This window comes from Solanum stenotomum, chromosome 1 (genome assembly GCF_019186545.1).
Source record: "Solanum stenotomum isolate F172 chromosome 1, ASM1918654v1, whole genome shotgun sequence".
NCBI classification, from domain to species: domain Eukaryota; kingdom Viridiplantae; phylum Streptophyta; class Magnoliopsida; order Solanales; family Solanaceae; genus Solanum; species Solanum stenotomum.
The window spans coordinates 10,647,926-10,789,679 of record NC_064282.1 but is presented as its reverse complement, the minus strand read 5'-3'; the positions used below and the strand labels follow the sequence as shown (position 1 = coordinate 10,789,679).

The 141,754-nt window shown below is 33.1% G+C and overlaps 14 protein-coding genes, 2 non-coding genes and 1 pseudogene across 26 annotated transcripts; 14 read left to right on the top strand and 3 right to left on the bottom strand.

Moving 5' to 3' along the window:
- Positions 1–875, bottom strand: part of LOC125847999 (uncharacterized) — a 5,022-nt pseudogene extending 4,147 nt beyond the window's left edge.
- Positions 876–2,559: 1,684 nt separating this feature from the next.
- LOC125848296 (stress-related protein) lies at positions 2,560–4,557 on the top strand. The gene is made up of 3 exons (XM_049528150.1): positions 2,560–2,716; positions 2,847–3,071; positions 4,034–4,557. Exons 1-3 carry the CDS (start codon positions 2,678–2,680, stop codon positions 4,448–4,450), a joined length of 681 nt encoding a protein of 226 aa, XP_049384107.1. The 5' UTR covers positions 2,560–2,677; the 3' UTR covers positions 4,451–4,557.
- A 1,935-nt stretch (positions 4,558–6,492) lies between these two features.
- Positions 6,493–16,252, top strand: LOC125848130 (ATP-dependent Clp protease proteolytic subunit-related protein 3, chloroplastic). Its single transcript, XM_049527943.1, has 10 exons — positions 6,493–6,855; positions 7,561–7,662; positions 9,844–9,966; positions 10,785–10,844; positions 11,265–11,361; positions 11,471–11,544; positions 13,851–13,904; positions 13,988–14,071; positions 14,191–14,316; positions 15,962–16,252. Exons 1-9 carry the CDS (start codon positions 6,571–6,573, stop codon positions 14,290–14,292), a joined length of 981 nt encoding a protein of 326 aa, XP_049383900.1. The 5' UTR covers positions 6,493–6,570; the 3' UTR covers positions 14,293–14,316; positions 15,962–16,252.
- Positions 16,253–20,321: 4,069 nt separating this feature from the next.
- On the top strand, positions 20,322–27,559 carry LOC125848111 (uncharacterized). Of its 3 annotated transcripts, none has more exons than XM_049527919.1 (8): positions 20,322–20,842; positions 21,996–22,073; positions 22,160–22,302; positions 24,577–24,647; positions 24,810–24,905; positions 26,802–26,894; positions 26,993–27,117; positions 27,226–27,559. In XM_049527919.1, the coding sequence occupies exons 1-7, from the start codon at positions 20,393–20,395 to the stop codon at positions 27,073–27,075; spliced, it is 1,014 nt and encodes a 337-aa protein (XP_049383876.1). In that variant the 5' UTR covers positions 20,322–20,392; the 3' UTR covers positions 27,076–27,117; positions 27,226–27,559. The 3 variants fall into 3 exon arrangements, with proteins under 3 accessions (XP_049383876.1, XP_049383882.1, XP_049383890.1); XM_049527925.1 differs by having other exon boundaries at positions 27,211–27,559; XM_049527933.1 differs by lacking the exons at positions 26,802–26,894; positions 26,993–27,117; positions 27,226–27,559 and adding an exon at positions 25,156–25,941.
- Positions 27,560–28,436: 877 nt separating this feature from the next.
- Positions 28,437–31,927, top strand: LOC125848072 (uncharacterized). The gene is made up of 7 exons (XM_049527873.1): positions 28,437–28,795; positions 29,683–29,801; positions 29,875–29,940; positions 30,112–30,309; positions 30,493–30,611; positions 30,955–31,060; positions 31,254–31,927. The coding sequence occupies exons 1-7, from the start codon at positions 28,567–28,569 to the stop codon at positions 31,833–31,835; spliced, it is 1,419 nt and encodes a 472-aa protein (XP_049383830.1). The 5' UTR covers positions 28,437–28,566; the 3' UTR covers positions 31,836–31,927.
- A 1,028-nt stretch (positions 31,928–32,955) lies between these two features.
- Positions 32,956–39,632, top strand: LOC125848207 (F-actin-capping protein subunit alpha). Of its 2 annotated transcripts, none has more exons than XM_049528038.1 (10): positions 32,956–33,217; positions 33,374–33,489; positions 34,237–34,326; positions 35,517–35,581; positions 36,481–36,642; positions 36,936–37,014; positions 37,258–37,335; positions 38,649–38,723; positions 38,868–38,903; positions 39,084–39,632. In XM_049528038.1, the coding sequence occupies exons 1-10, from the start codon at positions 33,094–33,096 to the stop codon at positions 39,189–39,191; spliced, it is 933 nt and encodes a 310-aa protein (XP_049383995.1). In that variant the 5' UTR covers positions 32,956–33,093; the 3' UTR covers positions 39,192–39,632. The 2 variants fall into 2 exon arrangements, with proteins under 2 accessions (XP_049383995.1, XP_049384002.1); XM_049528045.1 differs by having other exon boundaries at positions 32,958–33,203.
- A 436-nt stretch (positions 39,633–40,068) lies between these two features.
- On the bottom strand, positions 40,069–40,140 carry TRNAE-UUC (transfer RNA glutamic acid (anticodon UUC)). Its single transcript has one exon. It is a non-coding gene; the product is annotated as a tRNA-Glu (tRNA).
- Positions 40,141–41,708: 1,568 nt separating this feature from the next.
- On the top strand, positions 41,709–46,060 carry LOC125848380 (probable U6 snRNA-associated Sm-like protein LSm4). The gene is made up of 8 exons (XM_049528239.1): positions 41,709–41,832; positions 42,016–42,052; positions 42,142–42,183; positions 42,682–42,780; positions 42,866–42,943; positions 45,198–45,237; positions 45,401–45,559; positions 45,782–46,060. Exons 2-8 carry the CDS (start codon positions 42,050–42,052, stop codon positions 45,802–45,804), a joined length of 444 nt encoding a protein of 147 aa, XP_049384196.1. The 5' UTR covers positions 41,709–41,832; positions 42,016–42,049; the 3' UTR covers positions 45,805–46,060.
- On the top strand, positions 44,217–44,342 carry LOC125854059 (small nucleolar RNA snoR127). The gene has a single exon (XR_007445352.1). It is a non-coding gene; the product is annotated as a small nucleolar RNA snoR127 (small nucleolar RNA).
- Positions 46,061–46,615: 555 nt separating the features above from the next.
- On the top strand, positions 46,616–51,894 carry LOC125848082 (uncharacterized). Its single transcript, XM_049527884.1, has 13 exons — positions 46,616–46,811; positions 47,973–48,110; positions 48,206–48,287; positions 49,228–49,304; positions 49,398–49,513; positions 49,597–49,718; positions 49,800–49,912; positions 50,032–50,123; positions 50,310–50,376; positions 50,459–50,540; positions 50,630–50,721; positions 51,098–51,241; positions 51,631–51,894. Exons 1-13 carry the CDS (start codon positions 46,674–46,676, stop codon positions 51,775–51,777), a joined length of 1,410 nt encoding a protein of 469 aa, XP_049383841.1. The 5' UTR covers positions 46,616–46,673; the 3' UTR covers positions 51,778–51,894.
- A 1,194-nt stretch (positions 51,895–53,088) lies between these two features.
- On the top strand, positions 53,089–57,998 carry LOC125848100 (26S proteasome regulatory subunit 6A homolog). Its single transcript, XM_049527908.1, has 9 exons — positions 53,089–53,313; positions 53,455–53,571; positions 55,030–55,137; positions 55,341–55,724; positions 56,323–56,441; positions 56,607–56,694; positions 56,896–57,015; positions 57,138–57,278; positions 57,623–57,998. Exons 1-9 carry the CDS (start codon positions 53,197–53,199, stop codon positions 57,698–57,700), a joined length of 1,272 nt encoding a protein of 423 aa, XP_049383865.1. The 5' UTR covers positions 53,089–53,196; the 3' UTR covers positions 57,701–57,998.
- A 13,469-nt stretch (positions 57,999–71,467) lies between these two features.
- On the top strand, positions 71,468–73,762 carry LOC125848359 (translationally-controlled tumor protein homolog). The gene is made up of 5 exons (XM_049528215.1): positions 71,468–71,669; positions 72,709–72,782; positions 72,898–73,026; positions 73,113–73,270; positions 73,403–73,762. The coding sequence occupies exons 1-5, from the start codon at positions 71,642–71,644 to the stop codon at positions 73,518–73,520; spliced, it is 507 nt and encodes a 168-aa protein (XP_049384172.1). The 5' UTR covers positions 71,468–71,641; the 3' UTR covers positions 73,521–73,762.
- A 3,340-nt stretch (positions 73,763–77,102) lies between these two features.
- On the top strand, positions 77,103–79,500 carry LOC125848370 (translationally-controlled tumor protein homolog). The gene is made up of 5 exons (XM_049528226.1): positions 77,103–77,357; positions 78,436–78,509; positions 78,624–78,752; positions 78,865–79,022; positions 79,159–79,500. Exons 1-5 carry the CDS (start codon positions 77,330–77,332, stop codon positions 79,274–79,276), a joined length of 507 nt encoding a protein of 168 aa, XP_049384183.1. The 5' UTR covers positions 77,103–77,329; the 3' UTR covers positions 79,277–79,500.
- A 16,720-nt stretch (positions 79,501–96,220) lies between these two features.
- Positions 96,221–103,482, top strand: LOC125848091 (E3 ubiquitin-protein ligase RFI2). Its single transcript, XM_049527896.1, has 6 exons — positions 96,221–96,736; positions 97,911–98,080; positions 99,464–99,522; positions 101,820–101,845; positions 101,935–102,316; positions 102,752–103,482. Exons 1-6 carry the CDS (start codon positions 96,556–96,558, stop codon positions 103,221–103,223), a joined length of 1,290 nt encoding a protein of 429 aa, XP_049383853.1. The 5' UTR covers positions 96,221–96,555; the 3' UTR covers positions 103,224–103,482.
- A 3,407-nt stretch (positions 103,483–106,889) lies between these two features.
- On the bottom strand, positions 106,890–114,978 carry LOC125848141 (serine/arginine-rich splicing factor SR30). Of its 8 annotated transcripts, none has more exons than XM_049527961.1 (15): positions 114,866–114,936; positions 113,910–113,957; positions 113,640–113,728; positions 112,763–112,918; positions 112,097–112,171; positions 111,902–112,004; positions 111,755–111,801; positions 111,599–111,656; positions 110,830–110,879; positions 110,632–110,688; positions 110,432–110,550; positions 110,275–110,358; positions 107,495–107,528; positions 107,308–107,385; positions 106,890–107,218 (listed from the first exon to the last, which is right to left on the bottom strand). In XM_049527961.1, exons 3-15 carry the CDS (start codon positions 113,721–113,723, stop codon positions 107,204–107,206), a joined length of 960 nt encoding a protein of 319 aa, XP_049383918.1. In that variant the 5' UTR covers positions 113,724–113,728; positions 113,910–113,957; positions 114,866–114,936; the 3' UTR covers positions 106,890–107,203. The 8 variants fall into 8 exon arrangements, 7 of the variants coding, with proteins under 7 accessions (XP_049383918.1, XP_049383942.1, XP_049383910.1 ...); XM_049527985.1 differs by having other exon boundaries at positions 112,763–112,828; positions 114,866–114,907; XM_049527953.1 differs by lacking the exon at positions 113,910–113,957 and having other exon boundaries at positions 114,866–114,978.
- A 6,142-nt stretch (positions 114,979–121,120) lies between these two features.
- Positions 121,121–121,863, top strand: LOC125848422 (uncharacterized). The gene is made up of 3 exons (XM_049528281.1): positions 121,121–121,244; positions 121,347–121,437; positions 121,586–121,863. Exons 1-3 carry the CDS (start codon positions 121,169–121,171, stop codon positions 121,719–121,721), a joined length of 303 nt encoding a protein of 100 aa, XP_049384238.1. The 5' UTR covers positions 121,121–121,168; the 3' UTR covers positions 121,722–121,863.
- A 1,669-nt stretch (positions 121,864–123,532) lies between these two features.
- LOC125848412 (60S ribosomal protein L22-3-like) lies at positions 123,533–125,511 on the top strand. Its single transcript, XM_049528269.1, has 3 exons — positions 123,533–123,664; positions 123,753–124,016; positions 125,164–125,511. The coding sequence occupies exons 2-3, from the start codon at positions 123,784–123,786 to the stop codon at positions 125,306–125,308; spliced, it is 378 nt and encodes a 125-aa protein (XP_049384226.1). The 5' UTR covers positions 123,533–123,664; positions 123,753–123,783; the 3' UTR covers positions 125,309–125,511.
- Positions 125,512–141,754: the final 16,243 nt, after the last annotated feature.

Below are 141,754 nucleotides of genomic sequence, written 5' to 3'. Positions count from 1 at the left end.
ATTCCCTTTGGCATGACGAATGTGAATTTCATTAGCTAGATTGCCCTGCTCAATCTCTAACAGATATAAACACTTGGTAATCTGACCTTGATAGTTGCATTTAGGGATATTAAGGTATGGGGCAAATATGGTATCCTTGAATAACTCAATACCCTGGTCCTTTATTGACAGTACTAAATCTTCAATAAAATTGGAGTTGTAGGTAGGACCAAACTTTAAGCAGTTCATTGGAATATGTTTAATTACATAACTGACATTCTGCAATTACATAAATGATTTTTATCAATCATAAAAAAGTATATGATACTAAAAAACAAGAAGACATAATATGTACACAAAATCAATCATATTGTATACTTCAATGGAGACTTATCATTAACTATGATTCACAGTACAAAAATCAAACTACATGCAAAATTGTTGAATTAAGCAATTTTCTTATATACAATAATATTCATTTCATTTGATACTAAATAAAAACTACTTCATAAAAAAACATAAATGTACACAAATTGAATTGTTCCTTATATACAGTGACCAAAATCTGACCTACAAAAAAAATGTGATTTAAGTACTTAACTTAAATACAGTTCTCTTACTTTTTATACATTCAGCAATTACCAAATAAAATCACGATTCACAGATGATACTTAATAAAAAAATAAAAAAATTATTTATCATCAGATTTTTAGGAAAAACAGGGGTAAGATATATGATAAAAATTAGGAAAAATGTATGCTTACATTTGGTAATGTTGGTCGAACAATGGGTGGGGCAACCTTTCTACCCCTTTTTTGGAGGGTTTTCGGATCTTTTGAAGTAGTTGCATGTACTTTCTTCTTCGATTTTTTCTTGATAGAACTTGAACTTGTCATGGTTATCGGAATAGCCAACCTTTTAGAACTGAAATCGTTATTGTTCGGATCTTCTGAAGAAAACATTAGAGATTATTTAGATGTTAGATGCATAATGGAAGATAAAACGATTGATACAAAATAAAAGAAAAAAAATGGCGGAAATTACAATGAAGAAGATGAAAAACCCTAGTTAGAACTCCGAATCCGGTTTAACAGTGATAGGATTCTTTTCAAATTCAATTTTTTTTGAAATTGATAACTGAAATTGTAATGGAAGAGATTGGGGGCGAAATTTAGGGAATGGGAAAGATTTGATTTTGCTTCAAACAAATAAAGTATCCGTTTAGTTGAATTGGGGGGAAATAAGGGATTTTTGTATTTTATTAAAATAGTAGGAAAATATTGATAATAGGTAAAGAAGTGTTGTGTATTTAAGTAATTTGTCCATAATTTAAATATACTTTTTATAGTGTTTTGATGAATGAAGATAAACATGCAATAATTCCACAAAAAGTTGCTATAATAAGGAATGATAAAAAAAGACGGCTAATTGGTGACTTCATATATGTAATTTAAGTGGGAGACACAATTTATTTTGCATTTTTCTTTGTGAAAATTGAGATTGAACATAGGACTACAAACTTTCTGCATGGGGCTTTCCTATTAATTATTTAAGCAGATTACTAAATGTGTTTTTTTTTTTTAAATTTATTTTCATCTTGTATTCAATACTCATATTGAAGTTTAACTAAAATCAAATTTCTAAAAAAATTTAATATTTAAAATAAAACGCTCTCTATTAAAAAAAAGAAAAGGTTACATCTCTAGTTTAATAATTATTTTAAACTTTCTTTTCGTTGGTGGTCAAAGTTGATGATGTTAATGTTTTGCACCCTCAAACAATATTGTTATTACTATTGATCCTCTTCAATGAATTAGGATCACATGAATAACATTTCTACTAATGGAAAGGGTGAAATCGAAATGCAAATCAAACTGCACAAAATAAACGCTAAGCTAAAATCATTAGTTTTCTTATTCATTAGCAATTTAGTACGAATTTAATTACAAACAATATAATAACATATTAGGTGTAATTTTATTAGTGTATTTTGCAGAAACTAGTATACATACAATCTAATTTTTATTTTATGAAAGATAAAAAGTTTGCTTCCAATATATTTTGGATTCAAGTAAAAAACTATACTCAATTAATATGGATAATTTTTTACACCGTGATAAATTATTCTAAAAAATTTAAAATGATGAGTTTTTTTTTATAAAATATAAATTAACAAGTGAAATTTACATTTTAAAAATATTAAAATCATGATTTAAAATTTTAATTATTTTTTTAAAAAAATTTTAAATTTCAAATCCTAATCCCAAATCACATGTTCAAACAATTTAAAATCATAACTTCATATTTCTTCCCCCATTTTATCATCATGATCTCATATAAATGGACCAATGATATTAAATTTAGCTCGACTTCTACAAGATGGTGAAAAGGGCAAATAATAAATTAAAATAAATACTTCACAAATGACTTAGCCAACAAGTAGTCAGCAAAGTCCACCACCTTCACACAATAGAGCTAAAATAGCACAAAATTACGGAATAAAGAAAGTCGGTTTCTCATTGGCCACGCGGTTAAGTTTCCTTGCCCGTCCACTCTCCTTGACATGCGTGCCCCCCGTACTATATAAGCCCCTACGCTGAACGCTAACCAAACACAAAACCCCAATCGACGTTTTCTTCATAACTTTTATTCAATTTGCGATTCTTCGTTCATATCGAAATCTCTGTGATCTTTTATCATGGCCGAAACAAACCATATGCCTCAACAACCCGAGATGGTAACTTGAATTTCAAATTAAATCTTCATTTTCGATTGGTTTCTTGTTTGTATCGATTTTTGATTTGATGAAATTTTTGCCTTTTTTTTTTGTCTGATTTGTGTTTTTTTAATTTGATTCTGTGATGAAGGCTCAGATTGAGGAAGAAAAATTGAAGTATTTGGAATTCTTACAAGTGGCGATGATTCATGCGGCGCTCTGTGTGGTGAAGGTGTATGGTTACGCTAAAGAGAATTCTGGTCCCTTGAAGCCTGGTGTTCAGACTGTTGAAGGCACCGTCAAGACCGTTGTTGGCCCTGTTTATGATAAATTTCATGATGTTCCCGTCGAAGTACTCAAATTTGTCGACCGCAAGGTATAATTCCTTATATGATTGCAATGGAATTTTATTTCTTAAAATGTATTTGAATTGCATTATTGTTCACTTTTTGAGATGAAAATTCTACATTTTTTGTTATTATTATATTTTATTTCACAATTGGAACATACATTTTCTGGATTGATTAGTTTCATGGTGTTGTTATCGAAGTCCTGATGTTTGTTGATGTTCTTGGGTCATGACAATAATACTGAATCCGCATTTTTGAAATAGAAACTTGAAATTTGCTAGTTTTGTACTAGTCAAATCTATTCTATGAATTTCATGGATTGCAGCAAAAATTACTTGGGGTGTATTTTGGATAGGTTAGACGTTATGGACTTAATTTATTCATTTTCTGGCATGTGCACTTGGAAGAGATTGAATTAGCGTATATGATTAGGATTGGATGTTAAAGGGTGATGACGTATTGGTTGTTGGTGGTGAACTTCTGTTGTTAGACACTGCCTTAGTTAAAAAACATTCACATCTTGTTAATCCGTCGCATACAATTCCCCATCAAAGGATCTCATTATGGGAATGCTTTTCAGATTTCGCCAAATGTTGTAAAATCTAGGGCTGTTGTGGTGCAGATTGCCTTTGTTTTGGGGGCATTCAGGTGTCTAATGTATGTACATAATGGTGGTCAGTGGATCTGATAATAATCTTAGACTGATGTATAAAGTATATCACAGCTTTTCCTTGTGTGAAAATAGGGGCAGGGTGTGATTGAAACATAGAGCTAATGGCACTGCATATCTTGTAGTTAAATATCATATTAGTCTATGTCTATCCTACAGTTCGTTGAAATGCTCCAAGTTTTTATTACAAACATCGAGTCAAATTGTTGAAACCTCTTGGATCTTGGATCAGTTCTCTTACCATTTATTGGGTTGTAGCTTTGAAGTTCTGCACCATATTGACATATGTGATTGACATGAATTCAACCATTTTTGCAGGTTGATCAGTCTGTCCGTCAGATTGAGACTCGTGTTCCCCCTATGGTCAAGCAAGCTCCTGCAGCTGCTCGCTCTGTTGCAGCTGATGTCAAAAGTGCTGGTGTGATGGGAGCTGCATCAGGACTTGCTAAAACAGTGTATGCCAAGTATGAGCCCACTGCCAAGGGACTTTACACCAAGTACGAACCAATGGCCGAGCAATATGCTGCATCAGCTTGGTTCTCTCTCAACAGGTTTCCCATTGTTCCTAAAGTCACTCAAGCCGTTGTTCCAACAGCTGCTTACTATTCCGAGAAATACAATGTGATGGTTCAGCAAACAGCAGAGAAGGGATACAAGGTTGCTTCATATCTTCCATTGGTACCTACAGAGAAGATTGCTAAGGTGTTCAGTACTCAGCCTGTGGCTTCCAGCTAGGAAGGACCTACTGGTTTACTTAATGATTCATAAGTAGTAGTTTTGTTCTATGTGAGGTTCTCCATATGATCTGGAGTGCTTTGAAACAGTTGTTATTTGTTTACTGTGTGAAGTATATCGTGTGTTTTTGCCTATTCGGTTTTCATTGTTGTTTGGGAATTCTTTTTTACCCTTCGGGAGAGTCTCTGATCAACATAAGCAATATTTTTGTAAGATTTCAGTTTCTATATTAAAATGCATTCATTCAAGACTATCAAAGTGCCTTTACAAAGGGGAGACAACTTCCTACGAAGTACTTGTAAATTTGGGATTTTTTCAGAACGTAGAATGATGGGTTATTGAAGAAACCATATAGTCCTGTTACTTAATATTTGATATTTTCACGGGCCAATCAACCTCCCAAAAAAAACTATTCTTTTATTTTTTTAGGATTATGAAGAATATGTTTCTTCCAAAAGACTAAAGTGTATCCATTGGGGCGATTGCTCACCAAGACGATAGTTTGTGAAGAATGTGTTTGCAGATAAATTCGAAGATAGTCTAAATTGTAGTATCAAACGAGACGGGTAACATTTTTTTTGTTGCTATATCGCAAGGGTGAAACCTCACAACTTCAATAAATAGATAAATTTTTAGTTTTTGTTGCTATATGGCGAGGGTGTGAAATCTCACAACTTCAATAAATAAATAAAAGTTAGTTTTTGTTGTTATATGGCAAGGGTGTGAAATCTCACAACTCCAATAAATAAATAAAATTTAGTTGCTGAGTTCTTATGTTTTGGACCAATAGATTATAAAAAAAAAAAAAAAGAGGGAGAGTTTTTATAAATAATTATAGTTTGAAGTATATTTGGATTTATATGTTTGCTCAATTTAGTTGTATTAATACGTATAATTTAATTGAATACACCATATCCAAGCAAAATATATTGTATCCCGTTCTATATGAGCACATATAGCAAGTGCACTTCAATTCTTCAACACACCCGAAAATGCTACACATGCAACTTACAGTTTATATATCTAGGGAGTGTTTTACTCCCAATGTGGGACTTTTTGGTGCGAATCCATATTTAGTTGGACTCCAATGTAAGTATCGAATATTGGGTGGGGAACAAAAAAAAAAAAAGCATTTGTATATGTCACTGTATTTGAGTGTATCAAACTTAAATTTTATGAGATACACATGTATCATCGCTAAAAACTCCCCAACTATCCCTAAAAGCACTTGTATGTTGTTGTGTTTGAGTGTATCACACTTGTATTTTTTATGAGATGCACTTATATTATCACCAAAAACTACCTCAACCGAGCTGTATCCATCAGCAAAAGAAAAAAGCGTTAGTATCATTGTGTTTAATAGTTTAATGAAATTAGGATAAATTACTTAACTACACTTATTTACTTACCTTAATATCCATTTATCCCTATTTATTTCAAAATTTTCAAAAATCCCTTATTTACCTATGTATCCCGTGCACAACGCTATGTATCCCGCTATGTGGAATGTATCAAACGCTATGTATCCCGTGCACAACGCTATGTATCCCGCTATGTGGAATGTATCAAACGCTATGTATCCCGTGCACAACGCTATGTATCCCGCTATGTGGAATGTATCAAACGCTATGTATCCCGCTATGTGGAATGTATCAAACCTAATGTATCCCGTGCACAACGCTATGTATCCCGCTATATGGAATGTATCAAACCTAATGTATCCCGTGCACAACGCTATGTATCCCCCAAACATCATTTTTAAGGGATTTTTGGTAAATAGAAAACTAGAAGGGATAGGATGTTATTTAGTACTTATAATATGTGATTCCTATAATTTATACATGAAATTATCCGTTTGATAAATATAGTTTCTAAGAGTTACGTAATTTTTTTCTTATAATAATGGTAATTAAGAGCCCATTATCGACCGCAGGTTAACGGCATGAGCTATAAGCCCAATCCGATACATGGACTGGTCGGATCTCTCATGACCCGACCTGATTAAGTCACACTATCCAAATTCCCCATCCTCACTGGTTATACTTCTAGAGCTCAGTTTCTTCCTTTCAAGCTTCCGTTGAAAGAGACCAGAAGAATCAAAATTCATCCGTGGAGAAATCATGGCCACGTGCTTGCGGTTGCCCATGGCGTCCTCAATTCCATGTTCTTCGTCTTCATCGATGACGCTGAAACACCGTAGCTTCAACATTCGCTGTGCAGCCTATAGCAATAGCAGTTCAAACATTCCGATGCCTCCTTTTAACCCTAAGGACCCATTTCTAAGTAAGCTTGCCTCTGTTGCTGCAAATAATCCAGACGCACTCTTCTCTCGGCCTCAAAATTCTGATATGCCGCCATTTTTGGACATTTACGACTCCCCTAAGCTTATGGCTACTCCTGCTCAGGTATGTAGTTGATTTTTTCACTGGCTTAAATGCTTAATAGTTAGTCTCTGTGCCAACTCCCAATTTGTTGGCAATATAGTAGAACGGTCTTCTTTGATTACATCTTTTTCAAATATTTTCTGAGTATTATTGTTAACTAAAAAAAATGTGTTAACGCAAGCCACTGTACCTTGTCTATTTGAGTGGAGAAGGGTAGATGAGTGGACCGTTATCTATTGAATATCCAACCATACGCCGTGAACCTTTCGGAGATTTCTCCACCATCAGAAAAAAAGAAAGAAGAAAGGAAGCTGTCAATTAGAGTATTCTGCTATTTATGTATTTCATAGATATGTAATTTTTTTTAGAGAATAAGAAATCTATGTATAGATTCAGACTATTGACTCTCACATTCTCTTCTTTTCGGACAGCATTTTTTTTTATCTTCTATCAATTTTTTTGTAGATTTTATTAGAGATTGTTTAGGAAAGAAGCGGCTGCAATAGGATGCTTATGTTGTTAGGAGTCTGTTCTGAACTGAATTCATTTGGTGTGATTTGAATTCATTTTGATTTTAGTTTTGGGATGATTTTGTTCTCCTCCCTTTTAATGTTACTGATTATATGTAAAGCAAATTAATAATGTATCGGAAGCTTTTTTGTTGTTTTTGTTTTAATTATATTCTGATGGGTATTGTTTGGTCTGTGTTTTTGCTATTTGAATTAGGTGGAGAGATCAGTATCATACAATGAGCACAGAGCCAGTACACCTCCACCAGACTTGCCCTCTATGTTGCTCCATGGTAGAATAGTTTATATTGGCATGCCGGTATGTCCTCTTCTTCATCATCTGATATTTTCTGAGTTAACCTGTGCTTATTAGTGATTTTTGCAACGTTTTCGCATAAGTAGGTGTTTGGAAATAAAGGCTAACATTCAACTTGTTCCTTCTACCATCTTATCCTAGTTCATTCTTGTGCTTTAATGCCTTGTTGTTCTTTCTCTGGTAGATTTGCTGCCCCTTCCAAGTTCCACTCTTTCTCCTCATAAAAATCATGTTCTTACAAAAAATTATATAACTAAAGTCCCTACAGATACTTGATCTTTCTCCACGCTTTTTGCCTTTGACAACTTTGGATGCATCCATCTTTGTTCTGTTTGCTAGCAGTCAGCATAAAAAGCCAAATAAGAAATGTGTTGATGAGAAAGGGCACTTCTTGGTTGGTATCCTTGTATTGAATGGTGAATGTAATGTTATTTTGTGTCGAGAAGATTCCTCAAGATCGATGGAAGGAGAGAATTGGCTGGTGCACGCGATGTTGTTGAAGTTGGTAAAATCAGGATGATCTATGGTCTACGTACTGGGATATGAAATTGTGCATGAAATCTTCAATTTATTTGAAATGAAATTTATATATTTGTAAACTACGTAAAAAGTACTAATAAGTCATAATAATTGATAATTCTAAATGTTTAAAAGATCTATGAAAAATTTACGGTCAAAGATAGACTTGTTTGAATCGCAAAATTCGAGAAGTGCCACATAAGATGGGACGGAGGGAATACCACGTTTGGTAGCTAGTTAAAGAGGTAGACTATTCATGTATAAAATTAATATTGTGTTTGATTTTGTTTCTAAAAGCATGCATAACTAATACATGTATAAGTGATGTATTATTTTATGTATGATAGAAGGTTGAATGACTAATACATGTATTACTAATACATAAATAACTAATACGTAGATTCCCTCACAACTGATCCCTGCATTACTAATACCTACATAACTTTTTAGTAAATTAGACACTTCTTTGAGATGCTTGGATTGGACATTGTCATCCCAATATGTATAACATAGCTGTTAGATCTTCAAAGAAACTACTTTGTTTCTCCAGCGCAACCTTTCTGCTTTAGTTGGGGTCTCTTGTATGTGCTGTTCCATTTTATTAACAAGGTTCTCATGCCCTATCTGAAGGCGCCTTTCCAAGAGAAAAGAAAAATGTGAGACATGTTTGCTACTTTAGAATACTTAGTTTTGTCCCATTCAACTATCCTATTTTCCTTGTTGGATTATTGCAAGATGTGTTTATTTTTCTTAAATGGAAACATAGTTTTGCATTCCGTGACAACAACTACAAGTCTACAACAAACATAAACACAGTGTAATCCCATGAGTGGGTCTGGGAAGGGTAGTGTGTATACATACCTTCCCTCTTACTTGTAAAGGTAGGGGTGTTCCTATGGCTTATAAAAAACACAAGGCCCAAGGAAAAGGTCACAAGACCTTGTAATTATACTACTAAAATTAAATTTATTAATAGTTAACTTCATCTTACTTTGAGGATGATGCTAACGTTCCCAGTTGATATATGTACTATATTTGTCATCATAGGTTCATTGATGTAAGTTCTGGTGACAGGGATGCTCATGGTTATCTGGTTTACATCAGAAACTATATTGTAAAAGAAACATAAACCATGTGAAAGATGATTTATTGTTAATTACTCAAGGCAACATGCCCAGATGTTTTTGATCATACCATGTCAATCTATGTGTCTTTATTTGGTTACTTGATTTAGAGGTACAAATGACCATCTTAATTTTGGCGTGCAAAAATTTTGTAGTAGGCTTAACTAGCTAAGGTTTATATGCGTTTTACAGCAGGTAAACTGTCTAAAACGGAGAAGTTTTTTTACATGGCTTCATATTAATTTAATCTGCAAAGAGCTGAACAATTTGATACCTACTTGTTTCATTATTTGGACTTTTGGAATTTCCATCTGATGTACTACTTTTAGTTTTGCCCAAGTTTGGGCCATTTGGGATATGTTATACGGTTCTTTGGCAATTGAATTTTGCACACATGAATATTGTAAATATGTTGACACCCTGAATTTCTAGTCTGGTTTGCAACAACTTGTGCGTTGCTACTTATATGTGCAGTTCAGTTAACTTCCCTTTACTCTTCATTTCTTCATTAGCACAAAATAATCACGATTTTTCTTTTCAGTTGGTGTCAGCAGTCACAGAGCTTGTGATTGCAGAGTTGATGTACCTACAGTATATGGATCCTAAAGCGCCAATTTATCTATACATAAATTCTACTGGGACTACCCGTGATGATGGTGAAACGGTGAGTTTTCATATAGGGGCATGCTCAGTGCCTCTCTCCTGTAGTCCTCATAGAGTATTATAGGAATCTCATTGTTTATGCTTACACGTGGTTGCTGAGTTACCTTTACCCTGCATTTTCTCATATTACCCTCATTAATTACCTAAAACCACTCCCACCTGCCCCTTCCTAATTGATGTGTACTGTGTAGTGTGACTTCTTGGACCTCATTAATGCTTTGTACATTCTTCTTAATAAAAAAAATATAGATACTTGAATTATTATTTATTACTCCCTCTATCCCATATTATTTTTCCACATTCTAAAAGTATTTGTTCCAAATTACTTGTCGATTATTAAAATCAAGATATAATTTTATTTTTTTCTCATTTTCCCCTTGATATTAGTTCTTTTTGAAAGTTATAAGATTGTAAAGTTCCTCCATTGTTAATCTTGGTATTGATGGATAAGGCACATAAATAAAGTGTATTAATAAGTGTTAAAGCGTAAACTAGTAAAAATACTTCTTTTATTTATGATTTCTTAGGAGGCCTGTAAAGAGAAAAGTGGACAACTAACATGAGACAGGGGGAGTATTATTGGGTTAATTTGTGCAAGACTATAAAGTTTAAACTAAGACTATAAATTAATGTAAATTTGAAGTTATGGAAAAGCTTATTATGTTATTTAGATGGTTCTAGATGATGAAAATATGGGTCTTTGTTAATACGTATGAAAACAAAATACATTATTAAATTTCAAATGAACTTACGGGTGTTTGGTGTTGGGGTCGATGTTATGCTCAAATTATCCGATCTTGGGATATTTTATCAATGTAGGTTGGTATGGAAGCAGAAGGTTTTGCAATTTATGATTCCATGATGCAACTTCAAAACGAGGTAAGCTCTCACCAACTAAAATAGTTCTTGCTAGAAAGTGTTCCATTTTAATCTTAGCATGAGAATGTAGGATTTTTCCTTATCTAGGTTTTCCTTTTTTTTTAGTCAAATTTACTGGATAAGAACAAGACAACATTCACCTTTTGACTTGTGATTTTGTTAAAAGATAAGTTAGTTTTCTTTTCTTTTCCGTGTGATTGTATTAAATCTGCATGAGAGTTTTGGCTTTGTTCAAAGTCGGTTGCAGTCTTTGTGTCAAACTTAATTGGGACAATCTATAGTTAGTTGTTTTCCTTAATCTCTAGGCATTCAGAGCAAGTACATTGAAATTTAAGCTTCATGTTTACCTCTGAAAGCATATATCAGACTTTTCCATTTATGATTTTGTAAGGATTCTCAGGTTGTTAATTACCCGTGCAGATACACACTGTTGCAGTTGGTGCTGCCATAGGTCAGGCATGTCTATTGCTTGCAGCTGGTACTAAGGGCAAAAGGTTTATGATGCCACATGCCAAAGGTGTCAAGTTTTCTTGTTCTTAGTTACAATTTTGACAGCATGGATTTTCTTTCATTTTCAATTTTTTCTTTTTGATGATTCATGTTGTTTGGGTGATGTTCTATTTCAGCCATGATTCAACAGCCCCGTGCACCATCATCTGGATTAATGCAGGCCAGCGATGTTTATATCCGGGCAAAGGAGGTTAGTGTGATGTCTTCTTCAGTTATCTTTCATTTAATCTACAAAACAGATGTGTCTTCATGGTAGTGACTAGTAGAGCTTTAGGGTATGATGGTTGTTGGTGAAATCTTTGATCAATGCTTTTGTTTTTACTTACTGTTTAGATTCTGATCGGCCTTCTATTTAACGGAACTATGGAATCTTCTATGTGGCATTTTTTGTCCTTGCCATCACATTCTGTAAGGTTAAATGACTATGACGTCATAAAAAAATGAAGAATTTGTTGCCAGTTTCACCATCAAATAAACATTTTTGTTTACCTAAAAGATATTATGAAAAATATGAGGTTTTGTTTTTTTGACACTAGTAACATTTGGATTTCAGTCAGTACTACCTTAGTACTGAAAAACCATATTTACAAAAAAGAAGAAAAGATTAGTCTTTCCAATGCTAAACCAGGAACTAGATGGACCCTAAAACATCTATGATTGACTCAGTCTCATTGGAGTAGACATTGTACACCAAAAACAGAACAACAAAATACATTTAAGTTTGACTTCCTGCAGGTTGTTGTCCCTATTTTCAAAACATCTATCATTTCTCTCTCTCCATATAGTCCACCATATACAAGCAGAGATCATCCTCCAGCCTCCTCCCAACTGAAAAGAGTCTCATCAATCTTACTAGGCATTCTCCAGGAAATGCCTCTGAGATTAAGGAAAATCTGCCACTGTTGGTCAGTGAAATTGCAGTGTAGAAAGAGGTGTTTTACTGTCTCTGTATCCTTACCACACAAGGAGCATCTGTTGCATAGAGATATACCTCTCTTGGCCACATTGCCCAATGCCAGAACTGCTTCATTGGCTAGCAGCCAGGTGAAGCATGCCACTTTTTGTGGCACTTTGACTCTCCAGATTTGCTTCCAGGCCATTTGAGGTTTTGTTTGATTGGGTTAGCTCAATCCTTGACCAATTGGTCTATCTGCTGATTCCATTAGATAAGGTTACCTTATGTTTAAAAAATTGTTTCGGCTTTGTTTCTTTTCCTCAAGTTTTAATTAAAAATTCTCATGAAAACATTATAGAAATGAGGGTCTTTTAGTAAATATATCTTAGTTGACACCTTTAAGTTTGAGGAGGCGAGGTCTGTTTAGTTACCTAGGCCAGATTGGAGGTGTGACTGTGAGTAATTGGACCTAAGATTTAACGTCATTGTGCCAATTTAATTTTTTCAAGTTGATAAAAGTTCTTACATCAAGAACTTCAAATTCCTTTGTATTGATCAGTAGCTATATATTTCTAGTCAATGGGTACTGAAAGAGAGTTCATGATATCAATAGATATTGAAACTTTCGTGGTCTTAACATGTTGCCCTATTGTTTGTTGAGTAAGGCTTCGACTGTTATAAAGTGTTCCGTTAGCTTAGCATTAATATATGGTGTTTTTTCTTGCATGCTGATTCTGAGTTAAAGGGAGGCAGGGGGGTTCAATTTAATCCTTTGCCGAAAAACTGTACCACATTAAATAGGGCAGAAACAATTTTTTTTGGTTATATATGAATTGTTGAGTCCCTTTAATTAGAAGGGAAGGTTGAAATATAGTGGCAGAGAGAGTTGCTTTTAATCATCGGTAATCCTAAGTGTGGCACTCTAGTATTTTTCTAATTCCTTTAATAAATTTCTGGCTCCACCACTTCTTGCATGTGTATATCTTTTGTTGATGTGTGTGCACACACACTTATGAATACATGCAAAGTTTGTGACTTGCGTGTTCTAAACATAAAGAACATACAATTGATTGTTAAGTGTGTAACCTTAAAATTGTTACAAAGTAAACTACATGCTAGTTAGTTAAGGGTATTTTAGTCAATTATGGCTTATTCAGAATTCCATATCATGTTCAGTGTACCCAAAGGATGCCGAGTACTTTCTCAAAATAAATCCATCTAAAACTGAACTACCTCTACCCTTCGGGGTGGCCCTGTGGTTTGGGCTTGGGACTTCCATGTTGGAGGTCTCAAGTTCGAAACCCCTTGCCAGCGAAAGCAAGGGGTTTGCCTTCTGGGTCGAGCTCGTCGCACTGGGCTTGCCTAGTGCAGGTTACCTCTCCTATGTGGTTTGTGAGCTATTGCATAGGAGCGGGAGTTTTACTCTGTGCGCACCCAAAGAGTAGCGGCTGCGGGTTTCCCTTGTCATAAAAAAACTAAAAAAAAACTGAACTACCTCTGGATGAGCTCATTGCAAGCTGTCTTACTTAGGCATCAGCTCTTCCTTTGTGAACGTGAATATATTCTATTGGGATCGATCAGCTGATTATTCTCTTTTGCAGGTAATCGTTAACAGAGACACACTAGTCAAGCTTTTGGCTAAACATACTGAAAATGTTAGTAGTGAACATTTCTTGCGTGTTGTCCATTTGTAAATCAAACAGAAGGTATAATGACATTTGCTGTTGTATCTTACCAGTCGGAAGAGACTGTTTCCAATGTTATGAGAAGACCATATTACATGGATTCTATCAAAGCTAGAGAATTTGGCGTTATTGATAAGGTAAACAACTTTCATTATTATGCCAACTGTGTCATGTCTTAAATGTCTTCTGAAGTTGCTGGAGGTGCTAAAGGTTTATCGGGTGGCTTTTCTGACTAACACCAGTTCTTGGGTTTCAGATTCTTTGGCGTGGCCAGGAGCAGGAGCAGATTATGGCAAGTGTTGATGCACCAGAGGTGTGGGACAATAAGGCAGGCATCAAAGTTGCTGATGCTATTTAGGTCCTTTCAATATATAATCTGATGGTATTCTCTTCTTCCCCTATTTGTCTTTTCAGTAGGTAAATGTGGGTTAGTATAGCACACAAAACAAAAACTAAAATTAGGTTTATATATAAACTAAGATCTGCGGGTAGTGCTTTCTCACGATGTTTGGGCCCTTATGTTATTGCTATCCACAATCCAAATGTCCAGTCTTGGGTGTGCATCAGTGTTAACTGTTAAGAGTCCTACCTTGGTTGAGGGTATGATTTATAGTCTATTTGTGGTTTTAGGCAATTTTCACCTTTTGATTTAGATTTTGGATTGAGTTAATCCATGATCGATTTTGCTTCACGTAGCATCAGAGCCTCTATGATCTCAGTAAAAACTTAAGAAATTCGGTGAGCAGGTGCCTGGCCGAAATTTCGTCTTTTCTTTCTTCTTTTCGACTTTTCGGAATTTAGCACTGCCTCTTTTTGGCAGTGGACCTTACTCTCTTAGCTACTGGCACCGTTTATCTCTTCAATGGATGTTTTACTACTTATCTTTTCTCACATGGTATAAGAGCCTCTACGACCTAAGTAGATATTAAGAAATTTTGCCTGCCAACAGAGCCTGGCCTTATGCAGCATACCAGGCTGTGATTTTCTTTTCTTTTCTTCTTTATGGTGTTTGGCACTGTTTCTTCTAGGCTACCTTCCTCCCTCTGCTATTAAGTATTAGCACTTGCTCATCTTTCCAATGACTGTATAGCCATTGTCTCTCTGTACAGAGACTGGCGTTGTTCATCTGCATGACAACAATGCTACTAATAGCTACTGCAGCTGGCACCCTCCTCTTAACTTTGTATTTTCTTGTCACTGTTTCACCAATTCAAATTATGTTAGCGTAGAAATTTCGCAAACCATACCTCTTTCTAGTGACTGATTTCTTTTTTGATTTCCAAGTTATTACAAGAATCACTTCCTATTTGTGCAAATTGCAAATGACTGAAGACTCCATTAGAGGAAGAATTCTATCTTGTCTTTCCCTTTTGATGATTGTGCATTATCCTAATGAATTTTGGTGGCAATCTGTTAGGTTTTCAAACAAGCAAACTCAAGTTGTTTTCTCTACTTTGAGTTTGAAAGAGTGTGTTGAATTTCATGACAAAAATTATGTGTGTTTAGATATATTGAATTTAAATAAACAACATATGATAAATATTCTATGTTTAAGTATCAAATAATTACATGCCATATTAGAAATAAAGATATGGAGCTTCACTTGCACATTGTTAATAGACCAATTCAAATACACTTTTTTTTCTTTTTCTGTTGCTTTCTTTACAAACTGAATATTGACACTCATAAAGGTGATTTGTTTCCTTCTGCCTAAGCCTTGTTGAGTAAAGTCATCTGGTGCCTGTGGAATAGTCGAGGTGTGCACAACTAGACATCACACCATTTAAAACTGGTTAACAAGAATGTTATTTTCCATCCTGTTTTACTTTTCTAATGAGGGTTCATTGAATCCTTTAGATTTTCGCTTTTCTAGTGTTAAATGAGTCAAGTTTATACGGTTTCTTGGTTTGTCAGGTATCATACAACACTGCGTTCAGTAGTGAATATATTTTGGAGAAGCAGCTATCTTGTCAAATTGTTTTAGACTTCATGATCTCTGCTAAGCTCTTTTAGCTATTCATTGACAGGGAATATTGACGGAAGCATTTCAACCGTCAAGGGGACTGAAACTCTTGTTCATTTCACAAGAAAAGAGTGTTACCAAATGAGAGAATTCTGGTTTGAGCAAATCTTGAAATGTACACACTCGCTGTAGCTCTCCAAGATTATACAAGTATCATGATGAGATACTACATAGTAACCAAGAATAGGATTTTTGCTTTGGATAAAAAGCATTGTACACAAATTGTTGTCGTTTTCTGAATTTGTGAGTGAGTCACACAATTATTAGCTCATGGGCAAATCTTTTTTTCTTTCTAGATTATGAATTTAACCACGTTTTTATTTCCTATTTTTCCTTGAATAATTGGAAAAGGTCATCTCGTGAGAAATTTGTGGCGATAACTTGAGTCATCAACCAGTCGGACTTAACAATACACTCTTATTAAATTCACGGTATGCTCTAAATTTTGGAGAATTACACTTTGTTTGGATGATTGTTAGGTATTGTTTCATAATGTACTGTATGACATTGTATTCCTATGAGCAAAGTAGGGTACGAGGTAGAACTATTGTGAAAATGATGGGTAAAGGATAAAATAAGGTTATTAAATAATAATAACGACAAAATCAGAAGAATAATTAAGGTAATGAATATATACTAAATTTAAGAACAATCAAAATGAAGACTATATCTAAACTAAAGTAATACATTATAACTGGTTAAAACCATCCAAACAAGGTGTTAAATACAAGTTAACAAATAATTCAACACTGCTCGTAAATTAAATATAAATTGATATTTGTTGTGAATATTTTTTCAAAAATCAATAACTATGCGTTAGAACTTAGAAGTTTTAATTAAGTCTTGAGCTTTATCAGTACCTTGGTGAAAAGATGAAGTAAAAATGAATTAAATTTCTGTTTGATTAAGTAACACTGACCCTTCTTTTAGTCTTTGAGCTTAAGCAGTTAATATCTTAAAATCCTCCTTAACACGTTTTATTAGTTTAATTCTTAAATTCTGAGGTGTTATTGTTTTTCTTAAAATTTTTCAAACCCAAGAAACCATTTTTGTTTACATTGAGTCCTTGAGGTTTATTTGAGGAGAGAAATATTGAAAATACCCTTATATGTGACGTAACTATTTAGTTTTATCTTCAAATTATTAACCGTACTAAAACACACATTGCTTGATTAACTAAATTTAGATACACCCCCTCTATGTGACATGGCATAGTAAGTGGTATCAAACCCTTGTAGGAGTATGAGACTCTTAATAAAAAATCGAGAGAAGTGTTGAAAATACCCCTAATTTGGTGAGAATTTAGGAGTGAATTTCACTTATGTTGTAAAATTTGGGTGTATTTAACTTCAGTTAATCAAGTAAAAAGGTATTTTTAAGGCAGTCAATAATTAAAAAATTAAACTTATAATTTGCACCGAATTTAGGTGTGTTTTGTCTCTTTAATTTTAATCCAGTGTCACCTCACGATAAAAAAACATACTCTCTCTGTTCATTTTAACTTGTCACTTTTGACATATCAAGAAAAGACAATTATCTTTTTTGTTTTACACTTAGCATTAAATATTTATTCTTCAAATCATTTTCTAAGACCTAATACTCCCTTTATCCCTGTTTATTTGTCAATTTTGAATTGATACACCTATTAAGAAAAGGGTAAAGGGTCAAATATGCCCCTAAACTATTCGAAAAGGTCTAGATATACCCTCTGTTTAAAGTTTGGTTCACTCGTGCCCTCGCCGTCCAACTTTTTGTCTAGATATGCCCTTATGGGCGTTAGTTGGCTTGCTGGACATATCCAACTCATTTTCTATTTCTTTAAATGTCACATGGAATTGCCATGTCATTTTGACTTTACCACATGACATTTATATGAAAATGGAAAGGAATCAATTATGCCTCTTAAAAATTCGAACCCATAAACACCTAATCAGACATATAAATCAACCCCCCTTTTAAATAAACTACCCGATCCGTTTTCAACAATTTTGTTTAAATTTTTATTTTTTTCGGTAAATCCCGAAAATGAGTAATCGATTAATAAAAAATAGGAGAAATATGAAAAAAAAATTAATGCCAAAAATTTACAAATAAATATAGTAACCTTAAATTTAACAATTTCAATAATTTTTTAAATTTTTTATTTTTTTAGGTAAATCTCGAAAATGAGTAATTGATTAATAAAAAATATAAAAGTATGAAAAAACTATGAAATTAACGCCAAAAATTCACAAATAAATATAGTAACCTTAAATTCAACAACTTCAACAACTTTTTTTAATTTTTATTTTTTTCGACAAATTTCAATGAGTAATTTATTAATAAAAAAAGGAAAAATATAAAAAAAATATATAAAATTTACGATAAAAATTCACAAATAAATATAGTAACCTTAAATTCAATAATTTTTTAAATTTTTTTTTGGTAAATCCCGAAAATGAGTAATTGATTAATTAAAAATAGGAAAAATATGAAAAAATAAAAATAAAATTAACGCCAAAAATTCACAAATAAATATAGTAACCTTAAATTCAACAATTTCAACAATTTTTTTTAATTTTATATTTTTTATTAATTAATTACTCATTTTCGAGATTTACCAAAAAAAAAAAAAAAATTAAAAAAAATTATTGAAATTGTTGAATTTAAGGTTAATCTATTTATTTGTGAATTTTTGGCGTAAATTTTATATTTTTTTCATAAGTTTCCTATTTTTTATAAATAAATTACTCATTTTCGGGATTTGCAGAAAAAAAATTGTTAAATTTTTTGAATTTAAGGTTACTTTATTTATTTGTGATATTTTGGCCTTAATTTTATATTTTTTCATATTTTTTATTAATCAATTACTCATTTTTGGGATTTACCGGAAAAAAATTAAAAACATTTATTGAAATTGTTGAATTGAAGGTTACAATATTTATTTGTGAATTTTGGCGTTAATTTTATATATTTTTTTTTCATATTTTTCCTATTTTTTATTAATCAATTACTCATTTTTGGGATTTACCAAAAAAAATAAAAATTTACACAAAATTGTTGAAAACGAATCGGGTAGTTTATTTAAAAGGGGGGTTGATTTATATGTCTGATTAGGTGTTTATGGGTTCGAATTTTTTAGGGGCATAATTGATCCCTTTCCATTTTCATATAAATGTCATGTAATAAAGTCAAAATGACATGGCAATTCCATGTGACATTTAAAGAAATGGAAAATGAGTTGGATATGTCCAGCAGGCCAATTAAGCCCGTAAGGGCATATCTAGAAGAAAACGACGAGGGTACGAGTGAGCCAAACTTTAAACGGAGGGTATATCTAGACCTTTTCGAATAGTTTAGGGGCATATTTGACCCTTTACCGTTAAGAAAATAATAATTGACATACTGAACTTACCATTTTACCCCTATTAATTGTAGAAGAACAAATTTTAGGAATAACAAACATAAAAATTATATTAGCGCTCTATAACTACTATTTTGCTATTTGTGCTCCATAGCAAACATAGTTTGCTATAGAGCATTTGATTTGTATAAAGTGTAGACATGCATCTCGTTTGTATAAAAGCGCAACGATTGTATATATATATCGGTTAGACAATTATATATATGTAACTACTATGTATATGTATAAATGATTGTGCTTGTAAATCCGCATAAAATTTGAATTTGTATACAACTGAATCGAATTAAAACATTTGTATATCAAATCTCTCTCTTGCTTTATACAACACAAATCATACATTGTAATTTATATAATTTGTATTTGTATAAAGCGAGAAAGAGAGAAAGGCAAAAGAGAACTGACAGGGGAAGATCTGTATTTGTATAATTACAAGTGTATATGCCGAAAAGATATGTATTTGTATTTGTATATACAATTCTATTGCTTTATACAAATACAAACACAGTTTATACATTTATGTTTGTATAAAGTGAGAGAGGTGAGCGAGATTCTCTAAATGACAAAGTGTTTGCTACGAATTAGAATTAAATGAAATTGTAGTTATATCATTTATTTTGAATTAATAGTTTGCTATAATGCACAATTTTTCTTTGGCTAGAATTCCAAATCAATTTACTCGATGTTCTACCTTTTTCAAAAACATTAACTTTCTAAATAAATTGAGAATATAATAGGTAAAAAATATTATTTTTTATTTGTTAAAAATGACAAATAAAAGGTTAAAATTGGACAAGAAAAAAAAGGAATAGAGAGAGTATTAAATACTCTCATTTATAATAAGGATAATTTAGTAAATATCTATATCAATATCAAGTTAAACAATGACAAATAAAAATAAATAGAGAGCAATTATCAAAGCTCCATCTCTATATATTGAGTGGTCGGTACTCCAACACATTTCTTTACAGGAGCTCGCATTTAAAGCCAATGGAATTAGTGGGATGACCCCAATTTTCTGAAGGGAGAAGAAAGATGAGCCGGCCATTGTTCTCTTTCAAATTCGCCTTCTTCTTCTCCCTTTCTCTTGCCGCTTCGTACACTGTCACTTCTACCCCAACATTCTACTACTTCCGTAAGCTCAAACTACGTTCCTCCTCTGCCTCCCCGTCCGTACCGAAGGCCTCAGCCGCCGATTTGCTCGCTCTGTTGGGCCCACCTCAACAAGCCTTAGCTGTCAACTCTCAAGAGGCGCGTCAGCTACGTTCTTGCTTCAAATTCCTAGTTCCTTTTTCTCCAAGTTCTCAGACTCCGAATAGACGCTCCTTGAGTTCGAAATTGAGTGATGATCGAAGGAGTATAAGCGAAGAGAATGAGCTTATTTGGTGGCCGCCGGCGCCGGTAATGGAGCTTGCTCGGCTCGCTGTTGACTCTGGTGGTGATACTGCGTCTATTCAAAGGACTCTTGATCCAACAGTCATCCCTGTGAGTTTTCATATCTATCTATTTTAACAGTATTTTCTGTAATGGATTTGAATGTCACTGTTTACCATGTATTTTTACCATGGTTAAGTGTTAACCGTCTGTACAAATGTTTTTACCCTGTAATTACATATAAATCAGAGAAGACATTTGTTCATACATTTCATTGCAAAAGCAAAGCCAATTATTTCAGCTCATTGTATACAGTACATGATGTTGTGATCAAAATTTCCTTGAGGATAATCTATTATTGGCATCTGATCTGATGAAGATATTGGGAAACCTGTAAAATTGCTCTGTGAAGCTAATAGTTCCAAAAAAAATTTTCAATAGCAGTAACAACATAAAAAGAGAACAAGGAAAAGTAATCTGATATATTAAACTAAGCATGTTGTTATCTCGTTCTTGTTTCAAATCCAACGTGTAACATTTCATTTCACAAAGCTGAACTGTCTTGAAAAGTGTTAGTATAGTAAATAAACAGGTTGTAAAAGTGCCAAGTGTTATGGCAAAACTTAATAAATACTAAACAGATAACTGAGAAGTGAGACTTCCAGAAAACTTGATTCAGAGGAAGACAATGGATAACTGCAAAAATTCAAAAAGTGGATATAGGGATGGCAATTCGGCAGGGTAAGGACTTAGAATTTAGCAGGGCAGGGTGGCATTATTTGCCTCTGGCAACACTAATTCAGGGCTACATACCTATTATAATTCTATTAAGAATTAACAACAAATAGTTCTTGCTTTTATCCTCTTTGTCGTGAAAGCATTTGTGTCAAAGTTTCTATACAGATAAATGATAAATGCACAAAGATATGTACATTTTTGCCTTTTTGTAATGCCTCAGGTGGCTGCACGATAAATAGTGCTGATCATTAATCACATACTAACATGGCTGGAAATTTTATTGGTACACCCTTTGTACAATATTGTTAAATGCAATATTCGAAGTACCTTACCTATAACTTGTGTAAAGGAACAAATTTCAGCAGGAAAAAAGGGATAGTTTTAGCTTGCGATGTCCATCTAAAAACTTTATTGATGGCCCTTATTAATAGGGTCTCTTAAGTCACTAGCAATTTTGAAGTGCTTCCTCTTTTAATTGTCTTTCTCAGAGATTTTTTACAGTAAGTGCATCCTCTTCAATGTGCAGGTTCCTGACATTGAAGGATCAAAGGAAGACCGATGTGAACTTACCAGAACTCCTCATGGGAGACTGTTTATTAATGACGTCAGCATTAAAATGGAACTTCTTAATCCTCTTGAAATGCGAATTTCTGTTGCCGGTTAATGTTGAGTTCAAATGTTGTTTTGTAGGAGATAAATTCATACCTCGAATCTTTGTTTGAAATGATTGTTGCTCGGGGACCCAGTGTTGGGCTGAATGTATCATTGTCGCGCTTTGATTTCTTTCATGGTCATGTCTTTCTTGCCAGAGACTCTGGAAGACTTGGGATCTTGTAAGTTAACATGAACCCTTCACCGTCTTGAGCACACATGACAAAAATGGTGCTTCTGTTGCTCGAGTGTTCCACAGAAAGTCATGCCCTAAGAACTCTTCGTTGTAAATGACCAAGCAAATACAATCAGATTTGCGTCTAATTACTTGGCTAATCGGATATTTGGAAGGATATTTTTTCTTTCAAGTGTTTCGTTTACTTTGGCTAATAATAAAGTGAACTAGGATAATAGAAAACTAGAGAAGAAGACCGTTCACCCATAGGAATAATATGATGGATGCTCATGTAACTGATTCAGTTGCATTTCTATAGCCTTAACTCAATCCATCTAAATAGCAGCAGGAAGATGGTAAAACACAGATTTAGTTGAATTGTAACGTTTCTGCAACAAGCAAAGATAAAAGGCAATCTGATCGGGTTTCTGTGATTTTTGTCTGTTATTGTAAACTCAACCATAGTTGTTGTGTTTTTTGAATATCTCTATCTTGTGTTATATATCATATTCCGTTGTCGGGAACCTTAAGGACAAAAAACATGTAACGTCTAATTCAACTTGAATTGTCTACTTGTTCAAGACTTGAAGCTGTAGTATGCTTATTCTGCTATGCACAATAGTTCAACTATAAATCTTCAATTTCTTTTGCTTAATCTTTCAGTTCTAGACACAGCAATCATCTAGCAATAATGCTTTTCAGTAAGATAATGGTTTAACAGGGTGGATAAATTCCACAATTAAAGTGAATCCTGTTGACAGATCCACAAGAGAGTGTGCGTTAATAAACTCGAATGAGTTTCTTCTTTGTTGAAGTAAAGTATTCTATGCAGTTGATCACTGGCTGCATGTTCTCAAAGGAATTAGAGCTTTTGCTGCTCTCTGCAGTCTCTGTTTTCCGCAAAAGACCAAGTCAGGGGTATCTTGGTTTATGATTTGGTTTTCTTTATGGGGTTTAGTGTTGTAGTAGCTATCATTGTGCGTGCACTGAAGCTACCTGGAGACGTGCACTGGATTTCAGATATAGGGCAAAGAACCATGGGTGGAAACCAGTCATGGATCATCACTACTTTCTCTCAATGAGAACCTGATTGGTAAGATGGGGATCTAGTAGGCGTTTAGTTGTAGAAGTAGAATTCTCGTTCCTCCAGTTTGCTTAAGGAGTTAGACTTAGTAATTTATGGGATTGAGGGACTTCACTTATTTTCAGCAGCCCAGTATTGCTCTATCGGAAGTCCATATACACTAGATTATGTCGTTGAGGAAGGTTAACATTCTATCCTCTGTGTTTTGACATCTTCTAGTCTATACCAAAAATCCAAAAAAGAGATACAACCATGATTCAGAGTATGAGTGTTTTCACATATGCTCTAAAAAAACATCTTTGGTTTCTTTTCTTCCACATCTCTCACCAAATGCAGGCAAGGATCGTATTCAAGATTCTTCTAATCCTGTAATCCGAATTCCGAAATACAAGACCTCTTGTTTGTTAGCTGGTCAGAGGCAGCTCTTAAAAGATGCTCTGTATTTAATTAAATATGATAAGGAGATCCTCTTGTTTGTTAGCTTGTTAAGAGGTAGAGAAGGTAAGAAATTCCATTTATCCTGTAATCCAAAATACAAGATTACCCATTGTCCCATTTCAATTTGAACCTGCCTCCAACCAGTCATACCCTCTCTACTCTGTCGACTGTAAGATGGATGTGGATGTTTCTTCAATTTTGTTTTGTCCTCACAAACTATTTTTTTTCTTTTTTATATTTGTTTCTATTTCTGCTAATATTTTTCATTTTCTTTTTGTGTGATGGTTCATCATAAATTGATTAGTTTTGCACTGGTTGTGAGTCTGCTGCAACCCTACTCCTTTATCCGAGACGGGGATGGTAATAGAAGGAACTTGTCTCGAAAGACCTACAATCTCTTAGAATCCATGTAGACATAGCAAAAGAGTAGGCCACAATAAAGTAAAAAGATCTATATAGGCGATACCAATTAGTTCGGAATATGTTTAGCCATGTTAATACATTTACTTTAGGTTTTACTAGGAGTCTGTTGATCTTGTCAGAGATTTGTATATCAGTAGGAAATATAGGAACTTGTGCTTTCAATTTTTATTTTGTATTTTATTGGTTCTAGATAAGCTTAAATGGGTGATATGATCAATGAGGATTCATATAGTGATCCCAACTTGCTTATGATTTAGATGCAAGTTGTTTGTTGTCGTCTTGTGTGTGTGTGTGTGTGGGATGCTCGTGAGGTTAAAAGGTGCAAACATTTTTCAGGTTCCATGCTAAGGAGTATCCAGTATATGATAAGGAAGTTTTTCCTTGTAACATGGGCTACTGCCAAATAGGTAGGTCTGTCTGCACCTTAATCACTTCCTGTGAGATCTACTGAATGTTCAGAATTGGATTTTCTCAAACTTTATGTACCATCAGCATTCTTCAATCCATCAGTGTATTACAAGGACAATAATGATGTTCTTTATACTCATGTTAGGTTTTATTGTTCTCAGGAACTAATGTTTCTTATGACGATTCAATGAATTTGCGTAACATATTGTGGCTAGCTCCATTAGCTAGCAACTCCTCAAATGAATGGTTAGCACCAGGTATGTGTCTTTGAGGTTCTCAAATTACACTTATAGTAGAATGTTTCCCAGTGCAGTATACTTTACTGCACGGACCATATCAAAGATGCGGAAGCATCTCTACGACTTGCATTTTCTTATTTCTTTTTGTCTTTTTTTTTTCTTTGGGTGGGTGGGGATAAAGAGGACATTATGTTTGTAGAATCTAATGGAGTTCATCAACTATGCCTCAATCCCAAGCTAATTAGATCAGCTTACTTACAAATTACAGTTAATAGCTGCAGAAATGCAACTATAGTTTGGAGTTTAATGGGTTACCAAGATTCTTGAGAAATTTATGGGGCTGTTAGTGAACACTGTTCTGGCATGTATCACTGGGATAAGAGTTTTCACACATCACCTAGATTTCCTCTTGATATTCCCTTTGAGAAACAAACTCACAGTGAGGAACTTCCTTTGGCTTTATTTTTTAATAATAATACCTTTGAGTTCTCTTTGGATAAACTAGCGTAAATAGGGACATGATGCTGTTGAATTTCTAAAGAAAGGTGATCCTGTTGCTACAACTAAGGTAGGGGTAAGGTTTGCGTACATCCCACCTCCCCAGACCCCTCTTGTAGGATTACACTGGGTAAGTTGTTATCTTTATTAGTAGAGTTCCATCGTCCACGTCTCTTTTTAGCTTTCCCTTATGTTTGTCCATGTGTCTCAAGTATTATTTTGCAGTATCTTGGCAATATTCTCCAACTCTGAAGCCACATAGAGTAGAGGAACAAGTGGGCTGTTAAATACTTGTCTTCATAAGTAACTATAAACTGAACATGGTTTGTCTTCAAGAAAATAAAGTCACTTTATTAATACAGTAAGGTGCTAGATTGCTAAAAGTTGTGAGAGATATTATGGAGCACAAAAATAAGTTGTCATGAATGTGTTATTGTCGTCGGTTTCTTAAAGAAATATGTATCCTTGAGTTTAGCTCCTAACTAACTTTTTTCTGTGGATCCCTTCCACAAGTTCACGTTATTAATTTCCTGTTGTTTTGATGACATGTTGGTAGAATTTCTTTCTAACTCTCTGGACTATTAGTGAAGTGTCTTCCTGTTTAAAGACATGGTTGACACTACATTCAATTTGTCTTGCAATGTTAGTAAAAGTTTAGTCATAACGAGTTTGTGTAACTTTTTGATTTGTGGACAATCAATGAGATCTTCAATGACTTAGATAAAATCCCCTGCCAATTGGGCGGTATGACAATCACCTTTTGTTCTGGTGAGTGACAGTTTAGTACTCTTGAGGGGAGGGGCCAGGGGGGATTGTGGGGTCGGCAGAGGCAAATTTTTGGTTCAGTTGAAATGATGGGAAATGATGAAGATGGCATTTTGAAAAAGGTTTTCATTTTTTTGGGCTTCAAGTAAAACACTGCTCAATTAACTTAAAGTACCTAGTACAAGCTACAAAATGACAAATCCAATCTATTAGGATAACCGTGAACATCCTGATGATCTGTAGGAATGAATTAATCGGGAAGAGAGAGAGGAACCAATTTTCTCTCGCAGATAAAAAAGGTTACAAGTTTCCTGTTTGATTACCTTGTGACTTCTGATGTAGAGAATTTCATGTTGACAGCAGCAGGGACGGCTCAATGCCTTTAAAAATGAGTCATCCGTCTTAGTCCCAAAATTTGAGACCCCCTTTTTTTAAAAGTAATAATAGAATTATTGCAAGTATTTTTTACCAAAAAAAATAAATTATATAGTGTCTTTCTTATATTGTTTCAAAACATTAAGGAATGTATCTTTCTTTTTTGTCCGTTTTTAAATTTAACTTCCACATGACGTGTTCATTAAAAAGAACAAATAACTTTGGATTTCAAAAATAAAAGCTAGGCTTTGGCAACTAATAACCGCCACTGGACAGGAGTCTTAGTTGTCCTGGATGCATGTCCAACTGGAGTCATATACAAGGACCTCATTCCTGAGTATGTTCAAATTGCAAGGACCCTGTATGAAGGTTTGAATTTTATTTAAATTTGAAACAACAACTCAAAGTTAACCTTATTATGAAAACTTTGGAAACGTTTTATGATACAATCATTTGCTGTTGACCAGATGATTTTGGGGACGTTGTTTTTGATGTTAACTACCTAAACACAGGAGGTGAACCACCTAAGTTTCAAATTTTCATTTGCTGACCTCTTTGGAAAGGTTTGACTGTCAATTTGCAGTTTCACGAAGTGAGAATCCATATACTCTATAGATATTGCTTATCAATGTCATGTAATTTCTCTGCCCGAATCGAAATGGATCTTTGAAATATTTACTTGCAGCACTACTGTCATCAGTATTTGATTCTAGCGCATTCAAGTGTATGGTTGTTTGGAAAAGGCATTGTTTGAAGGAGATATTACTATTGGAATCGCGAGTCTTTAGTCATTTAGTTTGTGAGGGGAAATCCTTATGACATATATCCCTCTCTTGATTGTCCTGTGAAGCTTGGACAATGAAACAATGATTGAACTATGGGATGTAGAGTAGGATTCGTGGGTTCATAGAAACCCAATAGCTTTTGTTTATTCCACGTTTATATAATAAGAAATTCATTAAATATTTAATATTTAATTGTAAACTCCTTTATTACTCTACATTAATTTGAGGTTGCTTATGAACTTGTATGTATCTGCTTTTGTGATCGAATTTTGTATCTTAAAGACGTCATTACTCGAAAGGGTTCATGCTCTACGTTGTCTCTTAGCTATTGTTGCCTTACGGTAGTATAAGTAACTCTTAGCTATTGTGAACTAATTTAGGCCTTACGGTAGGTAGTATAGGTAAATGAAAAAGAAAATGAACTTTCTTAAATTTTAAGCAATGAGATCGTTAAACCCAAGAACTCTTGAAGATTTTTAAAACTGATAATTGGACATTTTTTACGACCAAAGAAAAAGAGTGATTCATAAGGTTTTTTTTAGGCTGGTGCCATTATGAGTTTTTACTGATTCATTTTTTTTATATCCTGAAAGTGAAAAGAAGTTTATTAAAATTTAATTGAAATGTATAAGTGAAAATGAAATAATTCATCAAATTTATTAAATTAACTAGTTTTTATTTCTCGAATGTCTAATTGATTAATTAATTTTTTATAACATATTCTTATTGTTTTGCCAAGTAAACTAACCATCATGGCTGAGTAAATAAATTTAAACAATTGTTCTAGAATGAGAATAATTGGTGCTTAACTAAACATCGAAAATAAAAAATATATATTTTACGTTCACGATGTCATACAATTAATGCAGTTGTATGAGATATCTTTTTTATTTCACATATTAGTAAATTTAAAAATATTTTTTTCCATAAATATCTCTTACTAGTTATTGTACTAGACCGAAAAAAATAAATAAAGCAGTGCGTCTCCACGGATTTCGCCATTTCGGAGCCCACAAAAGATATTTAAGAAACTTGTAACTATATCCGTTTGGACACGACTTGCGCACTACTTCCCCTTTAATAAGTCATATAGGAAAAAAAAGAAAAGAAAACTACTAATCGAAACCCTTGTGCTTTTTTTCTCCTCTCACTACTCTCGCGCTTCGCTTACTCATCTACACAAAGCTTGGATCATCTTCACCACAATATATATTATTTATGTATAGCAATTGCAAGAGGTGAAGAGTTTATTGAGAATGGTTTCAGGGAGGTGGATAGAAACTGGAGCGGATCTATGGAAAGATAGGGCGCGATCGCTGCAGCTTCGTCTTAGAGACCGACTTAGAGTCGCCGTCGATCATCATCGTCGCCGTCCGAAGATGTATGATGGTTACTTATCATCTACCGTCGAACGGTGGCTCCAACGGTTCAGCGATTTCCGTAGAGATACTCTGCCTTCTTCTTCCACTTTGTACCGTAAAAAAGGTCAGTTTCCTTTTCCTTGCAAAATTGCATTTAGTTTGGTACATCGAAAATCTAAATGCAGAAACGCTGGTATTCATAGGTAGAGTTTGCAACATGGTTGGACTAAGAACTCAAGAAACTCACGGTTGTTAGTTTATTCAAGAATGTTTTCTTCAAGAAAGTTTTCTTCTGTAGTTAGTTTATTCCATAATGTTTTCTTCAAGGACTGTAGTTAGTTTATTCAAGAATTCAAGAAGGTTTTCTTCACAATAAGTATGTGATTTCATGCTGAAAATTAATCATCGTGACTGAAATTACTTGCTAAAATTACTCCTATTACCTGCATTTGTCTGCCTTCGATGAATTTAGGGAATTTTTTATATGTTAAATCCCGCCTTTCAATTTCCATGGCCCCCTTCATGACCTGGAAGGTTATTTCCACTTAACTATTACTCACTTGTATTTGCTAACTTTTAGATATTCAAACTCACAAAAAGAAAAAAGTAACTTTCGGTTAAGAGTATGAAGTGATCGCATTAATAAGTTTCTTTGGTATGACATCCGGGCTTGTTTGGCCATGGAATACTATGTTGGTACTTGGTAATACTGAGCTTCATTTTTTGAACTTCAAGTGAAATATTGAAATATTGGTTGAAGGTGTATTTGTGAAATGGACTTTTCTTTCAAGTGAAGTACATCCCGAACATAATTTCAACTTCAATTCAAATACTGCCCAAATGCCTACTTAAGTGCACCATCATTGTGTTGCCTCCCATCACTTTAAGCAATAAGGAATTGTTTCTAATAACATTGCTTATAACTGCAAGTTGTGCTGCAAAACTATATGAGGATTCTTCAAGATGCTTTTCATGGTTGATACTTATAAATCTGTATGCTTATGACTGCAGTTAGCAAGGATATTGATCCAGAAGCAGATTCAGTCCTGACTTGCATGCTGCAGGCTGTGGCTGTTCCTGTGCTTGGAAATGTTTGTCATGTGTTTATGCATGGCCTCAATCGTGTTCAGGTAAGCTAAATCCGGGTGAGTTACTATTTCAGCTGTTGCCTAGTTGAGAAAAATAACTCTACAACTTTTGCAGATATATGGTGCAGAAAAATTACATCAGGTGCTGGAAAATCGAATGGAGAATAAACCACTTATTACAGTAAGCCATGTTTCTGAGTTACTTCCATGTTCCTGAGTTACCTCTTGTTCCACATACGAATGTTATCTTTCTAAAAAAAAAAAGAGTTACCTCTTGTTCCTTATTAGGCCTCACCTCAGACCCCTGGATTTTATCTTTTGATATCTGGTTCTGTTTTGTAAATCAACTCAGGTGAGCAATCATGTTGCTGCTATGGATGACCCACTAGTTATTGCTGCATTACTTCCTCCCAGTGTTATTTTGGATGCACAAAATTTGAGATGGACACTTTGTGCAACTGATCGATGTTTCCGCAATTCAGTGACATCTGCCTTCTTCAAACATGTCAAAGTTCTTCCTGTGTCCCGTGGGGACGGTATTTATCAGAAGGTATTTTCTTTCTGAGGTGCTGGTGAGATGAAGTTCTTGATATTCTGATTGTTTCTACATCACTGTTGATGGATGATGTATTAGATGTCTCACTCAGCCAGTCTAAGATGTTTTCTTTAAAATGGTGAAAGAGACTGATATAGTTTATAGCTAATTCTCAGTCTATTTCTGCATGTACTGCAGGGGATGGACATGGCTATTTCAAAATTGAACCGTGGTGGATGGGTGCACATATTTCCAGAAGGTAGTCGCTCTCGAGATGGTGGCAAAACAATGGGTTCTATTAAAAGAGGCATCGGAAGGTACTCATTCTTTCTAAGTAATAAATTGTGAATTGTATGATTATCCTTAAGTAGGTAACTTGTGAATTCCATGATTGTCAAAAAGGACACCAGTTTGTTGAATTTGTTAATTTCATATTATTTGGAGAAGAAAAAAACCCACAGACAAGGTATTGTTGGAGTTCTGTAGATATCATGGGTAGATTGATTCAGTTGTATTTCTGTTGATTACCTGTTCGTTTTTTGCTCTGCTATAAAATGAAAAAGATCCCCTCCTCTCCGTCGTTCCCCTGTTATTTAATTAGATTCATGTTGTCTTTACAAGGGTTGGTGCTATGTCTGAGACTTTTGGTTGTCTTAACAGATTGATCCTGGATGCCGACAATTTGCCAATAGTCATCCCTTTTGTGCATACTGGAATGCAGGACATCATGCCTGTAGGAGCCAAGCTTCCCAGGATTGGAAAGACGGTATGTAATTATCATTTTGTGGATGGTGAATAATGCAGTGGCATGTATCATGCACCAATATTATTAGGTATAGAGAAAGGGAATCAAAGAGAGAATCAATTGCCATTGCTCTACTTTAGTTACCATTTTCAACTTGTGGTATTTATGGTTTACATTCTCTTGGTATACTCTTAATGAGCTGTAAAAACTGCAGGTGACTGTTCTTGTTGGTGATCCCATCGAGTTTGATGATTTGCTTGCTGCGGGCGAAAAGAATAATATGCCAAGAGGAAAATTATATGATGCTGTGTCAACAAGAATTGGTGATCGATTACAGAAGCTCAAGGTCCAGGTGGACAGACTAGCTGTCCAGGAAGCACTACAATCACAAGACTACCATGATCATGTTGCTGAACGAGCTGCTGGGATTGTGCAGCACGTTGACTGGGAAGCTCTAGGCATGGACAATTACATGAGCATTGGGGAGGATCATGCCTCTCCTCCAAGGCAAGAACCTATTAGTGAGCAGCCATTAGTTGAGAAGCAGATGGAAGAAAATAGTCAGGATAGGTACTTTCGGTTGGGCTTTTCCAGGGAAAGTGGAATCGTATCGAGGATCAGAGGTTACATGGGTTCAACGGAATTAATGCTATTTTCTGCTAGATGTTTAGTTGCTAATAGTAGGGTAAAAGAAAATTTTGAGAACATTCAAGAGATTGCTCCATTGAAGGCTTGGAACAACTTTTGGATGCCCTTGTATGAGAGTCAGGTTTGTAACCGGGAGATTTTACTTTGATTGAAGAGTTTTACTGGTATATATTTAATACCACTATAACTCGTTAAAATATACTAGAAGAATAAATTTAATATTACTGTATCAAGTTAAAATATCTTATCGCATTATTATGCTATGGTTTATGGTTCCTTGGCCAGCCCATCCCATTTCCAAGAAGGTTTGCATAATCTGTTCTGTCATGGTGGCCCTTGATTTTTCCTCTTCAATCGGTCCTTTTGCTCAAGTTTGTGAGTTTCTGCCACTTTGGGGTCCTATTGGGGGTCAGGTCACCCGTCACCGGAAGGTACAATAATGCTTCTTGTCGCGGTTAGGGTAGATGGTTATTCGGAATGAAGTGTTGATTTGATTCTCGAGGGGTTTAGTTGTATTTTTATCGCGTCTTTCTTTTGATTTCACCATCACTTGTTGCTGATTGTGTTTAGGTAATCACATAATTTTATGGTAGTTACTGTTTCCTTATCGGTTGCTTTATTTCTTCCCCATTGTCTTTCTTTTCTTCATACCTATTTTGATATGTTGTACTCTGAAGGTCTTTTGGAAACAATCTCTTTACCTCCACGATATAGGGGTATGATTTGTATACTCTTTACCTTCTTCAAATCCCATTTTGTGTAATATCATTGAATATGTTATTATTGTTGTTATTGTCTAGATTTGATTTTCACAGAAGTGACAAAATCAATGCATTTTGTAGTAATTCATTGAATTCAATACATTCAAGTTTTATCAGATTGTAATAGATGGTTATTAATGGAATGATTCATCAAATTCTTAGGTCAACCCATTGTCATTCAAGAGACCAAAAATACAATTTATACTCTAGCATCAAATTTTAACAATATAGTGGATCACAAAGTATAAATTACAATGTATTAGAAAAAAGTTAATCAATCAATCTGAGTATGTCACACTATTATTGTTAGTATTATTTTACGAAATATCAAGTGAGGGCATTGAGTTGCAAGAGAACATATTTGGAAGGAAAAAAGACTAATCGAACGGTTAAGATTACGTGAAAGAGCAATATAACGTCCATCTAACGGTTCAATCAAACTCAAGTGAGACCTACAGTCAACCCCTGAACATATGTAGCAGCAGGGACAAAAGTGGAAAATTAAAAACTGGAAACTCCACTGATTTAACAAAAGAGAGGGGAAAGCGACTCTGGTGGGGTTGATGGTATCTTCTTCGAATTTGAATTGAATTGAATTCAATGGAGAAGAATATCTGTTAATAAGATTGCAAAAAAAGAATAAAAATGTTAGAAGAGGACGAAGATTTTCTGGAATCAGAATCTCAACTTACCGATGACCAGAAAATTGAGATTGCCAAATGGTTCCTTCTTAATGCCCCCGCCGGCGAAATTCAGTACGTCGCCAAAGGTCTTCTTCTTCTCTTTCATTTATTTTCTGCGCTAATTTTTTTGTATTTTGAAGGTTTTTTCGTCCTTGAAATTGTGCCCGCATTGGTGTTCGTTTGCGATCGGCAGTTTATTGTTTTCATTTTTGGTTTTGAGCGTCATTCGGTTTGATTTGCAGATGTTAGAGCTATTTTAAAGGACGAAAATATATATAAGAAAGCGGCCGAGGAGTCATTTCCTTCTTACAACAAATCTCACTTGATTTGTCTCGAATTCCCAAACAGAAGTGGCGATGTAAGTCTCTCTCTTGTTTTCTTTTTTCATTGGGTAAGTTAGATCTTTGAAAATGTAATTTAGGCTAATCGTGTCATTCGAATTGATAATTTCAGATTTGATAGTTTTCCGTAGTTGAAGATTAAAATATCAAGTAAACTGTAAGCAATACTTATTGTACTGATGTTGTAATTTTCCATAGTTGATAATTTCAGATTTGATAGTTTTCGGTAGTTGAAGATTAAAAAATGAAGTAAATTGTAAGCAATATGGTGTTGCAATTTTCCTTAATTGAAGGTTCATGACCTCTTCATGCATCCTTTAGAGCTCAAAGACTGAAAGAAAACAAAGGATAAAAGTTATGCTTGAGAAACTTCTTTTTAAAAAAAAGTTGCATGAAAAATAAGTAAGATTAATCTAATAAGGCTCCAAATAAGGCTTTTAGGATAGAGATATACTTCACGGTACTTGGATGCTGGCGCTACTATATAGGAAAGAGTTGGGTGTTGTTTGTTGAGCACCATGTTTATGGACAAGTTCTCTACATCTGTTTAAAGCTTGTGTATAGGGAATTTCAACCACTTCAATAAATGATTACTTCATCAATATAGAAAAGAAAACTTTCCGGAGAACTGTTCTTTATGAAGTCTAAGATTTTGAGCCCTCTTCTAAAAAGAAAGCAAAATGCTTATCATTTATGTAGTAATGGCCACTTGGAAGCTATTTTCATGATCTAGCTGTGTAAAGTTGCTGCTCACTAATTTGTAGGTACTGATTACATCATTTAGTGAGGTTGATAAGGATGAGTATCTTGATCCCCGGACTGCCCAGGTTGCCAGAGTTGACCATGTCAAGCAAGTACGTTGTTCAGTTCGTATACAATGCTAAATGATATTTTTGGATTTTTTACAGTTTGGTGTTTTGACTTTCTTCTTGTTGATAAGATTAAAAATTTCATTGGATGAGGCACCTCCCTCCATGTGCCACTAACAAACTACCTTGCAAAAACACAAAAGCACCAAAAATGGTGCTGGAATTTATCATCAAATCCTCAGTCTCTTAATGTCCCCAATAGCTGCATGATATGTAAGTTTAAAAGCTCATAATCTTGAAGGGAATCTAAAGTGATGATGAAAGGCTTATCTTTTTCCATCTTTTTTTTTGGGGCGTGGAGTGGTGGGATCCATAGAAGAGGAAGCAGGTTTGTAAGGATGAGTATTTTGTTTAGAAGACAATTCAAAAAAGCAATAAAATGGACATACATAAACAACCTGGTAGAGATGGTGGGACTATATCCAAAAATGTGCTTATTCTGAAAGAAAGGAAAAAGAAAAGTAAAAAGATCAGGACGAAGTAAAAAAAGAAGAAAGAGAAGCATACATATAATGCTGGGTGTACTCCTTTTTATGCTGTGCAATTAAAAATCTCTACATAAACTGGTTTTATGCTCATGTTGTTTATCTATAATTTAGTATGTTTAGACATCTTATGGCTGATTGGAACTTGATTTGTTAAACACATTCAGGCATTGGGGACAAAGAACAAAACACCAGAGTGAATTGTGTTAACTGTTAGGTTGGTTTTTATGATAGAAGTGGATATCAAGAATAAAGATATTGTAAACTTGAAAAATGTGCTTTGATATAGCAAGCTCTTGATTATCCTCATTACTCAATAGTTATGAACTTCACATAAGATGCATTTTCTATTCTTGTTAATGGTGATGGAGTGAATACCAATTTTGGAAAAGTAAAATAAGTCTCTTCTACTGGTCCATGGTTTTAAATTAATCCTCATTAGTCTACAGTGCTGAATTTCATATAACATGCATTTCTTTTCTATTTTTGTTAATGTGATGAAGTAGATGTAAATAGATTGGAAAATTGAAATAAGTCTCTGCTTAATATAACAAGTGCATGGGTTTATTCATAATTCAAGGCCTGTGAAAGTAAATGTATTTCCCTTCTCTCTTTTTTTTTCCTAGTTATTGTTGCCGTGTAATAATTTATGCCCCCTTCTTGTAAGCTCATGGTATGTCTGCATTCTAGGTTTGTAAAGACGTTAGGCCAGCAAGAGATGAAGAACTTCCATCTGCTTTTGTGGAAGAGTATAGGTAAGCATCTGTAGGGTGTGAGATATATTTCTCAGTTTAATATCTTTGGTATTTCTTCCCTTTTTAGTTACACTCACATTCTGTTTTCTCCATTGAGATGTTGAAGTTTTTCTATGTTATGACATTCACAATTATTTTGCCTAATTTGGCTTATTTTTTAACCATGCTCAACAAGACTTGCAAATTCAACCTCAGTTCTCAGACGGCACTCAGATACGTAGTTGTGAATATAGTTTAAGGTTGAGATGATTTATATGCTAGAACAGTTGCATTTCTTGTGGAAATTTTCTTTCCGGCTTAATTGAAAGAAAAGCTGCATGTTTTGGTCTGCGCTTACCGAAATCAGTCTGAAAATAAATAGTTTAGGTTAATCTCTCCTATATAGATGCTCTTCTTCTTAATCAGTATCATTTCTTCTCTGTCCTTCTATATTACAGTCTATGCCTTATCTTTCGAAATATTCTTAGTAATCTTCACCTCAAGTGTTAATAAGCTATCCTACATCATGATTCATGTGTGTGCTTATTCCATTAAGAAATCTGATTCATAATACACTGGTTTACCTTTTTGTTCATCTTTATCAGTGAGGAACAGATGTCTCCAAATTAATGGGTAATGACATCAATGTCGGATACTAAAGTGGTAGTAAGACACCTAAAGTTGGTATTATTGGGAGGCATTAAGAGTATAAAAGGATTATATTCTGAGTGCGCAGTGAATTCTTCAATAGTTCCTAATGCTTGACATGCAGATGATAAAAATCATGTTTTTGTTTTATGTGAGTAGTTCCTTCTTAACATGGTTAGTTATTCTTCTCATTAGGGGCTTTGTTTATGAGTACTGACTTTGTGATTACCATTGCTTGCCAAATTCTCCTAATCATGGTAATTCTTGTGTAGGTCTGCCATGGATGCTGAAATTATGAAGTATGTGAGTGAAACATATCCAAAAGGCATCTGTTCAGTTTACTGTACGAAGGGAAAGGATGTGGAAGAGCCAGGATTCGACTTTGAACTTGTTGTGGTGATTTCAGCTGCCAGACATAGTCCTCAGAATTTCTGGTGTGTTAGATTATTAAAACTCTAACTCTGACTAATTTGTGCAACACTCCCTTCATAATTCCTAAATAGTTATACATATCGTGGTGCAGAACTTGTAAACAGATACTGAAGTAATAGGTTGCTATATATAAACAAAGAATGAGGGAATCTATTGCCTATTTTTCCTGTCGGCTTCACACTTGTCACTTGCGTTAAGTGATATCTTCTTATAGCACGTCTGACTTGTCAATTGGGTCAACTGATACTTCTTATAGCTTTGTCTAAAGAACCTGATACTTCTGCATCTTCTGTAGCAATGGAAGCTGGCGATCAATATGGAATATTGAATTTAAGGATGAAATTCAATCTGTAGAAGTGAGAGGCGAGATGCAGGTATGAATTCATCAACAGTGAGCATATAGTGTTTGCCTTTTGGTTTCCTGATCTTTATTTTTTCCCCTTCACAGTTTTCTGGTTTCTTCACTGACTTTTACTCATGAATGTAGACTCTACTGAATTATTCTTTTTGGATTGAGCCGACCTTCTAGTTTAGGGGTGAGGGTAGTTGTTGCTTTGGTGTTGTATCAAAAGCATAATTATTCAAACTTGTATATCCTTTACCTGCTCTGTATTCAGGTTGGCGCCCATTACTTTGAAGAGGGAAATGTTCAGCTAGATGCAAAACATGAATGTAAGGATACAACGCTAATTCAGGTAAGTGACTATAGTTTGTTCATAAACTTCTCTTTGCTTTGTTGTCGTGTCCTTTTCCTGGTCTTAACTCGTAAGGGTATAGCAGCTGTTCTCTGCTGTAGGTTGTGCCGTTTTTTTTGTTTGTTTCTTAACCAGTGCTAAGTGTTAATGCTTCAAAACAGCACATAGAGACTGTAGATTGATGCCTCATGAAGGTACTCGGAGAATGCAATGAGAGTTTAATTCTTTTGGCAATAAGTCATGATAAATTTTCTCAAAAGAAACCCTCAGGGGTTGGCCTGCTGGCAATTGACTTGAGCCTTGGGGTTTGCTCCCTTTCAAGGTCTCAAGTTCGAAACCCACTAGGTGCAAACAATTTTTGAGGGCCATCGGACTGGGTAAAACCTGAATTAACCGTGGTGCACTTGCGGGAAACTCCTTGCCAAGGGCCTGTGCACCCCCGGGATTAGTCGGGGCTCAAAGAGACTCGGACACCCGGTGCAAATCAAAAAAAAAAAAAAGAAAAAAAAAAAAATTCTCAAAAGAAATGTAAGGGCGGTCTTGAGTTTAGCTATTTTTCACCTCCCTTCTGCAGTGTGAGACTGTGGTTGTTGGTACTTGTTTTCAATAAGCAAAGTCTGTTAGTTCTCAACTTCTTGGCATGTATTGTTTCCAGATTACCATGTCTGGAGCAAAATTATAAGCATTACTATCCAACTTTAGCAGTAGAACAGACTTCCGTCTATGATAGCTTTTTTCATAATTTTCTTTCATTTACCGCGATTTGTCCGTAATTTATACTTTCAATGAGAGTAACAAGGCACTAGGATGGTTAAACAAGCTGCTTCTGCACATCCTACTTTGTGTACCTGTGTAGAGAATGAAGGTCATATTAATATCAACACTTTGTACCTTAAGCAATCTGATTGGAAATCATATTGTAGAAGAAATAGAAGTAGCATGTTAAGAAAATAAATGGTGAGACATAACAGTTCCTGGAAATCCTATATTTTGCTGGTCTATTGTTGGAAAAGGTTAAAGCTAGAATGAAAAAAAATAATCAGCTTGAGTGATCTGATTGGTAATCGAACAGGGAAGAAAAGAAGTAGCATGGTCAGACAGCCAGAAAGAATAAAAAGTGAGACTACTGTTTCTGGAAATCCTATTTGTGCAACTAGTGTAAAATTTGAAGGTCAAGCTAAAGGAGAAGTTTTTTTCTTGAACAATCTTATTAACTCGAAGAAATAAAAGTTTGATCAAGTCTATCTTGTGATTTTGTTTATACTTTAAATGGTTTAAGTTTGAATTTACTGATTCTGTGGTGTCTTTCTTAGTCCCCAGATGATTCTGCAATTTCCTTGGTCAACATTATTCGCCACCATGAGACTGAGTATCTGGCTTCTCTTCAGGTTTTTACGTTGTTCCTGCATCACATTCAACCCCTCTTTCTATCATGTCAGCTAACACTTCCCCCTTGCCTGCCACCACTTTTCTATTAAGTCTCTGTTGCCGGTATTTTTGTTCCAAGTTACTGATCGACTTTTTACTGGCAGACATCTTACTTGAAATTGCCTGATACCACTTTCAAGGTACTCCTTCAACTTCAAAGCCTTTAAGTCAAAATATTTTAAATGAAAGATGCATGAGTGCTTGTCATTACAATCTCACAGCAGTCATGTTTTCTCACTATTGTCTTGGCTGGGAGAAACACCTCTCGCCACCTTGCACCATGAAAAGGATACAAATAAATAAATTCTTATCTTTTGCAGGACTTGCGGAGGAAGCTTCCCGTTACTCGTACATTGTTCCCATGGCACAACACTGCACAATTTAGCCTTACAAGAGACATCGAAAAAGAACTTGGAATTGGAAAATAGAAACATTGCACGTCTTTTATACAAGTTGAACATGTATACACCATTCTTGATATGACAAGCGAGTTTACTTGAGATTGCCGTCTCCGGCTATTTGTTGTCTTCTCCCTATTGTATTCCTTTGAGAGAGGGATTTTCATTTTCTGTTATTTTACCATGTTTGTTAATGTGTGAACTGCCCCTTAGTTGTTAATTTGCCAGTTGGCCTGAGAGAGTTGTGTATGCTGAGAAGAGTTGTAAAGTACTGAATTGGAAGTCTTTCATCATGGTTTTTAACCTTGGAATGACTGAACAATGCTGGTAAAGAATGATACTTTTTAGTTGTTATAATGTACTTACTTTTTTCAAACGTTTGAAAGGTCGAGGCGAATCCAACCATCAAAATGTTCAAACTTTGTTGCAATTTCATTTAATCTGCCCCTTTAAGATTTTGCTGGATAATAAGATCTGTGAACCTTTGTGTGGACGGTTGTTATATCATTTCATAATTTATCCTATTGTATTGTCATCATGTTTGGATAGATTGTATCATTTTGTATGTCATGTATGACCAATTTGAAGGACAATTATGGTGTATTGAATTGTATTCTCATCAAGTTTGGGTAGATTGTATCATTTTGTGTATCACATATGACCAATTTGAAGGGCAAACCTTTAAGAAAGGTAGGGGAAAATGAATAACTAAAAATGTATTATAAATGATAAAGTATGATTAATAGATAATAAACAAAGATAAAATGAGAAAAATAAATAAGGTACCGTAAATGATAAAATATGATTAATAGATGATAAACAAAGATAAAATAAGAAGAACAATAAGGTAACAATTGCTTAAGTTTGTACAACGTATAAGTGAAAATTTCGGAGGTCACACAAAAAGTTCCGTTACCGGGAATCGAACCCGGGTCTCCTGGGTGAAAGCCAGATATCCTAACCGCTGGACGATAACGGATGTTGGGTACCTTGTTCTATCTAAAACAACTTAACACAAAAGTATGAACTATCGTCCAATTTTGTTTTTTCCCGTATTGTCCCATGCGACCATCTCCAACCCACCTCTATTTTACTATTCATTCTCAATATTTAGAGAGTAAAAATAGAGAATGGGCACTCCAACCCCTCTTTATTTTAGTCTATATTCTTCATTTTTAGAGAGGTGAATAGTAGTTTTATTATTTTATTATTATTTTGTAATTAACACTATTTACATATAATGTCATTACTTAAATATCTAATATTTGATTTTTAAAAAATGTAATATAATATTTTAAAAATATATTATTTAACATATACTATATTCATTCCGAATTAACAGTATTTCAATATTTTTTAATTTTCCTCACTAATATAATTTGATTTTATTATTAATTTTCACTATAAAGAATGTGCAATTAAAATGATAAGATGAAAATTCTAATTTAAAAATACAATACATAACATAATAATTTAAATACAAGATAAAAGTTCAATACATAAGATGATAATTTAAATGCAAGATAACAATACAATACATAACATAACAATTTAAATACAAAATAACAATACAATAAATAACATAATAACTTATTTATCACAACAATATTTAGTAATCCAGTAGGTCATTTTCAGATTTAGCAATATTCTGAAAATAATAATAACGTATGATCCAGAAAATTGTTGTAATTGCGATTGTGCATATTGATTTCTTTTTTCAATTATTCATAGTTATTCTTGTTGCATGTAATCACGAACATTTGGAACACTAATAGCCTCTAAATTTTTCCTTGAAATTTTATTTTCTTCTATAAATTCCTTGAGTTTGATATATCCATATCTAGCCTTTCACCGTCTCATTGTTTGGATGTAGCTAACTCTAATTGCACCAATAAAAATGATGGTAGATGAAAATCTCTTATTTGAACAATTTTTAGTTAGACGTAAAAAATTAAGGATAAAAATGTTACTTTTGAACTCCGTAATGCATTATCAAAGCATTTTTGGGAGTAACATAATAATCTTAAAAGTTGAGTATTTATGTAACGTTTAAGTAATTGTATTTCACTAATGATTTCACTTTTATTTGAATTGTGCATTAAATTTGTATATTATATAATATTTGATTGCAATTTATGTTATTTAGAATAAAATGTAATTTTATCTTAAAAATAAATTTGAAAAAATAAAATATTATATCACATGAAAATTATATGTGATTATTTGGGAAAAGAAAAAAGCAATAATTTATGTTATGAAATAAGAAAATAAGAATGAAATAAAAATAATAATATAATATTGAAAAAAGAGAATAAAATAAAAAATCGAGTTGAAGTTGATTTGCTAAATAAAAGAAAATTGAGTTAAAGTTGATTTTCTGAAAAATAAAAAATTATATATTTGAAAACTAAAATAGAAAACATGGTTGGAGCTTGGAGATGTATTAAATACGGTGAAAGTGAAAGTAGTAGGCGATTCAATTTACAACCTATGAAACGTGGAGCCCACCCAATTCATACTTCATTGCCATAACGGCGGTAGAACAGAAAATTTTCAATTTACAATAAAGCTGGACTCCACTTGGTACAGTTCAAGCTTAATCTAGGAACCTTACGTTTTCGGTTTTTTTTTTTTTTCAACAAAGGGAGGAGAAAGACGAAGATCAAGCTAGGTAAGGCTTTGAATATCTTATATGTATTAGCAAAGATTATTGCGTATAAACTCATGCGGTGTCTAGGTTTGAATGTAAAAAAGAGAGAATTTACAGATTTAAGTTTTCTTTTTTTGTGTGTGTGCAATTCTTCGGGATCAGTTTTTTGTTTTATTGGTAATTCCTGTGTTTTGACTTTTGCAGGCAATCTTGAATTCGGAATTTCCCCCATCTAAAGATGGTAGGTTTAGCGACAATCGACTTCTGAGCGGTAGGGTTAGGGTTTTGAGTTCTTATGAAGCTCTAATTTTTATTTTTCTTCTGTCTCAGCTTCCCCTCTCTTTGCTCAAGACTGCACAGGGGCATCCCATGGTAAGCTTTTGAATTCATGTGGAAGAGGGTTAGTGTCTCCTTTTTTTTCTCTCTTCCTAGTTTATTGTTTAGTCTGATCTTAACTCTTTTCGGTGTGGTAATGCAGTTAGATCAATTAGGTTTTTCCAAGTGCTGCATGCTTTGAATGAACCCAAACTTATTAATAACATACAAAAACCACAAACCATGTGAATAAAGTAGTTATAGGAATACAGGAGTGTAATTCTTCTTTTGTAGCTGTTTGGGAAATTGGAGGGAGGATAACAATAATGATTTCATGTTTTGTCCTATTGTTAGTTGAGGCTTTTGGCTAACATTCTTAAAGGCAACAGATTTTTTGTTGGTATAGTTTATCAGTTTCTGCATATTTATATTGTATCTCCAAAATATGCCACAAGTCCTTGGAGCCCACCAGATTCTAGGGATTTTGAGAATTCGTATGGGATTATTGTATTTGTTCAATTATCTCAATCTGGAAACTTTTGTTTTCTAATACAGTTGGTGGAGCTAAAAAATGGAGAGACTTATAATGGTCATTTGGTGAATTGTGATACTTGGATGAATATCCATCTTCGTGAAGTTATCTGTACGTCAAAGGTAATTCATTGTTTTTTAATATGTTATTGCTAGGTTTTCAAATGTATTGGTGCAAGACCACCTGATTTTTGAAAAATTAATGCAGGATGGAGATAGATTTTGGAGAATGCCTGAATGTTATATTCGTGGCAATACCATTAAGTATCTTAGAGTTCCTGACGAGGTTAGTTTATTTTCTTAATTACTATGATTAATAATGCTTTCGTGTAGTATTATTTGTTTTTCACTTGCAACATAGTGTGTATGGCATGTTTGGACCTTGTACTAAGGGAACAGAAGATGGGTGCCTATTTTGTAGTAGTTATTTGTATTATTAAATGGTTGCTTTGCAGGGGTGACTGTAAAATTTGTATACTAGTTGTGGAATGGAGGCTTCTACTTAAGTACCTAGGACTAAACTACTTGCTTTAGTGCTATCACTCAACATGACAATGAGTTTGAAAAATCTCTAGTTTTCATAGAGAGTACACGTTAATATACACAATAATATTTTTTTACACACCTCCTAACGTGCAGGCCTGAATTCTTTTTCCCTTGCCAAGCACACAAAACTTATTTTCTGATAATGGGTGGGTTGAGAATTGCACCATGTTGAGATGTGAAATGTGTGATCATCTGATGTAAAAGCTTAAGTTGTTAGGGAGGACACATTTTAATTTACTTAATAACATCTTGTACAGAACACGGAGGACGGTCCATTTACACCTTTATGGTGGTGCATTGTAGGCTTGGTTTGATGTAGGTAGGTGGAATCAAGATACTAGCTAATCTTGGTGTGACCAGACATGGATATACTTGCCTGGTTACTCACTCAATGGGGCTTTTAGGGGTGGGTTTCAGTTGTGCTGTTGTAGGCTGAAGTTATGTTACTAGCTAATCTGTGGTGTCTGGGCCTATGGGGCTAAACTTACCTTGACATACTTGGAATCAGAGCAGGAAAGCATAGAGAACCGGGTAGAAAAGTTAAAAGAGGTATTAGCAGTAGCACATGTCTGAGCAATAATGCAGGGAACTGAAGGTTGAACTTACAACACAACTCTGATGTTCCTAAAGGCTAAATATAAATGCATCCAATATTCTTGTTGCCTCTTTTCTACTGATAAAATAGATTTCTTGAAATGAAATCATTGCTGTGGTTGGAACATTAGTGTTTTAGACTTTTGAACATAGTGTTCTTCTCAAATAAGATGTGTAGCCAAGTGGTTTTCATACAAGATTCGGAAGTTAGATAATTCTTAGTTCTTAAGTAATTATTTTCCAATATTACTGGCTTATTTTATATCAGATATCCTATACTAAAAAAAATATAAAATGTTAGACAGCATAAGGTTGAACCACTATTGATGTTGTTCTTTCTTGCATGCCTGTAGTCCACTGTATGTTCATTTCCCTGTGACTGTGAGTAGAACATTCCTGTAAGAGGAGAATTGATTACGCTGATGTGATGCAATTTAGCCAAATCAGACATTGTTGTGCTCCCTATGGACCGTGAATCTGACACCTTAGGTAGGAGTGCGACTCTATGAAGATGGCAATGAGAGATTGTTTTAGCAATGACGAGCTTCCATGTGAAATCTAATGTTTGCAGTTTTGACTAAATAAAGCGGCAGCACCTGCTTTCTGCTTTTATTTTCTTCTTAGAGCGGATTATGCACTCTTCCGCCCTGTTTTTTTTTATAGCTCATGACAGGCACATATGGGAAGTTATCCTAGCTTCTCGTGTCCATTCACCTCCCACACATTCATAGTTGATTTAGGAATGACCTTTGAGTTTTGGAAGCTATCCTTTTGTTGATCTTTTAGGAGTGCCAGGAACCTTTTCCCAGTGTTTGTTTCCTCTTTTAGATGCTTTTCTTTTTGTTTGTGTGGGCTTTCAGTACTAGCTAGGAAGGCAGATGATGTTTGAATACAGCTGCTATCCTAATTTTCTTTACTTCTCCTTTTTTGGACACATAGGGGGTGGGGTGTTTGAAAAGGAGAGGTAGGTGAGAAGAGTTTTCATGGGCAGCTCACATTTTCTTTTAAAAAGTCGTAATGTTAACAGATAGAAGTAGCTGTAAAATGAAAACCCCCTATATCCTTTCAGATGTAAATGGCAGATTTACACTTTCACTTCTACAAAAATGGAGAAGAATGCAGATTGCCTTTTCTTTTATACATGGAATAACTTTAGTATTGCAACATTATTTTACTGAGAGGCTAAGCTTTGTAGATATTCTTGATTATATATATTTTAAAATAAGGACATACCTACTTGTGTTTACTGGTTTGAATAGTGCATTTTTATCACTGGGGTTGGAGACTGAGTTTGCAGTAGTTTATGAATTCTGGAAGTTTAGTCTGCCCTTGGCTCTTCGTTTGACCAAGTTAATAATCCCTCTTAGTGCTGTTTGGTTAACTATGCTATAATTTTCCAGGTGATTGATAAAGTTCAAGAAGAAACAAAAAGCCGTGGAGGTACTACTTTGGACTATTAATTATATCAGGAATTGTTATAACCAACTTCTAATTATCTATTGGATCAGTGTGGGGTTTGTTGATTTACAAATACTGCCCTACTTGCCTAGAATCAGTGTCTGAGCATTCAGCTTAATTAGTATATTTTTAAATCCTTTTGCAGATAGAAAACCACCTGGTGTCGGTGGACGAGGAAGGGGAAGAGGAGGTAGGGATGAAGGTGCTGCTGGAAGACAGGCGAAAGGCATTGGGCGTGGAATGGAAGATGCAGGTGCCAAAGGCCGGGGCAAAGGAGGACCTGGTGCCAAGTCTGGTGGAAAAGGTATGAAGTGTTCAATATGCAAGTTATAATGTAATTTTATTCTCGTTCTGCTAAAGCTTATGTATCCCCGAGTCTCAATCCGCAGCGACCATGTTCAACACTTGAAATTAGTCTCCATACAGCAAGTCTCTATGTTGTAACAGTCCTCAAGTATATTTGTGAACGCAATATTTATGTAGCCATTTGCTAATCAGATGATTCTGGATGGTATTTATTGTACAGGTGGTGGCCGTGGACGTGGCTAATCGTCGTCATTTAGAGACAAAGAAGCCAGATGACAAGCTAGATATATTGTATCTAATTTTGTTTGTACTTTCAAATTATAAAGCAACTTACCGGAGAAAAGGCCTGCTTCCAGTTATTATTATTTTAAGATGAATGTATGTAGGCTTGAAATGCTCACTCTCTTTCCTTTCTGATGACATGTAAGAGTTCGTGTCTTGAAAATATTTGCCCCCTCAGTATGTGTTATTTTAAATGAAAACTTAGCTAGCTTTCTTTCCCCAATCCGAGAAGCTGGATTTCTAGTGAAAGACGCCTTTCACTTTATACTTAGAATGTTAAATAGCACGAGTAAATATTTCTGTACTTAAGATTAGGGAGGCAAACATTTGGTTTTATCTATTATTTTCCAAAAGATGTGATTATTGCTTCTTTATTTGTAGGTTTCAAGTAATGCCATATTTGGATGAGTTCTCATTGAAAATATGATTACACTTAGATACATGTATATTTGCTATGAGAGAGGCAAGTGAGATAGGTGAGGGAGGTCAGCGAGATTCGTATGTATTTCAAATACAAGCGAATCACACTAGATACATGTATTTGTAGAGTGAGAGAATTGTAATGTACTCAAATACATGTGAATTCACTTGGATACAATGTATACGAAAGGAGTACCCTTTTCTGTATTTTCTTTTATAATTCCTGTTTGTTTGAGGTTTGACGAAAGAAAACTTATCCAATAATTGAAGCCACTTCAAGGCAGTCACGGAATCTTTAGTATAAAAACAAACTAATTATGGGATGCAGACAAAATGTTGCTATATAAAAATTAAATATCATTTTGTGTTGGCATATTTCTCTCCTCATCATCAGCTGTGTAGTGTAGTTGATGCCTGGCGTCAAAGTAGATATGGAGCATGTGATAGTTGAATCTCAAGAAATGGAGAAAGAAGAAGAAGAAGAAGTAAAGCCTCAAAAGACAAAGCGAGTTGCTTCCCTTGATATTTTCAGAGGCCTCACTGTTGCAGTAAGTTTGACCATCTTTCTCTTCTTATGGACCTTTCCTTCTCCTACTTGGCGAAGATTGGAACTATGGGATTATAATTCTACTTGGACAATGAAAATCTCATAGATTCATGAGAGGTAATGACCTGGATTCTTTAAACAGAAGAAATTGTGTCACTATCCAATACTTACTAAAATTTAGAAACTACTTCAAATGGATAAATGAAGAAAGTTGTTTTACCCCTTTTAGTGAAAGGGGAATATCATTTGGTGTTTGATTGTTAGAAAATGACTTATTTTCTGGAAAATGTTTTCCTCTGTACCACCCTTAGTAGTTACCTTGCTGTGGAATGTTGGAAGGTGTCTTGAGATCTGGAGAAAAGAAAATAGTTGACACACAGAAGTTTAGGGACAAATTTAGAATTTTGTTTGTTTTTCTGAATACTTGTAGTTTTGGGAGACAATACCTTGATAATTTTATGAATGTTATGCTTGTAGATCTTAAGGGTATGAAACTTTTGAAGTCTGTCTTCATTTCTAACCTTCTTGGCAAGCTGTTGACCAGTAAGGAGTTGAAGATTTCACAAGAAAAAGTATTCATGCTATAACATGATTGATTTTGTATCCTTTTTATTACTCCCTCCGTCCCTATATAGTTGTCCACTTTAGAAATGGTACACATATTAAGGCAACAATGATTAACATAGTGAAGTTACAATTTTGCCCTTATTAATTATGATTCCAAAATAAATTTATTCAAGATAACTAATCAATGTTGGGGGAAGTTTAAATTTTCAAGAAGTTTAAATGAGGGTATAATAGGAAATTTTTTTTTGTCCTTTCTTGATTTGTCAAAATGGACAAGTAAATAGGGACATCTAAAAGAGGAAATATGGACAAGTAAATAGGGACGGAGGGAGTATTTTAAAGAAAGGAGATTGATTTATGTATCATATTTGTCTTGTCCCCTAATGAAGCCTGGCAAATTATAGAGTTTATCTTCCTGAATGAATTTAAATCATTATCTTTATTTAATTACCACTTGTATAATCTTAAGAGTCTCGTGATTTGCTTGGACTAGATTACAGTAACCTGCTTCGTGCATTGGGATGTTCACTAATTCAGACATCGAATTTGTTGCCTTTAAAACTTCCTGACAGAAAAAGGTTTATCGAATTTGTAGCTGATGGTCTTGGTTGATGATGCGGGAGGAGAATGGCCTATGATCGGGCATGCACCATGGAACGGTTGCAATCTTGCAGATTTTGTGATGCCATTCTTTCTGTTTATTGTGGGAATGGCCATAGCTCTTGCATTAAAGGTTAGCTTCGTGTTCTTTTTTCTTCTTCCCATCCTTAAGAAGATAAAGTAGGGTAATTGTTCCTACTCATTGGTGCTTAACTACTTATTGTGTAGAGAATACCAGAAAAGGTAGTGGCCATCAGAAAGGTGATTCTAAGGACACTCAAACTTCTATTTTGGGGCCTCCTTTTACAAGGTCAGTTATCTTTCTTTCCTTCCTTTTATGTTATTCTTCCCTTCATGTTTCCATGCAAGATGCATTCTATTCATATCCAATATATCATAGAAAATCTAGGAGGAGTGTTGGACTTACACTGTCTACAAGCTTCTGAAATAAGGAAGTAACCTTTTTTCTCCTTTATCTGGTGACGTTTCACAGTTCGTTAATGCTATTGACTGAATGCATAATCTGCTGCAAATCTGAAAAAGTAATTTAGGTTGTCTTCAGTGGATAACATCCATAGTAATTAGTCGGTGTTGTGCTGTAGGACTTAAACATATATTTTTTTTAATCTTTTTTTGGTAACCTGCATATTTCATTCATAACCAAAATTGTATCTTTACAAAACAAAGTAGTATTGGACTAACTACTCACTCATAATACAAACAAAATCTACTAACCTATAGCCTTCTAGACAATACAACCTGAATAGATCAGCGATTCAATACTATATATAGCTAAACCAAAACTAAGGGTAGACATTGAGTTGTTGAAGTGCATTCTTCCAGTTCGCCCTGGTCTGACTCTTGATATGCATATGCATTACAACTTCCTTCAAAACTTCATATATTGGATCTCCTAAAGTAGTCACACGTATTATCCTTAGGGGATTATTGTTTTATTTGCCCTTTCTCTGTGATTCTGCCAACCTTTGTGATTTTAATAAGTTGTAACTACATTTTAGCTCTGATGAATCTACAGATCCTTTCTCCTTTCTAAAGGACACCTATCCCAGAACGAATGATCAGTCATGACATCTACTGATTAGCTTTCCTTTAGGAAACAGAATTATGTTCGGCTTCAGATAGAAACTTTCAACCAAAGTGGGAATCCATTTGTTAAACCTGGTCTTGCATCTCATCTTTCCTCTTCCCAAAGTCATTAGAAGTCTAACCTCATCCTTTCAATTGTGAAGGGGGTTATTTCCATGATCTTGACAAGCTAAAATATGGTGTTGACATGAATAGGATAAGGTTGTGTGGCATCCTTCAGGTAACAGTTTCTGATCCCACCCCCTTTTCTGTCTCTCTTTTGAATGATAATATCTTGTGTTGGTGATAATTCTTCTGCTTCTTATCTTTGTAGAGAATTGCTCTCGCTTACTTAATAGTGGCCATAATAGAAATAACAACAAGACAAGCCCAATGCAAAGAACTACCAATGGGATGGTTCTCTATTTTCAAGTTATACAGCTGGCAATGGTGAGTATTATTTTGGTGTTTCCAAAGTGGTGATAGCATTAAGGATCTCCAAGTTAGTACTGAACATTTCTTCATGATTTCAGGGTTATTGGAGCATGTGTTTTAGTAGTTTACTTGGCCACATTATACGGAACATATGTTCCTGACTGGAACTTTGTTGTCCAGAACCCGGACAGTGTTGATTTTGGGAAGACTTTAACTGTGAGTTTCCCTCGTCCATGTTCCAAAGTTACCTTTAATATTTCTATATTTAAAGTCAAAAAATTTTGCTTTTGGTATTAGGTAGCTTGCAATGTGAGAGGAAATCTTGATCCTCCTTGCAATGCAGTGGGTTATATTGACAGACAGATACTTGGAATCAATCACATGTATCCACGTCCGGCTTGGAAGAGATCCAAGGTGATTGGTTCTTCACAAAATTATATCTTCCCTCTATTGTTGTTCTTTGTGATTTTCCATCTCCATTATCACCGGATTAAGTTCATCTGTAACACCTTTGATGGATCTTTATTCTACAGTCTTGCACTAAAAATTCTCCATATGAGGGACCTTTCAAGGATGATGCTCCATCATGGTGTTGGGCTCCTTTTGAACCTGAAGGAATTCTGAGGTAGGATTCGTATCATCAATTCTCTCTTTTCGTTAAAGTTTTGTGTGCTCGTATCATCAATACAATCTTTATCTCTGGATTTCTAGTTGCTTGATTAATAAAATCTTTTAAAGTCTAATACCTTCTATGCTACTTACCAATGTTCAATTTTCCCTGTCTGGTAAATTCTTCTACTTATGACTACAGCTCAATTTCTGCTATTCTCTCTACGGTCCTTGGAGTTCATTTTGGGCATGTTCTTATTCATATGAAGGTTAAGTGAAAATCTTCTAGACTTGACCGTCTCACCAAATTAAAGCAAAGTTACTGATATATTCCAATTTTTGTAACTCCAGGATCACTCGTCCAGACTTTTGCATTGGATTGGCATGGGCATAGCTCTTTTAGTTTTAGGAATTATTCTCCACTTCACAGATGGTAAAATTCGCAGTTTATGAAATGCACTTGAAAGCTGGATATATCTTCTTTTCTCTTCCTCATTTTTCCTTTGATGGTGCTGAATGCAGCTGTTCCTTTAAATAAGCAATTATACACCTTCAGCTATGTCTGTGTAACCTCAGGAGCAGCCGCGTTAGTGTTCTCTGCTTTCTACATTCTGGTACAGTAGTCTTGTCCAAAAATCTGGTCACTTCTATTATATGTTCCTTGCTACAAATTGAACTGATCAACTTGGTACATTAGATTTGGAAGTTCTAGACTTCTACGATTAAATCACACTTCCCTCTGAAATGCAAGGCCATTCATTAGAAACAAAAATCTCAAGGTTCAAGTTGATGGAAAATGTTCCAAGTTTTATGTCTTCATCAATCAGTACCGGATGATATAGAGCAGGAGAATGTGTAGCTGAGACTTTTCAGAATGAGTATTTTTAACAAGAAAAGCTTAGAATGACAACATTCTGATGTGTCATCTCCATAGCAAGATTCACAAACTTCTAATCCTGATCCTTTCCTTTTGGTCCTTTTGGAATGCAGGTTGACATTTTGAACTTGAAGTATATATTTCTTCCACTAGAATGGATTGGTATGAATGCAATGCTTGTTTATGTAATGGCCGCCGCAGGAATATTTGCAGGTTTCATCAATGGCTGGTATTACGAGGACCCTCATAACACACTGGTATTTCATTCATCTCTTCCTCACTTTGATATGCTGCAGTCCATTGTATACAAATAGTCAGAGGCGGATTCAGGATTTGAACATTATGGGCTCGAGTTTGAAATTCTACCACAACAGATAGGTTACTGGGTTCGAAATTTGTACTTACATGGTGAATTTCTTAGCACAGACAAAGTTTTTTATGCAGTACATCTGCCTCTAGCCATCTGCTTTCTGCAGCCAGTTGTCAAAACTTAAATAGGCCATACGACAATTGTTGCTTCTGGTTTTGCTTTCAATCTTTGACAGATAGGATCGAAAATAAGAAGTGAACTCAGTTCAATGTTTTCTCTCCTGTATGAGTTCAAAGTTGTGCAAGTAAACTGATTGAACTTACTCAACATTTGCAGATATATTGGATCAAAAAGCACATCTTCATTGGAGTGTGGCATTCAACAAGAGTGGGAACACTTCTTTATGTCATCTTTGCTGAGATATTGTTTTGGGCTATTGTTGCTGGCCTACTTCATCGATTAGGTGTATACTGGAAGCTTTAGTTCTGATGAAATTTGCCTCTTTTGCTTGATTGTTATCTTAGGTAAGATATAGCATTGTATGTACTTGAAACTAGAAAAAGCTTCAGCTAGACATGGATCTCAGTTTGATTTCTCTCTGACTAAGAAGTTCAATACTTCTAGCAGTCCAAATGAACAATACAGATAAAGCTATTCTTTTCATATCATCAATTCATATCAATTCGGGGTCGGGCATACAAAAAGTGCTCTGGAGTGCGAATGAAAGGCGTAGATCCAATAGAAGAATTTGGGGCATAAGCCGTTTTAAATTTGATGTTTGGGGCATAATGTGCTAAAATTCAAAAAAATCTTGGACTTGACTTATAGAGTTTGAAATAGATACCTTATGTAACGAAGTGGTAAGGCACTAGGTATCGTGGGAGAATATTATTTAATCACTGGAAAAAGTTGAAATTCGAACAATAAAAATTGCAACAAAAAAGGTATAGTTTTACATTTAAAAGTTTAGAACGTCTTTTTTTTAGTTAACTATATAATATTATTAGCAAAGAAGCTCAAGTAACATTACAAAATAAGGGAATAGTACTATTCCCGTTATATATGGTAGCAGTGGTTGCTATGAAATTACTATTATGAGTCAAAATTTCCCTTGCAAACATAGTTCCTAGTATATCTGCCCAAGCTTTGCGAGCATCAAAGCAACTTGCAAAATTCTTGTGCGATCAAATAATTGCTTCTTGGCCTCTTTTCTTGGCTAAGAGGTCAGCTACTTTGTTTTGCTCTCTATAGATATGCGAGAGTTTTGGATCTTCCAATAGTGCATCAATGATCTGCATTCATGAATTATAGAGCTATAAAATTTGTGGTCATTGTTTATAAAATGTATTACCTCGATTAAGTATGTGGAGATTTTCAAAGGCATCAAGTTATTATCTTTTGCAATCTAAGCCTCTACATAAGAGTTAATAATTTCGTTAAAGTATTAATACTACTTGAAATACCCTTCATAAAGCCTACTATCCAATCACCTCTACTATTACGTATAAGTCCTCCAATACCCTCTGCACAATGTTAGAGTATTTAAAAGTCATGTATTACAATACATTATATTGGAGTTCCACCAGGAGAGAAAAAAATTGGACTCCAAAGCAATTTCTTGTTTTAGGTAATGATATTTATCTTTTATCCATTTTTTTAAAATTTGCCCTAGGCTTTTTTGTTTTCTGGCGGGCCGAAAAAGGATACTGGGCCAATAATGGGCCAGTACCAACAGCATTGAGACGGCCCATGTAACATATTTTTCTTGGAGAAGAAGACTGCAAATATTGGCATCCAAAAAGAGGAGAATATAAAGCTTTTCGACTGTACAAGCCTACACAGATCGACTCCTTCTCACCAATTTCTGCCCGGAATCCCATACAAACACAATCTCTGTCGACGATGGCAACGCCGATGGCTGAGGATAGCAACTTCGAAGATGACCAGCTCCATGCTATGTCCACTGAAGATATTATTAGGGCTTCACGCCTTCTTGACAATGAAATTCGAATCATAAAGGTTCCGATCTCTCTTATTTTTGCCTAATCACAGTTATCATGAGTTATTTTGTGTTTGTTGAATGTTTTGCTTTGTCTATTTGTATCAATTTTGGGGCTTTACCGAGGATATTGACTAATTGACTTGAATGGTGAATTATAGGAAGAGCTGCAGAGGACGAATCTAGAGTTGGATTCATTCAAGGAGAAGATAAAGGAGAACCAAGAAAAAATTAAGCTCAATAAGCAACTTCCATACTTGGTCGGCAACATTGTTGAGGTGAGTAATTAGGTTTTCCTCAAATAAGTATCCCTCTTGCTTCGACGTCTATCTTTAGCAAGTGATATTTACACAAAAGGAAAAAAAGAATTTTCTTTTTAGAAAATGAAGCTCAATAAGCAACTTCGTTATCAGTTACTTGATCGGCAACAAGTTGAGATGAGTAATTAGGTTTTCATCAATGAGTATCTCTCTTGTTTTGACGCCTATCCTTAGCAAGAGTGTAGTGTAGAGAGGGTTTAGGACGTCTTTGAATATGGGGATTGACTACATTGAACCTGAAGCCTGCTGTGCAGTAAGTTTATGTACCACATCATGCTTTTTATTGGTTATTCAGCATACATTTCACAGGGCTTGTACATTCTTGGCCTCCAAAGAATGAATTTTTATCCCCTCATGATGGTAGAGTATAATGATTAACCCTTGTTGTAGGCAGGAACTTTAGATTATGGGATAGTGACAAGTACCAATAGTGCTATTACAGAAGGAGTGTGGGTCTTTGGCTGCAGAAAAATAGGATGAGGAATTTGGGTAATTCATTAGCAATTGTTTCATCAACAGGAAGAGTACTGTAACATGCTAAATTTTCAATGCCAGAAGCAAGATGTTAAGAATTTACTAAAGGAAAAAATGGAGGTTTCTAAGGGACTCAAAGGAACAGCTTCTTTGTGATGATATCTCAAGTATAAAAGAATTGTTGGATCGGTCCTTGCTCCTAGTCACTTTATAAGTTGATTTGAAACATCTCTTGTGCTACGGCAAAAGAATTTAGTAGTTCGCAACTTTTAGGATGTAGTTCAGTACCTGACTATATATATATATATAATCTTTTGTTTGGAATAATTTTCTCTATAACATGGACTATCGACGAACTAACATTCTAAAGATGCATATTTGTTGTGGATTTTCATATATATATATATATATGTATATTTATATATATTCTTGGAATAATTTAATGTCACAAAATAAATTTCTCTATAACACCGACTATCGACAAACTAACATTCTAAAGATACATATATTGTTGTTGATTTTTATTTGAAGCATTTTCTTGTTCAATTAGTTGAAGAGTTCGCCGAAAAATTAATTGAAGTGTCAATATAAGTATAAAAACTGCATTTTTGGGAGGGTATAGATGGGAAAATATGTATCTCTAGTCCATCCTCCTATTTCTGTTTTTTTTTTTTTTGGTGAAGAAAGAAAATAGGAGGATGATCAAGAGAAACATAATTGGGCAGGACAGAAGGAAATGGCCATTATGCTTCCTTTTCTTCAGTGCTTGAATCTGTTTTTCAGTAGATTGAGGTCTTATATTTCATAACGCATTGAACTGTGAGGATGCTAATTTTGAATTTCTTTGCATTTTTGTTTTGGGGTATTAGGAATATGGGTTCATGGAAGTAGTAGTAGGGAAGTCTAGCTTTGAGGAACTCATTTATTTCCGGTCTTTTTCAGATTTTGGAAATGAATCCTGAAGAAGAAGCTGAGGAGGATGGTGCAAATATTGATCTCGACTCACAAAGGAAGGGCAAGTGTGTTGTACTGAAAACATCCACGCGCCAGGTAAGGTGTCAAATTATAGGATTACATCATTTGCTTCTAGGTGTTTATTGTCGGTATTACTATCCAAAATTCCCTTCATCTATTTCTCTTGAATGGAATTGGTGATCTTGTGCTTTATCCTTCTACCACATCCTTTTTGGGTTATACGCTGTTTAGATGCTAAAGTTCTTTTACTAATTGAATTCTTTTATTGCCATTTGTAGACAATTTTCTTGCCTGTTGTTGGTCTTGTTGATCCTGACAACTTAAAACCTGGTGATCTGGTTGGAGTAAATAAAGACAGTTATTTGATATTGGACACCTTGCCATCTGAATATGATTCTCGGGTAAAGGCAATGGAAGTTGATGAAAAGCCAACTGAAGACTACAATGATATTGGAGGCTTGGAGAAACAGATTCAAGAACTTGTTGAGGCAATTGTGCTGCCTATGACACACCAAGAACGGTTCCAGAAATTAGGTGTTCGTCCCCCAAAGGGAGTCCTTTTGTATGGGCCTCCTGGGACTGGGAAAACCCTGATGGCCAGAGCCTGTGCTGCACAAACAAATGCTACTTTTCTTAAGCTAGCGGGACCTCAGCTTGTGCAGGTAGATCGTCTTTGATGTTTGATCCTATTGTGATTAGTTGCACTAGATTTGTAGGAAATTGAACTCTCTTTTGCTCTATGGTGGGAACCTAGTTTTCCCTCTTTTCATTGTTCCTGGCAATTCTAACTAAGAGCTGCTGCTGCAAAATACACTCGTCTTTTTTTAAGTACATATATTAAAATTTTAATATGTAAGATGGGTCTCTACAAGAATATGTATGAAACCGGAGGATTAATCTAGAGAAAATGATAAAAATGGTCCTTGATATCTGGGGTTAGGTCTAAAATCATCCTTCTTATTTACCACTGAACATGTTTAGTCCTTTAACTTTACCAAAAGGGAGTGTTGGTGGTCTCTGTTTAGTTTTAGGTAAACAGCTCTAACAGACCCTGTGTTAATTGTCTTCAAAAGCGAAATTTTAGTTCTTGTTTGTAACTTGTGATCGTGTAATTAAGCGCGTAGTAGTTTATTACATTATTGTTTGGCTTTCTAAAGTTAGCAACTAACTACTGCATGGGAACTTTTACAATTTTGTTAAGTTGCACTTCAAAGTAATTGACTCAAATATGCTGCTGATCAATGCCTGTTCTAACTTTAGATGTTCATTGGAGATGGAGCAAAACTTGTTCGTGATGCTTTCCAGCTGGCAAAAGAGAAATCACCTTGCATAATTTTCATTGATGAGATTGATGCTATAGGCACAAAGCGTTTTGATAGGTACTATATCTTTGTTTTCCGTTGCTTATATATGTGCTTAACCTTGCATGTCCATAATATCCTCAGTCTCGGTGCATACTGGTTAAGGAGTAGCGTGTGCTTGCAAAAAATGAAACTGATATGTGTGCTGATTCTTCTCTTACTGCATATGTTGTTCTCTTGCAGCGAAGTTAGTGGGGATCGAGAGGTCCAACGAACTATGTTGGAGTTACTTAATCAGCTCGATGGTTTTAGCAGCGATGATCGTATTAAGGTTCTTTTCTACTTAAACCCATTATATATACATTTTTTTCTTACTTTGTGGTTTGTTGATCACGATATTCCGTTCCAAAAAATTTACCTTGTTGGTTTCTTGATTTTAGCTACACAACTGTGAAACCTAAAATAAAGTGATCTTTGGTATTCTGGTTTTTACATTTTCATGAATTGTTTTGGTTTCTTTCTTTCACTTCAGGTGATAGCAGCAACAAACAGAGCTGATATTTTGGATCCTGCTTTGATGCGATCTGGTCGTTTGGATCGTAAAATTGAGTTCCCCCACCCCACAGAGGAAGCCAGGGCTCGGATCCTGCAGGTGGGTATTCTGCCAAAACATATATCATTTCATTTCATTCCCTTGCCTTGTTAGCTAACACGAAATGAGTTCTTGAGTATTTCGCTTTAACATATGAGGATTCTTTGCTTGAATTACTGCAGATCCATTCCAGAAAGATGAATGTTAACCCAGATGTTAACTTTGAAGAATTGGCTCGGTCAACAGATGATTTTAATGGGGCACAGTTGAAAGCTGTATGTGTTGAGGCAGGCATGCTAGCACTCCGTCGCGATGCCACTGAGGTCTCTATTCTGTATTCTGCTTCCTGACGGTTACATAATTTTTGAACTCATGAGTCACAATGAGATTTAGACTTTTACTTTGGTTTAATCAATAATCTGGATTATATATAAAAACCTAATTAAATTGAACTGGCCTGTTAAGTCTGCCCTTTTTGCAGTTTAATGGTAATTAATACGGGTGATGATCTGTATTCCATCACAAAAAATGTGTTATGATCTCTAATACCTTTCTCCATATGATTAAGTTTGTCCTGTGAGAGCTAATCAACTGTACGAAAATAAAACCCCATACATTTTATGGTTAGCAAGCTGGATAGCACTAATTCGTCTCCAAACTCTTGCAGGTAACTCATGAAGACTTCAATGAAGGTATCATTCAAGTTCAAGCCAAGAAGAAAGCCAGCTTAAACTACTATGCCTAAACATACTGCAGGTGCCATGGCAAGCAGCTTTTAGCTTTTCAAAGTTGAACATGGCTACTGCATGCCACACCAAACCCCTTTCAGTATCCCGCCTCTTCCTTCTTTCTGGCCCGGTAGGGGGTGGGGATAGAAGCTTTGCACATTAGCCTCTGTGCAACTCTTACTTGTTGATTACTGATATCAAAGAGGTGTCTGGTAGTATGTGGATCTCTTCTTGAATTTGTTCATTTGTATACTTTCCTGCTGTATGACTTTAATGACCTAGAATAGCCTTGAGCTATGTTGGCAATTGAGACTTGTTAATTGGAACTTTATCTTTAGTTTTGGACAATAGCTACCCAAAATAGGATCCTGTCTTATATGTGCTTGCGACTGTGGTGACTTAGTTGCAGCTCCAACCTTGTTTGTTGTGTTGTAGCACACCTGAACCTGATAGGAAAATTCACTTATTTGGTCCAGTGATACCAGCAATCTTCTAAGAGGCTGGTTCCCATACCCCTTTTTATCAAGAGGGACTCAGACCGGTGTTTTGACCACCTAACCTCTATAGGAGACTCTGGTTCTGGAAGGCACACAGACCAAACTTAATTCTTTGGTTTTTCTTAATTAAAATGCAATGTTACAATTATTATTAATGTATCGAAAATAAGGCAAAAAATTTTCAACCGTAGTAACATGACTTGATGAGAAGGCAGGTTTACTAATTTAAGCACACAACTTCCCGCAATATCAATTTTGCAGTATGATTATTAGTGCTATTGGTGGTGGTGTTATGAAAGAAACTAGTTTTTTCGGGAAAAATTTCTTCGAATAACTGTCATATTGTAATATCGAAGTAAGGACTTATATATCAAGGGAGCAAATTCCAGATAAAAGATTCTTTTAAAAGAACAAAAATAAATATACCTTTTGAAGAAGGAATCAAATTGTTCTTGTTCCATCTATAACTATTCTTAAACGTAAAAAAAAAAAAAGGCTTTTCAAGAATAAATATAGGTTTCAAGGGTTATAGATTTTCCCAAAATTTGTCCAATATTACTAGCATTCAAAGATTAAATAAGCGTGTCAATATTTTTTTTTCCTTGTCGGTGTCCACTAATTGTATTGAAGTCCGATTAATTCTCCTCATTCCCTTTTACCTATGCCATGATTCTCATGGACAGCTTATCTCTAATTGAATTTCCTTATCTTTCTTCTTCAAATTACGAGTTGAGATTTGGGGAGAGTGGATAGGACAGGGTGGTGGATGATGTAAAGGAAGGGAAGGCCCATCCCGTGCTACCTAATTGAGGAAAGGGCTTCGTATCTAAGAATTTTGGATTTGCGTTATGTAAGACCCATTCAGGGAAAGCACTTTCTTGCTAATATTTTTCATATTCAAGACTTGAAATCAAGACTTCTATTAAAATTATTGCTTACACTCTTGGTTCTAATTCATTTAAAACACTTTCAACTTTAATCCTCTCAAACAAATGTCACATTTTATATAATTTTAAAAGAATCTTTTATTTTCTAATTAACTAATTTACTAAGGGGACGTTTGGTTGGTGGTTAGAGTTATGCAAGTATTAGTAATGCAGGTATTAGTTATGCAGAGTTTAGTTATGCAGGGTTTAATTATGCAAAGTTTAATAAATTTTTTTGGGTGTTGGTTTGTTATATTAAAAATTAATAAATATTATATACTTGTTAAAAACAAATTATTTGTTATTGTTATATCTTAGACCTTTCTTACCGTTGTATTTTTATTTATTTTTTGCATTTTGCTTAGGCAAAATTTTGGACAGAAACTTAAATGCCACATTTTTCAACTTCCTCATATAGTTGAACCGATGTATATATATGACACGTGTTAACATGGGACCAATATTGTAATAGTTGAAATTTATTGATATGCTAGTACATATAACTATGTGTACATATAACAAAAATAGATACATATAAGTTAACATCTGATCAACACTGCGTACTAATGCTAGATATTATATTTGAAGCCTTTACTTCAATAATCTATAATATAGAAATGAGGAAGTTTGTTTTTTTCTATTTGATGAAGGAGATCATATTTACAAAAGTCTTGGCAAGAACTAGTGGAAGCTCCAGAGCTTACTTCAAGCAAAGCCATTGATATGCACATTGATAGATATGGTTTACTTCCTATGGCAAGAACCATTGATAGAGGATGCTTACTGCCAACAGAACAATCTATTGCTAGACATTATCCTCAACAATTATCGACATTGTCCTCACCCATAGACAATATCTTCAACAATTTAAATGTCTACTTAATTTTCAAAATAATAATGGAGTACATTAAATCTAAATTTCAGTTTTGTCATACTAAATAATTCATTCAGTTACAATTTTCACATTCTGCCATATCCTAAAATTGAGAGTCCATTTTTCAAGCAACAAAATAGTGACAAAATAAATTTTGTAAGATGAAGAATACAACAAATCTAACATATATCATTGAGACAAACCTGAAATTCTAGTACTGTGGCCTCACGGAATCAAATTAGACCCACCTTTATTAAAAGTGAAAGAAACTTACATAATTCATTGTTAAATTATATAAACTGGCACATAAAACATAGGCAAAATAAAATTTAACTAGGCCATGGTTATACTTATACCTTACAAAGTAGCTACACCAAAAACCATTCAAAGGTTTAAAGTTTATCATCAATAATCATTCATACCATAGTGTAACGATTAAGTTCATTGATGCTTAAAAAGCACTCCATGAACTTTGTGTTGCTCCAGCTGATACACTAGGTTCCCCTTGAGCAATGATTTTCTTTTTTAGCTGGAGCATCAGCTTCATCGACAACAATAATAGGAAATTCAACAGACATGACATTAACAACTTCTTGAGCTTCAATTCTTTCTATTTCTTGAACACCAACTTCTGGCCCCTCGGCAAATTGTTCAGTAGCTCCATCCTTGCGAAATATCTCTTCCCAATTAGCAAATAATGGCCATTTCTTAAATGTCATTGACTTGACATATGGATCAACTTAAGAAAAAAAAAAGAAATAAGTATATGAAATAACTGATAATATTCCAAAGACAGAGATTATATTCATCAAGAGAAACTATAACTAACTAGCTTTAGTTTACTAATAATTTAAACAATTGTAAATCACCTTTATGAAGTCATCCCAAGATTTTGGATCGTCAACCAAGATAGTTCCATCGTTGTATCGAAATCCTAAGCCACTTCGACTTTTTGCCAACGATAGGGTCATATATGCTTTTTCCACCCTCTTATTTTTGAAAATGTATGTGGTAGAGCTTGCAATCCGCAATTAGGATGACAAACAATCATGTGTTGTTCAAGTTCCATCAAATATCCATGTTTAAAGGTTCCATCATCTTCTTTCCAATCATTAGCACATAACTTTTTTAATCCATCAACCAGAGTGAGTTCCTCTACTTGAGTCCACACCCTTGCCCTTTTTTGAGACATGTTAGACCTTCTTTTAGTCGGACTGCCAATTTTAATCTGTAAGAATGTAAAAAATCACAATTTATACTAACTTAATTCACTACAAAAGTATACTAACTTATTTTCACATATATTGCATTTGTCTCTCACTAGATTTACAAGGGAAAAAAACAATATGATAAGAAGAAGACGAAAGCATAAGAAAAGGTTAGATTTCAAAAGTTTCTAACCTCAAAGAAAGAATTTAGATTGAGCGTTCTTCAAGATTTGCCTCTTAGAAGATAATGAAATTTTAGATCTATAAAAAGGCATATAATGTAACTAACTGTATTTAATTAGAAGTGATGAAGGGTCACGGTTATCTATCTACCATACACACTTGAAATGGTTAGCATTGGAGGTAATAAATTCATCCGTCCTTTGGTTAGTAATGGAAGATTAATGCAATTCTAAGAAGTGGATGACAATTGAATGGTAATCCTGTTATGGATTCTGAAGTTAGACTTTGAGCAACTAATGACACAAATAGGCTTGCTAGATTTTAGAATTGTTGGAAAACCATTTGGACTAAATTTCCAAGTTAAAACGCCTAATTGTACAAACTCAAAACGAAAGCCTCGAAACCCGAACCAGACATCCTACTAGACCAAAAATTACCTTCCAGATCTAACCGTGCTGGTGGAATTCTCATCCGATCACTTTTTACTAAGAATACTGACTGAAGTCGAACTTTGAGTAAATTTCCAAGTTAAAACACTTAATTGCACAAACTCAAAATGGAAGCCTCGAAAACCCAAACCAACCATCCTACTAGACCAAAAATGACCTTCCGAACCTAACCGCTCTGATGGAATTCTCATCCGATCACGTTTTACCAAGAATATTGAATGTAGTCGAACTTTGACTGAATTTCCAAGTTAAAACGCCTAATTGCACAAACTCAAAATGAGAGCCTCGAAACCCAAACCAACCATCCTACTAGACTAAAAATGACCTTTTGGATCTAATCGCGCTAACGGAATTATTATCTGATCACTTTTTACTAAGAATATTGACTGAAGTCAAACTTTGACTGAATTTCCAAGTTAAAACGCCTAATTGCACAAACTCAAAATGGGAGCCTCGAAACCCAAACCAACCATCCTACTAGACTAAAAATGACCTTCCTGATCTAACCACGCTAACAGAATTATTATCTGATCACTTTTTACTAAGAATATTGACTGAAGTCGAACTTTAACTGAATTTCCAATTTAAAATGCCTAATTGCACAAACTCAAATGTGAGCCTCGAAACCCAAATCAACCATCTTATTAGACAAAAAATGACCTTCCGAACCTAACCGCACTGACATAATTCTCATCCGATCACGTTTTACCAAGAATATTGAATGTAGTCGAACTTTGACTAAATTTCTAAGTTAAAACACCTAATTGCACAAACTCAAAATGGGAGCCTCAAAATCCAAACCAACCATCCTACTAGACTAAAAATGGCCTTTCGGATCTAACCGCACTGACAAAATTCTCATCTGATCACATTTTACTAAGAATATTGACTGAAGTAGAACTTTGACTAAATTTCCAAGTTAAAATGCCTAATTGCACAAACTCAAAATGGAAGCTTCGAAACCCAAACCAACCATCCTACTTGACCAAAAATGAACTTCCGGATCTAACCGCGCTAACGAAATTCTCATATGATCACATTTTACCAAGAGTATTGACTGAAGTCAAACTTTGAGTAAATTTCCAAGTTAAAACACCTAATTGCACAAACTCAAAATGGAAGCTTTGAAACGCAAACAAAACATCCTACTAGACCAAAAATGACCTTTCAGAGCTAACCGTGCCGACGAAATTCTCATTTGATCATGTTATACCAAGTATATTGAAAGAAATCAAACTTTAACTAAATTTCAAATATCTTGGTAAATTGTGACCAGATGAGAATTGCATCAACTCGGTTAGCTCCGGAAAGTCATTTTTAGTCTAGTAGGATGATTGGTTTGGGTTTTGTGGCATCCATTTTAAGTTTGTGCAATTAGGCGTTTTAATATGGAAATTTAGTCAAAGTTTGACTTTAGTCAATGTTCTTGGTAAAACGTGATCGGATGAAAATTACGTCAGCATGGTTAGATCCGGAAGGTCATTTTTGTTCTAGTAGGATGTTTGGTTTGCATTTCGAAGCTTCCATTTTGAGTTTGTGTAATTAGGCGTTTTAGCTTGGAAATTTACTCAAAGTTCGACTTCAGTCGATATTCTTGGTAAAACATGACCGGATGAAAATTATGTCAGCGTGGTTAGATCCGGAAGGTCATTTTTGGTCTAGTAGGATGGTTTGTTTGGGTTTCGAGGCTTTCATTTTGAGTTTGTGCAATTAGGCGTTTTAACTTGGAAATTTAGTCAAAATTCGACTACATTCAATGCTCTTTGTAAAACGTGATTGGATGAGAATTTTGTCAACGCGGTTAGGTTTGGAAGGTCATTTTTGGTCTAGTAGGATGGTTGGTTTGGGTTTCGAGGCTTCCATTTTGAGTTTATGCATTTAGGTTTTTAACTTGAAAATTTAGTCAAAGTTCGACTTCAGTCAATATTCTTAGTAAAAATTGATCAGATGAGAATTTCGTTAGCGCGGTTAGATCCGTAAGGTCATTTTTGGTCTAGTAGGATGGTTGGTTTGGGCTTCGAGGCTTTCATTTTGAGTTTGTGCAATTAGGCGTTTTAACTTGAAAATTTAGTCAAAGATTAACTTCAGTCAATATTCTTAGTAAAAAGTGATCGGATGAGAATTCTATTAGCGCAGTTAGATTTGGAAGGTCATTTTTGGTCTAGTAGAATGGTTGGTTCGAGTTTCGAGACTTTCATTTTGAGTTTGTGCAATTAGGCGTTTTAACTTGGAAATTTACTCAAAGTTTGACTTCAGTCAATATTCTTAGTAAAAAGTGATCGGATGAGAATTTTGCCAGCGCAGTTAGATCGAGAAAGTCATTTTTGGTCTAGTAGGATGGTTGGTTCGAATATCGAGGTTTTCGTTTTGAGTTTGTGCAACTAGGCGTTTTAACTTGGAAATTTAGTCCAAATGGTTTTCCAACAGTTCTAAAATCTGGCAAGCCTATTTGTGTCATTAGTTGCTCAAAGTATAACTTCGGAATCCATAACAAGATTATCATTCAATTGACATTCACTCCTTAGAATTGCATTAATCTTTCATTACTAACCAAATGATGGATGGATTTATTACCTCCAATGTTGACCATTTCAATTGTGTATGGTAGATAGATAACTGTGATCTTTCATCACTTCTAATTAAATACAATTAGATATAATATGAGGAATAGATAGCTATTGTAGATAGATAGTTGTAACCTTTATCAAAATCACTTTATTTCCATTCTTTACTTGAAAGTGCATTAGTTGCTCTTTAAAATGTTAATCTATTACTTTCACTAACTATCAATCCAGAGGATTCAAATCCTTGTCTTTGTCACAATTACTATAGTTTGTCTGTCATTTCCAACCTGGTAGTGCTGCAATAATGATGTGATATTCTTTATTTAGAGCACATCAACTACGTGACTATACAAATTAAGCTAAATGAGAAAGCATTCATGAGGAAAGAATTCACTCACACATAATTCATTGTTAAAATATTAGACACATCTTCATTTAAAGTGAATGAAACTTACATAATTCATTTTTCAATTACAAAAGCTGGCACATACAAGAAAGACATACAATTACATTTTTTTTCAAATGAAGTCTCCTATTTTTGTAACATTATCCTTCCATGACAAACACCAAGCTTCAAAAGTTGAATTCCATCCCCAACAACATATAATCACTTGACAAAATAGCATCTGAGTACTTTGTATTTCTGACTGGATCTTTGTGATTACTCCAACCGCTGAATAGTCTGCGAGAAAAGAAAATTTCAATACAGTCTCGGAGAAGAAGGAATTAAAAACACCTTGGAGAAGATGAACTTACCGTTTATGTCAGCATTTTTAGCAATATGAAGAACATCTGGGTTGGCTACTTACAAAAACACTAATGTTGAACCTAATCATGCATTTGTTATACAAAAACAACCTACTTTAAGACCACAACATTCACATATATGTACATTTGTGGACATTCTACTAGGTAACAAAAAATTTCATTATGGTTAGACCTTACAAAATAGCTACACAAAAACCATTCAGTGATTTAAAGCTTATCATTAATAATCATCTATATCATACTGTGACGTTCAAGTTCACTGATGCTCAAGAAGAATTCCATCCTGTTTATATCTTGAGTAATTTTCATTGCTACCTTGACTCGTTCATCTGAGTTGTATATTTCAAATGCAGGGGATCCAATAATAGAAAATATCTTACCACGAATCTTAGATAGATCACGCTCTCCTAGCTTGTCAACTAAAGAAGCCATTTTTTTATCATGGCTTTCAGTGAATTATTTCATCACCTTCATCAAACCTCTACAAACAGTCTTATTATCAACTTCAGTTGTTTTTCTTTTTTTGCATCTACCTTTTTCATTGATTTTAGAAGATGATGTTTTAAAACTATTAGTTTTTGAGATTGATGGGTTTCACCTTTTTGAGTTGTGAATGAACTTTGTGTTGCTATAGTTGATTCATTACGTTCATTTTGAGCAGTAAATGGACTTTGTGTTGCTCCAGTTGATACATTAGGTCCTCTTGAGCAGCTTTATCTTCTCTTATGCCTGAAGCATCATCTACGTCGACAACATCAATAGAAAATCCCACAGACGTGCCATTAGTAATTTCTTAAGCTTCAATTCTTTCTATTTCTTCAACTACATCTTCTGGCCCTTCGACAAACTCTCCAATAGCTTTATCCTTGCCAAATATCTCTTCCCGATCAGCAAATAATGGCCATTTTTTTAAGTTCATTGACTTGGCATTTGGATCAACCTAAGAAAATAAAGAACAAGTACATGAAGTATCTAAAAATATTCCACAGACAAAGATCCATTAACCAAGAGAAAATATAAGTAAGTAGCAATTCCCTAATGATTTAAAATAAATATAAATCACCTTTATCAAGTCATCCCAAGCTTTTGGATCATCAACTAAGATACTTCCATCACTATATTGGAATCATAAACCACTTCGACTCTTTAGCAACGATATTGTTGCCTCTATTTCCATGCTCGCATTTTAGAATCAACATGTGGTAGAGATTTCAATCCACAGTTAGGATGACGAACATTCATGTAGTGTTTCAATTCCATTAAATATACATGCCTAAAGGTTCCACTATCTCCTCTCCAACCATTAACACACAATTATTTTAATCCATCTACAAGAGTAAGTTCCTCTTCTGGAGTCCATACCCTTCGAGATGAAGGTGTTGATTTTCTTGCCCTCTTTCTGGACGTGTTAGATGTTGCAGCAGTAAAACTAGCCATTTCAATCTGTAAAATTATAAATGAAATCACAAGTAATACTAAGTTATAACTTACAAGTAAATTATTTCAATTATAACCAAATAAATTGTAATACAACTTGATTGATCTGGGAAAAGATAATGTGAAAGACATATATACAAATTCACTACTTCTATTCAAAAATAATAGATATACATTGAGATTCACTATTTGTCTGTACAGACAACAATGTGAGATATACAAAAAATTGACCATTCGTTTTCACAAAATAATAAAAGTTATTACATTTTACGGTGAGCGGAAAACCAAAAACAAAAGTGCACAAGCACACCAAAAGTGACCACATAGTTTAAAATTACAAAGATTGATTTCCCAATCTTTCATTCCACATAGACTGAGCTAGTTCATCCCTCCAAGTAGTTCACTCATCAGATGCTTCAATTGTATTAATATTGTCATGTTCATGTTGAGTCTCCATGTGGAATTGCATTTCCACATCTAATGGGCTAACTTTCATCTCTCTTCGAATGAAATTGTGTATCAAATAACATGCATTAATAATTCTATTGTGAACCTTAACCGAGTACTACGCAGGACTTCTAAGAATTCCTCAATGTCCTTTTAATAGTCCAAATGCTCTTTCAATAACATTACGCGCCCTAGCATGCTTCATATTAAAGACCTCTTCTCGACATCAAGGTGATGGATTGTCACCCTGCCAATCCTTTAGCCAATATCTATATCATCGGTAGAGAGACAGAAAACCATTTACATTTGTATATCCTCCATCGTACAAATAGTACTTGCCTAAAAATGTAAACAATAATATAATTACTTTAAATATTATTCTATTTTGATGTAGTAGAAATAGACAAGGGTCTGTGTAGCGACCCTTCCGAAATAGTCAATAACTCATGAGATTTTTATGCATATATTGTCCTCACACTAGTAAAAATGACATAAAAAGAATATTACCAACTTTCAAGTACCCAAACTAGGTCGTTCATGCTTCACACAATCATTTAAAATTAATAATAAATTTAATATGTTACAAGACTTGGGCTTACACACCCCAAAAGAACAAAACATAGAGCCATACTTATATTACAACCCATGGTGACATGATCAAATTAGTCCTCAAAATTTCATGTTAATATACAACACATAGATCATGTACAAGGCCCAAGGTTTATACAAAATATAGATGACTATATGCAAATGTGATCTTCCTTAAAGCTCTCAAAATCTCCATCTCTAATTGCCCACTTCACGCCTCCTCTCGATCATTCTCTACCATAGAAACAACTATCGCTAAACATATAGCTTAGTGGTGCAAAACTATAGGTTCGGAGCCATTAGATAGTTAGAAGTCCAAATGGGAAGCACCATAGAAACATAATAATTAAATCAAGTAAACAATATAATAAAGGTATCAAGTTCGATATTTAGAGGTCCAAATGTCAAGAACGCTCATAGCACCATTTTTCAAGAGATTCAATAACAAGGCTCGCCCAATATATACACCATGTCGTCACACCAAGCACAAACAGGTATCAAGAAGGGTCGATGCCCTGTATCAAGAAGGGTCAAAGCCCAATAATCAAGAGAACCAAGAACCATATTAAAAATGGCTTTCTAGTTCGTACTTAAAATGGACAACTTCCATTCTTAAGACGGACTAAAAATTTAGAGTCAAGATGGCAAATGATCTGAATCAAGAGGCATGCCAATAGTGACAAAGTCACATCCACAAGAAGGACAAGGTCCCAACAAGAGTCCCAAGTGATCAAACAATCCGTACAAGTGGGTGAGTTACACAAGCGTCTTAAAGGATACCATCACGACAATGCAAAGTGGCAAGAGGTAACCAAGGTACCAAGATCAAATTTTAGATATACCAGCAGTTAAAAGAGTGCAAGCACAAGTTTAAACATAAACCTCAGTGCTTTAGCAAAAAAACAGTCCAACACAACTTCGCGAGCTTAGACCATAGACCAACCAACGTTTTAAGGTCCTCAACTTGTTCACGAGTATATACAACCTTAAAAAATACAATTAAATAACTTATTTACTTCCTAGCAGCTCAATAATGTTGATGTAAAACGGGATTATCATCACAAGTAAGCTTAGCCTGTACAAATACGACTGTCCTCCCAAAACAGTGATTATGGCCAGCCTAGTACCTCATGTCGCAACTTAGATTTGAAAAGGAAAACGACAAAACTAGACTTTATAACCTCATGAAAGATGTAGATACATCTCTTAGGGTTGCAAACAAACAAGAATCACCGCAAAATATATTTTGTACAACAAGATATATTCAAAACACTAACAGTTGTTCATACAGGATTTGTAATTTCAAAATCTGGATAGAACTTGTCCTATGTTGTGTCCCATATTTTGAATTCATAACTGCTAAATCAGAGTTTTACATAAACATAAAAGTTGTAGGTCTACGAATTAGCTTTCCAAATCATATTTATTCACTGTAAAATAAGTTCTAGAGAAGGAGATATACATAAAATACCAAACACTACCCAGCTCAAAAACACATTTCGTCACTTACCAAAAAGAAGTGTGTGTCTCGAATTCCAGTCAAAAGGGCCAAGTTTTTCTCTTGTGATTTTGAAGAACAATCTGTTTAGATATGTAAGGTTCTAAGATTTGAGGAAAACAAATTTACTAAAGGGAGTGTGAAAATATATAGTCAAACAAGTGATGTTTATCACTTGGGCAGCTGTCCTTCAAGGGTCCTGCCCAAAAAAAAAATTGTGTGCTGTCCAAAATGCATACATATACACATATATGTATATCCCTCATCTCTTTTTAAAGCTATACATAATTCTAATTAGAATATTATGAAATTACCCAATACAATACCTTAAATTACGATCACAATTTATGTTAAGCAAGTTAGCAATTATCACAATATTCCAAGTTCCCAAAATGACATTAAAACATATTGTAGTACTTAAGCAATGGTAAATCGACATGCGACTCTTGGTTAATATTTAGGGGTGTTACAGTCTGCCTATTTTTTAGCATACCCTGAGGTACTTTCAACACATTTCTTCGTACAACAGCATCTCGCAATACTCGGTCATTAGTGGTTGATCCCTCCCAACCAGGTAATACATAAATGAAGTTGAGATTTCTATCACAAACCCCCAAGACATTAGTTGATGTATCTCATTTTCGTGTTCTGTATCTTGACTTATATATTGCTTCAACTCTAATGGAAATGTAAGTACCATCCAATGCACCAAGACAACCCTATAAGATAAATTCAATTCTAAATACTGAAGGACTATTAAAAATAAAAACATTTTTACCATAATATTTCAAGTTTGTTGTAGTAAATCAAATGTTAGATTGAGATTTACCTACCTTAAACCATTTCCATCGATCATCAGTATCATCTTTGAGCACCATATTAGGTTTAACAAGTAACACTAGAGTTAGTTTAAGAATAACTCTTAGACATTCATTAAAGGATCAACTTACACTCCACCCCGATCTAATATAATCAACTTTGACAGGCCTGTTCTTTTCGTGATGAGCCAAAATATTTAAGAGCATTGCTAACTTTTCAGTACTCGACATAATTTAACTATCAGTCAACCCTCCAATATTCTTGGCTAAGGAGGCTAAAATGTGAAAGGCACTTCTATCCATCCTAAGCTTGTCAATACATACAATATCATTGTCACGAATGAGAACATTTAGATGAGACAAGATTTTAGGAATTCTAGCACTCATACAATATCGAATGACTCGTCTATTTCTAGATTGGTTTCTTAATAACATGATGTAAATAGCCATAAAAAATAAATAAGGACAATATACGAATGTATCACAATCTCCTCGAGGATCATAAAGCATTCAACATCGCTGAGAATCCATTTACACCTATTTTTCATTTAAAAATTGCAACATCATTATCAAATTGAATCCAAAAGAAAAAAAAATATCAATCATGTTACTTAACTAATTATTGCAGACACATTGTGTACAATAGGAAGGTAATAGATGGTTTCATACTAGAATGTTCAATTTTATTAAAAAAAATGAAAAGAAACATTGAAAAACAGGGTAAAATGTTTATTTTTGTTTGGCTTCAATAGCTAGAATACTAATATTATTTTGTCAAAGTGCAAATAACATGTTCATCTTTTGCAATTTTAAAAGCTAAAACAACAAAACTTAATGAACCCATTTTTCAGAAAGCACAATTTTCGAACAAACAAAACAAAACCCACATCAAATTTAGGTGTACTAAAACATCAACTTAACTAGAAAATACTAAGAAGATCTAGAATTTCATTCGTCTCTCATCAGATTAACAAGAGGAAAAACACAAAAAGAGAAAACAGGAGGAGAAAAAGAAGAAAATAAAACAAGATTAGCCAAATTTTGAGTTTCAGAACTTCTAACCTCAAAGAAAGAACGCCATATTGAAAGTTTTTCAATCTATTTTTCTAGATCTACGGATATGGAGAGAAGATCTGAATATTTATCTAAAAAGAAGTGGTGTATATTTGATTGAGAGTGAAAGGCAACATTGTCAATTTATATTTTTATTCAGGTATAATTTATTCCATGTTTTACCCTGTATAAAATAATAGATAGATTGACTCATAATTTAAACATATATTAGTTATATAGTTTTCTAATTTTCTAACCAAACATATGGTATTGTGTGTGTTGAATTTTATACTTTACGTCCCCTAAAAAACTCACATAAATTAGAATAAACATATTTTGATTCTGGTTAGTAGCGTAAAATGATTGTGGGCGGGGGGGCAGTAGCGTAAAATTGCCTTCTCTCCTGTTGTGACATGATGCGGACTGCGGCGGCATTCAGAACCCTACTCAAATTGGGACAGGCAATCACGTAATTCCGGATTGAAGTCGGGTTTATTTGGTCAATTTACCAAGCGCTCCAGCTATAAAGACGCCGTACACCACCCAAAACCCTCCTTCTCGAGCCTTCACTGGTCCGTCGTTTTCTTCCTCTCTCTTCCTATCAATCATCCCTTTTAGAGAGAGAAAGCAAAAGGCTACTCTTCAACCATGTTGGTTTATCAGGATCTCCTCACCGGTAATCTTCTATCCTTCTTCAGTTTTCTAGTTTCTGTCACACTCTTTGTTATATTTTGTTAAATTTTTGGTAGAAAGTTGTAATATTGAAGTTAGAGTAGTTTTGTTTCAGCACTCTGTTTAGCGAATCGTTCTTGGATGATTGGCGCTTGTTGATGATTCCGCTTTTGTTTTACGATAATGGAATTTTGCGCAGTTTTCTGTTTATTTGTTGTTTGATCTGAAGCTATCAATACGATCTGGTTGATTTGTGACTGATGTTACTGACTATGTGGTCTGCATAAAGGCCCTAAACTATTAAGGCGGTGCTATCTCTTGTTTCTTTTTTTATTGGGAATTAAGAACTAGATCTACTAATCTGGATCTTATATTTTAACAGTCTTGTAGAGGATTTGATCTCAATGTTTTTTACCTTGCTTTATGATGTAATATTGTATATAAGAGCCATATATGAGTAATTTGGATCCGTAAAGTCTTAATATTGGTTGCTTCTAGTTTAGCTAGACTTGTGCCGTATGTTATTTAGGAAATCCTAGTTTTATGTATCCGGTTACTGCAAATTTATGTAACAAACACAAAAAGATGACTTTTGCAAGGTCCCAAAAGTTGGTGGTCTCAAGTTTGAAACCTCTTGCCAGCAAAAGCAACAGGTTTGCCTTCTGGGTTGAGTATCGGGCTTGCCTAGTATGGGTTACCTCTCTTGTGTGGTGGTTTGGGAGCTATTGATTAGGAACGGGGTGGGTAGCGGCTGTGGGTTTTCCTTGTCATATAAAAAATAGTTCTGGTTCAATGAAACATCTTGAAGGCTATTTGAGTTACAGTAATCATAACTTAATCCATTAAAGTATTTATTGTTAAGTGCACCTTAAAGTTGCTGTCTCTGCTTGATATGCGAAAATTCACTATTCATAGCTTGTTTGTAACTCTGTCTTTGTACATACTGTTGTTTGTAACCGTGGCTTTAAAATTTTTGTTTATGGCCCTTTCTTGGTATGGTGCTGTTCTTGAAAACTTAAAACTCTTCAAAAAAAATATTGCAGGTGATGAGCTTCTCTCAGACTCATTTCCCTACAAAGAGCTTGAGAATGGAATGCTTTGGGAAGTTCAAGGGAAGGTAGGGTCTCCAGTGAATTATTGCTCCCAAAATTTCCTTATATTAGCAACCAAATTTTTGTGGACTATCTAGTCTATGTAACAAGAGATAATGTGATGTGTTGGTTACATTACAGTGGGTTGTTCAAGGTGCCGTTGATGTAAACATTGGGGCAAATCCTTCTGCTGAGGGTGGAGGTGAAGATGAAGGTGTGGATGACCAAGCTGTCAAGGTTGTCGATATTGTTGACACTTTTAGACTTCAGGTTTGTATACATAGTTATGGAAATTTCAGTCGATTTTAATATGCATGTTAATTATATGTGAATAGATAACGGTTTGCTATTTGCAGGAGCAACCTGCTTTCGACAAGAAACAATTTGTTACCTTCATTAAGAGATACATCAAGAACCTGACACCCAAGCTAGAAGGAGAAGCACAAGATGCATTTAAAAAGAACATTGAATCAGCAACTAAGTTCCTTTTGCCAAAGCTCAAGGACTTTCAATTGTATGTCCATTTTGATATCAATTTATGATGACGTTGTCTAAGCTATTTCTTACTGAAGTTGAATGGATTTTGGTTTCCTTACATACTTGACACCTTGAAATAGAAACTGATACTATGTGTGTGCGCTGGCAGCTTTGTTGGTGAGAGCATGAGTGACGACAGTGCCCTGGTGTTTGCGTTCTACAAAGATGGTTCAGCTGATCCTACCTTTTTGTACCTTGCACCTGGCTTGAAGGAGATCAAGTGCTAAATGTCTGGTGGAGTGCTTCTGCTAGAAGTTTTGCGTTGGAGTTTATGTTTCATGTAGTTTCAATATCTGGTCCTATTTGCTAATTTGTGTCCGTTTCTTCTAAACCTTGGTACTTGTTGTAACCAGTACCTGCAGTTTTTCTTCATTATAAAATCTTATTATGTGGGACACAGCAAATGACCCTCTGATTGAATTGAAAGTGTTCTCTTCTATTGATTAGCAATTTTGCCTATTTGATTCAACTCTCTGAGGCCTTGCGAACGTGTCGCTCATCTAGCTTTTGACATATATTTGATACGACCTGAACTTGTTGGTTAGTTGCTAATATAGCTTCTTTACTTGTCATTTGTTGTTGAAAAAAATGGATGCCTAAAAGGAAAGGTCGATGCTTCATAATTATATGAATTGGGGAATCAAGGTATGTAGGACTAAAATTTATTTTTCCGCAAGGAACGACCACATATCTCCCTTAGATGGATGAATGAAGTCTAGGTCAAAGAATGCTAGAGAGACTCAATCGACCAAGAGAGGTGGTCACGTGTTCACTTATCATTTGATTAATGTGTTCTCGTGCACAAGATTGGTTTTGGTGACTCTCACTTGTTTTATGCCTGATACAGCAGAGCAGACCCTCATGTGTTTAAGCCCTCGTGTACAACAGGTGTTATGAGATTGGTTGCATATGCAATTGACATTCACAAGTGATTGGTTAGCAATGTATCAGAATTCATGTATCAATATTGCCCTCGAGAATTAATTATTCAGTTGGTCAGTTGAATCTATATAAGACACAAGAATCCAAAGGCAATAATAATATTAATAGTAATATATCATGTGCCTACTTTTTAATGAACAATCTTAAGACGTGTATAACGAGCTAAGAAAGACATGAGAGTTATGGTATCATATCTTACATGTGCTCGTCATATGTTATTCTTTCAGATATACGAGTACATGTTGTATATATACTTGTATAGTCGGTGAGCTCTACGAGTACATGTTGTATATATACTTGTATAGTCGGTGAGCTCTACTTCTACCTGGACTTAAACTGTGTCTAGTGCTATTTTATTGTACATATGCTTACAAAGTATGGGTATATCAAGATCTATCCCACCCATATGAGTTATGACGGTTGTATAGTTTCATAATTTAGTAAGATAATGTCAGTTGTCACATTAGACATGTGTTTCAATTAGGCAAATTGGCCTTCATCTCTGTATAAACAATTTTTTGTCAGTTATATCGCTTGTTCACAAATCACATGCTATATCACGTGTTATGATCCATCTGTAAAATACATCTTCATACGGTTCTTATCCGCCTCAATAAGCCTGGTACTTAATAAGTTGATTAACATTTCATTTAGGGGCTTTGTCATTTTATAAAAGTATATAAATATAATTATTATTATTATTATTTGTGTGAAAGAGAATCAGAATTGTTTTTATACGATTAAAGAAAAATCTATTTCGTATAGTTCAAGAATATTTTTTGCATTTTTCAGTTTTTTTTTAATAATAATTCCAATTCACATTGTTTCTCATTTTTCACCTACCGCACCAAGCACTCATTCATGAAGATGGTGCACATACACCCATTAACTTCAAAAATTGTATATATATATATGTGTGTGTATATATACGTTGAGATATGATATATATTTTAATATTTTATTAGGCACTCAAAGATACAAAAACTATTTAGGTGCATTGATTTAAACATTGCAAAAGTTTAAAAATATTGAATTAAAAAGTGGATGGCTAGTTTTAAACTTAGACCTCATGCTGCAAAATGAACTTCAAAATCACCACTCCTCAAAGCAAATTATATGTAATAGATTCAATTCAATTCATATTTATACATTATTATATTAGTTTTATATTTTTATGTTTAGTAAAATTATCATACGAATCATCATTGGGTGACATATTTTAGCTGACGTGTATTAATGGTGCACCCTTTGTCTTCAAATCGTGAGTTCGCCTCTACATATATATAAGGACCTGAACATGAATTCCATCGCAAAACGGAAACCTCACGAATAGATAGCATAATGAATTAGTTGTTCTCTTGATTATGAAGTTTTCTTTCAGAAAGTCTTTATATTTTTTATTTTAATTCAAAAATCACTTAACTATGTTTTTCTCTCTCAAAAAGTCACTCAATTTTAAATTCAAAATCTACTCAACAATGTTTTATATACAAATCACTCAATCTATTTAGTTGATTTTTTCATTAAAATTTGTTAGATATAAGTATTTATTTAGAATCAAAATTTTTAATTTTTTTTTCTAGATATATGGCTTTTTGTCTAGTCTATCTGAAGATTGATTTTGATTTATGGGTTTTTGTTACTGTTGATTTAAAATTTGTGATGATTCTTAGAAATAGATATCTTTTTACTTCTTATAATTTTGATTTTAAATAAAAAGTCTATATTAACAAATTTTAATTGAAAAAATTAATTAAATAAATTGAGTGATTTAATAAATAGAATTTTTCCGATTAAATAAAAGAGAGAGTGCATTACACACATTATTGAGGTGTGTTTCTCAAATTAATAAGTGATAATTTTGTATGATACTCATAATTCCAATATTTTAAGTATGAAACTCAAAAATAGAAAATAATTTAAGTGTGTTTTTGATACTTATCTCCTACTTTTAATGTTTGGCATTACTGCTAAGAACTGTTTATTTTTAGAAGTACTATTTTAAAATGATTTTTTAAAAAGGTGCAATTTGTATTTGACTAATTCATTTGAAAAGTGATTTTGATAAGAAATTGTGTTTGGCTAATTTTTTTAAAAAGGTGTTTTTGAGTGTCAAATTACAAAAAAGGGGATAAGTGTCAACGTACTTTAATTTATTTTATAGAGAGAAACTATTTTAAATATCTATTGCAAATTTTTTAATTAAAATATACATATTTAAATTTTCAATTAATATTATACATAAATAAATAAATAAAATATTAATATAATATTAACATGATGATTTAATATAATTAAAAATATCAAGCAAAACAAATTTAAAAATCATTCCACAAATTAAATCACTATATATGAAAAATTCACCACAAAAATAAATAAAATTCTTCATATTTTTAATCCTACAAAAAAATCGTTATTACGTTTGTTTCTAATTTTGTAAAAGAAAATGTAAAATAATATATAAAATATAAAATAATAATATATAAACATAAAATTAAATTAAATTTTATTATATAAAAAATAAAAAATAAAATTCTTGAATGAAACTTAACCAAACTTATGAGATATGCTAATTAATTAATAAGTAATATATTGATAAATATGTGGAAGAGATATTTTAGTCTTCAAAAAATAATTTTCTATTTCTTTCTTTTCAAGAAGCAAAAATTTTTAAGCTTCTTACCAACATTCAGAACGGCAGAAAAAATATTTCTACTTCATTTAAAAGCAATTTTAAAAATTTGTCAAACACTTAATTTTTAAAAAAAAATATTTTTAGAGACATTTTTTACCTTCCAACCGCTATGTAAACGGGCTCTTAATCAAGGTAATTTTAATCCACCCTGGTGCGGACTGCGGCGGCCGAACCCTACAAAAAATGGGTTATGTAACTACGTAATTTTGAAATTTAAGTCGGTTTATTTTAGATTATAAATTCCAAATCCCACTCTGTTACAGCAATCCCGAATTCTCCGGTTATAAATACCCGTGCAACGCTCTCGAGCCTTCATTAGACGTCTTTTTTCTTCCTCTCTCTTCTTATTGTACTCCTCTTCCCTTTTAGAGAGAGAAAGTAAAAGGCTAATCTGCCATCATGTTGGTTTATCAAGATCTCCTCACTGGTACCTTTTAATCTTTGTGTTTCTTTACTTTTATAGAATGTCCGGTTCTGTTTTGAGCTTTTTTTTAATATATTTTTTTCTGGTTATCGTTTTCCGTCATTCTCTTGCTTATGTTTTGTGTTAATTTTTTGGTTGAAAATTTATGATCTTGAGTTTGTTTCGGATAGTATTGTTTTGTTGGCTTGTATCTGATATTGATGAGTCAGTTTTTTTTCTAAAGATAATGAAATTTTGTATGAATTTTTGTTTCTTTGATGCTTGATAAGATCTGGTTGATTTAGCTGGTGTTACTGAATGATTTCCCGAGGTCCTAAGCTCTTAACGCTTCCTCTTTTTTTATTTATTGATTATTGGGGGAATTATGGAACTGGATCTGATCTGGATTTTATGTTTCAACCCAATCTTAGACGATTTAATCCCCAAAGTCTTTTACCTTTAATCCTGAATAATGTGTATGAGTGATTTGGATCCACGAGATCTTGATTTTTGTTGTTTCTTGTGTGAGCTGTGAGCAACACTTAATTTACTCTACCTATCTGTTTATAGTGCAAATTTTGTCAATTTTATGTAACAAACATTAAAAGATGTGTTCTTGCGCAAGCTCCATAGATCTGCAAAAAAAAAAATTATGAAGGCAGTGGATTCTAGTAATTTCAGTATCAATTTGAACATCTTATAGTTTATCTGGGCTACGGTAATCATAAAGAAAATTAGAGTATGCAGGCTTCTTTCTTCTTCTTTTTTCTGTTTGATCTTTGATTCTTCTATTGGTTAGCTGTATTATTGGTTGTTTGGTGCACCTCCGAGTTTCTTTATATGCACAAGTTCCCTAGTTTCTAGAGTGCTGTTACTATTGTTTTGGACAAACTGTTGAGTTTTACCTTGTTTTTTGCACTCAATCTCAATGGTTTCCTATATATCTCTGCGATTTGGATTCTCAGAGCATGTAGGGTTTTTTCTGTTGTACAGACTTTGAAAGAGGACATTCAGCTTGTAGGAATTTTTGGTTTTCATATATGGCCCCCTTTATGATATGTTGCTACTTTTGAAATTTAGAACACTTGAAAACATATTGCAGGTGATGAGCTTCTCTCAGACTCATTTCCCTACAAAGAAATCGAGAATGGAATGCTTTGGGAAGTTCAAGGGAAGGTAGGGTCTCCAGTTAATTATTGCTCCCAAATTTCCATATATTAGCAACCAAATTTTGGTGGGCTAACTAGTCTATGTAAAAAGAAATAATGTGGTGTGTTGGTTACATTACAGTGGGTTGTTCAAGGTGCCGTTGATGTGAACATTGGGGCAAATCCTTCTGCTGAGGGTGGAGGTGAAGATGAAGGCGTGGATGATCAAGCTGTCAAGGTTGTCGATATTGTTGACACTTTTAGACTTCAGGTTTGTATACATAGTTATGGAAATTTGAGTTGATTTATAGTTATGGAAATATGAGTCGATTTTAACATACCTGTTAATTATATGTGAATAAATAACGGTTTGCTATTTGCAGGAGCAACCTGCTTTCGACAAGAAACAATTTGTTACCTTCATTAAGAGATACATCAAGAACCTGACACCCAAGCTAGAAGGAGAAGCACAAGATGCATTTAAAAAGAACATTGAATCAGCAACTAAGTTCCTTTTGCCAAAGCTCAAGGACTTTCAATTGTATGTTCATTTTCACTCTTAATCAGTTTATGACATTGTCTAAGCTAATTCTTACTGAAGTTGAATCTGTTTTGTTTTCCTTCTACATACTCGGCACCTTGAAATAGAAACTGATACTATGTGTGTGTGCTGGCAGCTTTGTTGGTGAGAGCATGAGTGACGACAGTGCCCTGGTGTTTGCGTACTACAAAGATGGTTCAGCTGATCCTACCTTTTTGTACCTTGCACCTGGCTTGAAGGAGATCAAGTGCTAGATGTCTGGTGGAGTCCTTCTGCTAGAAGTTTTGCATTGGAGTTTATGTTTCATGTAGTTTTAATATTTTGGTCCTTTTTGCTTATTTATGTCTCTGTTTCTTCTAAACCTTGGGTACTTGTTGTAACCAGTGCCTGCACTTTTTCTACATTATATAGTTTTATTGTTGTGGGATAGCAAATGATCCTTGATTGAATTGGAAGTTGGTCTTTTATTGATTTTCAATTTTGCCTATTCAATGTGTTGTTAGATATTTCTAGGTCAGCTATGTCTACTTTATTGAACAAAGGGGAAAAAAAGTTCTCTTTGACTAGTGGTAGTGGAATGCGAATATAAGAATCAAGTTGTGTGATGGAGAGAATTTTGCGTCGGTGGTGGAATTATTTTTATGTGATATTTACCTCTTACTCAATGTCTCTGTTTTTATGTATTACTTATTTGTTACTTTAGCTATATCTAATTTTCTATAATTACTTCAATTTTTCATTTAATCATTAATATAATGGAGTATATTCGTGCCTTTAATCGAATATGCTGTCTCGGTTCTTTTTTTTTTGTCCCTACAGTTTATTGGACAGATGCAAGTTCGCATACAACGGTGAGTGGTGCAGTACTCGGTATGAATTAGACTTCAAAATTATTAAAATGGAAAATCATGGCCTAGTTTTCAACACAGATTGAAAGATTAAAAATATTTTAAATACTCCTATGAAGATAATAAGATCCCACTTTGGGTGTGTTTAGTAATGATTATAAGAAACTATTTTTCATAAAGAAATCACTTTCTGGTAGCCTATTTTTTTATCTTTTAGGTTATTATTCTCACTTCTACTCTCTTTTTTCTATCAACGGAACTCCAATCAACTTATTCAAGTTCATCTATGAATTTGTTGTTGGTTCACTTGTTCTTTCTTCTTCTTTTCAAGGAACCTTTTTAAAAAAAAAATAAAATTTGCTGGGTGAACTCTAGAACTAAACATGTCCAATAGGTTAATCTTAACCACTATTACGAGGCCTCCTAATGCACAAACATTTTTTTTTTCTTGAAACTCTCAGAGCAATCCACAACCTCTACCCTTTGGGTTGTACTGACATTTTGTTAATCGTAATCACTAGAAAATCACCTCATTTGCAAAGATGTTTTAGTCGTGATACCACTCCTTGGGCTGAGTAATAGAATCATAATTATTTAACTGAGCTTTCATTTTTTTCGTTGTGTTTGTCCATCTGATCTTGTGTAGTATATGATTTCAATGAAACCTTTTAGCAAACAATACCTAGAAAATATGTATATAATCATATGCACCGTGGTTTCTAAGTTAATTTTAATTAAATTTCAAGTTCAATGATATGGTAAATATAAGCAATTCAAGGCTTGTTTGGATAGAGGAGATTGGATTTCAAATTCATGGCAATAGGTTTATATGCTTCATACATATTTGGCTCACCATGCAAGATAACATTTGGATTTGAAATATCAACTCCAATAATAATTCATTGCAACCCTAATTTAGATTCAATTATTTTTTGTCACCAAAAATTACGACATGGGATCCTGTTCCGCTTGACTTAACATATTCTTCTCAAGTAATAATAAAATATAATTTTACTGTACCATTCTTAATTTTTATAAGTCTTGCAAAATGAATTTGAATTTGAATTAATTAAAGCATTAATAATAAGTATAAAATAATAAATTATCTTTTGATTTTTAAAATTGAACCAATAAAAATAGACACTTGAGTTTAGTATACTTGACAAGTATTCTAAAACGCAACGGACTCATGAAAAGAGATACTTCTTTTCTTGTTAATACTCCCATTTGTCTCAAAAATAAGTATTGTTTTGCTCATCTCATGTTCATTATGAAAAATAATAAATATAAAGTATAGTTTATTATGTTATCTCTATTTGTTAGATGTTTCATGAGAATTGAGCAAAAACAATAGTTTTTTAATATGGAGATATAATTGAATACAATTAATTATTCTATTATTTTTGTCTTAAATTTGTAGAACAAACTCTTATTTTGGGATTTGTTTATTTATTTATTTTGCTAAGCAGTATTTTTTTTTTAAAACGGATGCATGTACATAAAGTAGCAAAAGGGTCGTGGGGGAGTTGCACCGTAATAATTGTCAAAAAAATATTTTTAAAAAATGGGCACCCCATTAGCACGAAAGGAATAAGAATATTTGTGGGATAGCAAACTTGCTCTTTGTCTACATGCATAGTTCTTTGTTTTTTTTTTCGAGTTCAAAATTCGCATTGGAATTTGAATCCTATCCGTAGGGTTCATTCGAAAATAGCCATCCGATCAAGAATTTTTCAACATTTAAGATTCTAAGTCAAAAAAATTGATTAAGAAAAGATCAGTTTCATCGTTCAAAAAAATAAAATAAAAATAGTTGGAACCTTTCGGTAACCAATAAAGCGGCAAATAATTACTCATACTTAAACAAAGAAATTTAGGAATCTACAATAGAATAGAGCTAGGGGTAGAGTAATCCATTTCTTTATTTATTCTTTTGTTGTAATTCAGAATTGTCAGTCTGTTTGCATTATGGTCCATCCAGAGATAGATATCTGACCAACAAATTAATAAATCCTTGTGTTAAAGAGGTCAGAACTAATGATTTTTAGGCTAAAAATTCATTAAATTTTTATCTTTTCTTGTTAACTACGCCCTTCAAATCTAAGTAGGTGTAAGTTTGGCCATTGATTTCAAATAATTTTTACTTTATTTAAAATTTATGGAGTTGGAGTTGGAGTTAGAAATGAAATTGTGTTTGATTATATCTTTTGGAAATTATATTAGAAAAAATATACATGCTTAAATAACATATTTTAATACAACTTCAAAAATGAAAAGTGAAATGAAAAATAAGATATAACTTGATTTACAAATTTAAAAAAAATTATGATCAAACACTAACATTCAAATAAAGTAAAAAATGATTTACTACCATAAAAAAAATTAAAATTTCGTATTAAATTAAAATAAAATTAATTAATTAAAACGGAATTTCTTTTTCACTTACCCACCTCTCATCAAAATGATGACTAGTGCCAAAGTGCAAAGGACCACACAAGTTCCCGTTCATAGAAGTCATAAAAGGTGCACTAGTCTTCATTAAGACAGCCAAAAGTACAAGTGTATGACTAAACTAATTGGAAATATCAACGGGGTTGTGGTAGAGTGGTAAATACTCATTCATTTTTAATCAATAGTCTCATATTCAAGTTTCTTTGGGGATGGAGTCACGTTTTACTCTTAATGTGGGACTTTTTGGTGTCACACCAAAACGTAATATAAGCTTCAATGTAGGTATCAGATCGACCGGAAAAAAAAACTAATTGGACATGCCCATGTTAAAAGATGATGTGGGATTGACTAAATTGAATGGTCTATGAAGTTGGCCTGTTTTGGTTTTTCTATAAGCAATCTAATTCCTTCCCAAGTTTGCAAATTGCATTGCCTCTTTTTCCCCCTTTCTTTATCTTTACTTCTTTTGTTTAACCCAACTTAAAGTTTTCTTGAAATGCTCCAACAAACAAGTAAAAATATTGTCAGTATCAATTATTGCAACCTAAAAAAATATTTGGGTGGATATTAATTATAATAAACAATTCAGAGTTTCAAATAATTTATCTTTAATGATGTTTTATATTTTCATATTTCAATTCGAACAAAATATAAATCTTAGATATGTTACGTAGAAGTGTGCATCATAAAAATTATGTACTGTTAATTGAATTAGCGTTGAGGCAATTGTCATCGAGTCCACAAGGCAGTGAAGTACAAGGATCGAAATGATTGTTAGAAGAACTGATTATTGTTAAGTGATTAGTTGAAGATAGTTTGGAAAATATTTATATTAATTAGCCTGGTATATAGGTAATTAAACATTTTTTTTCTTGTAATTCAATTGCATAAATTCATTTTGACTTGTTCACAATTGAGGACTATCTCTATACTTTATCACTTTTTGTTAATACCTCCTTTAATATAGTCTCTTACATGCAAATGATCTTTTATCACATATTTCTCTCTTTTTTCTCCTAATGTTGCTTTTTTTCAGTAACTTTACACTAAATAAATTCATTTATGTATGATCAAAGTTTCGAATATTGATATTGTTAAACGTATTTTAGGTGAACCAACCTAGCTAGTGTGAGATATTAACCAAATAGAAGCGAAACATCATTTGGGCAGCAAACTTGATGATAAATAATTGTTCAAATATAAGTTATATAAATGAGAAGCGTACGATTAGTTGGTGATGGGTTGGAATGAAATAATGTTTACTTTGAATTATCATAATATTACGAACATTAGTCCCACAAATCACAAGAAACCAAACATTATCTTGTTCCATTTTTATTTGGACTCTTGGAAACCACCTCATTTTGTCTCTCTAGTTGATTATTAAAATGCCCAAAATGATCTTAGTTTGACCACTTCTAGTCGACATTATTCTAATCTTTTCTTTTTTACAGTTGGTTTACTACATTATGGTCAAATAGGTACTACTTTTTATTATTTATACACTAGTTTTCTAAGTAAAAATAATTATTAAATGTGCTACTTTTCTTATTCATGAAATAAATCTTGTCTAGTATTTATAAAAGAAAGAATACATCTCGTAAATAGCATTAAAAATGCAAAAAAAAAATTGATTTTAACGAATAAAAAAAATAGGTACGTCAGACAAATTCATTGGACTAGAATTGAATATATAGTTGATGTTGAGTTTACAAGTATCGAGTTCGAGCCTTGAGTATGGAGAAATTTTTGGTAGAGAGTGCTTCTCAGGCCTTACATGACACAAATTCAAAATAGTCGAACTCAAATATGGGTATCTACCACTGAATAAAAAAAAATTGCAAGTATTGTAACGTATAAATAATTTAGAAATTGCTTTCTACTAAAAAAAAAAGTTGCAAGTATTGTAACATATAAGTATGATTCTTTTCATTTTAATTTACTTTTTTATACTAAAAAAAACTTATAATTTCTTTCCCTTTATTCTTTTCTTCCATCTTCTCCTTCCCCCACATGGTATGGGGAAAAATTACCTTTTCTCTTCTGTTTATTTTTTTTTATCACCAAGTTACTTTTTCCCTTTTACATCTACTTAATGTCTCATTCACGTCGAATTCTTTTATCCATTTATTATTTTTTTTAACAGTTGAAGTAACAATAATATTTATTACTCTATCTATTCCGTATTAACTAATTTTTTAAGATTTTTTATATTTTCAAAATAATTGAATTGTTTAAAGTTCAAAATAATTATTTGAAAATTTTTCATATTTGCCCTTTCATTTATTGAAGTTTTATAGTATTTTTTAGGAGATAAATTAAACTACTTACAAAGTTATATTTATGGTTTCATAGAGAGCAATAGTGAAAATTATGGTTTAAATTATGTCCTTAAATGTTTTTTTAAAAAATATGTATGTATTGTCTCACCAACTCAATTTTTATTTTTTTTTAAATGACGTAAATTCAGTAAAAATAGAATAGAAAGAGTAATTGTAGAAAATTAATTACATCAAGTGTTTTACTTCTAGAAGAGTAAACGTTATAAATGATTCCACACTACTGAAACTATTTGTGATACACTTATTAAATGTTCTGTGGAACTTTAATTCCATTTAATAAATGTTTTACTTCTACAATAATAGATGGCTGCTTTAAATCTTTGTTTTTTCATTTTGTCCTGCCTTTTTTGAGTTTTTCTTTAATTACCTCATTTAAAAAGTTAAAATTCTTACCAACTAAATATATTTCATAGCTTCCTTTTACAATGTTTCCTACCGGCAAAAATAAATTTGTGACTGTGAAGTAACACTTTAAAGTTTAAATCATACTCCCTCCGTTCCTTTTTAGTTGTCCACTTTAGAAATGACACACAGATTAAGGCAACAATGATTAGCACAGTGAAGTTACAATTTTACCCTTATGACAACTTTTCACTTCAAAATTACAACCACTTATTTGAATTCAATTGAAATAAATTGGAGGAAAACAACATACACTTTTACAATTTTCAAGAAGTGTAAATAAGGGTATAATAGGAAAAAATTTGTTGTCCTTTCTTGATTTATCAAAATGGACAACTAAATAGGGACAACTAAAAAAGGAAATATGGACAAGTAAATAGGGACGAAGGAGTAATGTTTAGGAGGTCAAATTTAATGATCTTTGCGCTAAAAAATCATTACAGTTTGATCTTTTCTTGTTAAATATTCCCTTTAATTATAAATACTAGTCAATTTTACAAATTAAATTTGTTTGTAAAGAGTTAATAAATTGATTTATTTGGACAAGTATTTTTACAAGTAAATTAAGCTATTAAATGTTTTGGCAAAAAAAAGTACACAAAGATTACAAAGACAGAATATGAATCGATAATATTATGTTAAAAAATCACTAGCATTATGCAAATAATTCAAAGACTGATGATGTTAAAATCCCCTTTTACGTTTTTGATTTCTCTTAGAAATGACGACTAATTTTGATGAGAGTTTAAAAAAAATTAAATAGACTTTAAATTCAGCGTATTTAGATTTTAAAAAAATATTACTTAATATTTCTTTTCTCCACTTCTTTCCAGCATGTAAATAGAAAATAAAATAATTAAAAATCTTTTCTTTGTCTCTTTCTTCTTTTGTTTAACCAAACTAGCAAATTTCATAAAATACGCTAAGAAATACGTACAATATGGTCATTGGTCAACATGCAATTATTATTGGTAGCAGTTAGGGGTTGCTGGATTTATAGAAAAATTATAACTAATGATGTAGGAAGTGTAATACACAAATTAGTACGTAATTTAGGTGATTAATATGGCTATACTGCAAAAACCAGTACAACCCATATATAATATATGATTTAAAACATATGTTCATATTTTAAGCTAAATAAAAGAATTTGTTTTTACTATTACAAAGGTAACTTTTGTCATTTTGGTGTTTAATTCATATTGTATTATTACTACTCTATGCTTCTTTCGCATTATAACTTATATAAATTAATAGACAGATCCACCCTAACTTATTCACATATTATTAATTAAATTATGAAGAAAAAGCACTAACTAGACATTGCATTACCTAATGGTGAATTTGTGTGAAAAATGAAGACGGTGTTTCGATTGGTTAAACCTACTTTTAAGTCAGAATTTGATTTTTGGAAGTGTTTGACATGTATAAAAATAACCTAAAATAAGTCAAAAATGATTTAAAATAAGTTAGGAAGTATTTGACAAGGTTAAAAATAACTTAAAATAAATTTAAAATGACTTAAATGAGTTAAAAACCAAAAGTAGGTAGCCCTACTTTTTATTTTTTGACTTAAAAAGTCATTTAAGTTTGAATTTTTATTTTTGATTTAAAGCTATTTTTTTTAAGTCAGTCCAAACAAGCTCTAAATCTACTTCCCTGACCAACCCCTTAGAATCATTTAGTTTGCAGAGTAAATTATAAGTACATAATTCTAATATTATGACCAATAATATTTGGATCTTTTATTAATTATGATTTGTTTAAGTTATGACATTAAAATTATTATTTTTTGTCGTATAATCTAAAATATTTATTTAATTTTAAAATGAATAAATTTATATGATTTTAATTTTTAATTTTTAATTTTAACCTTAACCTATATGGATAAAGCTTTAAAAAAACTTAGTAGAAAACAATTTACTATTTTACTAGTTTACTTATTTTGTCAAGGGATGACTAATTTTTAGATTGGCACAGTAGATATTGTCATATTATAGCAAAGTTTGAGTATATAATCACAAAGGTATTACGATAAGAAAATTGGAAAACACCAACAAGAGTTTGTGATGAAGTGGTAAGTACTCATTCATCCTTAACCAAAAGGTCTCAGGTTTGAGCCTCCTTGAGTACGGAGTCGCCTTTGTTAGGGAGCACTTTACCCTCAATGTGGAACTTTCCGGCGCGAATCCAGATTTAGTCGGGCTCCAATGCCGAACACCGAGTGGGAAATCAAAAAAAGATAAGAAAAATGGAAAACAGAAAAGTTAATCTCCAAAAGTTGTACATTGTTTTATGATGTTTGGTTCCATTTTTTACTTTCCATAAAAATTTCACTATAATGTTTGATTTTTTCTTCGTATAATAAATATCTGCATAAATTATGTGTAATCGAATGCGAGGTTTAGCAATATAAGTATTGAAAATATTAAATGACCAAAATAAAATAAGGTCTTCACGTATAGATCAATATTATATTGAGAAAATTACACGATTAAATAAATATATACTACATAATTAGATAACATAGCTACAGTTTGCATTAATTACAATTTCAAACTTACTTTTACCTATAATTACATTCCATCTCTTGCCTCTCTCATCTCTTCCTTCTCTCGCCTCTCTCTGAAATCTCGCTCGCCACTCTCCTCTTTTTCGTTCATCTCTCTTATGCCTCTCTCCTCTCCCTGCCTAGTCTCTCTCGATTTTCTTATGTCAATCTCTCTCTCACTTTATACAAACACATATGTATAATTTGTGTTTGTATAAAACGAGAGAGACTGCATATTCAACTACAAATACATATCTCCGCCCTATACATAATAATTATAAAAATACAAATCCTCCCCTACCCTTTGAGTGCACACAGGGTAAAACCCCCGCTTCTATGCAATAGCTCGCAAACCACATAGGAGAGGTAACCCGCATTAGGTAAGCCTGGTGCGACGGGCTCAACCCAGAAGACAAACCCCTTGCTTTCGCTGGCAAGTGATTTCGAACTTGAGACCTCCAACATGGAAGTCCCAAGCTCAAACAGCTGGGCCACCCCGAGGGGTAATTATACAAAACATTTGTGTTTGTATAAAACGAGAGAGAAAGATTGAATATACAAATACATATGTTTTACCTCGATTCAATTGTATACGAATTCAAATTGTATGCAGATATAAAAATACAATCATTGATACATATACATAGAAGCTACATATATACAATTATAACTGAAATACATATACAATTCACATCTCTCTCCACTCTATGCCATGTGTTGCTTGCCTCTCTCCTCCCTCTCCCTCTCCCGATCTCGCTCGCCACACTCCTCCCTATAACACGTAGTTACGAAGCGTAATTATCAAACTATAGCTATGGAGAATAACTAAGCTATTTTTGAGTGGCTATATGCGAAAATTTTCCATTAATAATCACAAACAAAGTTACTTAATATATACAGAGGCGTATCTAGAGAGGGTGCCGTGGGTTCACGTGAACCCATGCTCCCCTCTCTAGATTATATATAGTAGTGTTATATTTTTTAAAAAATATTTAAATATAGATGTGTGAACTCATGTTCAAAGTATCATATAATAATACGATGATTAGGTGCACCTTTCTAAGTGAGGATAGAAATTTAAATCTTATATCTATCTTGTCTTTTTGAGTAACACCACTCCAAGTAGTTATCGGTGACACTTTTGACGTTTCAACTAATTTTTCTTTTGTATTTTTGCCTTTAATCTTTCAAAATTTTCAAGTGTCTTACATTGAAAATTCCTAAAAAATTTAGCACTGTAATTTTTTTTATCTAATTAAATCAAATGTGTATATTATTTAATTTAAAACTAATTGTATTATATATTTTGGATCTATAGTTTTTAAAATTTAATGGTTCATATTTAGAACGTAAAAGTCAAATGATCAAATTTATATTTAAGATACATTTCTTCATAATCGTGCACCCATCTAGCCGAAATCCTGGATACGCCTCTGAATATATACGTTGTTAAAAGGATATAGAAAATACCACATAAAAAGAGTGAAAATGTGCGGCAACGCCGAATATAAATAAAAGTGAAAAAAAGATCTTCTATTAGAATTCGAATATGTAAACTTACCTATGGACTAAATTTTAATATTCACGTGAATCAATAAAGTAACATCACATATTTAATTAAAGTTCCGGATGTGTCCTCATAAATTTTCTAAAAATAAGCATTCTAACCCAAAATCAATGACAGTAAAAATGTAATAAATACAAATAAAATAAATTTGAACTATTTTCAATATATTTAAAATATTTTTGACTGAATTGAGAAAGAAAAACACAAATATAAAATGTGCTCTGTAAAAAGGGAGATAAAAAGATATGAAGTTTTAGGAAAATAGAAAGAATACGATTTGATGATTTCTCTTTAAAATGACTATTAACTTTGACTAAAGTTTTAAGAATCAGATAAAATGGACTTTGAAGTCATGATATTTAGATTTTGTCAAAAACATTGACTTGCTTCATTCATTTGTAACGGTAAATTGCAATTTTTTATTTTTCCTTTATTCTCTGCTTTCATTTTAATCAACCTTTCAATTTTCATAAATTACGCTAAGAAATATTACAATATGTCCCGTATTCAATTCTAATTTTTTTTCTTCATGTATTTATTCTCCTAAAATTTAAAAATACATGATAGTTGGTTATAATTTAATTTTTTTTTTACTAGTAAGATTTTGTAAGACACAAATAGACATATATACATCATTGTAGATTACGTAACAATACACATGTTTAAATATTAAGTAGGTTCTCATTGATCATAGCTTTGTAAATCTTTTCAATTAAATCAATTGTTATCAAAATTGTTTTATAAGTATTTAAATATAAAATTAAGACTTCACTTTATTGAATATGATAATTAGAATATCTTTTTTTTTTTTTACTTTTACAAACATTTCATATTACTTTTAATTACAAATTTAGATCTAAATCATCAATATTGTAGTTAGTGTTACTTTTATAAGACATTTAAAGTTAAGATAATGTCTTTTAAAATTTAACTATTTGATAATATAATTAGTTTAAACTTGCAATGTCTAAGAAGATATTTTTAAAAATTGAAGATAATCTTACAAAGACAATATTAAAACATGATTGATTCAAACTGAAGTGAATTAGACAAAATAAGAAGAAGGAAATAACTTCAAATTTAATTACATATGACATTTAATTATAATTGCATTAATTTTATATTTTAGAAAATAATATTTTTTTTAAAATATGTACATAATGTTTAACAAAGTATTGCCAATTAATTATTAAGGAAATTTCTATAAATACATAAGTAAATATATTTTTATATATAACATTGAAAAAATTTGGAACTCTTATTTTTTTAATGCCTAAATCCACTTTAGATTTAGAGACGAAGTAGTAATGATGAGTAACATGGGCGGAGCTACATTATGGTCACGGGGTTCGAACCCCTTCAGTAGAAAATTATATTATTTATATACGATTAATAAAATTTTTAATGTATACATAATAGATGTGAACTCCTTTTGAAAACTCTTATGTCTACTTCTTTAAATTTTGAACCACTTAGTGAAAAATTGACTCTGCCACTGATGAGTAATATAGAAAGTATAATACAAAATTTAGTAATGCATCATTATAATGTTGAGACAAACTAGTACATGAGATATGGTTTAAATCATATGTTTACATTTAAGCAAAATAATAGTATGTGTTTTTATTATTATGATATGAAGGTTAATCTTTTCTTTGGGTGTTTAATTTATATATTATTAATACTCTATGTTTCTTCTTTCACACTATAATTTATATAAATTAATATATAAATTCACTCTAACTTACACATGTATTATAAATTAGTATAACTTACATAAATACCATAGTGTAAAACCTAAATTACCTTTTATCCCTATTATTTTTGTAATTGCATAAATCCCATATTTTTTAAGCATTTCGGATACATAATTAAGGATCCGGATACATTATGTATCAAATCTATTGCACTTATTAAGGAAAAAAAAAACTGAAAAATCAAATTAAGATCTCATAGTATCCATTTGTTGCACTAATTAAGGGGAAAAAAAAAGGCTGAAAATCAAATTAAGATTCCATAAATTACGTTATTCCATTCCAAACTATTGTCAAGAATTCAAAATCCTATAGTGTAACAAATTCAAAAATTAAATTTATTCTTCTTGTTCATCGTTCTCTCTGTTTCATAAAAACTTTTGTCGAAATTTTGGATAAGCGAGGTGAGTTATGAAGGATACAAAAGTGATGAAATTGTTATTGGACAAACGATTTCTTTTGTGAATCTTCAAGTTTATCGAATATCCTTTCGATGAACATCATCGATAAGATGCTAAAGATCAAGAATGCGACAAACTTTGAAGTGAAGCACTGCTATCGGGAGTGCAATCAAGTAGCTGATAGTTTGGCCAAACTAGCCTCGACCACCGACCAAAATCAAGTTGTATATTCCTATTTTGATTTGCACAGAACCTCTAAAGGCCCCTTTCAACTTGATAAGTGACAAATGCCTTGTATTCGATCCAAATTTGACAAGGCCAACTTTTTGTTAGCTAGGTGGGAATTTTGCCAGAAGCTTGGCTATTTTCAGCCTCTTCTGGCTTATCAATGGTGATGTGATCACCACAAAATGTGTTGTATTTGAGGTCAGGCCCAACCCCCCTCTGTATCTTTTTGCTTAATATAACACTGCCTAGAGATAAGACTGAGTAATTTATTTTTTTTAAAAAAAGAATATCCTTTCGATTTTGATTCAAGATTGTCGAAAATTTTGAGATTCAAAATTCTTCTCCAGTTCATTGAAGATCCTTTCCGTTTGGATTCAAAATTGTTGAAAATTTTGAGTTTCAAAATTATTCTCCTAGTTCATTGAAGATTCTTTCAATTTTAATTCAAAATTATCAAAAATTTTGAGAAGATACATCATGATGATCCTTTCAATTTAAATTGATAAGTATTGTATTTCTACTAAATACATTAAATAAGAAAGTGTTGCCCATAAGATTTTAGGTTTGAGATCGATACATTATTATTTGGTAATTGTTATGTATCAGATACATTTAGTATAAATTCGAATTTACGTATCATAACTAAAAAATTAGTGCATGATACATTATTATTTATGTATCTTATTTTGTTTGAGATCATGAAGATCCTTTCAATTTAAATTGATAAGTGTTGTATTTCTACTAGATACATTAAATAAGAAAGTGTTGCCCATAAGATTTTAAGTTTGAGATCGATACATTATTGTTTGGTAATTGTTATGTATCAGATACATTTAGTATAAATTTGAATTTACGTATTATAACTAAAAAATTAGTGTATGATACATTATTATTTATGTATCTTATTTTGTTTGAGAAATACTATATTTTAAAATAAAAAAAATACATTATACATGTAATTGTTCCAAAATAGCTTCTTTTTTGTGTTTGTGATAAATAACACAAAGTTTATGTATCAAGTACATTTATATTGAACATGATAAACACTAATAAAAAATTCAACAACATTAGAGTTATGTATACCTTAAATATGAACATTATACACTGCATAAAACAAAGGTTATTGTAGCAGTGATGTATCAGATCAATGATAACACTAATAAATATTAATTTAAGACTCAAAATAAACAAGATACATTAAAAATATGTATCTTTGATAGTGATGGCCGTGCTATGGTAGATCCAACTTTTTTCTTCTTCTTTTTTTGGACGTTTTTCAATAGTAGAAACATTAAAAGAAAATAAATATTTTTCAAGAAAAATTTTCAACAACAATATGATTAACTAAAATTGCAAAGGTTCAATAAGATTTCAATGAGGGCTGGGGGTTGAGGTAATTTTATTTTTATTTTTTAAGATGAAAAAATTAAAAAATAATAATAAAAGAAATCAAAAATTGATGTGATGGAAAAAAATCTATCTCTTGAATAATTTGAAATCATTAATTGAAAACAGAAAAGATTTGAAATTCAAAAATAGATTAATTGATAAACTTGAGAGAGATACTTTCTGAAAATCAAAATGAATTTGAAATTTGTAACTGCTAAAGAAGTGGAGAGAATTTAGGGATAGAAGTGAAATAGGAGTGAAATATTTATGTATCCGAAAGATTTTATGAATTGGGAGAATAAGGGATTTTTGAAAATTTTAAAAAAGGTAGAGATAAATGGATATTAAGGTAAGTAAATCTGTGTATATAAGTAATTTTTCCTATAAATTATGAGAACAAAGTATCAAATAGATATTACTTACAATGATAAAAAAAAAAAAACAATAAAACACAGAAGATCACGGTAATTAAACAATAGTTTGGTTGGAAAATTAGAAAAGTTAAACTCCACATAAATTTTGTACACTATTTCATATAAATTTTAGCTTCATTATTTACCCCCCACAAAGCCTTCTTTGCAATGTTTGATATTTTTCTTCTTTTGTATAATTAATTTCCGCATAAATTCAATGTGATTGAATGTAAAGATTTAAATAAGATTTATTTAATAGTATAAATATTAAAATTACTAAATAGCAAAAATAACTCTTCGTGTATATCAATATTATTTTGCTAGAAAATAACTTTTTTAAACTACTCACTGAATAACTAATTATTGTACAATTAATTATTTGATTAAACTGTTCCAAATTTGATGAACATATTTAATTTTCAGCAGAGTAAGAAAAATGCAGGTGATTCTTTTATTTATTTATAATAACAAACAAAGATAATTAATATTTATGTTGTTATGAGATATCAAATACTAGAAATGGAGAGAATTGTGTGCAAACATGTTCAAATACTATAATTATAAAAAAGTAATTTAAAAAAAGTTTTAAAATGTCATAATATAGTGGAAGTGACTAAAATTTGTTCTCTAGTGGGAGTGTTTCACCCTTAACTAGAGGTCTCGAGTTCTAGCCCTGGATATGGAGAAAATTATGTTGAGAGCGCCACCCTCGAATGGGCCCTGCAGAGCGCGATCCGAATTTAGTCGGAGCTCCAACGTGGACTCCGGACACCGGGTGGAAAACAAAAAAAAAAGACTAAAATTTGTTCTCTACTATATTTTCTGACTAAAAACACACTTCTTTCATCGATTAAATTTCACTTGCCCTTAACATTATATTTCGATTTGAAATACCCTTATTTTAAACAAATTATTATGATATAATATATATATATATATATATATATATATATATGGGGCCTTAATTAATGCAATACTGATTTACTAGTCCTTAATTAATGCAATATTGATTTGCTAGTCCATGTAGCCACTTTAATAAGTAACACAATCCATTAAAGTTTAGCCGAAAATAAACTTAAAAAATATTTGAATTAAACATTAGTTGATTTAGCTTCATTGGGCTCGAAACTATTCAGTTCGACAATTAATTTACTTCAAATGAAAAATTTGAAGAATTATAACTAATTTACGTATTAACTCAAGAATTCAAGAAAACTTTACGACTATAATTCAATTTTTTTGTGGAGTCCATGTAAAATGATGTTTTGAACCCAAAATTATGTCAAAATTCCATACTCAAAATACCAATTGACCTCACGTTAAATTTTTGGAGATAAAATATCAACTCGTCTGATAATTGCTATCCATAGTTTCTAATAGAAAATAATTCAAGAAATAAATTTTAGAATTAATCGATTTAATAAGCTTTTCAATCTAAGAAAATGATCAAAGTCAAATAAAATCACAAAGTTCAGATTTTTTCCTAACCTATTTTTTGATGTTCCACATTTTATAATTATATGAATTTAATAGACAATAGCGTCTTCATCCTTTGAAGTTGCAATTTTAGTTCAAAATTATTGCAAACTTCAATTAATTTTAGATCTAGGTTCAACTCAACATGTGTTATCCTTTAATGTAATATTAGTGGAATCTTTAAAATTCAGTTCAAATAATTATCAAACAAATACATTCGATAAATTCAAATTATTTATAAGTTGAATTTAATATTCATAAATCAATATCACATGTTTAAAGGGAAAAAGGTTCAAAATATATCTGAACTTTGACCGAAATTGTTGTAACAATATCGAACTTTGGAAATGACCTTTTACCCCCTGCACTATTTAAAAGTGTATTTTAAAGGTATATATGTGCCCACGTGGACATCATAAATATTGCATAATTATTAATAGTAACGTGTCCACGTGGGCACATATATACCTTTAAAATACACTATTAAATAGTGCAGGGGGTAAAAGGTCCTCCATAAAGTTTGGTATCGTAACAACAATTTCGGTCAAAATTGAAATATTTTTCAGACCCTTTTCCAATGTTTAAAGAAAGTCCATGTGTATATTGTTTTTTTGGGATAATGTATAAGTATCCCTTAAATTATGACTAAAATCTCAGTGACACATTTAAACTTAACTAGGGTCTTATTGTCACTCTAAACTAATCTAAAATAGAATAAACACATCTCAAAAGCCGACTCGATAGAGATAATATCCACACTCTCTTGAAAGGCAAGTGAAGATTGAAAAAAATGGACAAATATTTTTTTTTAATTGGTTTGTTTACAACGACATTAAAACCTATATATTTTTAATGTTAGAAAATTTATTTTCATTTCTTCCTCACTTTAAACTTTTTATTTGTTCTCTTTCACTAATTTCTTATCTTTCACTTTTAATTATGTGCATTTTTTTAAAAAATAAAAAATTAAGAAGTATCCTTTAATTTTTAATGTTTTATTTTTTTTAGATTTTATTTGATTTTCTTCACTTATTTTGATATTGGTACGAAATTAACTTATTTTAAATACACGACATTTATGATTAAATTTGAAATTAAATAAAAAGGATAAACAAATAATAGGAAAAAAGAAAAAAATAATTAATGAAGGTAAAAAGAAAATGAAAGAATAAAAGGTTAAAATACAAGACAACTTTTTAAAAAAATATTTATGTTTATTGACTTTATTTAAATATAAGATAAAAGATATTAAAAGAAATTCTCAATATGTTAAAATTTGACCAAAATATAAAGTTGAAAGCGGTCAAATATGAATTTTTGGTATTAGAAATTAAGGAGAGGAAATAAAAAAAGAAAAAGAAAAAGAAAAAGAAAAGAATATAATTCCGTAAAACAGGCGGTGAGGAGAGAGAAGATGTTTTTAGGAAAATAGAAAGAAAAGAGGTTCACAGTTTTTGTACAGCCTCATCCATCTTCTTTCCCCACCTATCCCCAAACCGCTTCCTCAAAATTCCTTTCATCTCACCAACACCCTTTTGCTTAGCCTTCTTAATCGGATTCTCTTCTATTTTGTTCATCTTTTTAATTTATTTTTCATAATTATCTTACATACTTTTTTTCATCAACACAAGATTACCGTTTTTTTTTTTTTTTTTTGGTGTAAATTAAGGTAGGAGTAAACCAAGTTGTAGGTTGTGTTTGCCAGTAAATTATGGGATTGAACGATGTGGATCTTACGGATGATGGCGACGGAGGAGGAGGAGGAGGAGGAGATGTTGGTGGAGGAGAAGATAAGGCATCGGCGGTTTCGTGTTCGATTTGTCTTGAAGCTGTAACCGACAATGGGGATAGATCCTGGTCTAAGCTCCAATGTGGACATCAATTTCATCTTGGTTAGTTCGTCTACCAAATTATTTTTTTAATTAACTAAACGTAATTGGTACTTCTTTGTTTCATAAGCAAGCAAAAAACTTGTTGCTAGTTAAATTTCGCTCTGGATTGTCTGAGATCTGATTATCCCTAAAGTTGTGGACTTCTCTACTTCTTTTCTTTCTCTTGGGAGAGCTTAATTTTGATTTTATGAAGAATTGTTGGTTCATTTTCTGCAATCTCTAACTTAAACAAGGGGGTTGAGTAGGCTTTGGTCTAATTTAGACCACAATTGCCTAGTAGAGACTCATCTTCGTGTATCTGCCAAAATTGCGACAGCTGGGTAATAGAATTGAATGGACTTCATTATACGATGATGATTAGTCCCTTTACTTATTACTTAGGTTAGCAGTTTCCAAAACATGGCATTGCATGCATCAGTTGCCTGGGTGACTTGGGTATGTTTTAAAGCAGCTCAGCGGTTGGAGTTGAAGGTACTGGGTTTCAGCTTAGCTAAATTGAAGAAATACCAAGAATGGCTAGACAGTCTAAGCAATTGTCAACTTGTTCTTTGTCCAATAGAACTCTGTTAAAAAAAATTACAGTTTCAAGGATTTAGCAGAATTCTGTTAGTAAAATTAAAAATTCAAGTATGTTAAAGGAGATTGAGTACTTTATAACTTTGAAAGGAACAAGGAGCAAGAAAGGAGGAGGTCAATCCATAAAGAAAGAAAAAAGAAGTTGATTAATCAAAGGTTAAACTGATTATTATGCCTGTATCGTAAAGATGCAGTCTTTAGACATTACGATGCTAAATAAAAGAACTTCAATCATACTTCTTTGTTTGGGATTGCTCCTGTCCAGTTTTGAGTCTTAAATCTGGGGTCAAGTAGCTGTAACAATGATATGATTGCATGAGATATAGCCAGTTCTATGATTTTTGGATATGAAGAAGGTTTTAGATGAAAACCAGAAAAACTAACTCACCAACTATGAAAATCAGGGGATAAAAGGTCTTACTAATCTCTCCTTTTGATATCAACAATTATTGTTGTTGAATGTATTAGGGAGAAGAAGCAGGGTACTATGGAGTGTAGTAACGTATGCTTGTGGCGTTCTTTAATAATTTTTTAATGAGAAGAAAATGTGTGTATTTCATCTTGTTGACAACTTCACATTCTGGCAATTGGTGTGCAGATTGCATTGGTTCTGCCTTTAACATCAAGGGGCAAATGCAGTGTCCCAACTGTCGAAAAATTGAGAAGGGTCAATGGCTATATGCAAGTGGTTGCCGTCCCCTACCGGATTTCAACATGGAAGATTGGGCCCATGATGAAGACCTATATGATCTGAGCTACACTGAAATGGTAAATATGGGTCATCTCTTACCTACTGTTCAGTAATTTAGACAATTTAACCCATAGAAAATATATTAAGAGTTCTGATCTATCTGGTTTTTATGCGGGGTTCACTGGACGTTCCTGTTCCTTTTTCTTTTCCCTGATAAGGAACATTGGGGACATTCCTTTATCTGGACGTCATAAGTTTCTTGTGGATTTTGAATGATGTGGTTCTCCTTCTGGGAACTGATTGAAGATTATTATTGAAGAAGTAGATTGACATGCTTTATCTGACTCACAATTGCCTTTTCTTATGTTCTTGTGTATATACTTTGTCTGTTTTGGATTGCTTAACTGCTCAGTCATGGTAGTTGTATTCAGTCACCCAAACCTGTACTGTTGGTTTATTATCTTCTTGTTAACAATAAATGAAGTTCTTTGAGCGTAGAACTGTTGATTTGGTATTCCAAGAAATCTAAACAATCCAAGTAAAATATTTTTGATATATGAGTTTGCATTCGCTGACTTTGACAATTTAGGTTTATATAAACATTATCATTAATACAAATGGCCTATTGAAGTGTTCTCATGGAGCCTTCTATTAGTTATTTCCTCCTGATTAATAGGATAGACTTTTGTTAAGATGTCCTGTCTGAAGTATTTGTTTGTGTTATTTACAATTTGTGTCTTAGATATGTTATTTGCCTGCACATCTTGTCGACCTGGGTTTGTCTTCACAACTCACACTAAGCAATTAGGATAAATCCATAACACGGGATATCCTGATCTTTCACATTTTTAGAAAATCATCTACAACAACTTATTGAAAGGCTAAATGTACACTGGATTTCTGAATAATTTGCCTAAAGAATTCCATCAGGTTATGAGGTTTGTAAGACCACATAAGTCTTAGGATTTGTCGACAAAGGTGCTCCATATTTTTGTCCATCATAATTACTGATTCTTATCTCATCATGAACATCCACTTGAGAACACATTGCCTGTTAGTATGGTAACTGTGTTATATGCATAGCAACTGCGATATATGCACTGGCTGCTACAAATCTGGATGTGAGGACTTCTCGTTTTTGAATGTAGTTGTCAAATTATTTTTAGGAGCAAGAAACTACTGCAAATGGCATGTGTAAAGTTCCATTTCTCCTGTGCTTCTGCAAAAAAAAATCTCCATTTCTCCCGAGTCCTGTCAATTGCAACAGAGAACATTAAAAAGAAAATTCCTGTTCGGCTCATGAACATTTGTTATTGCATTAATAGTGCTTAAATGTAGCTTTCACTTTTCTGCTGCCGTCCTTTTCTTGTGTGATCTGCTTATTGTTGATTGCATTTGTTTTCAAGCCAAATATAAATTTTACTTACTGAATACTTTAATTCCTGTGCGTGGTTTTGCAGTCATTTGGAGTTCACTGGTGTCCGTTTAGTGGATTGACTCGACTACCATCTTCTTATGAGTAAGAACGACTTTACTCTAAATTTTTCTTTTTTACTTTGCCTTCTTTGGGCCGAGCATATCAGTTTTACTTTTTGGGTTGAGATTGATAGTCTTTTTAACCCCTTTGTGATTTTGTTACTGATAATGTTGCCTCATTAGGGGAGCTTGTAACCTTGAAGTGTCCCTACAACAACATACCCAATGTGATCCCACAAGTGGGGCAATGTTGAAATGTCACTATTCTGCTTATATAGTCTTTGAAAGAGAATACTGACATCCTTTAGGTGATTTGCTTGGAATTCTGTTAGACCTGTTAATGGAGAAGGTCGATTTCCCTTTTCATAAAATATTGAGGTAGATTTTGCCATTTTGGTGTGAAAAAGATATACAACTTGGAAGAAATGTGTTGGTGTGTGTATAGAGATGAGATACTGGCGATACCATGAAATAGTTCATCAGTTCCCCTTACATAGTTGAAGGGAAAATCTTTTGCTTTCCTGCTTCTGTACATATTGTTAATACTAAAGCACTATGCAAGTGCTGTCTTATTTACCTTGTGAAGAGAGATAAAGAGAGAGGACATACTGGTTTCATATATATATATATATCGACATGTCAATGAAATTTGCTTCTCCAAAAAAAAAAAAGTTGCTTCTCCCCATCTTGCTAAATATATTACCAGCAGAAGGATAGCAGGTCTGGTAGTGTCCTCTGGGGTGGGGGGTTAAAAGCAGGATGATTTTTTACCTAACAAGAACTGAGAGCCACATAGATTCTTTACCTTTTGAATTTCGAGTTGAGTTTGAATTCATCTCTTTCTATACTATATTGAGGCTGAGTTTTGAGTTAAGTTTGAATACATTGTGTGAGGTGGAAGTAGTCCTTTCATAGAACATTTTATATTTTCCTAGATCTGAACACAGGCCTATTTAGCTAGTTTGAGTTCAGGATGTTGATGGGTTTTGCTGTTGGGACTAATTAGCCTCAAGCATCTAAGTAGCTCACTGTTTGCAGAGGCCTTGAAGTATGGTATGCCTTTAGATTGTTGCTTTCTTTTTTGATGGGCAAAGAGTTGAGATTATCATTTCTTTTTTTGCCTCATGTGATTCTAGCAAATTTGACGTGAGTCAGGATAAGGAATATTATAAGTTCTTAGATTTCAGCATCAATTCAAGTGGATCAAGCTTCTGTGCTGAGCCTTCTAAAGGCCCATATACAACAACATACCCAGTGTAATCCCACAAATAGGGTCTGATGTTAGTACATGATTTAAGAGAAAAAGAAGATTGAAGTCTTTTAATTTTCTCAAAAAAATAAATAAAAAATTCTCAAAAAAAGATTGAAGTCTTTTAACTATCAGTTAGCATATCAGAGTGAACAAATTATGACACTGATGATGTTCTGCTCTTTCACTGAGCTGTTCCCACTAACTCTGCAGTTGGCACGTTTCTATAGATTGCTGTCCCTAGAATTGGCTGCAATCTGTCTCTAGACTGAAGCTTGGAATTGTACCTCCATAACAGTCCCTTAAAGGAGGAGTCACCTTGGACCTTGAGGCTTACATACCAGCTACAAGCTCATTGGCCAATGTGTTTTGTACTTCCACTATTAGAACTGTTTCATTTGGACAATTACTGTTATTAGGGTTTGCAATTGGTTGATCGACATGCGTTGAAGCTTTTCTCAGATGGGCTTGTGTAACACTCCTTCGGTTTTGATGATGTTTTCGACACCATTCTACTAATAATATTAATTTATACAATTGCTTGCAGGTTCCAAATTGAATTCATTTAAGTAATCAAATTTGAACTTTGGTGTGATGATTACTCTTATCAAACTACTTATGTTAATTCAATTTCTTCATTAATGTTTTTTCCACTACCACTTACACTTAGATCATGAATAAGTGAAATCAACATTTTTAATTCTTTCGGCTATATCACATGGGTTGGAGAGTATACATAGGACTTCCTTACATCCTAATATTCCATGTGACATTAGAGTTCAACTGCGGATGCTAATACTTCCTGTTCTGTGCCTGCTTGCCAATCGGTGAGCAAACTTTATGTGCCTGCCCTTGAGTTCCCTTTTATTACACAGAGGAAAACAAAGGGTATCTAGGAGCTAATGATGAGAATAATTCCTCAACTTTCTTGCTGTTGATGGAGTGAGGTTTTTCCCCCTCTTTTCTTGCTTTCGCTGTGCTGTAGATTTTGCTTGTTGTGTGCCTAGCCCCCCTCCCCTTCTTTTGCTTCTCTTCATTTATTTTCTAACAATATATAATTCATCTGACCACTGCATTTCACATGCCTGCAGCGAAGGGGAGCTTTCATCTAGTGCATGTAAGATTTCCGACTCTCTGAACTGCTGTGTAGTACCTCTTTTTTGTCAAGCTTCAATAATGAGAGGGTTTCTGTTACTACTTTTGTAGATCACGATCTTCTTGGTCAGCATGCTATATTTGCTGATCACACGGCTGTATCATCTGCTGCTCATCCATGCCCATATATTGCCTATGTTGGAATTCACCCATCATCCTCAAATTCGAGTGGAAGTATCAATGATGGTCCTAATTTTAACAATCACTGGACTAGTCCATCTGTTCCCAACGAGATGCCTGCTTCTTATGCTTTCCCAGGAATGGATGTGCATTATCATAGTTGGGACCATCATTCCTCTTTCCCTATGGCAAACAGCCGTGTTGGTACTGCTGATCAGTCCTCGGTTCCATCTGTTACTCAGAGAGTTGCCAGAACCAATGCTGATATCCCAAGACCAGGATCTTTTGTCCCTCCATTCCTTGTTGGTCACGGGTATGATATGTGGAATCAAAGGCAATAAATTTGTTTCTGATTAAATAATTATCAAATTCTGATAAATATGGGTACTAGTTTGTACCTCACAAAAAAAAAAGTTCCTCCTACATTCCTTTACCTTTTTATTCTGTTTGGATGAGAGGATATAAGAAGGAATGAGGGCTTGGAGTACAGGGCCTAAAATGTAAGAAGAAAAAGGGGTAGAGTTTGAAAAAAGACTTGAGTTTTTTTTAGAATTCAATTTACTCCTGCTTTAAGATAACTTGAATCAAGTCATTATGTGGTGCTCCTTTTGGAAAATTCAGAGCAAACAAAGTTTTTTTGTTAACTGTTGTTTTTTCCTTTTAATGTGTTTTCCTCAACTACTTGGGAGTGGGGAGGCATGTTGTTTTTGTACTGATATTCAGATTGCGATGTTCATCGCTTTTGCAGTTCTGCTGCCAGAGCTGGGAGTTCAGTTGCCTCACCAATGATACCTCCTTATCCTGGAAGTGTAGCTCGGGCTCGTGACCGTGTTCAAGCTCTTCAAGCATATTTTCAGCAACCAAGTAATTCACCAGCTGTACGCACTCCTGTTATGTCTGCTACTCGACGATCCAACAATCACAGAGGATTGGCTCAAATGGGGCCGGCTGCCTCATCATCTGATCAGGCTGGTGGCTTCTACTTCTATCCTTCAAGTTCTTCAGGAAGAAATTTCCAAGAAGCAGAAAATCCAGTATCAAACAGATATCATGCTTGGGAACGGGAACACTTGCCCGCCTTCCCCTTGAGTCAGGTTGACAGAGATCCTATTTGGGGGCCATTTCATCACACAGGTGTTGGATCTGATAGTGGTAGCCGATCTGGCAGCTTCCGCCCAAGGCATGGGCCTGAGAGGATGCCGTCCCAGAACCGGTCATGAACTTGTTGTGCTGTTTTGATGAGAACTGTGATTACTATGAATGAACCCAATTTATGTATGTTTTGAGAAAACGATCTATAATGGTTGGAGTCTTGTCAATTTGGCAGGTTCAAAACTGTTTTGTGGCCATGAAAAGTGATCCCTTTCTGATGGCCATGAGTTGTGTGATGGGACTGTGGCGCCTCTTGTTTCTGTGCTGTGGGGTATAAATAACATCACAATGTTAATGGCAAAGTTCAAGCTAGTGATTTGCCTCTTTTATCTGCAGTGCTTGGTTACCCATATTTCTGTCATATTAGTAAATGGTTTAAACATTACGCCATTGATGAACCAGTTGAATATAGTTTTGGTCAACAGAACCTGTTGTTCAGATTGGTTCTACGGTTGAAGCACCCACTGCATCCTTGTAGGGTGACAAAGAATTAAGTGTTGAAGCTATTAGACTCTTCAATTATCTTATATTTAGTGATATAATGGTTCTATGGTACATTTTGAATGAAATAATGCTTATTTATCACAAGTCTTTTGTGGGAAGAGCCAAACATTAATGTTCAATTATGTCTAGACTTTTGCTGTGATGTTTTTCCACGAACACTGTTTCAACCTTGTGGCATTGCAAATCTTATTGCTTCTAACTACATTTACTACTAGCATTTTGTTTAAAACTAAAAATTCTTAGTTGAAAGATTTGACATGATCCAAAGTAAGAAAAGAGATATTAATTGAAGGATATTTTACAATGCATAAGTCTCTCAGTTCACTGTGACATATCGTTGCACAAGAAGTTATCAGTGAACTCGTACGTTAAAAAGTCTGAAGGAAATCATAATTTTGCTTAGACTACATTAGCAAGTCTACCAGATGTTGAACTCGTAAAATTTGAAAAAAAGATATTGTGATCTGTTGAAAATTGAGATTAGATCAACTTATTTTTAATTTTAAGACATAATCCATAAGATGTGAAGAGAATGAAGCTACATAGAATAATGGAGAATAACGCTATATTTTCAGTGAGCCACAAAGAAAAAATCCTTCGACAGACCATCACATGAATAAATTAGCAACTCATATGCGCAGGCACATCCAAATCTGAATCTATAGAAAATATTGGAGAATCCCAAAGACACTCAAATTGGCTAAATCTAGTATAGTGGGTCTTGTTCTGATGTGGAAATTTTTTTTATTAAAAGGCATCTCGGCAAAAGAGGATTGAGAATCATAAGGCGAGACAGACATAATAAAAGGGTGTGGAGACAACCAGGCCAACACTTTTACCGGATATGGGTCCGGACAATCCAAGAGCCTGGCACTAAAACCCAACCGAACTATATTTTTAATCCCTAGTGCCCCTACTACTGCTACAAGTGTTGAAAGAAAGAACATGATTATTATAGTGTTGACGTATCTTTGAAGGGCATTCACTCTGATCGTCTTCGTTCATCGAGTAATAGCTATGAAAGTTGTGATTTTGATTAACAAGTCATTTGTTTGGAATAACTAGATTCAAGAGGGTTTTTAAAAAAAATTGTGAATCAAACATCTTTTAATAGATATAGACAGATATCTAGGTGTGTTCTCATCTTTTTCTCCTTTGGCTTTATGTGTTGTAAAAGGCTCTTATTTATGTGATTAACTCTAATCCCACATCTAGAAAAAATAAAACTAGTTTAAGGTTTAATAGTAATTAGCTGGTTGTAACTAATCGCCGAGCTATGTAACGTTGGCTTGTAACCAAGTGGGGCATTAAAGTGGTTTGGATGTTTGATAAATGGGCTTCAATGATGCGGGTTCCGTAATCTCTCTACTCTCGACAATGTGCACGCCACAGCTCTATATGAGCTGGTAGTACAAAAAAACAAAACCTTGATTTGGGGTTAAGCCTCGAGAGGGCCCCAAAGCTCTGCAGGATGGTGCCACTAGCCCGCATCTTATAGAGATGATTCTTCGGTTTCTGATTAAGCGTGCGTATTGAGTCCAATCAAACATACAACCACTTTTTGTAACTTCAATTGGGTAATATCATACAAATTAGTGAATAAACAGACCAATCAAACATACAACCACAATTGGGTCATATCGTGCAAATTAATGAATAAAGAGAGAACGAAAGGTTGAGAATTACAAATTATTTTTACTAGAAAACATAAGTATAGCTTTTAAGTGCTTCCCTTTGTATCAATTAAGTGCCTTATTGATATCAGTTAAACGAAATTAGTTGGAGGGTATATAGTGGTATTTACTTTGTTTCCTCATTCTGTTGGGCATCTCTACTCTCGGCGGCAGAACTGTGCACGCCATGTTGCGCCACAGCTTCACATGGTCCAAATGGTGCCACTAGCCCGCACCTTGCAGAGACGATTTTTTCGGTTCTGATTAAGAGCCTATTGGTCCAATCTAACATACAACTACTTTTTTTTTAACTTCAAATACTCCTAAAACATTTCAAGAAACAATATATAACAAAGTTGTTTTTGGGTCTTTTGATTAAATTGCTCAACAAGATCTAAGAAATTTGCAACTAACTAGCTCCATCCCTTTTAGGTAACTAATAACAAGGAAATAATGTAGAGCTTTTACTTGGCTGCTACTAATTTGTGTGGGGGTGGAGTGTCAAGCGATGTTACATTTTGTGGGATCTTTTATCTTTCTTTTTCCTTTTAGTATATATTTTGTGTTGTAGAAAGCTCTATGCTCCCACATCGAGAAAAAACAACATTGGTGTAACATATAAGTGTGATAAGCCAAATGTTATTTATTGCTGAGCCAGGTAACGCTGGCTTGTAACCAAGTGGGGCATTAAAGTGGTTGAATATTTGATAGATGGCCCAATAATATGCAGAGCCTGACGGTCTTCCCTACTCTCGGTAGAAATATGCACGCCACAGCTCTAAATGAGCTGGTAGCATTACAAAACTTGTCTTCGGGGTGAATCTCGAGAGGCCCCGACGTTGTGGGAACTAACAAGTGGTCCCAAATGGTATCACCAGCCACACACCCCACATCTTACCGGGATTTCCTTCGACTTTGATTAAGCGTGCATATATTGGGTTCAATCTTAATATACAATCACTTTTTTGAAAATATAAGGTGGAAAATGATCCTTGTATCGGCATGTATATTCGATTCAATCTAACCTATGGTTATTTTTCATTTAAATTTTCAGGTAGATTTAAGTAAAATATTTCAAAGATAAACAGATGAATAAAAAAGATAATTCATTTTAAGTGTTTGACGTATTTTTCACGTGACCAAATATTCTGTTAGATATAATATGCTTAATTTATCGGAAAAAAGAACCTCATAACAAAAAGGGAAGGTAGCTTATTGTGAAGTGTTCATGGAAAAAAAAGTTCTTGAGATGAGTGAGTAAAAAAGACAGACTCGTGTAATAATTTCATTTGCTCAAGTTTATTTTTTTTTGGCATACTTATATTGATAGACTATTATACATCCTTAAGTCATAACATTGATATTTAGCTCTTATTTTGAATTTTATGGACAAAATTATCCCAAATATTGCAAAATTGAATGAGGAAGACTATTTGATTGAACGATACTATTTTCTGAGGAACTTCCCTTCATATTCTCAAAAGCAGTCTTGTCAGCAACACCACCCGGCTGCCGGTATTTCACAACATTACCGCAAGTCTTCCTCCACAAATCTCATGGCTTAAACGAAAAACATTTGATAATGGGTGGACTCACTTATAGCAGGCAACAAGTGACAAATCACGGGTCATATGTAACAGATATACATCCTCAAGTTTTACTTAGCAGTTCAAGAAGCATGCATGGCGATTAAACTAGAACAAGTTTTTCTAAAACGCGCAACTAGCTAGCTAGAATTCAAAGCTCCATTACAACAACTCAAAAGATTTAACCATAGTAAGCACTGCGCTAAAAGCCAGTTCCTTCACATCCTGCAAGTCTGCATACTACTTTATTTTGGCTACAATCTCCGCTTTGTTTCTGTAGAAGTCTCATTCCGATATCCCCTGCATATAACATTCTCAAATGATGAACATGGAAATAGGTCTAATGATGACATGAACGCTACAACCACACAACGACTATTCAATCATACCGAAGAGCGAGAATAGGAGAGACTCCTGCTCCTGCTCCTGCTCGGGCTCGGACTCCTTCCGTGCCTCCAACGAGGTGGCTACAAGGCAGCAAAGATTATGAAAGCATAACTCATACACATGACTTAATATAGCACAGTTGGAACTTCAATATCCATAAAGAGGAGTTAAAAAGCTAGTGCTACTTACAGGTGAAAGTGGAGATCTGGATCTTGATAGAGATCTGCAAAAACCCCAGAAACAATTCTAGTTAATATCAATAGAATTCTGTGGCCAAAAGGTTCCAGAATGACCTTTCCCAAATGAATCCATGCTATACTTCCACGTCCACAATCATAGTATTTATCAAACAGCTGCCGCAATCTCTAATACCAATCACCCGACGGGAACACATTGAAACAAGAACCATTTGCAACACACTTCCTGGAGGTTGCATGTCCAATTTATGAGAGCCATAACAATACAATGCCTGCTCCAGCCCCACGCTCTAAAAACAAAATAATTTTTATTTGTCTATTGGATTGCGTTCCACGAAAGGATTAGCCCCAAAACAACTTGATATATTGTTGTGAGGTAGATCCACCTTAATAACATATTAAAATGCAATTTACCATCCATAGTTTGTCGGAGGTGCTCATCCACTAAATCAGGTTACAGCCACAACCAAACGAGTTGTCTGAATTTGAGCACCATTAACCAGCACCTGTCTATATAGCAATTCCCAGATCGCCGCGGAAGCCAGATCTAGAAAACAAAAAAGGCAATCTTCGTAATCATCTTACTAAACCAAAAAGCTGGTCCGCTCTAAACCCCCCATTCAAAGAACAGATAGAGGAAGAAGAGAACAATGGAAAAAGGAAACTGCATCTCAATTCTCCCTGGAATCTTAGAAAACTAGACAAGAAAATTTTAGATTCATCCACCAATATTATTGCTTCAGAGTTCTTTCACGATGTCATTCTCTAGTGGTTCTGGAAATCAACTTTTAAGTTGGAAATTCAAATTAAACAAGTCTATCCAATCGTTCAACTAGAAATGCCCAACTTACAAAGTCCTTCCTCATAACTTAATTGACAACCAGAAGATATTCAATGAGAAACTACAAGAAGTCGTGATGGTTACGCCCTGAACTCCATCTCCCCAAGCCCCCCACCCCCTACCCGCAAAAAAACCCCCCATTAAATTCTCCTGACGTTCTCCTCTTTAACCATTCCTCCCCTACACCCAAAACAAGAGGAATTGTGAAAGAGAACAGTGTGTTGCTTTACGAAAAACGTAAAACGATGGCAATCTTTCCTTAACAAAAAGTAGTTGGTATGCGAAGTACAATAGAATTGCTATACAAAAACTTCAAAACACATGGTTCCTGGATACATATAATGCAACAACACACCCGATATAATCCCACAAGTGAGGTTTGAGGAGGGTAGGATGTACGCAAACCTTACCCAACCTTTGGGCACATATAATGCACGACATAATAATCACAAAATACAAACAATTATATACATAAAAATTAATATATTGCAATTAATTGAAATAATACAAATTAAAGTAAAACCACATAATCAAGTTCAAAACCCCTTTCTTTAAAAAAAAAACCTATTTAGATGCAAAATATGCAATTTTAGACATCTAGCTCAGCTTGAGTGACTAGCTTCTTACACTAAGTTCCTAATTTCCTATTTCTAGTCGATTTCAAACTCTTTCCTGACGCTTCTTTGATATCACTTTACAGGCTATATTAATTGTAAAGTGATTATCCTCTTTTAATAGAACCCCATCAATTAACTTTAGATCTTATACCAAAGCATTTAATTAGCTGGTTTTGGTTATGACTTGAGACACAATTTAGCAACATACACCATCTGCATTGAACCTTACTTCAAACCTCAAGTGCCTCGAACAACATCGAGGAAAGAATAAAACGTATGAGAAGACTGCAAAAGAAATTTAAATAGATAGACAAACTAGGCAACTGTAAAACTAGGCATTCATATGCTTCCACTACTTAGATTTGGAATATTCTAGATTAATAGAAGTGGAGGCATAGAACTACAGAAAATAGATGGTACAAATCCATCAAACTTAAGCATAAAAAGAGAGGTAGGTCACCTCATAGTCCTCATTCTTAAATTCTTAAAGAGGGACATCTCCTTGTATAACTTCTCATCCAGTAAGGACTCGGGTTGACACTGATAACTTGGTGCCTGTAAAACTTCCTACATAACAGACCAGTCTATAACATATAAGCTTCTCTCATTTGTCATTCAAATAGCACCAAATTCCCGATTCATCTATCGACCGCACGATAAGTGTCAAATTCATATCCCTCTCCAAATATATATAATTATATGATCATTGTTATTCCACTCATTTCCAGTAATTATGATATCCTTCTATAGCTCATGAAAGATAAAGAGAGACACTAGATGTGTACTTCTCCATACATTCTGGCGATACTACCATGAGTCTTTTCGACTCTACAGATCACTGGAAATGAAACATCAAAAAAGAAGTGATTGATCAGCTAACCAGACATCACCGCAGGAAATGTAGAAAACAAGCCCCTGTGTAGAAAATTGTGAGTAGTCCTTCCTCCAACAAAGGTGTCAATTCTTTAACCAGTCAAAACCATGAAGATAAGAAGAGTTAAAGATGCAACCAACAAAGAGACTCCTGATTCAAAATAGATTTTCCAATATACAGTCAAGCTGCTAGTCCTCATGCAGAATTTCTATCAAACAAGCATAAAAACACCACCAAAGAGGGGATAATGCTCAATTGAAGGAAAACAAGGATCCTAAGAAGAACAATAGCAACCAGACTGCATCTCGCAGACTTACAGAAAGAATTCATAGGGCATGATCATATGCAATCAAAACACGAAATAGAAAACATACATGAACACATGATAATTTCGGAAGCATAAAAATAAATATAAACCTTGATGTGAAACAAAAAAGTACCTTGAATGAGAGCGAGCAGGGGAAAAATCCCTTGAGGGTGAGACAGACACAGAGCGACGAGAGTATTTACCCCTAGGAGATACACTGTCAACTGACTATTAGAAACATGCTAAATTTTCTGGAGGTGCAAAGATGAAAAGACAGTCGGGAACCAAACCTTCCGCTCTGGCTGCTATAGCTTCGTCGAGGACTCCTGCTTCTTGAGTAACTTCTGCTTCTTGAATAATATGGACTTGGACTCCTGGAATAGCTATGCCTCTTATCATACTTGTCCACCTAAATAGTATATAACTGAGTTAAATTGATGCATGGACACAGCATTGGACCCAGTATTTCTACTAACAACAGAGAACAGACCCTAATATATGCTCGAGAGAATTGATTGCGAAACAGAGAGTCATCAAGTTTCTTTATCTGCAAAAGCAAGAAAGAGTATACATGAGACTGACAGATCATAGAACTTCTTAAACCACAAAAGCATTATTACTACGGAGCAGAAAAAACCAGTGATGATGTTAAAGATAATAAGTAAATTAAAGCCTTTATATAGCCTACCGCATATCTCATATCATCATAGTTGGTATAGTCCACAATCCCTCTCATACCTGCAAAAATAGCAGCAGTTAACATCAACTGCTTCCAGTACAATGTTTAAACATCCTTAAAATTTTGTGCTTTAACTAGAAACAATGGAGGAAAAAAAGAGTAGACATTTTCCTTTAATTGTCAAAAGCCTTGGCATGAAAGCAATGTACAGAGATCTCGCACCATACAGTGTCTGATTAGGAATTGTTTGTATAACTATATTTCCTGAAGAACTTGCCCTATCCCATGTAACACTTCTAAGAGCCATGCTTCTCGGGTCTTTCTAAGATACAAGCACCAGATGATCAATAAGTAACCTGATCGTCTCATGTGTCAATTTGTTATGTTCGGCACTCCTTCAGCAAAAATGTCTAAAATACTATGTTCCAATTTTTTTGTCTTACTTCCTATTTTAGTATATTTTCAAAAAGAACACCATTTACTATATTTAGAATTACTCTTTACATCCATAATCCTAGATGACATATTTAGGACCACAAGATTCAAAGAGCATTTTAGTAAATTAGACACGTCTTTAGTTTAAGATCACGAGATTTAGAAGTCATACATTTTTTAAAACTCCGTGCCAAGTCAAACTAATACAAACTAATTGCAACAGAGGGAGTATAACTTTAAAACAAATCTACATTTCCATCCTTGAGAACATACATGGATGAATCAAACACATCAAGAATTGAATAAATGCAACCATAGAAACTCCCACAATAAAATAACTCACCGTCACGATCTCGGAAAACTTGAGAGAAGCAGACATCTCCAGCTCGTCGCATGTGATCCTGGCAAAACCAAGTAAGAGAAACCACATTGATCCAAAGCTCTAGCAAGTTCACAATTTTTTACTGATCATAGCATGACAGCTGTTATAAATTCTAACCTTCAAGTCTTGCCATGAAGCAGAAGATGGTAGTCCAGAGACCAGTACTGAAAATATTTACATTTTAGCAAGCAAGTGAAACCATATGAAATAAGTTAATTTTCAAGGAGGCAAAAATCATGATAACACTATCAAAATCAGACTAACCGCGATAGTCAGAGCGCCTAGAAAATCCACCACGACTCCCACTACTGTAACTACTGTGGCGATCATATGATGATGATCCTCGCCCACCATGTGCAAGTTCAACCTACAAAAATCATAATAAACAACAATATGGTAAAAATATCCGACTTCAACATCACCACATCACCAAAAGAGGGGGAATGTGAGACAACTAACTCGCAAGCGACGCCCATCAAAGTCATAGCCATCACGCCCACGGATGGCATCATCAGCATCACGAGGATCTTCAAACTGGAACATATAAAAAGAATTGACACAATTAGATCTTATCAGAAATTCTGTAGCATAAAGAAACGCATGCAGAAAATTGAGCTATCTGCCGATACAACAAGGGATTGTTTGGTTTAGAGGCCACTTATGCCAGGATTAGTAATGTAAAGATGAATAATACAAGGATTGCATAATCCGATTATTTCTTGTTGGATATTTAGTTTGATAATATTATATATTAATAGTATATGTGTATAATTTTAAAATATATGCTTGCTTTTAAAAAGAAATTAACTATTACGAATGATATTCTGGCATTTTTAAATCCATGTATTACAGATACCCATATTCTTATTTCTCATTCTATCCCACATAAAATGATTCCCGCATAACTCATGCATGTATTATTTATAACGAAAACAAAAGGGAACAACTAAACAGTGTATTAAGTAATTCTTGTTTTTCTGTGGCGACTGAAATCAAACCCCAATCAAATATTGTGTAAACTAAAGTTGATTTTTATGTGGGGATATATCTCCAAAACCCCTAGCAGAATGATCCCTAAGGGAAAAACTAACATCTTGGTGATTCAATTCTTAGCAAAGAACTCACCTCTACGAACGCATAACCAGGTGGTCTAGGTGGAACTTTCAAATCAATTTCCACAATGGGACCATACTGCAGGAAATCACCAAGAAAATTCAAAAGATTAGCACTTGGCATATGGAAGAAAGGGGCGGTCGGGGGGGCAGCGTTATCAACACAATACTGGTCCAAACAACCAAAAGGTAAGTCAATACATATAAAAAAATCCATAACTTATAATATATCTCAAGGAAACCTACCTAGAAATCAATCAAGAGCAATTACATTACTGACAAATATAATGACAGAAAGACTTTAGCAATAAATTTAAAACATGTCTAATTTATACTACATTGCAAAGTTGTGTGGCTTCTCTATAAGGAAAAGAACACAAAAAGTACCAAATTAGATGACTTTCAGGAGCTGCTTGGAAAACTGAGAGGCTGAATGTGTACTGTGACAGTAATAGAAGCTCACTGAATAGGTACGGGACCATTGAAGAGATTAAGCTTAAATAAGGAAAAAACAAGTATTATCACACTCTAGAAAAGCAAAAAGAGATGACTACGCTTTCATTAGAACATGAATTTGGACTAGACACTTCTTATCACTTTGATAGTCGTACAGGGTTTACTAATCCACTTAAGCACAACTTACACAGAGGCAACCAGATATACACCATATTACAAGAATGAAAACTTGCATTGGTAGCCCCCCCTATCTTTCCCTCTGCGTTAATCAAATTCATTCCTCCTCCAATCCAGCAAAAAGTACAAGTTCTCATGGAAACTATTGGCGCTCTTTTAGGTGGCATTAACACAAAAGGAGAAACAAATTGAAAGGTAAATGTATAGCTTAGTGATAGCTAGCACATGAAATTGGATTAGTAATTTATCTAACTAACCTTGTAAAACAAATCTTCTACTTCTCTCTCCCGAATATCACCAGGAAGATTTCCGACGTAGATAGTCCGACTTAGACGACCCATATTGCCTGAAATCAATACGCAAAAGAATAAGCAGCTTGTTCAAACATTGGATGTGGTAATGTGGACATTTTTTTTTAATTTATGTAATAAAGTAAGATTTAAGTGGTAATGTAGACAAGCAAGAACGCAAATAAGAGAAGTTTATTTTCTTTTTACTTTTTTGGTTTGGAGGGACGAGGGGCTTACCAGAGTTGACCGAAGCTCATCAGTGAAAGGCCTTGAGGAATGGCCAAACTAAGGAAGGGTAAAACAAAGAAGAAAAGTAAAGTAACATTGCAACAAAATGCAAGAAGATAATCTGGAACTATTAACAGTTCTTGATTTGTTAAAGATAAGCTTCTACATAAAGAATATCGTTACAAACACCAAAATCAAAATGAAGTTTTATATAATAAGAATCAGAGTAGCAAAAACCATAAATTATCAATCTAAATCAATTCTTAAAGATTATACTTGTCAGCAATAGTAGTCACATCAAACATCAGATATACAGAGAAAATCACAAATTCTTGTTTTTTTTTCTTTTCAGCATATATGGTACGCCTAAAGTCATTCCTAGTGTTAGGTTGTTCGATGACATTTTCTAAAATGTTCCATCAAAAAGGGAGAAATAAGTTCCGATCATTTATGTACTCAAGTCCTTTTTCTTGCACTTACTATCAAAATGTATACCTAAAAATTTCATCAGAACAATACCAAAATTGTGAATACTATGATTAATCTTTAACTTTAATATATAGTACTACTTTTTAGGGAAAATAGTCATCACGCCTACACCAGAAAACATTTTTTAGGAAATTATTTTCCATTAAAAAAAAAATACTCCGTACCAAACACTCAAATTACCGCTGATTAATAGGACCGGGAGACAGAAATCAAGAAATTCAACCAAATTCGTTACTGATATATAATCCTTTAGATATTTAAACGGTTCTTATTATAAGTTCTTGATATGATCGCATAAAAAAAACAGTAGAAAAACCCTAAAGATTCTTCAAGAACTACGAAATAAAAAATTATGTTACATATGAAAACAGAGTTTCGCATAGACAAAACAGAGAAGCAATGAAAAATTATAGTATATAGTTAATTAATTTTACCTAATAAATTGGATTAGGAGAAGAAAAAGAAAAACAGATTACCTTGATGATACAACAACGAGAGGTTGCGTAGAAAGAAAAAAAGGATTAGAGTAGACAAAATAAATACAAATGGCTTTTGAAGATGCGCGGAACTTATTTATAAGGGAGAAAAATATCGCTATCGTACGCTATGTCTAGAAACTTTCCTAAATCTAAACACGTCAATACATGACATCTGTCCTAGGACACTTTTGAATATTTAATGAAAAGATAAGCGGAATAAAATATACTTTTCCAATGGTGGTTATTTTTTCAAAGGGAAAACACATAGATTACCCCCGAACTTGTATCGAAAAATCAGTTACACGCTAAACATGACGATCCATTACACATTTTTACTACTTAAAAGTGAGTTTAATACCACCACCCTGGGACGTGTAACACCACTCGCATGAGTCATTTGGTTTGAATTCAAGTTATGATGTGATTAGTTATGATGTGATAAGTTATGATGAGATTAATTATGCTAAGATTATTTTTTATTGAGTGTTTGGTTTGTTGTATTCAAAATAATAAATCTTAAGAACAACATATAAGTTTACAAAAATACCCTTCATTGGTGTGAAAAGTAATGTACAAAAAGTGTTTAAAGGGACATTTTTGTCATTTAGTCATTTTATCCTAGGATAAGTTATCTCAGGATTACTATACCACTCATGGGAAGGGATAACTTATCGCGGAACTAATTATTAATCCTGGGAAAGTTATTTCGGACTTGCCAACCAAACAATAAATTAAGTGGCACTATAATTTAATCTCAGGACTATTTTAAGTTATTTTTCACACCAAACGACTCCTCACAGTATGTGGTGTATTACACTCGCTGCCACATCAGTGATACGTCAGCGCCATGTTAGAAATTATAATTTTTTTATATCCTTTTTATTTTTTTCTTTATTAATTAACTTTTCTTTTGCTAACTATATTTTACACTAATTAATTTCTAATTAATTAGTGAAATTCTCTAATAATTATATCTTCTTCATAGCAAAATTGCAAAGAAGAAGATTTCTACAATGGCCGCTAAGAAAACTTTTCGAAATTCAAAGTTGATTCGTATAGTGAAAGAATTGCTCCCGTTCCAAAATGAATCACAAGAAGACTACTTCCGTTTCTTGACCATGAACTCGAGCTTTCAATTGCAAATATTTTTCAAATTCGGACATTATTTTTTTCTTTTTTTATGTCCTTCATGGAGGTTTCTTAAAAGATAGGAATAATATGAAAAAAAAAAAATTCCCCTTTTCAATTGATCGCCTATCTTATTTACTAAAAAAATCTCACCATAGCTCCACGACTGAAAAACTCCCAAAATTCTATCTTGCCGATGACGTGAACAAACACAAATTAAAACCCTCAAATCATAAGTCACCTAGTACTGTTTTGATTTCTTGCTGGGAGGTTTATGGGTAAAAAAATGGTGTTTTTGCAGTAACTTGTTACTACATTGCTTTTTGTTACTGATTCATTTAAAGCTTATTTGGGTGTGAAGAAGATGAGAAGGGTGGGTATGAAGAAGAAGAGATGTGGGGGGTGGGGTATAAGGATAATTTTGATTTTTTGATTGTTTTTTTTTTACTTTAATAATTATCTGACGCGCATGATTTGTTTCTATTTTATTTTATTTTGCTACGTCAGTTTTAGGGGGTAAATAAATTTACTTTTAAATAGTATAGGTGTAAGAGGTCACCATGATAGTTTAAGTGTGTAACTGACTTTTTCGGTACAAGTTCAGGGGGATCTAATTCCCTTTTTTCAAACGAAAAGATCTAATATATCTTTTAACTTTGTCATTTAGAGTTGATATGCCCCTCATTATGAAAGTAGTTTATATATACCCTTATAGTTATACAAACGGCTCACATATACTCACATCGTTACAAAATGAGTCTACATATACCCTTCATTTCATTTAAAGGAAGTGAAAAAAAATTAGTTTTAAATTTATATTTTTTTACTTTTAATTTTAAAAGAAATTCATGTAGGGTATATATATGATCCTTCTAGCAAAGTTCAAGGTATATTTTAATCTTTTTTCATACATAAATTGTTTTTTGACTTCTCTGATTATCATTATTTGAGTTTCTCATTCTTATTTTATTTTTTTCTTTCATTCTTTAGAGGATAGAAAAAAAATTAAAACTAATTTTTTTGTGGCTATATAATTTGAAACTATTTTTTTGGACTATATTGTTACTTTAGTTTTTGTATTTGAAAAAAAATAATTGGATAGTCTATAATAAATTTTAGAAGAAAATTAGTGAAACATAAATAAATTTGACCATCAAAATAATAAATTTAAATTAGTCGTTGAAACAAAAAAAATCAAAAAGAAATATGTGTGAGAAGGATTAAATATACCCATCTGGGATATTTTTTTTAAAAAAAAGATTAGAGAAAAATAGTCAAATGCCCCCCTAACCTATTAGTCAATTCTCAACTATACACTTATACTTTACGGGGTCCTATTATCCCCCTCCCTCCCAACGTTTTATTTTCGATATTTTGTGACCCTTAAACGTTGACCTGTCCAAGAAGGTGAATACACTTCTTGTAGGCGCGTAAGGGTTCAACAAAAAGATATAAAATGACTAAAATTGAACTAAATAATCCACGTGGCAGTATCTCATTGGAGATTGTATAAGTAATTCATTTTTTTTATTCTTTCCCTTTTTTTTATATCACAAAATTGTTATACCCATTTCATGATTTCTTCAAGTTTTTCTCAAAGTCTTTCAATGGTGGTCTTCTAAATTTCGTCTCTAGGAGCTCCAAATCAGTTTATAGCTACTGATTTATGATTAGTTAATCATACATCAACTGTTTTTAGCAATAACAATCACCTAACTCATAAGAAACTTTCATAGATGAAGCTCAAAAATGGAGTTCTAAGTTTTTTCTTAAACCCCTCATAATTTCAGCAAAAATAAATAAATAAAAAGAAGTCAAACCACAATGAACCAACAATGGTGAGTTTGAAATTTCACTGTCTAATTTCGTTCTTACCAAATTTATTTTTCCCTCCCACATTTATGAATACTTATTTGTCGAATTTTGTTTTTGGGTTGGATTTCAAATTGAAAGTTTAAGTAGACTAGCTATGGAGTTGTTCTTCTTCTTTATTTGGTGTAGAGATTTTTCATCATTTTCTCTTATTATTCTCTAAAGAAATCATTAGTATTTTGGAAAAACAATTTCTATTTGAAAGCATTTTTTGTAAATTTCAATTTCTATGTTTGATAAAAATAGAAACTTTACATAATTTTACAGGGGATTATTAAGTTATTATTTTGATTAGGCTTATAATTTACAGGAAAAAAAAAAGAATAAAAAAAAATGAATGTATAGTGATTCATCGCGTGTGCTGCACAACTTTGACATAAAATTGGTTATGCCTTTTCAGGGAGGTGATTATTCCATATTTAAATAGTTTAGGGGGTAATAGGACCCCCGTATAGAATAAATGTGTAGTTGAAAATTGACTAATAGGTTAAGGTTTTTTTTTGGCTATTTTCTCAAAAGATTAAATTAAAATTAATTTTTTCACTTTCATCAGAGGAAAATGATATATGTGAGTCATTTGAATAACAAGTATATATGAGTCACTTTCATAACGAGCGATATATCATTTGCAAAGATAAAATTAAAGAATATATTAGATTCTTTTCCTTTTTCAAAACAAAATCCACTACATATGAGAAATTGAATATCAAAAATACGTTTTCTCATGATTAGATTATAATTATTCTTCTCTTATTCATCTTAAATTATTATTTTTTTAGAAACAATCAAGCATTATATAAAGGCGAAATGAAGTAATGGACCCTTATACTTGTATAAATTTGTATTATGAACTTTTCTACTTACCTCTTTATCAACTGAACCTTTTAACTCAGTAAAATTCAACATCTTAAACCTCTCTGACCATTGACCAAGCTTATGTGGTGACTTAATTGCTGATTTGGCATAAACACGTTATTTCACACAAAAAAGGCGCGTGAAAATAAAAATTTATATTAAAAATAATTTAAAAAAAAGGTAAATACAATAAAAAAAAATAAAAATAAAAAAAATAAAAAACTTCACTCTTTCTTCTTTCCCAGACCCCTCCCCATTTCTTTTCCTTTTCAAGCACTGGTCCATGACCTTCCCTGTTCCCTGTTGTTCCCTGACCGAATCCCCTGTTCCATTCGTTCTCCCTTCCCCCCACTCCTTTTCAATTCTTTTTTTCTTCTTCTTTTTCCATTTGTTCTTCCCCCAAATTAGAAATGAGATTGTGCAAAAAATGAGAACAAAATGAGCAAAGAAAAATTGAGAAAATTGGTGCAATACCCAAATTGCGGAAGAAATATGTCTAATGAGTGTCCTTATTGCTCCATCTTTATCTTTAAATTTGATGTTGTTCTTGATTTATCTTTCTTTTCTATTTTCTAGGATAAAGTAACAAAGGTGAAAAATATTGTTGAATGTCTTTATGAAATTAGATGAAATATGTTGTGTAAAATTGTGTATAAATATTAGCACATATTGAAATACTTTAATGGTGATTCATTACCATCCACGGAGAAAAGGGTTTTACAAGTGTTGATCAAATGACATGAAGATGAGGTGGAGAGAAAAAGCAGAAAAAATTAAGTTATTATAAAAAATAAATAATAAATGACATGTCATATAAAATCTGATGTGGATGATGACATGTCATTTTTATTGTGCGTTTGAAGTTCACACAAAGCCAAAAGAGTTTAAAATATTGTATTTTATTAAGTTTAAGGGTTCAGTTGACAAATGGTTAAGTAAGAGGGTTCAAAATACAAACGCATACAAGTATAAGGGTCTATCAGATCATTTCGCTTTATATAAACTTTTGATTTATAATTAGTGTAGAGGTTCAGATTTTTTCTAAATATTTTCGTCAGCAACAACATAATAGAATTTTCTTAGAGCCCGTTTGGATTGACTTAAAAAAGTAGCTTGTAAGTTAAAAATAAAAAGTCAAACTGAAATGACTTTTAAGTCAAAAAATAAAAAGTAGGGAAGACCTACTGGCTATTTTTGATTTCTGACTTATTTTAAGTCATCTTTTACTTATTATAAGTCATTTTTTACCTTGTCAAACGCTTCCTAACTTATTTGAAGTCATTTTTTATATTTGTCAAACAAAAAAATTTTGACTTTAAAATAGGTTTGCTCAACTTTTAAGCCAAGTCAATCAAGTATCAACTACTTCTTATTGTTATCTTAAGCAAGTCCTAGGCATTAAAAAGTTCATATTTGATCACTATAAATATGGTATCCTAAATCTACAAAATATAAATTCCATTATTATTCAAAGCCATCAATTTAGAAATAAGCAAACACCAATATATAGAAACTAGTCTTTTAAGCGTAGGCATAAATGGTTGGTTAAGGGAGAGGATGGTGAATTTTGATAAAAGGATAAATACGACATATAGCACAAGCAAGTAATGAGAGTACTATATGATCAAACAACTCAATCCAACTGCTTATAACAATCAAGCAAAAGACAATATTATATGCTAACAAATCTTATCACACAAGTCATTCCTATGAATTTCTAGTAAAAAAAAAGCACAACCCTTTATCGTATTTGAACTCATGATATTGAGTTCTAAAGTTCAGCCTTCCACCAACACACCAAGAAAACTTTTGTTTATTTGGGTGCAAATTTAAATATATTATCTTATATATATATAAATTACCGGCGCATGCGGGTCCGCCCCTGCCCACCAATGAGAAACCACCAGATAAATTCTTTTTTGATAACTAAACTAAAGCATATATGAAATGTTCTAAAGATTGATCAAAAAATTAAAGTTTCTCTAATCTCTAATACTTCCAGGAAAAATGTATGAATAGGCTAAAGATAATTGCCAAAGTTAAAAACACATCTGAAATTGTCAGCCACTCTTCTTTATTTTCAAGCACCAAAAAAAATTTATTACTCAATTTAATTAATAAAAAATAAAAAATTGTTATTGCTGATTATAGTATTATTAAATAAAAAACAAGAGGACAAAAGTGTTTTGCCAAGTGAAGTGGTGGCATATTGAAAAAAGCTTTTATTTTTATCCCACATGCTAAAAAGATGCGGGTGCCGTTGCTTCTCGTGTTGCAAATTTCACTCTTCTTTCTCCTTCCATTTCTCTAACCGCAAAATGCAAATATATAAAGCATGATAGAAATACAATTTCATTATTTCTCTGTTGTTTTCTTCTCATATTTCTCTTACCAAAAAATAAAATAAAATAAAATTAGATTCTCCATCTTTGTTCTGTTCTAAAGATGGAGGCATCTAATAAAAAAACTACATTTGAATCTGCTAGGGAATGGATTTCTGACCACAAGCTTCGCACCGTCGGTAATTTTTCATAAATTCCTTTCATTTTTTCAAATCTATTTGTTGTTAATTTGAAATTCATATTTATCATAACTGATGATTTGAATTTATTTTTTTCTTAAGGATCTCTGTGGCTAAGTGGAATAGTGGGATCGGTGGCTTACAATTGGTCAAAACCCAGCATGAAAACCAGTGTCAGGCTCATCCATGCTAGGTACCAATTTATCATACACTGATTTCTCCATTATAATCAGTTATTATACTTTTTTATCTTATAATTATATATATATATACTGAATAGGAGATTTATTATTAGCTGTTATGTTTGTTGCTAACTTTTTGTTTTGTTGATGTGAAATAAGATTGCACGCACAAGCACTTACACTTGCCGCATTAGCCGGTGCTGCAGCAGTTGAGTATTATGATCATAAAACCAACAACAATGCCGAACGATACCCCAAATTCATCAACATGAATTCGTTTGCACAGAAGAAATGAAGCAAGGAATATTGATGAAATTTGTAAATTTTTGTGGGGTTACTTTTTGTGTCAAAATTATTTGTGGTAACACGAGCCTTATGCTTGCTTCCTCACATGTCTTTTGTAATCGATGTGTTGAATAACAAAATACCAAAACATAGAGATTTTTTCCTATCAACTAGCAGCTTTTGTTTCTTTTTCATTTATCTTTCCGATTCATTGAATGAATGGACAGAATTATTGCTGGTTGGAATTAAAAAATTGTAAAGGTAGTTTCCTTTTGATTCATTTGTAATTTGGCTGTTAAAGAAAGTTAGAAAATACTTGATAAAAGTATAGGAAAGCAAAAGAGCAATATGAGGAACCTTGAGTTGACCGACTATATGCACTTCCATCTTGTTGACGGTTTGATTCTCCATATTTATTATTTTCTTATTTTTTTTAAAAAAAGAGCAATATGCATGAATAAGAAAGTGTGAGTTTATCATAACAATAACACATTTAATGAAATAAGTATATATGTTAAAAATAAATAAATTGTTTTTTATAAAATTAACACAATTTACGTTTGTACGATACAATTGTCAACCAACAACAATTTTAGCTAAAAATAAATCCTTCAATATTATTAAAAATAAATACATATATCTGAAACACAAGCTGATCTATAAAAAAACAATTTCCTAGTAATGAAATTATTCTAATATATTATATGAAATCGTAATTAAATTTTGTCAATCCTTTAATAAAACACTTGGGAAGAAAATTAATAAAGAAAACATCGAGGGTAAAATGACTTTCGTCTAGTTGAAAACATCAACAATGATAACATCTACCTATTAGATTGGCTGGTGAAGTTCATTAATAACAAATTAAGTCCTTGGTTGATATGTCGTGCATTATTGAATTATGCCCCTCATATGATATACTTCACTCTGTTTAAAATAGAATGACCTCCTTTCCTTTTTAGTCTGTTTCAAAAAGAATTATCTCTTTTCTTTTTTGGTAACATTTTAATTTCAGTTTTCCACATGACATGTTTAAAGCCACAAAATTGAAAGACAATTTAGTGCATTTGACATAACTTTAATTTAGGACCACAAGATTCAAAAGTCTTCTTCATTTTCTAAAACTTCATGCCAAGTCAAACCAGATCACTCTTTTTGAAACGGAGGGAGTATATAATTACCGTGAAAGACTATAGATATATGTGTATAATATTTTTTAAAAAGGGGGTTTAATTTATTTATTTTTTTACAAAAATTTACAAGTTCTTTTTTAGTGTATTGAGATGTAGAATAGACATAATGAATGAAACTATATTGATTTGTAGTAGGATTACTCCTATATCACAACTTGTGTATGACCTATTGGTGAAAATCACGATGAACAACAATGTTTCAAGGGTATTGTACAATGTAATAGATATGACACTTAACAACAAGAGTTCTTGGTTAATAAAGATTCAAAACTTCAATAATTATTTTAGGGGAATTTTGGAGCAACGGTAAAGTTGTTTTTGTGTAACCTATATGTTATGAATTTGAGTCGTGGAAGCAGTCATTATTGCTTTAGAGTAGTTTGTCTACATTACACCCCATAGGATGCAACCTTTTTTTTCAAACTTCAAAACCTCTATGTGTTTTGTGCACCAGACTCCTTCTTTATATTTTAATATATTTATTATTATAATATATAAAAATTTGACCAGTTTACTCTTTCTACCACTCTCTTGTTATCCCCAATTTACCTTTTTTAATGTACACTCAAGCTTGCGAAATTCTTACTAATAATAATGGGCCTAGGCGAGTGGACTCATAACATTAGCCCAAAATTCTGATGGACCGCAACGACGGTCCACAGAAACATAAAATCTCACTCAGTAATATATAAACCCCACGCTCAGAAACCCTAGCCATTTCTCTTCTCATTGTTCCTCCCAAATCGCCGCAGCTTTTCAGGTCAGTTTTCTGATTCCCTCTTCCTAATTTCGTTTGACAGTTCGATTCTTTGATGTGTGATACTTATGTGTTTTTCGTGGAAATGCAGGTAGGTTTTTTTCCTGTAATCGTCGGAGAAGATGAGTAAAGGAAGCAGCGGAGCCACCAAGGGTGGGAAGAAGAAGGGAGCCACCTTCGTGATCGATTGCGCAAAGCCTGTTGAGGACAACATCATGGAAATCGCCTCGTTGGAGAAGTTTCTTCAGGAGCGCATCAAGGTTGGAGGAAAGGCTGGAGCTCTTGGTGACTCTGTGACTGTCACACGTGACAAAACCAAAATCACCGTCACCTCCGATAGCACCTTCTCCAAGAGGTAAGGCTTTCACCTTTGTTGGTGACCCATGTTTCTATCCTGTATCTGTTTATGTAGATACGGAACTGTTACATTTTTGAATACTGTGGCGAGTACAAGTTCTAAACTTATTATTATAAATTGGCGATGCTATTTGATTATGAATTAAGATTTATGGATAGTCTCAATGTTCTAATTTGAATGTTCAATCCATTGTTAATTTTCTATAGACGGTATTCCTGATGAAGAACTAATAATAGGGTCAGATGTGTTGATGATAACTAGTCTTTAGGTTTATATTTCTATCCATATATTTGGAGTTTTGGGCATATGGAAAATGTGAATAGAAATTATGTGGAGCTGATAGAAAGAATTAAATTTTCAATACAAAACAATAAAGTCACCGGCTGAGAATGGTTCAATTACCTGTGTTGGATAATTGTATGTATTACCCAAAACAGATAAAGTCCTTGGATAAATTAGCTCAGAAGGCTGACTTGTGGAAGTAGTATTGTATCAAATCCATTGGATAACATAGTGTTGGTTGGCATAAAGATGAATTGATGCTGAAGATTGAAGCTGATCTTGTGACTGGATTCCTTTGCTTTCATGTGCAGTGGCAGATAGCAATTTATTGTGTAGTGCAGTGTAGAATGGTTCACCAAAAGTCACTTTTCATTTGAGTGGATCATATTCTTTGGTCCCTTTTTTTATTTGTCTTTAACAAAAAACAAAGTTGGAGGTAATGTAATTTTGGCAACTTTGAGGTCCAGAGCAACATCTATGTTGGATTCATTTGTCAAAAGCTTGCTTGGCAATTCAATTTACGGTCCTATTATACTGCATTGCTACGGTCTATTATACCGCATAGCTTTTTGTGGGTAAATTTGCATATTTGGCTCATGTTAGGGAATTTAATTTACTTCAGTTTCATTTTAATCATAAATCTGATTGGTTATTCCTGTTGTAATTGTCCAGCTAGTTCTTATTTTGCAGTACAGGGGCCGTCTTAACTACCCCTGTCATGAGAGCTTGCTATGAGCTTATTTTCACAATAATTTGGATATTACAACTGTTGTGATTTCCCATATTTTGCTGTAGCTTTTTTGTTATAAAATGTTTTTTCATCCATTGTGTTTTATGTGGTAATGTTTGCTATTTTGATCAGGTATTTGAAATACTTGACTAAGAAGTATTTAAAGAAGAACAGTGTCCGTGATTGGCTCAGAGTAATTTCCTCAAACAAGGACCGTAATGTTTATGAGTTGAGGTACTTCAACATTGCTGACAATGAGGCTGAGGAGGAAGACTGAGAAGGCTTGAATTGGTCAGCTTGATAGAACGTCCTTTGTTGAACTTTAGTTTTGTAGCTCTTCATTATCTGGATTTTTTTTTTGCCTTTTGAGACGTTATTTACAATTTTGTCAATGAAGTTATAACTATGCTCTTTGCCCCTAAATGGAGAATGTGATTAGCTAGCTATCTTGTAGTTGGTTTATTTCTCCTGCAATGCAATGTTTTAGGGGTGAGTTATCAATTTTCTCCTATTGTTTTCTAATCGTTTGCTATTTAGAGATTGCTTCTGATCAAGGATACTTGCTGGTTGCTTTTTCACTGCATTTGCAAGAACATAATTTACCTTGTCAGTACTTAGCTTTGCTGGTGGAAAATGTTGCTTAATTGCTCTCTGACGTTTCCAAATTGTTGTAGGGTGAGGACCTCATTTTTGATGCTTGAGTAACTTTGTAGTCTGCGGTGTTATGATTTCTTTTTTGCTTATATATGAAGTTGAATTCATTATAGTATTAATTGAAGTAGAACAAAATCTTGGAAGCTAACGACTTCTCAAGTATTATTTGGTTAAACCAAAACAATATAGAAGAATATTAGATAGTATATGTCATGCTATATCTTTTAATTGCTACTTTTCCTCGAATACAATTTCTTTCCCTCTGGATGCACTTATTATTATTTTTATCTTCAGCCTCAAAGTTTGTCTGTTTTTAGAACTTAGAGCAGATCGTGCCAAAACTACATGCATAGTGTAGAAACTCCATTATTATTTTTATCTTCAGCCTCAAATTTTATCTGTTTTTAGAACTTACAGCAGATCGTGCCAAAACTACATGCATAGTGTAGAAACTCCATTATTTATAGCATTGGCAATTCCGGTAGATCGTCATGTCGCATGTTGTAATTTAGGATTCTTGCTATTGTAAAGGGACACCAAGATGGCCCACTTCTCTTTTTAGAGAGGAGTATTTTAGACATTTTGAACTTGATGCAAATTATTAAAAACATCTTTATTGGATTAACTGAATTTAAATACACTCCTGCTTAATGTGTTTTCAGTACTTCTGAACCTTGTCAAGCTTAGTGTGTTTTCAATACTTTTCTCGACTATTTATTAAGAATTTTAAGCTCCTAGATTAGTTTGAGATCACTTGCTATGTCTTGTGGCAAGACGTTACTAGCCAAGCCAAAGAACACGTGCTTTTGTTTGAAACAAAAAGGATTAGCTGATATGTTCGTTCATAAAAACCCGGTCTTAGAAGCAAAAAAAATAGTAACACGCTTCAATCTCTATGACATGGGTTGAAGACTTGAGGTAGGGGTATCAAATGGGTGGGTTGGGTTGACGTATGAGTTATTAAAATAGATTGAAATAGAAATCGAGTTGGGTTATGACCCGTCCAAATTTATTTGGGCTAAAAAAACTTAAAAATTGAGTTGGGTCATGATCTTTTTTGACCCACTTAATCTCGATAATTTCAACATATTGTTATTTATCCCTTTTAACCACAATTTGAATTTCAACTCAAGAAAATAATAAATAAAAAGTTATAAATGAATTGATAAATCCTAGAAAATATAAGATACATAATAATTCAACCTTCAATATGAAACATACATCATATAAAATAGAAAGTATTAAAATGGATTAAGTTGGTGATTAAATTTTGCTCAATTGAAAATTCTTTTAAAATGTTTAAGGTTTGATCGGGTTGAAAATTGAAATTGACTGAATTCAAAATATTTTGAAAGCCCAACCCATAAAATTCTAGACCGTCTTGAATAATTACCTATATTTTGGCTCATTTTGACACCCCAAATTGCAAAGTGGTAGTAATGTTTCAATTAGCTGGCTTAGCAGAGTTGGTAAAGATTCCTTCATCAGTTTCTATTGCTTTGAATGTGAGAAGCAGGAATTTCACTATCATATATGCATTTTATGATGTCGTCTGCGCGTAATATTGTACTAAATGAAAATTCAATGCAGGTAAAACTCATGCTACTTCATTTGTAGTTTTTATCATAGCTACAAGTAAACTAATTTCTTGTCCTCACTGGGGGGGATTCATAATTTAAATGCTGCAAGTTCTTGACAGACTACTAGCTATTGAAACGTATTTCTAAGTGCAGGTTCCAGTTACATAGTTCTTCTGTCCATCGGAATAATGGAATTGTGTTATGCTCATTACTAAATTTGTTGAAGAAATGAAATATAAATAAGGTTTATCTTTTTTTTATTAGAAGTTAAATCGATCATCAAAAGAAGAATTAGGATATATTATTGAGAAAATAAATCCTCCATCGAAGAGATCAAGCGAATGAGAGATTGCCACTCAATGATTAGAGAGTCAATTTACCACTAAATGAATGTCTAAATTAAAAAATAAATAAATTGTTTTCTTTGCATGACAAGGCAGTTTAAATTCCAATTTTAGAGAGTAATATAACTCAAAAAGGTAAATTTGGATACAAGATTAAAAGTTTGAGGTGAATGTAAAACGAGACAGTAAATTACTTAGAAAGCGACTTAACTGAAGTAAAGACAATAAAAGGAAGAAACAGAAGCATTGCTGGTCTCCTCTGCTCTGCTGTACTATTTAATCCAATGTAAGCAACATTTAAGAGTTTGCTTGCTTTTTATATATATGTTGTCATTGACTTGCTAACTTGGTTATTCCGTGCTCTTTATCTCACAAGAGGATCTAGGGTATGTTCTGTGGTGAATGGTGATGATCCGCTCAGTTGAAAACGTTGCTTTTAGTTCAAATTATGTATATATATGCGAGATTTTAAAAAAATATATATACATATAATAAGATCAAACTCATCACGAACATGTTGATTGTAGATCTCAAATTCACCTCTCTCACATTGCTATTTTCTTCATTTCTTAGATATCCAATTGGGTCAACAATTTTGACGTCTAGCTCTAGTTGTAACTAGTAAGCATTTTCTTAATATATATAACCTCCCAAAGAAAAAAGTTATGATATGAAATGATTAATTAATTGTAAATTATTATAAAGATGTACATGACGAAATGTATGTATCTCTCATCTCACTTGCATTGAGTTAAATATAGGCAGAGGAAGAATTTGAACTTAATGAATTTTAGGTTTTATGATAGTGATATCAATATTAGTAAATTGGTTCTGAATTCAATTTATATACATTTTGATGGTTTTTTTTTTATATAAAAACATAAAATTTGATCTAAAGTTATTATGTTCGGTCAAATTTGTAGGGATTTCTATTGATTATTAATTCGACTCTAGGGACTTCTAGCAGCAAACTAGTCTAAAAAAAAGGTCCCCCGTAGAGAGGCAGGAGATGCAGGAGCCGCCAGCCGGATCGACCAACAAATGATAGGCTAGAGAGATGGGATCATTCGACTAATCAGTGATCCCTGGGCCTACCTAACACAAATGTCCCTGAAATAGCGGATTGGCTAAAGTTATTAGCTTCGCCCCAGCTAAAAAAGAACAATTAATACATTGAGCTATCGATATGATCCTCATTGTCAAGATGTTCAAAACCAAGTGTTAATATTCAAATAAGACTTCATCAATACGGAGAAGAAAATAAAATCGTTCAATACGGAGGCTTCTTATTACATGGGAAATATTTAATTTAGTAACCAACTACTCAATGGTAGGAGTGACAAATGAGTAATTTGAATTGTATTGGCTCGTATCAAAATAGGCTAAATGAATAAATGAGTCATTATCCAACCTTAATATCCAAAAATTAATTAAACTAAGATGGGGTAGGTCAAAATAAACTAAACACACCTGAACAATTTTTATAAAATCTTGTTTTTAAAATTTTGATTTGTTTTCTTATAATTTGTTTAATTATCAAATAAAATTAATTTGGATTGATCAAAATGAGCTAACTAGTTAATATTCATTGATTTGTCCTAAATCAAAAGGATTAGGCATAACAATTTTTGAATAAATACTTGTTGTGACCTAATTTACGTGAAATATTTTTGTTTAGTTTATTCAAAAAATAATATTAACACATTTCTATATTTAGTAATAATTTTCAGAGCAGAGCTTGAAGCAAGGGTCAGAATTTTAGGCGGGGACTCTGTCGATAGAGCTAAAGCAGTCATTCATTAATCCACCCTCGACATACTAAGCAAAAGGGCTGATCCAACTACAGAACAAATACAGACATAAACATAAAAAATACCACACAGAGCACCCGCTCTAATAAGTTGCCCTCCAACATTCGTCCTTCAAACCATCCACCAATTATCCAACACAACCAACTATACTTTAAGATACTTATATTATCATTAATGAGATAATTTATAAATACACAAAAAATAATAATTTATTTTAGGTTCTAAATTTTTAAAGTTATTTTAATTTTTTAAAATTTTGTGTCAAATCAAACAATACCGAAAGAGTACAATTTTATTTAACGTGAGAGGGAAGTATTGAGGATGATTGATGAGAAGAAAAATTTAAGGTGGGGGAAGAGAAAAGACATAAATTACCCCTCAGAATTCCTGGGGGAAAAGTGCTACGAGTTAGAGGTGGTATACTGGAAGAAGCAAAACCTTTCCTTTGCTAAACTTAGAGAATCATATCTATCTTGGGACTCCCCTGCCTTCCTCAAAAACATACTATAAATTATGCACTATGCCAAAACAATGCTGTTACAGGCTGCACTATTCAAATATCATGTTTTTACCCATCTACAAAATTTTATAAAATAAAAAAGAAAAAATTGGTTTACAATTTCCATTTGTTCTTAGAACTATATACAAAATGACATTGTAATATACTCATCCATTTTTATTTTTTTTGGAAAAACGACAAATATACCTCCGAATTATTGTAAATGGTATGCAGATACCCTTCATCATACTTTTGGTACATTGATGCCCCTGCTGTCCAAAAACTAGAGCATATATGTCCTTCACTCTAACGGAAGACTAAATAGGGACACGTGACACAATTTAATCAGTCGATCCGATATTTAATAAATGTCAGGTCGGTGGATAAGATTATGACATGTGTATGTCCGTTAGTATAAATGATATATATGCTCTGGTTTTTGGACGACGGAGGCACCAATGTCCCAAAAGTATGACAGAGGGTATACGCATACCATTTACGATAGTTCGAAGGTATATTTGTCCTTTTTCCTTTTTTTTATTCTAGTCTAACAATTTTTAAATTTTAACTTTTTACATAAAATATTTAAGACACAAAATTAAAGAATTATTTCAACATTCTACGTATTTTTTTATTTTAAATTATAAAATTTAACTTTTTTTACTTTATTAAATTTAGTATCAAATTAAAATAAGGCGATGAAATTGAAATGGTGGAAGTAATTAATAGTGAGGTGAATAACTCGCGCAGAACACGCAACCCCTCTACGTGCATTTTCTTACCTTGCTCAGGTAAGACTTGTATTCCTGCTACTCAAATCCCTTTTTTCTTTCTTGCAAAAATCAACAAGTTTCTCTTTCTCTCTCTTACCATCTAAATCTTGTCAATCAAATTGTACACTTATTTCGTGAAAATATGGTTCACTTAAGTTTAAATTATAAAGTTTGATTAATCTCGGAAGAATTAATGGTTTTTTGAAAATAATTTTCTATTCACAAGAAATAGAAATAAGATTGTTTGTCGTAAATTTTCTGTAATCATAAAACAAATATAAATTATGATTTTATTTATCACGATCGTGAGTATAAAATTTTATATTCTTTCGATTATTCTTTTCCAAAATTTTTTCGTGATTCGAGTGGTGTTAGTGGCATAATTCTTGAATTAAGTTCTAGAAGTATTTGGTAGTCAAGATTAGTATGCGATCTCATCTTGATCTCTTTGTGACTATTTTATTAGTTTATGAATTTTTTGACACGCATCTTCAAGGAAATACATTACTCTTTATATAGACACAAGGTTATATGATTTATGGTTGAGTAGCATCCAAGAACTTTAATTAAAGTGTACACGTCTTTAGAGTCTCACAAAATTTTGATATCTACAAAAATTTACATATAACTCACCTTCACCAAATTTCATTTTTGGAACCACACAAAATATGTTATTGTTGTTGGTATAGTCTATCTAAAATGTTGGACTAATTTAAGTTTAATATGAATATTCAAATTTACATGTTAGCTCAAATAATTTTTGGACTAATTTAAGTTTAATATGTATATTCAAATTTACATATTAGCTCAAATAATTTAACATGTATAGCGTAATTCAAAATTCAAAATTCAAATTCATCTTAACTCTTGTAATAGACCTGTCGATTTATTCATTCAACTCGTTTTGATCCGTTCAATTTCAATCCAACCGGCTCATATTACCCACCTAATATTCTGCTGTAGGTTCATTGGTGGAGTGGTGTGTGGCGTCATCATTCATCACTTACTTTCCCAATTGGTCAACATTAATAATAATTAAAAATCATAAATAATTGTTTGATGACACGGGTGTAGTTCTGAATTTGGTCAGTCGTGGCAATAAAATATTTATTATAGTTTGGCAGTGTGCAGGCTTAGCTACAGCAGGAACATTCAGTATTCTTGTAGCCTTCAATATCCCTTTGCTTATGCATCTTATTTCCTTCTTTTCTAAATCTTCCTTTCCCTTTGCTATTTTTAGTACCATTTGGATCAATCCTACACTGAAATCAATTAAATCCCGTAAACATAGTTACAAAAGTTGAAGAAGGAAAAAAGAGTGATAGAAACTTGCGATCTAAAACAAGTCACATATATTTATGTAGTTGTAAATTCTTTCATTAGGCACAGAATGAGAAAAGCGAAAAAAATTGTCATAATCCAATTTCAAATGTCAATTGAATAAGAAGGAAACTAAAAAAGTTCACTAGGGTTGAATTGGGGTAAAATGGAGGTGTCAAATAGGAGGTCAAATCTAATACTCCCTCTATTTCAAAAAGAATGGTCTAATTTTCTTTTTAGTATATTTAAAAAAGAATTACCATTTTTCTTTTTTGGCAACACTTTAACTTTAACTTTTCATTTGACATGTTTAAGGCCACAAGATTAATATGTATTTTGATACATTTGACATAACTTTAATTTAGAACCAAAAGATTAAAAAGTTTTCCTCTTATCTTCAACTCCGTCCAAGTCAAACTAGGTCATTCTTTTTTAAACGAAGGGAGTAATATTTCGTGCTTTGATAGGTTTGAAATGCAAGCCATTCACTTTGGACATGTAAACGTATGCAACACGTCCACACAAACAAGGCTGCAATCAAAAGAGATTGATGTTTGGGCATTTCATTGCAAAAAAATATATATATATATATATCATCTATAGTACTTGTGAATATTTTTTCCCTCTGTTTTGAAATCTCTTTTATCCCATCAATCCTCCGTTTCTTTTTTTTTTTCTCTAGTAAATTGTAGTAGAGTATAGTATTGTGTGGTAAATGTTATAAAGAGTGGGGGATGGGATGGGATGGGATGGGATGGTGTGTTTTAATTTTTTGCAAAGTGATGGATAGACTTTTTCTCCACAGCATCAATTGGTATTGAAAAATCAAAATCAATGAGCCAAAAAGACAATTTTGATAGCCCCTTTTCACTTGTTTACTTGATTGCTTCACCTATGGGGTCTTTAAAGATTTGCCCACTCCAAGACTCCAAGCTTTAACTCTTCTTGTCCCTCTTTACTTTAATTCTGTCTATCTTTTTATTTATTCATCACCCCACCCTCACTCCCACCCCCACCCCCACGCCCACCCCCACCACACCCTCACATCTTTTTCCAGCTATAAAAACTTGAGCTACCCCAAGCTTCTTATTTGTCACCTCAAGTTCAAAAATGAACAATTCCCTCACACAATGCAAGAAAATACCTTCTTTATTTTTTTGGTTGCTGAATTTGTAGAGTTAGCTTTGGTACTTTTATGGAAATATTGGCAATAATGGGTGGGTAGCTCATGTTGGAGAAGCAGGGCACGTGCAAATTCTTGTATTCGACGATATATGCATTACTATTGGTAATGCATGTATTTTGCACGTGTTCTCCTTCTCCAACTCGAGTTTCCTACCTCCTCTGCTCTCAAGATTCTTCACAATTTAGACGAAATCCTAACTTATTTTGACCTAATGTGACTCAAGACGCAATTGTTGTAATTAACGTTACTTTTTTAAAGTATACTCTATATACGAAGGGAATATTAACGAGTAATGGCATGCATGACTATGCCCTTAATTAAACAGAGTAGAACAAATAATTTTCATTATATTATTTACAACTTTTTTTTTGCAGGGTTTCTATAGAGAATTGACAGTTGTGTTTTCTATTTATATAACATAATGTGTAGAAATAAGGAAAGCTATATAGATTTATAGGTCATTTTTGTCATGCTGTTTTTAGGTGGCAATGAAGGGAGATGGACCAAACATGGAGCTAATTGTGGTCCTATATATGCAGTATGGCTTAAAGGAGTCTGTCAAGGCTATACCCGTAGTGTTCTGCTTCAACTTAATATGACATTTGACATCTTGTACTTAAAAATTATTGCATCTTGTAATTATAGTGTAAGAAAAAAAATTGTTCGTACTCTTTATTCTACTAGTAATTGTTTATATATTCTTGGTTGCAAATTTTGAACTAAAGCGCGTTAAAATATGTTGGCCACTTCTTTGAACTCCAAAGGAGAAAAAAACAATCAATTAAGGTCTAATCTTCCCGATTCCAAGCAACAGAAGTAAGCTAAAGTTTAACCATAGATTTTGAAAATGTATATTCAGATATATATTTCGAAAATTGCTTTTAAAAAACTTTCACTTATAGAACTTCAATTTTTTTTCCACGTATGATGCATGTCAAATTTTCATGTTTCAATATTTGGTGTTAGGAAAAAACATTGGAGATAAGATTGTGGGTGGTCTATAAGTATAGATCAGAGTATCTTTTGTTAGATTTTGTTAAGAGAATTGATGTACTAGCTATAAGCTGCTTGTTACACTCAAAGGTGGTCCACGAAGATCTAAATGCAGCCTTGTACGTACCTTAGCCAACATAAAACAAAGTTTCCTGCTAACCTGACGTTCATATGCCAGTTTTTACATAATTGGGCAATGTCATTAGAAACTACTCTATGATTTTAAGTCTCACTAACAAAAGAATTAGGAATATAATAATAAAAACTTTTAAGAAAAAACAGCTCAATTTAATTTTGACACATGGGCTTTATTGTTTATCAACAAGTCCTATTTTTGTGTAATGATCAATTTGGTGTGATCTCATTGTTAAATTTTTTTTAAACAAAAAATAAATAAATTTAACTTCACTATTTTTTAAATAATTTTATTTTATCTTTTATCCTATCTTTTTATACGACAAAACATTTTGACTATTGGTATTAGTTTTACAGTAAGAACTAACAAACTAACATTTCTAATGAAATTGAAACTGAGCAGTCAATTGTATCAAACTGTCAACGAATCTTTTTTTCCGACTAGTAAATTTTAAAGCTACTTCATATAAATCACACGTACCTTAAATTTATAAAATAATTAGAATTATTCAACAAAAAAAAATTATTACTTTTAACAATTGGCTGATAAGTTACTTTGCAAAAATCAATTCAAACACCCTCTTAGACCACATTGTAATTGATGAATATGATAAATATGTAACCTAATTAAGTACTCTATTGTATATTGGTAAATATATTACTCCCTCTGTTCAATAATAGTTGTCCAGTATATTAAAAATAGTTGTCCAATAATATTTGGTCAATTTAAAAAAATAAAGATATAATTTACCTTTTGTGTCTATTTTACATTGTTATTTACCATCTAACATATTTTTAACAAAAATTAGCAAACTAGTCACAATCCCTAACATAATTAGTAAAAACATCTACACCTTAAAATAACTATTAAAAATGTCAAAATGTCAATATTTTAGAAAATGATTTGTATCCTAATAAAACTATTTTCCTTTCCTTTTATTTCTTAAAACAATCTCAAATTGAATCAATTTCTACACCACTAACCAATAAAAAGAAAAAAAAACACCTTTATTATCCATTATCATTCTTTCTTGGTTTTAACTCAAGTCAGTATTCTCTCTCTTCACGTTTTTCCATTTTTTCTCTCATTCATTGTTCATGAAAAATTAACTCTTCCATTTTCTTCCAATTTGTTCCAGAAATCTATCAATTAATTCAAGAAATCTCTCAATTGATAAAGGTAATTTCGAAGTCACCAAATATTTTGTGAATTTTCTTCTGATTTTGTTTTCATATTCACCAAATATTTTTGTAGTTTGGATTTTATGTATTTCTGATTTTTTGTCCTTTTTTCGATTTTTTTGTGAGTTTGTTTACATATTTGAGATTCAGTAGATTGTAGTAATCTAAATTAGCATTCATACATCATATATTGTTTGATTTTTTATACATTCATATTTAATAATTTCAATTTTTTCTTATAGGTTACTAATGCACAAGTGAATACGGATTCGAATTTGGATTTGGTGAAAACAAAATCGAAAAAAAAGGAACATAGCAGAAGAAGAAGAAGAAAAAAGAGAGAGTCAATGTTGCAAAATTGTAACAGAATTGTATTTATATTAATTTTTGTTTGTTAATTTATTTATTTTACTCAACATTTGTAAGNCAAACTATCAGACTCAAGTCTGCTACACCAGTCTACAGGGATCTAAGCCGGTAGAGCGACGTCAGGGCAAAACTAAGGCCTATTGGATCCGAATAATGTATTTCTAAGGCAAGCCCTAGTCAAACCTAAACTAAGGCCCAACATGCTTCAAATAAACAATAATTAAGCATGCAAGTACTCCACATAGTGAGGAGGGTCCGTTAATAATACAAAGCATGCTCACAGTTACCCGATAATTCCCGAAATAGGCCGAAAACATAATTTCTTAACACCTACGCAAGATTCAATGACTACCCAATCCAAATCCCAACTAATCAACATGCATTCACATTCTCGAGCTCAATCTAAGAGAGGGAAACCGTAGCCTACCTGTAGGCCGATCACACGCGCTCCAAAATCACTCCTTCGGAGCTTTCCCTTTTCGAACGTCCTCAAAACGCTGCCCCGCTATCAAAAATAGAGTCACAACGTTAATACGGTCGTTTAGACACCAAAATCACAACAAACGGAGACGGGCCAATTTTGGAGTCAAAACGGGAATCGTGGGACCCGCGCAGGAAATTCCGAAATTAACCCCAAAAGTGGGTCCTAACCAGTTCCCCCAGCTCATGTCCCATAATGGGACACAATTCGGGGCTCGGGAACAACACAATATCAACAAGCAACTAAAACCCAAATTTTCTCAAAAGAATAGAAATGGGACAGCAGCTAATTCAGCGTTTTTACCAAAAACGGGCGATCTACAGTAAAATCTAACAACACCAAAATGTTCTCCTCAAAAAACCACTCAAGATAGCCTCAAAAATCACCAAAATCGGATCTAAAATGGCTAAGAAAACAAGTCTCAAAAATTTCCAAAATCAAGCTCACAAAAGGGGTCTGGCAGCAGGTATTTTTCGAAAATTACCTCAAACGGGGAGTCCAAATCACTATCTGAGATCACCAACGCGTTGTCCTCGAAAAATCTCACAACTTTGCCTTTTGAATCACCCAAATCGGTTGAAAGATGAGAGAGTTATGAGGGTTTGAAATTTGAGAAATGTGGCTGATTTTCTGCAATTTATTGCAGAAAATCTGCTACATTTCCAAAACTTAAAATCCCGACGGGGTGCTCCGAACTCGTTCGGAACCCCGTGCATGCAAATGAGATATGCAACCATACCAAATTCGATATTCCAGACTCAACGGCGTAGTCGAAATTTCCATCAGAGGTCATTTTGATAAAAAGTGGGTCCCACTTCCAATAGCCATTTTAAGTCAAAACCCACAAAAGGGCTCGAAAAGATATCGAAAACCTCCAGACACAAAAGAAGGGTCAATCTAGACCAAACTCGACATTCCGGAGATAACCACGCTGGCGGAATTTTCATCCGAGCGCGTTTACTTAGAATATTGACCAAAGTCAAACTTAGGCTTAAACTTAAAGTTAAAACGCCTAATCGCACCGACTCATACTGAAAACCTCGGGAGTCATGTCGACCATGCTACTAGCCTAAAATGACCCTTTCGGAGCTGATGAAATCATCAGAATTGGATTCCGATGTCATCTTCTTGAACTTTTGATCGAAAATGATCGTTCAAGGTTCATAAGCTCCAAAACACAAAAACTCGCACCAAGACCAAACGAACGACCAGATAACCGAACTGTCAGTCCCAGCAAGTCATGAATGACTTGGGGTCGCTATAGGAACGCTCTAAACGACACACAGAAGGCAAGACACAGAAATGACCAAGAGGGTCATTACAATAGCAGAAGAAGAAGAAGAAAAAAGAGAGAGTCAATGCTGCAAAATTGTAACAAAATTGTATTTATATTAATTTTTGTTTGTTAATTTATTTATTTTACTCAACATTTGTAAGAAATACATTTTTTTTGTCATGAAATACAATATTTTTTAAAGTACAAATTTTGATTGTTATTAAGATTGTAAATTTGTATGTTTTGATGATTGGAATACAAATTTGTTGGAATTTTAAGAAAGAATATACGTTTTTGAAAAATATACAAAATCAATGTTGTATCTTTTCTTAATGAACACAGATTACATAAGTATATATGGATACAAATATTTTATTTATATTTTTATTTGTGAATACAAATATCATTCTAAATAATTACAAATCCATTTGGTATACCTATTAGAATGAATACAAACAAATAAAGAAATACAAATGTCATTAGACAAACTCAAACATAAAAATCATAATGAATACAAATACACATATCATCATATTGGAATGAATACAATCAATCACTTTTGAAATTGTAACTGATGAAAATTTTAAGTGTTATGTTCCTTTTAAAAAAATATTTTCTCCCATGATTTTCTCCTTTATGTTATTAAATAATTGTATTTTTTCAACTCAAACAAATAAAAAATACATAAATTAGAAGAATAACAAACTAAAATATTGACATTTTTAATAAATATTGAAAATATTGATAAAAGGTCCCATTAAATGCTAAAATATTAATATTTTAAAAATTTTTCCTTTTGATTTTTATTGGTGTCAATGAAAGCCTTATGATTTTTATGTTAGAAAATATAATTAATCAAAGCATATTTTCCGACAGAGCGGTATTGGTGATAGGTATTTTGTGAGGGGCGGAATATTAGCAAAATACACGGTGAGTATGGACTGTCTATGAGCAAAGACACGCGCTTGGATCTGGTCGATGTGCAAGGATATATATAACCATGCACATATATATTTTCTCCTGTTTCATTTTATTTGATATCTATATACAAAAATAAATATTTTATTTATTTATTTTAATAAATTAAGATAGTTTTATCACTTTTTTTCATATTTTTTCTAGTTCATATTAAATGATTTTTTGAGGTATAACACATTTCTTAATAAAAACATATTAAAGACTTTTTTTTGAATATTACCCTTTTAATTATTTCTAAATTAGTCTTGTAGTAAAAATAAAATAGTTAATAACTTTATTAAATGAAAGATAAATATAGGGAAAAGTTGAGCTTTAAACATACCATTCTCTTATTCCGAACTATAAAAAATATCCCAAGAAATATGAATTAGAGAGAATACTGCTGTAGTAGTTCAATTGGAGTTACAATACATTATTTATTTGATAATTTGGCAAAATACATTTATAATATATCAGCATAGGTCAAGTAATATAAAACGGATTGAGTTTATGTACATATATATTTCCCTTAGGCTTGCGTAAGCATCTATATATAATAATCACATCACACACTAGTCAATAGTCATCATTTTATGACTTGATTTGGCAGTCAAAATGAAAGTGGAGGGGTTATAATTTACCTAAGAAAGTGGGGGATTTTCTTGTAGCAGTTGAGACTGGAGAAGGTTTCTTTGCTATAGGGCCATTACTTATTGGAAATTGAAATGAAGTTAATTTAAATAATTTTGCAGAAAGAGTTAAGAGTAGAATTAATAAATAAAAAGAAAATGGAAAAAACAATAGCGTAAAAAAGTGAAACAACAGGGGATAAGTACTAAAGGAGTAGTGGCAGAAATGGGAATCAATGTAGTTACTACTCAATACTCACTACTTGATGTTTGAACACGCAATGCACGCACCTCGAGGCCTTCATAATATATTCCTCCGTCTTATATTACTTGACCTTTCGTGAGCTGAATAAAACTCTCTTGATTAATTTGCTAAAATGAAATGGAGGGTGAATAATACAAGAGTATTTCCTCAGTTCCATTTTAAGTGAATTGTTGGGTATAACACATTCTTGAAAAAATAAATTAAGAGCATAAATTAAAAGATATGTACTTTTCACAATTACATCTTTGATTATTCACAAACTATTTTCGTAGAACATGTAAAATAGTTAAGAACTTCATTATATAAAAGATAAAAATGACAAAAAAATTCTCAATATGTTTTTTATACATGAAATAATACACTTACTTTAAATTATTTAATTTTTTTTTTACAATTCTGTGTGAAACGGAGGGAGTAGTATTAGGTTTTTCCAAGGCTTTGTTCATGAATAATGATTATCAACAATTATAGTATAGCATGTGCATTCAACACACATACGTGCCCTTCCATTTAATCATGCTCTTGCCAGTCTCTCATTTACTTCTCTTTTGAACTTTTTTTTAGGAGTTTTGTATTAAGTTTCCCAGTAAATAGAGACCGATTTAAGATTTAAAATATATATATTTGTATAATAATAATAAAGTTTATAAATAAATATTAACAAATAATATTGGGTTTCTGTAAATCTATGCACACTTCATAAACTAGATCCGCCCCTTCTCGTATAATTTATTTTGTGTCATCTCGGGTAATATTGTGATAACGTTAATTTTCTGTACAATATTAATCTGTTACTATAAGTAAATTGCTATTTCATTATATTTTCATCAATAGCGCTTGTTAAAAACTTAAAAGACGGTACAAAGAAAAAATCATTTTATGCAAGCATTTTGTTATACAAGTCACCATCGTTATTCGTTAACTAGTAGTCAATAACTAATTAGCCAAAGTCATGCTCGATGATTAAAAAAAACATATTTAAAACAATTTGAAGATTAACTGACTATGGAGTTCATTCCTGCTTCATATGAGCAAGCAAATCGTTAGATTATCACTCCATATCATAACATGATAAAAACATATTTAGCGTAATTTAATAAGCTGTTATGGTCGTATGGAGAGGATGGCCATGCGTATGTAGTCTTATTCGGTTATTCCAACTCAAGTAAATATATCAAAAATTAAGTATAACAATTACATTATTAACTGTTGCAAATTGTTATTCGGACCATTATAAATGTAGTATCATATCCTACGTACATATATTTGCCAAATCAAAAGCGATCAAAAATTGAAAGACCTGAACCTTGATTGTGTAATTTGGTCCAGAGGCGTTAAGGCCCATCATAAAATTGTATTAGGGCCCTGCATCAGTCATTTCTTCTAGTTAGAATCGTCAACCTGAGCTTGGCATGCTAGATTGGGCCAACTATAGCTTGCTATTTTAGGGGAAAATTAGGAAAAATTACCTAAGTGAACGCCTTTTATTTAATAATTACCACTTTTAAGTATACTTTTAATTTATTATCATTTTTGTCAACTCTAGCGATACTTCCTTAAAACAATTTTGTTCCTTTAAACTTAGCAAAAAGTGCTATCATTCGCAACTTTTAGCAGTACTGTCATTCAGTCAAATTGTTATATATGGTTAAAAGAATAATTTTTTTAATAAGTGTACACGTAAGTGATTTTCCCAAAAAAAAAAGGCTGGACCAGCCAAGCCTGCGAGAGCCTCTTAGAGCTGGGCTAACATTTGTAAGGCCCGTCCTAGTAATGGGCCCAACCGGCCCAGCCAATCAAATTTCAAAGCCCACGTGAACGTTAGATTGGGTTGACCGCATCTTTATTGATTGCTCCACTTCTAGTTACTGATGACGGTGAAATTTTAGTATCTCAATTGGGTGATTATCTAAAAGATTCTTATGGTTTGTGAAATTTTAATAGTTCAATTTGTTAAATAATTGAATTTTCACTTTGTTGATAAGGGTTCGATATTTCACCTCGTAATTAACTCCCTTCAAGTAAACTCATTCATGGAATTACAAGTATTTTGCTATTATTGTATGGTTATTTCTTTTTCTTTATTTGGGTATAGTGTGAAATTATTAGATAAAACAGAAGGGTGGTGTGGGTGAGGGATGGGGAAAGAATTGTCTTGTACAGGTAGCACTCAATATGATTAGACATAATAATGCTTAGTAGCATTAGTCTAACCTTAAAGATCTTATCTTAATTAATTATCTCATCTTATCTGTCTTTGATCTAACAT

Bases quoted from the DNA above. Each gene is read 5' to 3' on its own strand.
- LOC125848296 (XM_049528150.1), top strand. From the start codon at position 2,678: ATGGCCGAAACAAACCATATGCCTCAACAACCCGAGATG. The intron at 2,717-2,846 runs GTAACTTGAATT...TCTGTGATGAAG, and splicing joins TGCCTCAACAACCCGAGATG to GCTCAGATTGAGGAAGAAAA. The intron at 3,072-4,033 runs GTATAATTCCTT...CCATTTTTGCAG, and splicing joins TCAAATTTGTCGACCGCAAG to GTTGATCAGTCTGTCCGTCA.
- LOC125848130 (XM_049527943.1), top strand. From the start codon at position 6,571: ATGGCCACGTGCTTGCGGTTGCCCATGGCGTCCTCAATTCCATGTTCT. The intron at 11,545-13,850 runs GTTAGTGTGATG...TCTCTTTTGCAG, and splicing joins TTTATATCCGGGCAAAGGAG to GTAATCGTTAACAGAGACAC. The intron at 13,905-13,987 runs GTTAGTAGTGAA...GTATCTTACCAG, and splicing joins TGGCTAAACATACTGAAAAT to TCGGAAGAGACTGTTTCCAA.
- LOC125848111 (XM_049527919.1), top strand. From the start codon at position 20,393: ATGAGCCGGCCATTGTTCTCTTTCAAATTCGCCTTCTTCTTCTCCCTT. The intron at 22,303-24,576 runs GTAAGTTAACAT...AACATTTTTCAG, and splicing joins TCTGGAAGACTTGGGATCTT to GTTCCATGCTAAGGAGTATC. The intron at 24,648-24,809 runs GTAGGTCTGTCT...TATTGTTCTCAG, and splicing joins CATGGGCTACTGCCAAATAG to GAACTAATGTTTCTTATGAC.
- LOC125848072 (XM_049527873.1), top strand. From the start codon at position 28,567: ATGGTTTCAGGGAGGTGGATAGAAACTGGAGCGGATCTATGGAAAGAT. The intron at 29,802-29,874 runs GTAAGCTAAATC...CAACTTTTGCAG, and splicing joins ATGGCCTCAATCGTGTTCAG to ATATATGGTGCAGAAAAATT. The intron at 31,061-31,253 runs GTATGTAATTAT...TAAAAACTGCAG, and splicing joins TTCCCAGGATTGGAAAGACG to GTGACTGTTCTTGTTGGTGA.
- LOC125848207 (XM_049528038.1), top strand. From the start codon at position 33,094: ATGTTAGAAGAGGACGAAGATTTTCTGGAATCAGAATCTCAACTTACC. The intron at 37,015-37,257 runs GTATGAATTCAT...CTCTGTATTCAG, and splicing joins AAGTGAGAGGCGAGATGCAG to GTTGGCGCCCATTACTTTGA. The intron at 38,724-38,867 runs GTTTTTACGTTG...TTTTACTGGCAG, and splicing joins AGTATCTGGCTTCTCTTCAG to ACATCTTACTTGAAATTGCC.
- LOC125848380 (XM_049528239.1), top strand. The intron at 45,238-45,400 runs GTACTACTTTGG...ATCCTTTTGCAG, and splicing joins AGAAACAAAAAGCCGTGGAG to ATAGAAAACCACCTGGTGTC. The intron at 45,560-45,781 runs GTATGAAGTGTT...TTTATTGTACAG, and splicing joins TGCCAAGTCTGGTGGAAAAG to GTGGTGGCCGTGGACGTGGC.
- LOC125848082 (XM_049527884.1), top strand. From the start codon at position 46,674: ATGCCTGGCGTCAAAGTAGATATGGAGCATGTGATAGTTGAATCTCAA. The intron at 49,514-49,596 runs GTGAGTATTATT...TCATGATTTCAG, and splicing joins AAGTTATACAGCTGGCAATG to GGTTATTGGAGCATGTGTTT. The intron at 49,913-50,031 runs GTGATTGGTTCT...TTTATTCTACAG, and splicing joins CGGCTTGGAAGAGATCCAAG to TCTTGCACTAAAAATTCTCC.
- LOC125848100 (XM_049527908.1), top strand. From the start codon at position 53,197: ATGGCAACGCCGATGGCTGAGGATAGCAACTTCGAAGATGACCAGCTC. The intron at 56,442-56,606 runs GTACTATATCTT...GTTCTCTTGCAG, and splicing joins GGCACAAAGCGTTTTGATAG to CGAAGTTAGTGGGGATCGAG. The intron at 56,695-56,895 runs GTTCTTTTCTAC...CTTTCACTTCAG, and splicing joins GCAGCGATGATCGTATTAAG to GTGATAGCAGCAACAAACAG.
- LOC125848359 (XM_049528215.1), top strand. From the start codon at position 71,642: ATGTTGGTTTATCAGGATCTCCTCACCG. The intron at 71,670-72,708 runs GTAATCTTCTAT...AAAATATTGCAG, and splicing joins TTATCAGGATCTCCTCACCG to GTGATGAGCTTCTCTCAGAC. The intron at 73,027-73,112 runs GTTTGTATACAT...TGCTATTTGCAG, and splicing joins TTGACACTTTTAGACTTCAG to GAGCAACCTGCTTTCGACAA.
- LOC125848370 (XM_049528226.1), top strand. From the start codon at position 77,330: ATGTTGGTTTATCAAGATCTCCTCACTG. The intron at 78,510-78,623 runs GTAGGGTCTCCA...GTTACATTACAG, and splicing joins TTTGGGAAGTTCAAGGGAAG to TGGGTTGTTCAAGGTGCCGT. The intron at 78,753-78,864 runs GTTTGTATACAT...TGCTATTTGCAG, and splicing joins TTGACACTTTTAGACTTCAG to GAGCAACCTGCTTTCGACAA.
- LOC125848091 (XM_049527896.1), top strand. From the start codon at position 96,556: ATGGGATTGAACGATGTGGATCTTACGGATGATGGCGACGGAGGAGGA. The intron at 101,846-101,934 runs GTAAGATTTCCG...CTACTTTTGTAG, and splicing joins GGAGCTTTCATCTAGTGCAT to ATCACGATCTTCTTGGTCAG. The intron at 102,317-102,751 runs GTATGATATGTG...TCGCTTTTGCAG, and splicing joins CCATTCCTTGTTGGTCACGG to TTCTGCTGCCAGAGCTGGGA.
- LOC125848141 (XM_049527953.1), bottom strand. From the start codon at position 113,723: ATGGGTCGTCTAAGTCGGACTATCTACGTCGGAAATCTTCCTGGTGAT. The intron at 111,657-111,754 runs GTTAGAATTTAT...TGGTTTTGCCAG, and splicing joins CTTCATGGCAAGACTTGAAG to GATCACATGCGACGAGCTGG. The intron at 107,529-110,274 runs GTACTTTTTTGT...GGGTTTTTGCAG, and splicing joins CCTGCTCGCTCTCATTCAAG to ATCTCTATCAAGATCCAGAT.
- LOC125848422 (XM_049528281.1), top strand. From the start codon at position 121,169: ATGGAGGCATCTAATAAAAAAACTACATTTGAATCTGCTAGGGAATGG. The intron at 121,245-121,346 runs GTAATTTTTCAT...TTTTTTCTTAAG, and splicing joins CCACAAGCTTCGCACCGTCG to GATCTCTGTGGCTAAGTGGA. The intron at 121,438-121,585 runs GTACCAATTTAT...ATGTGAAATAAG, and splicing joins GTCAGGCTCATCCATGCTAG to ATTGCACGCACAAGCACTTA.
- LOC125848412 (XM_049528269.1), top strand. From the start codon at position 123,784: ATGAGTAAAGGAAGCAGCGGAGCCACCAAGGGTGGGAAGAAGAAGGGA. The intron at 124,017-125,163 runs GTAAGGCTTTCA...TATTTTGATCAG, and splicing joins GATAGCACCTTCTCCAAGAG to GTATTTGAAATACTTGACTA.